General features: G+C 41.8%; 11 protein-coding genes, 1 long non-coding RNA gene and 1 other non-coding gene across 16 annotated transcripts in view; 8 read left to right on the top strand and 5 right to left on the bottom strand.

The window, feature by feature from the left end:
• The window catches only part of bahcc1b (BAH domain and coiled-coil containing 1b), a 58,343-nt gene extending 24,741 nt beyond the window's left edge, over positions 1-33,602 (top strand). The window contains 42 exon segments of the mRNA XM_062443107.1: positions 3,172-3,282; positions 3,601-5,236; positions 5,278-5,398; positions 5,400-5,457; positions 5,460-5,515; positions 5,517-5,655; positions 6,161-6,272; positions 6,922-6,958; positions 6,960-7,116; positions 7,543-7,683; positions 8,723-8,784; positions 8,786-8,914; positions 9,593-9,700; positions 9,702-9,759; positions 9,762-9,865; positions 9,867-9,987; positions 10,937-11,010; positions 11,013-11,342; positions 11,344-11,442; positions 11,444-11,498; positions 11,501-11,530; positions 11,533-11,750; positions 11,753-11,830; positions 11,833-11,857; positions 14,754-14,920; positions 15,790-15,926; positions 16,236-16,269; positions 16,271-16,341; positions 18,835-18,913; positions 19,163-19,349; positions 19,494-19,661; positions 21,141-21,311; positions 21,824-22,068; positions 24,617-24,824; positions 25,020-25,137; positions 25,672-25,747; positions 25,842-25,950; positions 26,044-26,160; positions 26,262-26,399; positions 27,056-28,506; positions 30,222-30,458; positions 30,910-33,602. Of these exon segments, the coding sequence (XP_062299091.1) occupies positions 3,172-3,282; positions 3,601-5,236; positions 5,278-5,398; positions 5,400-5,457; positions 5,460-5,515; positions 5,517-5,655; positions 6,161-6,272; positions 6,922-6,958; positions 6,960-7,116; positions 7,543-7,683; positions 8,723-8,784; positions 8,786-8,914; positions 9,593-9,700; positions 9,702-9,759; positions 9,762-9,865; positions 9,867-9,987; positions 10,937-11,010; positions 11,013-11,342; positions 11,344-11,442; positions 11,444-11,498; positions 11,501-11,530; positions 11,533-11,750; positions 11,753-11,830; positions 11,833-11,857; positions 14,754-14,920; positions 15,790-15,926; positions 16,236-16,269; positions 16,271-16,341; positions 18,835-18,913; positions 19,163-19,349; positions 19,494-19,661; positions 21,141-21,311; positions 21,824-22,068; positions 24,617-24,824; positions 25,020-25,137; positions 25,672-25,747; positions 25,842-25,950; positions 26,044-26,160; positions 26,262-26,399; positions 27,056-28,506; positions 30,222-30,458; positions 30,910-31,119 (7,982 nt within the window). The 3' untranslated portion in view covers positions 31,120-33,602.
• Positions 33,603-58,928: 25,326 nt separating this feature from the next.
• Positions 58,929-70,235, bottom strand: LOC134003641 (uncharacterized). The gene is made up of 5 exons (XM_062442897.1): positions 70,162-70,235; positions 61,858-62,031; positions 60,877-61,032; positions 60,485-60,564; positions 58,929-60,379 (listed from the first exon to the last, which is right to left on the bottom strand). The coding sequence occupies exons 4-5, from the start codon at positions 60,546-60,548 to the stop codon at positions 59,304-59,306; spliced, it is 1,140 nt and encodes a 379-aa protein (XP_062298881.1). The 5' UTR covers positions 60,549-60,564; positions 60,877-61,032; positions 61,858-62,031; positions 70,162-70,235; the 3' UTR covers positions 58,929-59,303.
• Positions 70,236-76,789: 6,554 nt separating this feature from the next.
• On the top strand, positions 76,790-86,317 carry fscn2b (fascin actin-bundling protein 2b, retinal). 2 transcript variants are annotated; one of them, XM_062442843.1, is made up of 6 exons: positions 76,790-76,882; positions 76,974-77,700; positions 84,723-84,879; positions 85,479-85,600; positions 85,734-85,901; positions 86,112-86,317. In XM_062442843.1, exons 1-6 carry the CDS (start codon positions 76,790-76,792, stop codon positions 86,315-86,317), a joined length of 1,473 nt encoding a protein of 490 aa, XP_062298827.1. The 2 variants fall into 2 exon arrangements, with proteins under 2 accessions (XP_062298827.1, XP_062298826.1); XM_062442842.1 differs by having other exon boundaries at positions 85,734-85,906; positions 86,108-86,317.
• A 1,755-nt stretch (positions 86,318-88,072) lies between these two features.
• trnai-uau (transfer RNA isoleucine (anticodon UAU)) lies at positions 88,073-88,166 on the top strand. The gene is made up of 2 exons: positions 88,073-88,110; positions 88,131-88,166. It is a non-coding gene; the product is annotated as a tRNA-Ile (tRNA).
• A 2,873-nt stretch (positions 88,167-91,039) lies between these two features.
• Positions 91,040-96,536, bottom strand: faap100 (FA core complex associated protein 100). The gene is made up of 9 exons (XM_062442560.1): positions 96,526-96,536; positions 95,503-95,715; positions 95,271-95,389; positions 94,227-95,137; positions 93,475-93,631; positions 92,435-93,374; positions 92,233-92,337; positions 91,721-91,807; positions 91,040-91,405 (listed from the first exon to the last, which is right to left on the bottom strand). Exons 2-9 carry the CDS (start codon positions 95,656-95,658, stop codon positions 91,274-91,276), a joined length of 2,607 nt encoding a protein of 868 aa, XP_062298544.1. The 5' UTR covers positions 95,659-95,715; positions 96,526-96,536; the 3' UTR covers positions 91,040-91,273.
• birc5a (baculoviral IAP repeat containing 5a) lies at positions 96,132-98,788 on the top strand. Its single transcript, XM_062442561.1, has 4 exons — positions 96,132-96,310; positions 97,531-97,640; positions 98,299-98,416; positions 98,578-98,788. Exons 1-4 carry the CDS (start codon positions 96,203-96,205, stop codon positions 98,668-98,670), a joined length of 429 nt encoding a protein of 142 aa, XP_062298545.1. The 5' UTR covers positions 96,132-96,202; the 3' UTR covers positions 98,671-98,788.
• An 891-nt stretch (positions 98,789-99,679) lies between these two features.
• On the top strand, positions 99,680-107,080 carry tmem235b (transmembrane protein 235b). The gene is made up of 4 exons (XM_062443194.1): positions 99,680-99,857; positions 100,013-100,093; positions 100,235-100,372; positions 106,851-107,080. Exons 1-4 carry the CDS (start codon positions 99,680-99,682, stop codon positions 107,078-107,080), a joined length of 627 nt encoding a protein of 208 aa, XP_062299178.1.
• Positions 107,081-109,661: 2,581 nt separating this feature from the next.
• LOC134003676 (uncharacterized protein C16orf52 homolog B-like) lies at positions 109,662-118,416 on the bottom strand. Its single transcript, XM_062442940.1, has 3 exons — positions 117,534-118,416; positions 111,968-112,180; positions 109,662-110,913 (listed from the first exon to the last, which is right to left on the bottom strand). Exons 1-3 carry the CDS (start codon positions 117,637-117,639, stop codon positions 110,729-110,731), a joined length of 504 nt encoding a protein of 167 aa, XP_062298924.1. The 5' UTR covers positions 117,640-118,416; the 3' UTR covers positions 109,662-110,728.
• LOC134003677 (uncharacterized) lies at positions 112,288-113,845 on the top strand. 2 transcript variants are annotated; one of them, XR_009927650.1, is made up of 2 exons: positions 112,288-112,517; positions 113,416-113,845. It is a non-coding gene; the product is annotated as an uncharacterized LOC134003677 (long non-coding RNA). The 2 variants fall into 2 exon arrangements; XR_009927651.1 differs by having other exon boundaries at positions 112,288-112,732.
• A 699-nt stretch (positions 118,417-119,115) lies between the features above and the next one.
• Positions 119,116-125,742, bottom strand: LOC134003719 (cytochrome b-c1 complex subunit 2, mitochondrial). 2 transcript variants are annotated; one of them, XM_062442991.1, is made up of 14 exons: positions 125,647-125,742; positions 123,733-123,834; positions 123,312-123,461; positions 122,857-122,921; positions 122,696-122,752; positions 122,410-122,534; positions 122,000-122,097; positions 121,844-121,901; positions 121,571-121,666; positions 120,818-121,014; positions 120,522-120,602; positions 120,334-120,410; positions 119,601-119,754; positions 119,116-119,488 (listed from the first exon to the last, which is right to left on the bottom strand). In XM_062442991.1, the coding sequence occupies exons 1-14, from the start codon at positions 125,677-125,679 to the stop codon at positions 119,405-119,407; spliced, it is 1,377 nt and encodes a 458-aa protein (XP_062298975.1). In that variant the 5' UTR covers positions 125,680-125,742; the 3' UTR covers positions 119,116-119,404. The 2 variants fall into 2 exon arrangements, with proteins under 2 accessions (XP_062298975.1, XP_062298976.1); XM_062442992.1 differs by lacking the exon at positions 123,733-123,834 and adding an exon at positions 123,868-123,954 and having other exon boundaries at positions 125,647-125,739.
• A 1,867-nt stretch (positions 125,743-127,609) lies between these two features.
• On the top strand, positions 127,610-129,246 carry snu13b (SNU13 homolog, small nuclear ribonucleoprotein b (U4/U6.U5)). The gene is made up of 3 exons (XM_062442990.1): positions 127,610-127,791; positions 127,968-128,088; positions 128,778-129,246. The coding sequence occupies exons 1-3, from the start codon at positions 127,789-127,791 to the stop codon at positions 129,038-129,040; spliced, it is 387 nt and encodes a 128-aa protein (XP_062298974.1). The 5' UTR covers positions 127,610-127,788; the 3' UTR covers positions 129,041-129,246.
• A 1,726-nt stretch (positions 129,247-130,972) lies between these two features.
• Positions 130,973-134,157, top strand: crym (crystallin, mu). The gene is made up of 8 exons (XM_062442988.1): positions 130,973-131,194; positions 131,280-131,430; positions 131,509-131,571; positions 131,666-131,767; positions 132,771-132,954; positions 133,128-133,249; positions 133,371-133,455; positions 133,554-134,157. Exons 1-8 carry the CDS (start codon positions 131,028-131,030, stop codon positions 133,625-133,627), a joined length of 948 nt encoding a protein of 315 aa, XP_062298972.1. The 5' UTR covers positions 130,973-131,027; the 3' UTR covers positions 133,628-134,157.
• A 398-nt stretch (positions 134,158-134,555) lies between these two features.
• Positions 134,556-139,874, bottom strand: LOC134003717 (ras-related C3 botulinum toxin substrate 1). Its single transcript, XM_062442989.1, has 6 exons — positions 139,615-139,874; positions 137,728-137,799; positions 137,452-137,569; positions 136,901-136,963; positions 136,463-136,622; positions 134,556-136,296 (listed from the first exon to the last, which is right to left on the bottom strand). Exons 1-6 carry the CDS (start codon positions 139,647-139,649, stop codon positions 136,166-136,168), a joined length of 579 nt encoding a protein of 192 aa, XP_062298973.1. The 5' UTR covers positions 139,650-139,874; the 3' UTR covers positions 134,556-136,165.
• Between the last annotated feature and the right edge of the window lie 767 nt (positions 139,875-140,641).

Genomic DNA, 140,641 nt, shown 5'->3' with positions numbered 1-140,641 from the left:
AATCAATAACCTGAATACGGACTGCATTCCATTTAGGTGAGCCAGTTTCAGGGTCCTATGCACGCTGGCTTTCTGGAACAACTTACAGGGACACGTAAATGGAATTGAACCCTTGTAACTGTTATTGGTTACACCTGTGGTGTCCCTGCTATGACAAGTCAAAGCATCTGCATGGGGGGAAAAAGGCTCTTCAGACTTATTTTACAGCGTGAATTAAATGGTCTACCTGACCATTATCCCACAAACCACTGGACCAAACAATATCCCGCATATCTGTCACATGTGGTTTGTTAAGACACAGACACAAGACATCTAGATTTCCACTAGTGGCCACAATGTGGTGGTAAAGATTTTGAGGTGCAAATATAGTTGAAATTAAGAATATTTCCCTAATTAAGAGCTCTTTTTTTTGCAATAAACAATTAATTGCTTTGTACCAGAAAAAGAAATAGCCAAAGGATGGAGGGAGCTGGTGTTTATGAAACAGTATTTATTTCCCCACATAAGTTTTAACTTAAGCAGCACTTAAGTGTACACACCAGTTTAATTTGGGAAAGTCGAACACACTTTCGCAGGACACTTCACTGCAAATGTCTGATGCTGAGCTCATAAGACAAACTCATCAAGCTGTGTTTTTACATAGAAATCTCTCCTGGTGCAGCTTTAAAGCTTGAAAGGGGACACGTTTTGTTTGTACAACTGCCTCATTTGTAGCTCATCGAGCGATAAATAGCAACAGTTAAGCCCTGAAAATGAGCACTAATGTCGCCCGGAGTGACTGTCTTATAAATCAGATTCATAGAAAGAGTCAGAGGCAGGACTTCAACGTGTAACACAGGAGAGAGCAGCGGCAGTGAAAAGAGAGCAAGAATGTGTGTGTGTGTGTGTGTGTGTGTGTGTGTGTGTGTGTGTGTGTGTGTGTGTGTGTGTGCGGAGGGAGAATGTGTGTGCCTATCAGACAGATTTTGTGTCTGTGTGGCTCGGCTTTGATGTCTGAACACATACACGTGTGCGCACGCTCGCACGCACGCGCACACACACTACAAATGATTGTTTTTAAGAATTCAAGCCAGGGAGCTCCAGTAGGCGGTCTGCCAGCTGGCCATGGTCCAGAGAGTGGAGCGTAGCCAGCGCAGAGAGAAGAGACCTGGCCGATACACACACACACACACACACACACACACACACACACACACACACACACACACACACACACACACACACACACACACACACACAATACAGACACACACACACAATACAGACACACATATTCACAGATGAGACATATTCGTAAAGAAATGCACAGCACATATTCATCCACAAACTCTCTCTCTCTCTTTCTTTCTCTCTCTCTCTTTCTCTCTCTCTCTCACTCTCACACACACACACACACAAACACACCTATTCTGTTCGCTCTCCCTCTTCCACACCTGTCCCTGTTTTTTGTCTCCTCTCTCATGTGCTCGCACTCCTCTCCTTACTTCCCTTTCCCTCCGTCCTCTCATCTCCGCCATCTCAAAGCTCTCCACTTCCCTTTCACCTCCTCCTTCATCTTCCATCCCCCCTACCCCCCTTACACACACACATACACACACGCTCCCACATAAACTCCCCTCTCCAAATGCCTCCCAACAGCACCAGATTGGGGGCTTTTCTTTTTGACAGGCGTGTTCTTTTTTTCCTGTCCCTTTTACTTTTCTGCCTCTGTATCGTTCATTCATTCGCTAACCTATCAATTCTTTCCTACTTCCCTTCCTTCCTTTCTTTCTTTTCTCTCCCCCTTTTTTCTCACCGTGTCCCTCTGCCGTCTTTGTTCCCCTCTTCTTCTTTTTCATCTCCCCTCCCTCCCTCACTCCCTCCTGAGTTTTATCACTCATCATTACCCGGGGGATTGGCTTTAGATGGCTGATAGAGCCTTTTGGTTAATTGTCGCCATTTAGATTCACTGGTTGTTAACCAGTCAGAGTAATCACACACACACGCACACACACACACAGTGGAGTGCGCACATTCATGCATTTACACTGCATCATGAACACGCAGACACACTGAGTCCCACACAAACATGCTGGGAGCAGTGAGGGGGCGTTGGTGGTTTTGCAGTGCGACTGTGGAATGCGTAGGATGAGTTTTTATGGAGTGCTGTTTACTTTGGCCACCACCGTTAAACTTTTAACGGCTGCCAATTAACGGGCCGGCAAGGACACTCTGTGGGGCATGAAACCAGCTGCTGGAGAACACACACACTCACACACGTACACACACACGCACACACACACACACACACACACACACACACACACACACACACACACAGACACACAGACACAATCCAAGCCTTTTGGCCCCATAAAGTGGAGATGTCTGCCTCCCGCGTTTGTGTACTTGTGTATGATCTTGTGTGTGTGTGCATGTGCGTGTGCGTGTGTGCGTGGACCTGTGGCGATTTTGCTGTTTTTTCTCCAAATAACACCCCCCTCCCCTTTTCAACCACTACATACATACACACTCGCAGCGACCCTCACCCGATCCTACACCCATCCACCCCCATGAACACAACCACCGAGACCTCCTCTATCCCACAATTCAGTTCAACGTCCTTGAAGACAAGGAACAGAGTGGAACGACCATTTACCTCCCAGTGACCTCCTGGGAGGACTTTTGCTGTGTGTGTGTGTGTGTGTGTGTGTGTGTGTGTGTGTGTGTGTGTGTGTGTGTGTGTGTGTGTGTGTGTGTGTGTGTGTGTGTGTGTGTGTGTGTGTGTGTGTGTGTGTGTGTGTGTGTGTGTGTGTGTGTGTGTGTGTGTTTTAAGGAGGGGGGATTGCGATGGTTTATACTATTTGTCTTGGGTTTGAGAAAAATGTGTTTTGTAGAAGAGCAAATTCCATCCAGTTAAATGCTGCAAACACTTGGCCAGTAGCTGTCGGCTGTGGTTTTTGTCACCACTTTGTCCACTGTAAATAATGTCAACTCATGCGGTGTGTTTGTGCAAAAGTGCATTTATGGTGAAAGTAGCACTAACTGGCCATATTTTTTCTTCTTCTGTGTTTTCCAAAATGGCCCCATTTCATGATAGATTGTAGAAATAAATTGTTTGTTTAGAGGGCTGCTGAATGTCAACGCTGCAGAGAAACATCAATTCTTTCCCTCTCTCCCTCCCTGTGACAGGGTACCCCAGCTATTCAGGAAGTCTTGCTTCTCCTTTTCTCCCCATGAGTCCCCTCGATCACCATAGCAACGGTCTCTATGGACAGCACCGCTTCTATGAAACTCAAAAAGGTAGGTGTTAGTACTGGTGTGTGTGTGAGGGTAACGGTGTGGGAAAAAAAAGCTTTTCACATATGTTTTTTTTTTTTTTTTTTTTTTTGCCTCAACTGCTTAATCAGCACCCACCATAGGAGTAAAAAACAGCTGGTAACTCACAGTTTTCCAAGTTGGCAACTTCTCATTAGTCATTTTCCTGATACCATTACAGAAACACTTTTTTTATACAGTAATTCTAATAAAACTATGAAATGTAATTTCTCTAACAGCCACTTTACTGCTATAATGTAACTTTTAGTGACCCATTTTAAACCTTCACCTTTTTTTTCTTAGATCACTTCTACCTGAGGGGCCTTCCTCCCCAGCCTCCTCTGCTCTCCACCAATCACAGTCTTCCCCCACTGGCCAGGACTGCCCCCGGCCACCCGCTTGGCTCTTGCAGCCGAGAGACGGACAACGGGGGAGGCGGTGGGGGAGGCGGGAAGAGCACCAAGGACATGAGCGAGAAAGGGGTTTCGTCAGTGTCAAAGGAAAAAGAGCGATCGAGCAGCAAGGAGCGACACCAGGAAAACAAAGAAAAGCTTCATCATCACCATTCACATCATACGAACTCTGCCACCACTCCATCTAGCTACCATCACCAAGCTTACTCCCACCCTCACCATGCTCTCCTTCCTCACCTCACACACACGGGCAGGGAGGAGGACCACAGACACCCTCTGGAGCGACACAAGGAATACAGAGACAGTGACTCGGGCAGTCAGGGGACAAAACAGATGAGTGCCTGTAAACTTTCCAGTGGTTCAGGGGCAGAGAGCGGTTCTGGAGGAAAGGGGGGAGTACTGAGCAGCTGCAGTGGTGGTGGGGTGGTTAGACCTCCACCTGGTGGCGGCAGGCGCTGCTCCAAGGACGGACCCATAAACGGGGAGATGAAGATCAGCGAATCCTCAACCTCCTCCTCTGAATGTATGAGAAGAGGTGCGGCTGCAGCCACAACCATCTTGGCACCTCCAACTCCGCACTCTGTGGCCTCCTATTCCATGCCTCCTCCTCCACCTCCGCCACCTCCTCCTCATGCCTTACACATGGGCTCCACAGTGACGGGAGGGTGGCTGCACCACCCACATCACCATCCCCATCCTGAGTTTTACTGCCCCCCAGCCCCTCTTACCCTGACACACTCAAAAGATCCAGCATCAACATCTGGAGGATCTGGCAGAGAGGCAAAAGTCATCGGCCCAACTTATGTCCCCTCAGTTGGGTTGCTGGGAGATTTGGCAGCTCCTGACTGTCGTGGTGCAGGAGGAGGCGGGAGAAAAGGAGATGACAAGAGTGGAGATGGATCTTTTGAAAGTCCCTCTCATCACCTTAGTCGGCTTAGTAGTTGCCAGAAGAAGGATAAATCTCAGCCCCACCAGCAGCAGCTGGGCTGCGGCAAAGCTGACAAACCTTCTGACTGGAGCCACCAGACACAGCACTTCCACAAACCCAGTTCCAACCCGAGTTCTCAGCCTGAGCTGCGGTCCTGCAGCCTGGACACATCTTCATCCTTCCGCGATGTGGAGATTGTGGACGACGTTTACCGGCCGTCACTCCCACCAGATGCCCAGGGGACACACCTTGGGTCTGGACAGGGATTATCCAAGAATGGCCCTGGTGCCAGCACACCTCCCTTCAGGGACTGTTCTCACTCAGGTCCTCATCCTGAGAGGGTGGGCTCGGGGTCAGCAGTTCAGAGGGAGGGACAAAAGGTTGCTAGGATACGACACCAGCAGCACAGCAGCCATGGAGCAAGTACAGAAGAGAGGGGAAGAGAGGGAAGTCAGGCAGCAACACCTTGGGGGGCTCGAGGGGGCCACCAAGAGGACCAGAGAAAAGGCTCCCACCATGTATCAGTCGGCAACGGTGAAGTAAGAGGGCTCAGCAACAGAGCTCCAAACACTGACCACAACCAGCCCCATTCTCAACAGCCTCCACCTCTAATCCCGTTCTTCATCGCACACCACTGAGGGTGAAGAGCAGCGCCATGAAGAACTTAATGAACTACAGCTCTCAGCAGCCTCTGCTGCTCCCCCATCGGAGCCCCTTTGGTGGTCTGGGCTGCCTCAAGCAGGGTGGAGAGAGATCAGAGAAGGGGGGACAGGGGAGGAGGCAAAAGCAACACCTCCCTGCAAGACCCTCCCAAACAGTCGCTCCCTCTCGCCGAGGCTCCACTAATGAGGGAGAGAGGGGGGACAGAGGTGGGAAGGGAGGCCGGGGAGGCAGGAGAGGGGGAGGTGCGGCAGCCTCCGGTGGGTATTGCAGTTGCAGTAGCCAGGCCCCCCCATCGTTCCCCAGACAACACCCCTGGACACAGCAGACAGGGCAGGGTGCTGCCCAGCATGAAAGGTCAGAAATCATTTATGTTCCTTGCACTGAGAGTCAATTAATGCTATTTCTGAGCTCTAGGCTGCGTTAAAGGGAAAAAATCCACGATAGCACACTTTTGAAAGCAACTATTGGTGTCGTATAATATCTGACATTTCTTGGTCCATTTTGATGTGTATTAGGAACTCTAACTTCTGAGATTAACTGGCTAAAACAGCGTCTGTCTTAGCTCACCATTTTGCACTTTTAGCAATAAATTAATCATAAACAGGGCAGAGATGCTGATTTCTGTATGAGCAAAGGCCTTCTGGTAATTGTAGGACATCACTTATTGTCATAGTAATAGATGAGACAAATTGAGGGTTAGTGGGTATGCCAGAAAGGTAAACATACACATTTCAACATCGAAATGTGACAATATGTGTACGAGTCATACAAGTATCACGAGGTAAACTCTCACAAACATTCAGAAATGTCACCTAATTATTTTTTCTTGCTTGTTTCTTCTGTCGTATTTGGGATTCAGGGGTGTCGCGCCCCATGTATCCTCTTGGTCGGGAGGCAGAGGAGAGGAAGAGGATGACAGAGGAACAGATCAGCCTTCATCACCTGGACAGAGACAGAGAAATGATGATCAGGTACAACTGCAATTCCGCAACACCGACAAATATGAACGTACCCTTATAGACATCCACGTGCATCTTAGCAGCATCTATTCATTTTTTTTTCTATCATCTGATAAGCTGCAGTTCTTTTATTCTCCCCGCGTCTCTCTCCCAGTCTGAGTTCTCCTTTCTCTCTTCCCCTCACTCCATTTACTCTTCTCACCCTTTGATGTGGTATTCCTGTACCCCCCTCTCTACTCTCTCTCTCTCTCTCTCTCTCTCTCTCTCTCTCTCTCTCTCTCTCTCTCTCTCTCTCTCTCTCTCTCTCTCTCTCTCTCTCTCTCTCTCTTCCCCAGTCTCTCTTTCTCTCTGAGATGAGATGTGGTGCATTAATGTTACGGGGGACTAATACGAATGTCTCTGAAGTATCAGGCTCTTATTATGTAGTCATATTAAGGGGAAGAAAACATATAATGAGAATTCATAGACCAGGCAGAAGATGATGGCTGTTCCTGTTGCCGTCACATTTCCTTTTCTTGATGATTATAATGATAGTAGTGGTAATGAAGATGACAAGGATGAAGATAATGATCATAATGGTGGTGATGGTGATGATGATGATGACAATAAGAGGGATAATAAAGATAATGGACAAAGTTCACCCCGCCTATCGCCACAACAGGGAAAACAAGGATCGCGTGGAGTTTGCCAGGATTCACACCTTCTAGTAGTTGCCACGGTGACCTGACCTCTCACATCTTGGTCTCCGGAGGAGCCAGTCAGTTAGGGGCAGACCCTGCTGCACATGCTCACCCAGCTCACCACCACTGGATGCAGAGGACAGGAAGTCCCTCCCTCTGGATGGGGCATTCATACAGTGAGTGGAGTGACGTTTCTTGTTCATGGTTTTCACCCCCAGTGAACATGTTCTGGTACCTTTGATGACCTCCATTTTCATGTGATTTATTCAAGATTAATATGTCTTTTTTGTTTTGTTGAGATAACGTATCAGTGAGAGCGGTATGTGTGGGTTTCTTTTTTTTTTCTTTCTTCTTTCTCTGTTTTCTGTCTTTTTTTTGTTCAACCATGTTAATAATGCTTTTTTATCAAAACTCCACATTAGTCCTGCTCCTCTGTGCGTGAGTGTCTGATGTCTGCTCTTTCTTCAAGGGCAGCAGCATTTGTTTGCTGAGCGCATCCCAACATTTGTCCATTGAGCACACCACTATCTTTTTGGAGTAGTAAAATAAGTATTTAAATGTTGCTTTCATTTGACTGTGTTTTGTGTGTAACTTTGCTCCAGGTCTTGGTCATGTGGGGATGAGTGCCGGCTTCCCACCTGGTCTTCCCAGCCCCTTGCAGCCTGTGCTTGGTTCACTCACTCAAGACCCCAACTCCCCGCTGGTGGTTCTTCCTACAGAACCCGGGCCACATCATCACCTTGGTACGCTGAAGCATCCTTTAATAACAACAGCACACACACCCTTACATACTTACTGCCCTCCCTGCCCTCCCTCCTTCTCTCCATTTGTACAATCCGAGCTGCTGCCATTTTCTCTCTCCAGAGTTTTAGTATCATTGGCTAATCATAATATAATGCTCAACTAAGTCCCTCTGTCAGTGGCACTGTGTTTTATAGCTTCGTTAATGGGAGCAGCTATTCCATTGCCCTCCTCTGCATGTGCCCAGCATTATGCAAACCATTTTAACTGGCGTTCATCTCTCTTGTGGCGGAGCACTTCTGTGTTTAGACTGAACTTTGTGCGCTTGTGTGTGTGTGTGTATGTGTGTGTGTGTGTGTGTGTGTGTGTGTGTGTATGTGGACATCTAAAGTTAAATTTGTTCATGTCTGGAACAACATGAGACATTGCTCAGTGTTAAGGGTTGTTGTACATCTTAGTCATTGCTAGAGAGAGAAAAGAGTGTGTACTACTTTTTGTGTGTGTCTGTGTGTGTGTCAATGCCTCTTTGCAAACAGGCTGTGAAATTTAATTATCTCCCGCCTCCCTTGCCTCGCTCCGTGGGAGTTCCTGCAGAGAGGGGAAGTGCATCCACTGAACCCTTCCCCTGGGAAACATTAGCCCACTCAGGCTAATCTCACAGAACAAAGGTTCCCAGCGACAAGGCAGCCAAGGAGGGATGTGTGGGTTGTGTGTGTGTGTGTGTGTGTCCGTGCGCACAAACGTGTGTGTCTATCCGAATTCATACGCTCCCAGGGTGGGGCTTTGAAAAAAAGTGTGGGTCCCTGCACAGAAAACACCAGTATTAGAAATAAAGAGATAGAAAAAAGAAGGTGAATAGAGGATGTAGAGCATGTGTTCAGTGAAGGTGACTGAGCTCTTCTGCCAATCCCATAGCAACACATTCTTTTGTTAAGGACTCTACTGCTGGTGTGCGGTTTGCCAACAAGAATGACATTCTTTCTTTTTTGTACCCCTTTTCTATTTTTAATAATATTCAACAACATCTGTCTCCTCATCTAGATGTTCTGGAGCAGTCAGGTCTTTGGCCTCCTGTGTACGGAAGCCGTGGCCCTCCTCCTCACCCTGCAGCATCACCCGGTCTACTCCCGATCCTCATTCCTACAGCAACAGGAGCTGTACGCACTGCAGCATCGGCACCAGCAGCAGCAGCAGCGAGTAATGGAGCACATGCAGCGCCACTCCTTAGGACAGGTACAACTGATACTAATATAAATGAGACACATGCAAGAGAGAAAATGCTTTAGTCTAAACATTATGAAATGCTAATGACTTATTATTGTGAAGCAGTGGGCGCATGAGAGTTAGAAAGTGTGGAAATGCTGAGAATTTATTGTTAAAACTTAAACTTAAAAAGTTCCTCCTCTCTCCTCTTCCTCCTCAGCACTAGAATGAGAGCACCACTAATTATTTGTTTAAAGATGCTCTCATCACAGATATCCTGATTTCCTCAATACTAAAAATAAAACATATGCAAAATTATACTCAGCACTATTTATTCAAATCATTGACTTCCTCTTTTCTTGCCAAAAGGTTTCATTGATTAAAGAGGCTTTGATGTTGCCGATCATTTGGCAACCAAACAATGTGGCCAATACTGTGACATCTTTTGTCTTTTTTTCAAAGCTTTTTTCTTTATCTCTCAGCTAGTGGCTGTTTATGTTCATGCTCTATGTATTTAAACCACACATTGCATCTCTACTTGTAATAATGCATCTCAAGAAATTCAGTAGATTTCATTAGGATTTAGATTTCATGAAGGTGTTAAATCAGTTGTCAGAATCAGTTGGTGACAGAATGAAAATGAAAATTCATTGTGACTTTGGATGATTTTTTCTTAAGCTACTATTTTCTTTCTTTTCATTTCCACAGAGAAAACATGAGGAGCACGCTATCACAGTAGAAGACACTCCTCACGAATCTTTGGCATCTCGAACTCCCTCCTCATCTTCCTCCTCTTCTTCGTCCACCACCTCCTCTTCACGCGGCCAAACCCTTTTCTCACACCCCTCCTCCACTCAAGACGTTCGACCCCGTCTCCGGGGTTGTTGTCCCAGCAGTCGTCAGTCACCCTGCTACCCACTGCCCCGTTCCCGGCGACCGCATCCGCCCAACCTTCTGACCCCTGCTCCGAGCCCTGCTGCGGGCGGCGCCACGCTCCCCGGCGCTCAGCCCTGCTCCGTCACACCTCTCCAAAGGGCTGGAGAGAGGTAGCGACAGGGGAGAGGGACAGCCACCACAGGACTACCCACAATCTCTAGAGCCAGGTGAGTGTGGAGTAACCTGTAGCCTGATTAATGAATGCAATGTCTGAACAATAAGATAAGAAAAATATAAATAAAGCAAACAGGACAGCCAGAAAGAGACAAGTCAAAGAGATAGAGATGCATACATGTATAGTGAGAGAGATATATGAAGAGTGAGATGGAGGAGCTGCTGCAGACATGTAGTGCTGGCCTTTGAAGCGTGGTATTCTTTTGATTTTGCAGAAATTGTTTGAAGCATGGCTGATCTCTTGTTCTGTGTGTCCTTGAGAGAGAGAGGGAGAGAGAGTGTGTGTGTGTGCAATCTTTGTCTGTGCAAGCTAAAGAGGGACAGCGGACAGGTCAGCCATTAAGGTCAGAAAAAGCATATGCACACTCAGTGCGTGTATGTGTGTGACCTGCCAGCGTGCACACGTGCGCCTGAGCTGGTGTGTGTCAGAGGAGGAAGAGGAAGGTCAGTGAAATCTTCAGACAGGACCCTCCTTATCCTTCAGGGGTCCTTGAGAAACGCAGGCGGAAGGATACACATTCATCTGGCTGTATTGTCAGGGGGCGGAGGAATACCATCAATAATAAGAGCGCAGGGGTAACAGGGGCCGGCGCTGCAATCACAGGAAAACGGCAGGGGTGTCATCAATATCCCACATAGATCTATACACACACACAACATATTATAGTATATACACTACTGTACACACACTCTGTGTTCTCTGCACCCTGCTGTCAGTGTGTTATGCCAACTGTAATCACGTGGTTTCATCCTGTCTGCCTGAACAGAATGGCAATGAATTTAAAAGGCTAAAGGCCCCGACTGAAAGACAAAGGAGATTTTTCTGTTTCCTGTAGATGCTGGTGAATACATTTTATGTACAGTTTGTCAGAGTGTAAAGGAAAAAAAAAGGTTTAATGTCAGAAAACCTATTTGACTTTTGCTTTACCCTCTGTCCTCCAGACTTGCCACCTGTTTACACCTACCCTCCGATCACCATGGGTTACAAGGCCGGGCCCTCTCCTCCTGAAGCCCGATTGGGCTGAACAAGCCATGGTGGAGGCGGAGCCGGCAGAGGCCTGGTGTCAAGTCCCTCCCACATCCGTGCCATATCCAGCCTCTCACGAAAGAAGAGGTGAGGAGGGAAGAAGAAGAAGAAGATAGAGACTGTGAAGTGGTGGAATCCCAGAGTGGAGTTGCAGAGGAAAAGAAGGAGGAAAGGAGGGCGGAAGCCGAGCCCGAGAGCAAAATTTCTGGATTGCCGCCATGCCCTTCCCCAGCTTCAGTCCCCAGTCCAGCCTGCCCGGCCACAGGCACAGGCAAAGCCCTAAAAGTAGAGCTCTCTCTGGGTTTCCCGGGCCAGAAGGCTAGCCTGGGAGGAGCCCGAGCCCTCCAAAGAACAGGAGGATGATAGAGAATGTAGAAAAGAGGACATGGAGGAGGATGAAGGGAGAGAAAGTGGAGTGTTCACAAACAGAATGTGCTGTCTCTGTGTCTGGAGAGCCTCCAGAGGAGGAGGAGGAGGATTGGGGGAGGATGTAGAGGTGGTTGAGGATGAGGAGAACAGGAGGGTAGCGGGAGGAGTCTAGATGAGGACTTGGTGGAAGTAACATCTTCTTCTCCCGCTCCCCTTCCATCCTCTGACCCCGTCCTCCCTCTCCCGGCAAGCACAGCAGCCCAGCTCCAAGGGGCATACATGTGGAGCCTGGAGCTCCTGATCGCTGCGGCTCTGTGTGCCACCAGAGATGCCTTGTACCCGCCTGTACCTGCTGTCCGGGGGTGCCAAGTCCTCCATCTCACCACGGCATGGAAATACTGGGAGAACTGGCCGAGCTGGAGATCCAGCAGAGGAGCAGGGGAGAGCAAAGGGGAAGGATGCTGAAGGTGAGAAGATGTTCTTCTTAATGTAGACAAATTAGAAAATTCATAAAATGTCTTTGAAATGGAAAACAAAGATCTAGAAATGCCCCATTTCATAGGCTTACCCAATTTTTCATTACACCCTGTCCATATTTAGTATTGTCTTCTTACAACAAACAGTACCAAAATGCCTGAAAATGAGATCAAGGAAAAAGAAAAAAAAAGTTATCGTACTTACCCATACCCTCTTACCCTTGCATACACAAACACACACACACACACACTCAAAGTGAACCAAAAAAAAGAAAAGGGTCTGGGAGACGTGTGCAGCCCAGATGTGGAGACTATCAAACTCACACTCTAACCACACACACACACACACACACACACACACACACACACACACACACACACACACACACACACACACACACACACACACACACACACACTTCCCACCAACTGTCCTGCTTCCTTCCTCAACTCAGACTCCCTGTTCTGAGTTGAGGGGGGGGGGGGGGGGGGGGGGGGGGGGGGGGGGGGGGGGGGCAGAGAGATGGAGCAAACAAACTGGGTTTCAGACACAAAGCCAGGACACACACACATACACATACACACATACGCACACACTCTGCCCAGCGTGTCCCCCAAAGGCTCTGGCGTCTTGCTTTGCTAATTAGACCCTTTCCTTTAAAACACTTCTCCTGTAAGCGCTCCTATTTTCCTCTTGTCCCTCTGAGAGAAAGTGTTTTTATTTATGCCAGCATCTGTGTGTGTACGTTAGCGTGTGCGTGTGTGCGTGCGCGCATGCCGATGTGTGTTGTGTGTAAACTGTTAAGTAATCCCAGATGAATCCCTGCTCTCTTCCATCAGACTCTATGTGTCTCTCCACCAGGCTGCCTGCTCCCTGCCTGCGCCTCCTCCCGCCTCTCCCCCTACTCTCCGCCTCCTCCCTCTTTGTTATTTTTCCCCCCTTCACCCACTCCTTCTTCTTCTTCTTTTTTTTTTTTTATTAAACCAATGTAATCTTGTGTGTAAATCCTGCCTCTGCAAGCCTTGTTGACGGAATTAATAAGTGTAAAAATCATAAGTCGCTCCGCAGCTGTCTGCGCATGTATGTGTGTGAGATACAGAGCGTGTGAGTGTGCATTTGTTTACATGTGTGCGCACGTGGTTAGCATGTGTAATAGGTGTGAAATCAATAAGTCCTGTTGTGGCGTGGAAAACGTTCCCCTCAAATTGCAACACATTTATTTAAAACCCGCACTGGCCTCGCTGCGTGGAATGTTATTAATACCGCTGATGGCGTTTTTGTCATCGTGAATGTGTTTGGGAGATGAAACCGATCCCAGACAGATGCATTTATGCCGCTTCTTGACGCGGAAGGATATTCCAGCCGTTCACTGGAGATTGCAATTACAGATTAAGGAATCAAGAGATACCCCCCCCCCCCCCCCCTTTCTGTATAAATTAGCGCCATTTCTTCTATTTACACATAGACAGTGGAGTTTTTGTGTCATAGTTTCCTTTATTCCCTCACATTTCTTTTTATATTGAAATTTCAGCTCAATAAACTCTCTTAATAGTCTCTAATGATGACTAGGCCCATATCAACTGTAATGGTTTTTAATTTTCCTCCACTGTTTTTGTTTTTCCCCTTGAAATCCCCGGTGCCGCCTCTTATTACATCCTTCACCCGCTTTAGAGACACAGTATAGTGTTATTACTGTGCAAAGATGTGTGCCTGTGTGTGTAGTATACTATGGGCGGAAGGTATCTATCGATTGTGGCCATCCTCCAGGATACTAAACTAGGCGTGGTGATGTCAGTGGTGATGTCACCCTGTCAGGGTAATCGGAGCGTGCCATTGGCTCAGAGGTCTGACAGATGAGATGGCATTGACCTCTGTGAGCCGGGACAGGACAAAGCCGCATCTCTCAGCTCCTTCCCACCCGCTCCGTCGCTCTCTCTTAGGAGTTACCTGTCACTCTTGCATCCGTTTGTTCTTTTATCCGCACTTCTCACAGATGAAGACTCCATCCTTCCTGTCCGCTTCTTTCTCCTCTCCACAGCAATTCGGGTCTGCGTTTCCCACTCACATATACAGGTTTTAATAATGTCAGATGTCAGAGAATAGGCCTCACAGCTTCAGTGCACAGACTCCTCTCCTCTCCTCTCCTCTCCTCTCCTCTCCTCTCCTCTCCTCTCCTCTCCTCTCCTCTCCTCTCCTCTTCTCCTCTGCTCTCCTCTCCTCTCCTCATCTCTCCTCGCTCTCCTCGAAGGGGAAATTGGATTCTGTCCATGTCCATAATGAGGAGATGTAGGAGAATAAATAGATAGCTCAATAAACACTTTGCCTCTTATTGCTTCTCCTCCCCTTTACTCCCCATCCCCTCCCTCCCTTCCTTCACTGCGTTGCTCTCCTCCTCCCTCTTGCCAGTCGTTCTCCTTCTCTCCAATTCTCCCTCACACACTCATGCAGTTTGTCTGCGCAGCTCAGCGAAAATGTTGTAGGTGTGCATGTGTGTATTTACAGCATGCATGTGTTTTATTTGCATAGGTGTGTGTGTGTGTGTGTGTGTGTGTGTGTGTGTGTGTGGAACGTCTCATGAATATTCTGTTTCATCCGCTGGTACTGTGACAATGACAGAGTTAATGACAGTGACAGATGTAGAGATCGTTCTCTACCGCTCCCCCAGTGTGCGTGCGTGTGTGTGTGTTGTTTGTGTGTATGATTAGGCAGGAACACCAGTATACATCAAATAAACTACACAGCTAATATCATAAATATCACCACTTTTCAAGGCACAGTTTCATCGTTGCAGAGATAAATCCGCTCAGCGTACAACATGTTTTATAACACTGTGTCAGCCGCTATGTGATGTACCAATCTAAACCGAAACAATCCATCTCCGCACAGGTGAGGACATGCTGACCTTTGACCTCCACAGTCTGGCGACGCTGGCGGCCGCCCGTGCCCTGGAGATGGGGGGAGGGGCTGTGGACGCAAGGGCGGGCCAGCAATGTCCAATCAGGAAGAGGCTGAACCTGCGCAGGAAGTGCAGCTGGACGCCTCGCCACGAGCCGGTGAAGCTTTACTCCACACACATATTTTGTGTTTATGCATGCAAACATAAATCATTCATGCCGACAATCTGGGGGAAGTGTTGAATAATGGACATAGTTTATTTATGTTGGATTGAAGTGTAAAAACACATACATAATGTGGTCAGCTACATACATTTACATTTTAATATCTTTAAGATCTTATCTTTTACTCTTTATCAAATCAACAAGCACAACATTAGCAGTACAACACCCATTAGTCATCTTCACTAATGCTAATACAGTCATCAAAATTTCCAAGCTAAGACTGTAGCCTACACTACTGTGTGTTGAGCAATATTAGGCAAATAGCATTACCCCAAAGATAATATAATAAACATTGTAGCTTTTAAGTTAAATGAGAAGTAATCTTATTTCTCATGTGGTAAAATCTGTGTATGTGCAAAAGTTAAAAGGTAAAAAATAATCTACAAAATGACATTTTTATTTGAAAGGAATATTTTGACTAATTCCGTAACAACAATATAGCGGGCTGTAGCAAATTCTTCAAAATGTGGGTTATCCCATTTATTAAAAAATCCCCAGCCCATATAAAAATACTCTGATAACTCTTTTTACTTGATTTAATTAATAGTTACCTATAACATTATATAAGTGTGCAAATATTTTAGCATAGAGCAGCTTAATCCTTGTCTTTAAGAGTAGCTGCCATTGGTCAAGAAAAATGAACTGATATGGGGATCAAACCTGTGAGCCTTTGGTTACAGGAAAAATCCATCTAATCATCAAGCTGCCCAAACACAAGCTGGCTGCTTCACTTATCCAATGACTGTTGAACTCAGTTTGTGTTCAGCATTTAAATTCCCCTGCTTTTTGTGTGTGTGTGTCAGGTGTGCCCAGTGAAGGGCTCCATGGAGACGATGGGAGGGGAGGAGCTGGCCATGCGTGTCCAGCTGGCTGAGCTACAACGCCGCTACAAAGAGAAACAGAGAGAACTGGCCAAGCTACAGAGGAAACACGACCACCAGTGAGCAGAGACAGCACACACACACACACACACACACACACACACACACACACACACACACACACACACACACACACACACACACACACACACTTCTTTTTCTCTAGACTGAATCGTGCATTCCAACATTCACATTTCTGCTGTCATGCTGCATCCTCCTGATCTATCAGGACTTGCTGCCTGCTCATACCTAATGAAGTCTGACCTGTAGCCGATACAAGTTTCCTTCTAATTTATCCTGCTGTCCTGGCTGCATCTTTGATCTCTCTCTCTCTCCGTCTTCCCCCCTCCTTCTCTTCCTCTCTGCAGGAAAGAGGAGACGTCTCGCAGCCCTGCCCGCCGGGGGCCCGGGCCGCCCCCGCAAGCGCAAGTCCACCCCCGGCCCAGCTGCTGCAGAGAGCTCCAAAAGACTCAGGTCAGTGCTCTGATATGGCGTCAGTATAATCAGTGTGATTGGCAAGCCCAGCTCATTCATCCTGATTTCTGTTTGTGTTTTACTGAAAGGCACGGTTGATTTTCAAGAAGTTCTTCTTCAGCTGAATTGATTCGAATGCTCTATAGCTGATGATTTGCTTGATTGGGCACTGGAAGGAGCTGCTCATTCCCACACACACACACACACATGCACACGCACACACACACACACACACACAATGGGTTACGTGACGGGAGCTGTAAGATGGGTGTGATTTTAAATGAGAGAAGGTAATGGAGATGAGGCCTTCATTAATCATCATTAATCACTTTTAATCATATTTATCACTTGCATTGATTATGTCCTGATTCCCTGTGAAGCTCCAGCATATATTAATACAACTGGACAAAGTCCTGATGTACAGTTATTACAGTGATAAACGACTCAACACCACCCCGCCCGTCGCAGCACACCACCCAACACACACAACCGCGCATTATTTAACACTTTTAACACATGCACACTTCCACGCCGACACACATTCCTGCACACACAAGCTGCAATCACACACACACACACAGCCAGTGTTCAACGGCTCATAATAATAAATGTGTTTTCTCATGCTGCCCCACCTCTGTTAGCATGTGCACCCCTTTCCTTGATAAAATGATTAGAGAAACTCAAGGTTTGTCACGGTTACCAAGATTAGAAAGCGCTAATGAAAACGACAATGAAAGGCTTTAGTCATACATGCCAGTGCGCCACACACACACACACACACACAAGGAGAATTTGTTTAATTAGTAGAGCAGGTCGCTACGTGCCTGAGCAGCATTTCTGTTGTTATTAATGAGCGACCTATCATTTGTTTATACTTTCATCTTCTCATTAGAGATGGGGGGTGAAATGAAAGAGAGGGGGAGCGAGAGAGAGAGAAAGAGAGACAAAGAGACAGAAAGACAGAGAAAGAGAGAGAGACACACAATTTAACAGTATGTCTAAAGATCTCGCACCATTTTCCCTTGAAGGCATTTATGCTGTTGCACTAGTTTGAGTACCTGAAAAGTTGCAGAAGTCATTGTGTGAAAGATGAAAAAAAGGGTGCTTGAGAGAGAAGTTCAAACTCTGCTTACTTACTTACTACAGCCACTGCGTGAAGTGTGTGCACTTGTATTGTCGGTTTCGGACAAGTTGTTGGACACAGCCCTCCAAGTTCTGATGTGGGCTGGAGGGGACGCTGTTCAACAATCTGACAAGCACTGTACTTGACCCCTTTAAGGTCTGGGTTGCAGTTAGCATTCCAGTTCATCCAAAAATATGTTGGATGGGGTTGAGGTCAGGGCTGCGTGCCGAGCAAATTTGGTAAACCTCGCTTTGTGCATGAGGGAATTGTCATGGTTAAAATAGGAAAAGGCCTTTCCAAAACAGATTGAAACACACTTTTGCCAGAAATATCATAATCTATATAAATGACATGCTTACTATGCTGTAAGTGAGGACGTGTCATGGGGTAAACTGCGGGGCTCAGATCCTAGGAAGGGTCAGAGCTGATTGATCTGGCATGGGGATGTTAACAGATAGATGTTGTTTGAATGGATGGAGAAGGAAAAAAAAAGATCTTTTAGAGTTTTTAGACATTCCTTATCCTCTCCTCTCCTCTTCTCTCCTCTCCCGGGAGCGGAGATGCTGAGAGCCAAACCTTCCCTCTGTGGGAATATAGGATTCACCTGCCTCAGACACCAGCTGCTAACAGTGTGTGTGTGTGTGTGTGTGTGTGTGTGTGTGTGTGTGTGTGTGTGTGTGTGTGTGGTGTGTGGTGTGTGGTGTGTGGTGTGTGTGTGTGTGTGTGTGTGTGTGTGTGTGTGTGTGTGTGTGTGTGTGTGTGTGTGCTGGCAGCCTGTGGTGTGAGAGAGCATGCATACAATGAAGGAAGGATGGAGAGAGAGAGAGAGAGGAAAGGAGTAGTGTTCAATAGAGGTTAGTGTTTATCGATCGAGCCCTGAAGCTCCGGTCAACGGACAGACTCCCTCGAGACTGCTTCATCTCTCTCTCTGTCTCTTTCCCTTCCCCCCAAACCATTCTCCTCCTCCTCCTCCTCCTCCTCCTCCTCCTCCTCCTCCTCCTCCTCCTCTCTCTGTCTCTCCTCCACTCTCCTTCACACCAGATAAGTCTTACCCTTTCATGTGGTGATTGAGCAGAGTTTCATATTCGCATGGCCGCTGAATATTTCTGTTTGCCGTCAAACTGCGCCGAGCCCGTCTCTTACCTCATCAAAGTTATGAGACGGAGAACAGTGGGAAGAGGCAGAGAGCGAAACAATGAGTGAACCCAGCAGAGAGGGAGGTGAAACGAGAGAGAAGAAAGCAGAAGGGCAGAGTGGTAGAGAAAATCATCCTTGAGTGAAAAGAAATGTGTGATCAGATTGATTCTGTGATCAGTCCTTTTTATAACGATTTCTCACTGAACTGGGGGCGTTTTTGTTTTGTTTTCCAGGGCCGGGCTAAATTTACTGGAGGAAAAAGCCAGGAAGAAAATGTCCAATCACGGCTTCAACAGCCTCAGTGCCGCACAGGTCTGTCCTTCTGCAAAGCTCCTGGTTTATCCACACACACACACACACACACACACACACACACACACACACACACACACACACACACACACACACACACACACACACACACACACACACACACACACACACACACACTGACAACCACTTCTTGCTTGCTAATGTGTTTTTTTGGTGTTTTTTTCCTGGATGTTTCAATTAGCGGAAAGAAATGAGTAAATAATTAGCTGTTCCGCTCCTGCTCTACAGATGAAAGCTCGCTGTAAGCACAGAGGTCGGCCCAGCACCCTGAGCTCCAGGCTGGCCAGAAGGGTGACCCAGCTGAAGCAGAAGGCTGCAGCCCAGCGTGGTGCACCGTCAGCGGGAATGCTGCACTGCCGAGGGGCCCCTGGAGCACAAGAGGTCATGAAGAGTCACTGCAGACAAGGAGTAAAAGGTGGGGACGGAAGGAGCATAAACACACACACACACACACACACACACACACACACACACACACACACACACACACACACACACTTGTTGTCTATTCAGCAGCACCCAAAAATTCATCTCCCCCCCCCCACTGTTGTGTCATCAGACCCACAGCAAGACTGGGCAGCCGGTCAGACTGTGAAGAGGAAGAGGGGTCGCAAACCAAAGGTGCTGATGGGTGTCGACCAAAACAGAGCTCACCACAAAGACAGCCGGACCTCTGAGAAACGGGAAGTCAGGGATGAGAAGAGTTACAGCGAGAGTTCAGAGCACGGTCAGTTATAAGGATTTTTACCAAGATGTTTTTGGGTGTGTCCTCAAGGATATGTCTGGTGTTTGATGTGATGTTTTACAGTGCTAATTGTAAAACAAAACGGCACAATGGAAGACAGATAAAGAAGTTAGCCAGAAGTTTTTCAACCAAGGATCCTGTGAATCATGACTCAGCCATAAAGAATGAGTGAGAATTTAAAATACCATAAAAGTAATTTCTGTGTCATTTTTTCTGATAGAGCATAAGTGCTGAAAAGAGACTTGTCATGCAACTACAAAGGGCCTTTATCACAAGTTAGGTAGAGTTCATACGCAGTTACGTGGATGAGTCAAGCAGTGTTGATTTGGCTGATGGCTCACAGGACATCGACCAGACATTGTGAGATTTCACTATGAGAGTACGTCTGTGTGTGTGTGTGTGTGTGTGTGTGTGCGTGCGTGTGAAGCATCTGAGAGTGAGATGTCTGCCGTCATCAGGGGCCTCCTCTCACTTCCCAGCTCGTCTGTCACACCGTTAAAACCGTTAACGACTTGCCACAGGCATGCAGCGCATCCACCCCTGCCCTCAACGCCGTACTGTAACGTAAGCCCGCTCTGGCCCCGTTCAGAATGTCACACCCCTGTCCTCCCTGATCCTCTTCACTTCTCCAACCTCGTGAAAATGCCCTCCTTAGAGGCCTTGAGCTGAGGAGACACAATGACACCCAAACGCTTTATGAGAAAGGAAGCTTTAATATGAAACTACCAAAACTTCAAGAAAGCGCTAGAAAACTGACTGACCTCGTGGCCTTGATGGCATGGAGGAGTAGCAGTTGAATGAGTGTGTGTGTGTGTCAGTGTCCGTGTGTGTGTGTGTGTGTGTGTGTGTGTGTGTCCGTGTGTGTGTGTGTGTGTGTGTGTGTGTGTGTGTGTGTGTGTGTGTGTGTGTGTGTGTGTGTGTGTGTGTGTGTGTGTGTGTGTGTGTGTGTGTGTGTGTGTGTGAGGGAGGCAAAGTGTTAACGAGAATGCCATGTAAGTGACAAGTGTGTCAGAGATGTGTCGACACCCGACACGACCCCCGCAGTCAGCGACACACAGCTGCCAATAACAATCTGTGTGTGTGTGTGTGTGTGTGTGTGTGTGTGTGTGTGTGTGTGTCTGTGTGCAGGGCTGCATATGCGCATGTGTGTCAACATTTGCTTCCTGTCACTGCAGTTAAAGCATAAGCGGTGCGTTATTGTGTAGCCATTAAGGCAGTATGTTGCTCCTCAGGAGTTAATATGTGACAAAATGTCCCACTTTAAAACCCCTCGGAGGATTTTCATCTAACTTTCTTATTTATGAAAGTTTACCACATGCTTGCAACTGAGGCTGTAGAGGAATATTGAAAGTTAGCCGTCAATATATTCTGTCAAGTGAGTCCATGACTTTAGGTAACTGCGTTTGCATATAGATCACTTAAAGCTTTGTGTCTGATCATACTGATATTCTGATTCCACAGAGGAGGAGGAGGACGGCAATTTTGAGAGTGAAGATGGAGGCAGTGACGTCAAGATTAGCTCATCCTCTAAAGAAGCTCCTGCAAACCATGCCGGGATCATGTCTTTTTCATCACAGTCCTCCAAGCTCCAAGCAAACCAGAAAGCCAGGAGTAAGAGACCAGGCCCTCCTGGTAAGATTTTTGTACATATCTTTTAATTTTCTGGGGTCATATGAGAAAACTGTAATTCCACCTTTGGTTATTCTTTTTTTCTTTACTCAAATAACACATCCTATGATTTTTTTTAAAGGTTTAGAGAAACCTACACTTGTCTGACTTTTCAAAGGTTTTCAATGCATGGTAGAAATAGTCTAATTTCATGTTACAGATCCTAGATTTCACCCAACAATGATGATATAACCTTGTTTTTTGGGTATTTTGAATGTGACTGCTTGATATGGTCTTTGAGAAAAGAAAAGATTGTTAGTAATGTTGATATAATGGCCAAGCAGTTGGAGGTGTTCATTTTATTCATCTAAAATAGTTTAATATGTTTGAATTATTGTATCACCTGACAGTTATGTAGCATTTAAGACCCCATATTAAACAAAATCTCAGACTACATCTAGTTTCATATCACAATATTGATATTTTATCAATTTATCTGCCAGCTCTGATTTCCATGATGTCCTCTTCACCCTCAGGCATGGGGAGCATGCCCAGTACAGATCAGAGGAAGATGCCCAGGAGGCCAAGCCTCGCCAACACAGAGAGGGGACGTCAAGACCACCAAGGCACTAAAAGAGCGTCTCTGCCCAGCTGGGGTGCGTCGTCTGTGGGCTGCAGCTTTGGGGATGGCCGAGGGAACCATGGAGCTCTGACAGAAGTGAACAGGACCAGCAAGGAAGCCATGAGGAAGAGCTCAGCAGGGCAGGGAATTCTGGGAAAGGTGAGATTTATATATATATATTGTTCATATTTCCAGTGAAAGCTCAAAACTACTGAGGTATTTTATTACAGAGAGACAATAGATGATGATGGTGAGATGATGAGGACGAGTGTTGGATGGTGATGTGTGAACTTGACACAGTGACACAGCAATATTGTATTCTTACTAGTGTCAACTATTCAACCAAATAAACAGCAGTACTTTTTTGGCAGTACGGTACGGACATGGAGTTGGGGGGCAGGGTTGCTCCACTAATAACCTGGATACTTAGGTAGTCACAGAGCCGGATCAACTGTGGTTGTAAAAGGGACAGGCAGCACAGCGGGGCAGTTGTTACACGTCACACTCCTGAATCCGGAGCACCTGCATGCTATGTAAAAGCACACATGGAGGAGGTGGCTTTATGGTGGCTTTGTGTGGTCCCATGTTACAAAGAAAAAGGCGGGTCCTCTTTACAGCTATAATGCTGGTTCTCTGTTATAAAGAGGCATTTGTCTTTTGCCTCACCTGTTTTCAAACCAGATAGAGTTTCAGTGCACTTTTTCTTGTCCACCCCCTTAAAACATCACTCAACTTTGGTTGCACTGCTTCCTCACCATGATTTCAATCTGAAACCTGTTGATCATCTTTAACCGTTGCTCCTGTGCTCTATGAGAAAATTGCACATAGCACTTAAAGGACATTAGTAATTGACACTATTTTTGACTTATCGCTGCCAGGAAGCTGTGCAGTTTAAATGCTCTACCAAAGTTTAACAACCTCTTCAGTTGGATGGAATGGGTATGCATTACAGGTATATTGTTCACCTGATCATTCACACAGAAGTGCATGTGAATGGAAACTGAGAGGTGTGAGAGGTGTGACAGAAAGGTTATATGATGAGTAATGCAATAAATGACTGCTTCCACATAGTCGTAAAGAAGATAACATTTCTTTTGAAATGAGTTAATGAGCAAGGATGAACATCCTGGTTTTGTGTAAGGAGCCCGACAGTGGTCAGGACAGGGGTTGGGTTCAAACAGCACAGCTGCTGGGAATACGAATAAAAGGGGAGAGTTGACTCAGAGAAGGTCACTCCTTTGGCCCTCTGCTGCATGCAAGTAAAGGATGAAAATGAGAAAAGCAAGGAGCAATTTGGAAAAGCCATCACCAAGTTGACTACTGGTGAGCTGCACCCTGCCAGGAAATTTGAAAATCCAGTAGATTAACACTGACATTACCAACAACTTCAAATCCCTTATTATAGAGAGATGCTTACTATCAGTAAAGTATCAGTTACTGTAAATCAGTAACTTACCGTTTGCTCTTGTAGATGAGTGTTTGCATGCGTGCTTGCTGTGCTAACACATCGCTGCCCTGTTGTATTTGTGCAGGCAGCCGTTGACGAAGACACCCACATTCATTTAAATGAGAAATGCCCTGAGGTTCCCTTCTCTCTTTGACTCATTGTGAGGGAATGTCCAAAAACACATAACTCCAAACCAAACAGTATAGAGTATAAAGATAATCATTGGCCATAACCCTACACACACCCATGCATGCCTATACACACACTCATACATACACACACACACACACACACACACACACACACACACACACACACACACACACACACACACACACACACACACACACACACACACACACCACCGGCATTAAAGATAAATAATCATCCATGCCCTCTGGTGATGAAACTTCTGTCACTAAAATATATGGTCTTCTGATGTGGGAAACTAAACACACGCACACGCACACGCACACACACACACCGACACACACACACACACACACACACACACACACACACACACACACACACACACACACACACGCATGCTCCATCTCCTTTACTTTGAATATTATGGTCTTTTCTTTGGAAAGCTTAAATGCAAGCCGAAACCTGTTGGGCAAGCTGACTTTCCATCATTACTCATCAGTCATCTTTGGATAGACTAGCCTAAACCGGTCTTGAGATAGATTGTGTGTGTGTGTGTGTGTGTGTGTGTGTGTGTGTGTTTGTGTGTGTGTGTGTGTGTGTGTGTGTGTGTGTGTGTGTGTGTCGGTCGGTGTGTGTGTGTCGGTCGGTGTGTGTGTGTGTGTGTATCGTGTGTGTCAGTGTGTGTGCGTGCGTGCGTACGTGTGTGTGTGTTTGTGTGTGGTTATATGTCTGAAGGTGAGATTATAGATAAGGGGTCAGACTATTAATATTAGCAGGTGTCGTCCTTGCTAGAGTGTCCTTGATCAATGTGCTGAAGTCCTACCAGTTCAAGAGCTGCACTTATTGCTGACTGTGACTTCAGACCGTGATGTAAACACAAGTGAAAAAAAATCCTGCAGCCTTAATTGAAGTATCACATTACAAGAGGTGTTGGTGCCTGTGGTTGTGTTTCACTGATGGATTCACCACATCAGTCAAAGTGGACAGGAAAAGACTTGATTCAGTCACCTGCAGATCCTGTTTACTGTTGATTAATTTGGGCATAAAATCAAATGATGCCAGATCCTGCTTTCTGCTCGCTGATGTCACATCCTGTTTCCTGTCCAGGCCAAAGGTCACGCAGTGAGCCGACTCCTGCAGAGCTTCGCGGCCGACGAGGGCTTTCGCTTGGATGAGGAGAGCAGCTTCTCTGAGGGAGAGGAGGAGGAGGAGGAGGAGGAGGAGGAGGAGGAGGAGGAGGAACAGGAGGAGGAGGAGGAGGAGACAGAGAAGAAGATGATCCACCTTCCTCCCAATATGCCTTGCAGAATACCCGGTAGGCATAAACAGTGACACATCATTTATAATTACACACACATGTCGGTTTTAAAAGCATGTTGGATCATTTTCACACATGCCTCGGTCCCTCCTTTTCACATCACATAGCAATTATTCAACACACTCACAAATTATGTATATCTCACCTTTCATTCTCTTCATCCATCTTTCTACCCCGCCCTCCCCTTACCAGCTCTGCCAAACTGCGTGCTCAGTAAAGAGATGTTAGTGGACGGGCTGAAGATCCTGATCTCTAAGGAGGATGAGCTGTTGTACGCTGCCTGCGTTCAAACTCTGGACCTGCCTGACATGTAAGATTCCCTGCTGATACAAAACCTACACCTCACCTGAAACTAAGGCCACCAATAAATGAACAGAAATAAAATATTAACCTTCAGGGGAAAAAGGGAAGAGGTGCTATTTCACACAGCAAAGAGCCCACCATATATTTAATTAATCAGCGTGCGTTTGATAACTAAACTGTTTACAAGATGAGATGTATCAGAATCTGGGTGGCCTATCGCCTCAGCTAAGTAACTTCCTGAGGGGAACAACAAAACGACATACTGCAACAAGAGTCTTGTCCGATTTACAAAAGAGTTGAACACTTAGCTTTGTGCTAGTTAAATGCCTCGCAGCTGTGAGAATCTTGACAAACAAGAAGTCTAGATGACTACAAAGCCTCACAGCAGTGGCAGCCAACACAGCCGCCAGAAAACATTTGAACACTCACAACCTTCAAATATAACAATGGAAATTCTACTTTAGTTATCATTTATAAATTAAAGTGATAATTAGTTTTTGGGCAACCATTTTTCATGCATTGTTTTTTTTTTCTCTTTTAGATTCAGTGTTGTCATTGAAGGGGAACGAGGGAATCGCCCAAGGATCTACTCACTAGAGCAACTTTTGCAGGAAGCTGTAAGTTTCAGTCTTTATCCTCCGTAACATCTATTAAATTTAGTAGTTTTGAAGGTAGTTGTTGAGTATTTTGTGTGTGCTTTTTTCCCCCCAGGTGCTAGACGTGCGGCCTCAGACTGAAGCCATCCTGATCGCAGGGACGCGAGTTTGTGCCTACTGGAGCGAGCGTTCTCGTTGTCTTTACCCTGGATACGTTCACCGAGGTGAGCGAGCGAGACACACTAACAGCCTCACTCTGCACGGACACACACACACTTCATAAACTCATGTCCTCCTTCCTGTGTGTCGTGCTGTAGGAGGTCCGGGTGAGGAGGAGAAGGAGGGCAGTGTTATGGTGGAGTTTGATGATGGGGACAGAGGAAGAATCTCCCTTGCAAACATTAGACTTCTGCCTCCAGGATACCAAATCCGCTGTGAGTTTAATTTTAAAAAGAAGGACAGAAATACAGACTGACCGAATGAATGAAATAAAGAGAGAAACAAATTCCACCATTAAACATTTCTTCTTTGTCAGGTGCGGAACCCTCTCCGGCTCTTCTCATCTCACCTGGTCGCCGTGGTCGACGAAGCTCCATCCAGGAGAAGAAAGACACACCCACAGAGAAACCACCCAATGAGGAACCAGCAGGGAGACCCCAGGAAAAAAGACCAGGTGAGGGAGAAAGGACACTGGACATTCTGTCAAGTCTATTTTATCTTCATATATGTTGTTTGAGAATTGCTAACTAGTCGAACTAGTAAATACATTCACACACACACACACACACACACACACACACACACACACACACACACACACACACACACACACACACACACACACACACACACACACACACACAGCCCCTCAAGCCATTTTAAGAGCCACAAAAAAAACCCTCATATGCAGCTCTATATATTTCCAGCCAATTATCTGAAGCCTCTGAGTCAGAGAAGAGTACAGGTATATAAAACAAAGGACTCAAATTAAAATTCCTTGTTTGCCGCATTTAATTTACTTTCTATATGACCACATTAATCATAACTTTATGAAGTGTCATCTGTGCATTTTGTGCAGTTAAGCAACACACATGTAACTCATCACAAACTCAGAGTGACAGTAATGATGGAGGAAGAGACAGGTTTTCCAGGTTTGTTGTGGTTTGAGTAATGGATGTGTCGAAACCTACCTGGCCAGGTGAAGATCAAGGAGATAAAGATATTAAGTTCCTTCAAAGCTCTTAGTTCAGTAATTCATCTTAGTCTTCTCTTAAAACCTGTCAGTTCATATTGATTATAACTCCTATGTGTTGCTGGCTCCCTTTTCAGTTGGCAGGCCGAAGAAAATCCACTCAGTGCCTAAGACTTCCAGCACACCAACATCAGTATCAGACACTGTAACCAAAGGCAACACTTCGTTGATGAGCTGGTCCGCACCTAGGAAGAGACCCCCCGTTGATTTCTTCCTCTTTAATGGAACATCCCGCAAAACCCAAAGGAGGATTCGAGAGCGAGACTTGGGGGTGTTTCATCGCCCTGTCTCCCATCCCCTCACACCCCCAACCCCCATCAAAGGCATCTTTGGCTCCCCTTTTGTAGTTGACTCTTTTAGCAGCATCGCCAACGGCTACTCAACTTTTGGAAGCGGAGGAGGCTCAGGAGCGGGGCGACCAGTCACCACCATAGCATCCATGGGGCTCAGGCACTCCTCCTCGGCTTGCTCATCGGCTGTCACCATGGCAATGGCAGCCGGGAGCAAGAAGCCGGTAAGCCAACGTGACAGGAAACAATTCCTGGTGAAGCTAGACCATGAAGGAGTGACCTCTCCTAAAACAAAAAACGGCAAGGCCCTGCTTCGACTCGGGGGGAGCAGTGGGAAAGGAAGCAGGACTCTCGCCTCTGCGGGAGCAACACTGCGATACATTCACCCCTCCATGCTGGTGAAGCATGGCAAGAAGGGAGGAGGGGAAAGAGACAGCACTGGAGCCCGGTCTGAGGCTCTTCTAAAGGATACTCACCCTCTGAGAAAAGACCTTCTGTCAGCAGGCATCGGAGTCCAAAGTGGAGATTACAGTTTGGACTACCCAAGCGACTGCCCCAGCTCCTACTCTGAGCTGGATGAGGATGATGAAGACGGTGGTCAAGATGCTGGAGCACGAAGAAGAAGTAGTGGTGCAGCGACATCCCACCGAAATGGACGTTTTCTCTCTCGTCTCTCTGTCTGTTTCTCCTCGTCCTCATCGTCCTCTTCATCCTCCGGCTCCATCTCCTCCTCGTCCCTCTGCTCCTCAGACAACGATTCGTCTTACTCCTCCGATGAAGAGTCCTCGTCAGTGCTGCTGCGCCGTGCGCTGCTCCAGCAGGACAAACACAAGCGTCGGCAGAACATGAGCTCTGACCTCATGAGCCCTGACCCCACCACCTCCAACCCCTCTGCCTCTTCCGCGGCCTCGGCTCACAGCTACGTGGCCAAGGCTAGCATGGCTGTCCCAGGGTCAAAGGTGAGGGCGGAGAGAACGGAAGACAGGAAGGAGTACATGTCAAAGGGAAGCTTGGCGGCTAACAGTAGCACAGCCAAGACCCACATGAAGAGGAAAGAAGGAGTACATAACAGCCACCACCAGGGCCAGAGCAGTCCTGTGAGCCAGCAGTCCAAACCTTCATCCAAGGACCCGACAGCAGCCAAGAGGCAGAGGATGGCGTCACCTGAACCTCTGCACAACATGGCTCCCCTGCTGCCTGGACGCCAGCTGTGGAAATGGTCCGGTAACCCCACACAGGTAAAACATTCTGTTAATGAAAAGATGACTGTTGAGTTACTTTTTTCATGCACTAGTAATAACCTTAAAGCAATATTTCAGTGATGTTGTTTAAAGGGGTTTAAATAATTATTTTGGTAATGGGTCTGCATTGTACAACAGAGCCTGAGAACAGCTTTGCTCATAACTTAATTCCAATCCATTAAAATCACAACTTAATCAGACTTTGTTTCCCCTTGTTCACAGTTTTTCTTGGTTATATGGTCTCAAAATGACTGGCTTGGGTATCAGTAACCTTCCAACTTAAGTAGGTTACTGATTGCTGTTGCAGTTTCGACTGTATCATGCCTTGATTACATAAAAGTAAATGTGATGATCAAATGGGATCCTTGTCAGCATTGCTTATTCTGCTTCAGACTTTGTACACACCGCCAGCGTTATCAGGCATACTTGGTGTGGCTAATCTTTAAATTTGTCACCCTGATTATTAAGTCACGATCCAGAGATAACGGAACAAAAACAGTTTGAGCAACCGCTGCCACTCTCAGCTTCCATTCTACTGCGTTGTTTGCTTTGTAAACATGACTGCATCTGTCGACTGAGATGCGCAGCCTGAAAAAGCTGACCTTTTGCTGTGTACATGCCCCAAATAATCAAAAGACTGAGTGGACTGATGTAGGTGTGTCACTTGTGTTGTGGTTACAATCAAATCAAGTAACTGGGTTTCTTAAAGGTACACTATGCAGGATTTGTCAGTTGCTATTTGTAAACATGCCATTCAAGGTTGGTCCCTCCTCCCCAGGTCAACAACACCAGTGTGAGTGGAGAGCAAATGCAAGAGAGAGGGCAGGGTTGGTCAAATGAGCTAGATAGTGAATGAAGAGAGGGAACAGCGTTAGCAGTGAATCAGATAAATAATGACTGATTTGCATTATTTTCTGATTGTTTCAAGGCGGTTATGTTCTGAAGTAAAAATAAACATGCCCACACCTCCGCAAAACCCTGCGGGAAGTGGTTGCATTGCCAGATTTGGTGTGAATGCAGCTGGAGCACATGCTTCATCCTGTCCGCTGTGGCCTCTCTGCTCTGCTCTGCTCTGTGTGTGTGTGTGTGTGTGTGTGTGTGTGTGTGTGTGTGTGTGTGTGTGTGTGTGTGTGTGTGTGTGTGTGTGTGTGTGTGTGTGTGTGTGTGTGTGTGTGTGTGTGTGTGGCTCAGCCACACCCTCAATCAAACAGACACAGAGACCTGCTGCTCTTTATGTATCCATGACTCAAACAGAGAGCAGAGGAGAGAGAGATGGAGACAGCGATGTAACCTGGTTGCTTCGCTACCTCACATCCTGTGTGCTGTTACTGGCTGAGGGGCTACAAACCCACTGCTCAAAGGTTGATGTCCAGAGGTGTCTGGAACACAGCAAAATAATAAGAAAATGCAGGCAGAGGGCAGAGTCTCTGCAGATAAATACACAACCGCAAAGTGGGTCAGAAGTGATGATTGATATATCAGTCTTTACATTGTTTTTTAGTAAACTCCTGCACAGCATGCTTTTAACTTGCTACAGACAGAATTATTTTTTAAGAGAACATACCCCATTTTTTGGTATAGAAAAACATTTTCTATTAGAGGTTGACTGGATTAAGCAAAACAAACACATCTTACTTTTTATTAATGAGACTCCTAATAAAATGAACTCTCCACACTAAATAAATGAACCAATACTATTTTTATTTCTCTAGAGAAGAGGTCTGAAGGGTAAAGCCCGCAAGCTTTTCTACAAGGCCATTGTGCGGGGCAAGGAGACGGTGCGTGTCGGGGACTGTGCTGTGTTCCTGTCACCTGGTCGGCCCCAGCTGCCCTACGTGGGCAGAGTGGAGAGCCTCTGGGAGTCGTGGAGCTCCAGCATGGTGGTCAGGGTCAAGTGGTTCTACCACCCGGAGGAGACTTGCCTGGGGAAGCGACATCGTGATGGCAAGGTAAAGACCAGGGAGTAGAATATCTAAAGAGGGAATGGTCAAAGTAACAGTCCGTGACATTTTCATCACATATATTACTACTTTGCACCTTTTTATTCCCTATTCCCATTTGATATGAGTGGTTGGACCTCTATTTAGTTCTTGAAACTGTGAACATTTGCTGCTCTATGTACTCAGTGTAAGGGCGGGACTTTCTCTGCTGCACGGGAAATTGTGAATTTTACATTTCTGGCAGCAGCAAATCAGTGGTTTGTTTGGAATAAAGAGCTGTGTTGTTAGCATGCAAAGTGATATCCACCATAGTTGAACAAACAAAAAAGATCAGCACTTGCAGAAACTAAAAGTAAAAGATCTAAAGGGGTTACTACTTTTCTTGTGAAATTGACTCTAAATGCAACGTTTTGGCTGTTGGATATAATCAATAACTCCTTGTGTCTCCATCTACCTCTAGAATGCCTTGTACCAGTCGAGCCACGAAGATGAGAACGACGTGCAGACGATCTCCCATCGCTGCCAGGTGGTCAGCAGGACTGAGTATGATCACATGATTCGAGAACACAAGCCGGGTAGCACGTCTAATGACCTTTTCTACCTGGCTGGAACCTACGAGCCCACCACAGGCCAGCTGGTCAGCGCTGACGGCATGGCAATTGTGTCGTAGCACCAGATAGAGAGAAATCCAAATATTGACCCAAACTCTGGAGTTGACTGCTTCCAGGATAGTCCTTCAGAACAGACCAAGGGACAGAGGGAAACCAAGACAAGGAGTTTCAGCTCTGCGTATTGATCTGTCCCTTGTAAGAGAAGGAGCTAGCCCACTGAATAAAGCCCAGCAGTACTGGCACTTAGCGGAGTCCGGTTTGTTCTGGGGAAAAGTCTGACCCATGTCAGATTTTTACCTCTTTATCAGATGTGGATTGAGGCTCCCTGTCACAGCAAGAGTCTACAGCCTTCCTGTGGCTGATATAAGAGAATATCTAGTCACTTAAGCAAGATTACTGCAACAAAAGAACAGGAACCAAGGACATGAGCACTTTGGAGTATGGTAGCATGGAAATGCTACAGCAGACTTGGCTTTCTGAAACAAATACTGACTCAGAGAGCTGAACAGACTGTTATGGTAAGGAGAGACTTACTGTAAACCACACTGGTTTGGATGGTTTTAATGGTCTTTTACTGGTAGTGTGATGATGACAAGGCGATTTGGAGATCCCCAATAGGACCAAAAAACACTGTAGTTTGGACTTTGTGTGTAAATGTGTGTGTGCGGAGTGGCTGAGATGACCATGTCTGGCATATAATGAGCTCTGAGTAAATAGTGCTTTAGCGTGCGTGTGTGTGTATGTGTGTGTGTTTGTACTGTGTGTGTGGTCATGCACATATATGCCTGTGCTCGTCGGTTGCAAGCCAAGATGACGTCATGACACACCGTCAGTATGTCTTTAACACTCTGAATATGAATCTGTCCAGTACTTAGCGTTCAGTTTTTTAGTCCTCGAGACGGAAACACAAAATGTTTTTTCTCCTGTCAAGCCATACACGTCAATACCTCTGTCGTATCCTCCTATTCAGGTGCGAAGACACATGTACAGGTAGTTGGATTGTTTATTTGAACTGTGCGTGCATGTTTGCGTGCGTGCGTATGTGTGCATGGGCGAGCGTGTGTGCTTTGTACAGCGTTATGTATAATATAACATGTTGTAAATACTATACATATATATTTGTTCTTGTTGTTTTTCTTTTGCAGAGAAGATTATTTTATTTAGATTTTTTTAAGGGTGTGTGTGGGGGAATTGGGGAGGGGTCTGGCAGAGGGAGGAGGTTAAGTTCAATTTCCTTCTCTCTCAATGCACTGAACAGGATCGGAGATGTGGATTTGGGGTCAAGCTGTACAACTGATGTGAAGACTTTGCAGTTGTAAGCCATGCTTTAGGGATGAATATGTAGAAAGGGTGTCTGGGAAATGTTGTTTTTATAAAGAAATCAGAAAAAGGCTCTTTTTAAACGTGTCCAAAATCTCTTTGTTCTCTTTATTTTGCTCTGTTAGGTTTAGAGTGTGCTTTTCCTGTTGGGAGCTTCTTTTTTTTTTAAACAAATACTGGAAAGGAAACTAAGTTTCTGCTGTTCTCTGATCCTGAAAGAATCTTCTTTATCTATTTTAGCCTGTATTTCTATAAAAAAATGTAGATATTTATCTGGCATCAAAAAGAAACATACCAAAGCACCTGTGAGTTTACGCTTCACCGCATTAGAAGAAAACAATTTTATGATGAAAAAAAAAAAAGACAGAAAGATGTTCAATCAAATCTGAATCCGGGACCCCTGCAATCACCGAGGTATTTGAAGTAGAGTTCCTCTCGTTGTCTGCTCGTGTTCATCCAGCGTTGCTATGACAGCCTCTAAGAAACATTGCAGCAACATTGTCTGCACACTGCCCAGCTGATGCACTTGAGGTCTCTATGGCAACCAGAATGGCATCACGTGACTGTGAAGGACAATCAGAGCCAATCAATGGGACAATGTTGAGAGACAAAAAAAAGAAAAGAAAAAAGATAAGGATCAAATCACAAATTATGCTTCTTGTCACTTTTATTCCTGCTTTGCCAAAAATGTCTGTGTGTATGTTTTATGTTCGCTTGTTTTCCTAGTTTACCATTGTCTTACTGTTTATGCAAGCCTGTGATGACTGTGTGTTGTCAGTGTATAGGATGTACAGGGGGGAAGGACATGAATGCCTTTTTTCTTTTTAGGACATTGACTTTTTTTGACTTTTAACAACAATGTTGCTGTTACACTGCAAAGCAAAAGCTTTATAAGAAATCTAATGTGAAACTCACTTTTGAAATATTACATTTATGGGTCTTTAATTGATTTTTTTTTTTTAAAGCTGTATTTTCTTTAAGAAACACTGGATTCAGTTCTAACCACATTTTGACAGAAGCAGCATCATTGTGCGACCTGTTTTGTTTTGTAGACCCACTGGAACCTGCTTTGTATGGTTGAGATGGCCTACTAAAATATATTATGTAATTTCAGTCATTCTTTTGGAAATATGACTTAAATATTTCCTCATGTACAAAAAGAAAAAAATTATTTATCTTAATTTTATTGCCTTTTTTGTGTTTCATTAAAAAAAGATTCTTACAAAAAAAACATCTTGATTTCCTTTTTTTCCTTTTCTGTTGGGTGTTAGGCCTCTGAATACCACCTTGTGTTCATCAATACCCATCATTTGTCTGCTGAAGTAAAATGGACCACAGAAGGAAGCGTGGAAGGTTCAAATGGGGGAGGAAAAAGAAAAAAGAAAAACACGAGAAGAGGAAGCAATCTGAAACTATAGCTGTAGCTGATAGAGGGGAAATAATGGGAGAGAAAGGGAAACTGTATCTAGCAGCGTTTCATGAGAGACGGACAGGCGGGATAAAGTCTCCTCGGGCTGTACAGGTGGGTCAGGTATTCAGAATAATAAAAACGGAACAGAACCATTAAGAGAACAAAGCACGGAGATCAGTTTACAGCCTGCAAAGATTTCAAATACTCACTCTTTCTGAATGTGTGTGTGTGTGAGAGAATAGAGAAATGCAGTTCACATATGCTCGTCAGACAGAGCCTGTTTATACACCAGTGTAAATCCTCACAGTCTGCATGCATTCCTCTACTTTTGTGAGTTTTTCTACTCCCCCTTTATGTGTGTGTGTGTGTGTGTGTGTGTGTGTGTAAACTGAGAGCTGAGAAGAATAGTTGAGATTATCCTTTGCAGGGCGTGTAGTTTCTGGGACAAAGTGCGCAAATTTACTGCATTTTATTTGAGACTTCCTGTGATATATTCACACCTTTTTTATCGCACTGTAACCAGAGCTTTTGTGATGCGGCTTATTGCAACATTAAAGTCTGGATGGAGGATTTACCTTTGACCTCAAATTACAATCTGGCTGCCTCGTGCTACTGCGCGAAGAAGGCTTGAGCGCAACGTTGCCTTGAACACCAGCCGTAAACTTTATTTAGTTTATTTCAAGTGGTGTTTTTAAAATTGGCCCCTCTTTTCTTTCCTCTCTCCCTGCTTTTCTTGTCAATACAGGAAAAGGTGACTCACCTTTTTTCCTGAATAACTTTGCTAATGGTCCTCGGCCGTAGTTTGAAATCACACATATAGGCCTACATGCATTCAAAGATAGGCTCTTTGTCCAGCGGTATGTGTGTTTGCAGTCCTTTTGTCTCCTGCGTTTCGCTGTTTCGGCAGTTTAACTTGTTATTACAAAGATATGAAAAAGTATGCCTGCCAGTCTGACCACACACACACACACACACTCTTGCGCCCATTGTAGTCACTGCTGGTCTTTTACATCCTCCTCATTGGCTCCTCAATCAACCAACGCCTTCAGAACACACAGACATTAAGTGCAGTCTTTGACTCCTTATCAGGTGGTTTGCATTGGGCTTATCTGGTTGACATTGTTAGACTACTTTACCCAGAATGCTGCGGGAGATAGGGGCACAATGGGAGGCTGGGGGTGCCCTCTGGGTTAATGACCGAGGGCTTTCACGTCGTAACAGCAAACATGCCACGAGCTGATTTGTGTGTGAGAATGTGTGTGTGTGTGTCACAGAAGGTCAAGGTGTCACAGAAAGGTGTGTCAGTTTGTGTTACTGTGTTTTTTTAGTTTTTGGATAGCAGCTGGTGGACGGGAGCAAAGACACCCCATCTGAAGCATGTGCACCCGTCAAGAGGAGTCTAGAGGTTATCCATCGGGAGCAGCTCAATCAGCGTGCGTGTGTGTCTGTGTGTGTTACTGTGTGCTCTCATTTGTGCAGGAATTTGTATCTGTATTGTAGTTTATTACATGAATATGGAACAGAAATACATAGAAAAAAGCAGTGAAACAGTAAAAACTGTTAAATTGAAAAAGAGGCGAGAGTGTGTGTCCATGTGTGTGTATGTGTATGCTTGTGTGTGTGTATGTGTGTGCTTGTGTGTGTGTCGTTTGGGGGGGGGTTGTTCCAATCCAGAGAAAGCTCTCCATTTAGATATAGTCTGAGCATGTCACCGAAGTGAATGAATGGCTGCCAGCTGCAGCAGGATGCTGCTGGTGTGTGTATGTGCACTTTTGTATGTATGTGTGTGTGTGTTAGGGTTTATTCAGGTCACTCAGAGTGGGAGTAAGGAGATCAGTGGTCTTCTCTGCATCACCTCATCTATCGTTCATATGAGCGTCCATGAGATCGCCACTGGTATCCATCTTACTGTCTGTATGTGTGTTTGTGTGTGTCTGTGTGTGTGTGTGTGTGCGTGCGTGTGTGCGTGCACAAGCACTCTGATGACATTGTAGATGTCCGTATAGCCAATCTGACTCATTGGTAGTTGTGCAATGTATTCTGTGGCAACAGATGGTAGGCTTACATAAATCATGGATCTTTGGCAGTGTGGAAGTCATGTCCATGTTTTCCTACATTACAACACCAACAAACCTCAACTGTTCTGTCTCTTTCCCCTCGTTTTATGACTTGTTTTACTCTCTGGCCCATTACACAGAAAATATAAAGGGACGTTTATGGTGAAATGTAGATGATGTGGCAACGTTTTCAGCTCAGGACAATGAAGCTGAAAATGAGACCTACTCTGAGACATCTACACTAAACATCAGGATTTTTGTCCCTCAAGAGCTGAGGCTTCTTTTTACACTCGCTATTTCACATCATAGAGAATGTGGAAAGGTTTAGACAGTTGGTACTGTATCTAACATGGGTAAACCTATTATTTCACCTTGCCACCACCAGTTCATTTTGAAATGTACATTTTCTTTAACCACTTTTACCAGACATATCAATCACACCAAACATTTTAGAGGAAAAAAACACTTTTGACACACAATTGAGTTTATTTCTAGTTTACCTATTAACTTTCTCAACCTCATTTCATGTTTTATTTGGACTACATTTTAATTACTTCTGTATGTATTTAGTGGGTGTCTTTGTGTCGTTAATTTATATGATATGACATCCTTTATAATGAATTTTAAGTTTTTCACTAAATTCTGTGTTCTGTAAATAAACTGATTAATATGGGGAGTGTTTAAAACATTTATAATACATTTAAGTTCAATTAAATGTGCAAAAAACACTGACAATGAAAGGCAGAACAATGCTGTACATGTTTTTCCATTCACTCTGTGTTTTACCTAAAGTTTGAAGAAAGGAAACAGAGAAAAAGCAGACGAAAGAAGAGAAAGAGAAACTGAGAGAAGGAAGGAGCTGGATGATGAAGAGGAGCAGGGGGGCTGATGAAGAGCAGGAGACGAGGGGAATTTTGTAGCCGCTACGCTGGCTTGTGGTCATCTGGGGTCAAACACCTTCCATTACCTCTTAATCCGCAAGATTTTAAGACAAAACTGCAAGAAAACCTCAATGATGATTAACCCCTCCTTACTAAAGGCATGCACGCACATACACACACACACACACATGCACACTTGGGGTTGTACATTACACAGAACCGTTCTGGTGGTTATCGCTGATGATGGTATTTGATATTTGGAATAGTAGAGGAGTCTTGGCTGGCTGGAGACCGCCTGACCCGACAGTCAGAATAGGTCAAACATCCTGTAAAATCTTAGTGGACACAGCAACCCGAGCCACAGACACCTGATAGCTGCTGTGTGGGAATGTGTGTGATATTTATGATACGATCTGGATGCAGGGTGGAATTTATATATAAATGTGTGTGTGAAAGAGAGAGTGAGCGAGAGAGACTGACTGCCAAGCTTGCCAACTCTACCCCAGCGACAGTTGGAGAAAAGATATGTACAGTATATTTATATAAAACAACACACACACACACACACACACACACACACACACACACACACACACACACACACACACACACACACACACATACACACACACACACACTCCTGCTCTGTATCATCTTTCCTCCTGATGTGCTGTCAGCTACACTGCAGGGGTCATCAAAATACCTGTAACCGTACACCTGTCTAGATGTAATGCGTACAGTAAATTAACGTGAAACCTGAACAGTGTGACAGTGTTTGAAGATTTATCCCCACACATGCCTCTGTCGCCGCTTTAAATGCGAATTGATGCATCATTGGCGATGTTAACGGACAGGTTGTGTTTCATTACATTAACCGATTTTTTTCAGACATCCACACTCCCCACAAAATGAATATTGCGCAACTTCAGTGCAACTTGATAGCAATAAAACCACAGCGCAAATCTCTAAATATCTCAAAAGTTTCCTTATTATAATGGCTTTGATACTTGGAGGAATACTTTGACATTTTGAGAAATCTGCTTTTTTGCTTTGTTGCTACCACTCTCATGTACGTAAGCTAAATGTGAAACTAGAGCCAGAAGACAGTTATCTTAGTTTAAAGACTGGAAACAGGTGAAAACAAGTAGCCTAGTTTTGCTTGAAGGTTAAATGAACATCAGCCCACCGTCACCATGTTTCACAAACAATATGTAGTTTTCATTTTGAATAGAGCCATGCTAGCTGTGCCCTCGTTTCCAATCTTTTTGCTAAGCTAAGCTAAATGTTTCCTGCCTTTAGCTTCATATTTAGCATACATAGAGTGGCGTCTCATTTAACTTTCAGCTTTAAAGAAATAACGGTTTCTCTTAAGATATCAAATTATTCCTCTAAATACTTCTCACTTTTTCAATCAGGGATGGTTCTCCTGAATTGTGTGTGTGTGTGTTTTCTATTTGTATTATTAGTTTTATCTTCCCATAGATAACTAGAAGCAACTTTAGCCCTATTCTCACCTAAGAATCTTGTGTAATTTCAATTTTTACCCCCACTGTGTGTCTCCTGCACAAAATGCAGACATAGTGGGCAAAGTCCTAATATAGCCTCTTAGCAATTTAGACCATGTCCGCAATAAGCTTGCTAATTCATCAATGCATCTTTTTCTTCCCCGAAAACTGAGTTTTTTTTATGTGTCGTTGAGTGTGTAAATTTGAAACCACGTTGGTGCTGTATAGGGAAGCTTTGTAGAAACACCATCCTATCGGTGACAGAACTGATTGAGGCATTTTATTGTTTCTCATTGGCGTTTCATTGGAAAAGGGAGAAGTTGAAACAATGGTGAATGAATTCATGCAAATGTTGTTCTCTTGATTGTCTTCTTTGATAGCTTGTTTAGAGTTAAACGTAGCTGTCTACCACTTTTCTCTCGCTCTTGCTGTAATCCGCTTGCAATAAACAAAATGTCGGAAAAAAGTCGTCTTCGCTGGTTTTCTGTGTCTGACTTGCTCATCTGTGCTCTGTGCATGCCCAGTAGGAGAATGACCCTTTTTGCCATTTTAATGTGGACGGAGGTATTTGCGGCTGAAACTCCTGCTGTGAACACATTTGTTTTCGCTCAAAAATGCCATTTTAGAATTTAGTCGGCTTAATGTAGGCGTAGTCTTAAGATAGCTTCTTTCCAGATGGCTCTCCGTGCCGAGTAGCTGAGTGTTCCTCTTGCATTTTCACCAAAATTCAGTTGAAGCTCTCGATCTTGATTATCCGCTGCAGTCTCCAATCTCCTACATTCAGCCCAGTCGAGAAAGAAAAAAAACATATATAGAACCACTCCCCCCCTCCTCCTTCTGCTCCACTCCTCCAAAAATCCTAATTACTGAGACACTGAACTAATATTACCTAATGACCTGTGTGTTTGGTGAAAGATGGAGGTAATTTGCAGTGGAATTTTTTACTTTACAGTTTACGCACATGCCTGAATCAAAGCAATTAAGAACACTGATGACCTCTGCAATTATTACAAATCACAAGAGAAGCTCAGGTAATGCTAGTCCCATGCACAGGGCTAATGTCAAGACATAGTTACCATGATGATGAATGGCAGAAAATTAATTAACAATTTATAGAATCATTGGTAAACATCATAGAATTTTTTTAATAGAGGAGGAACAGAGAGCAATTTCTCCAGTGAAAGTAGTCTCAGCGGACCGGTTTCTCATCTTGAAGAAAAACACACATTGATGTTATGAGACCATGTAAGACGCACAAAGAGCGAATGGTGATATAGTACAAAGACAACAGCTTTCCTGCAATGCCTGCTTTACGTTCTCTGTCTAAGCGTCCCTGCCTGAAGTCCCTGAAGCTGGAAGCTGCGCTGCTTGGTCTGTATGACTGACGATTCATCAACTGACAGCGATCCTGAGAGATTAAGACGCCACGCTGAGTGAGCAGAGCTGAAGCAACACACCAGGAATGTACAGTGCAAAATCAATGGAACAGTTAAGCTTCCTATATATCAGACGCAGACAACAGAAATCAAGACAGGCGGGAGAAATCCTGGTTATATTTTGGTCTTTTGTTATCCGCATTGACTCAGCAAAGTGTGTATGTGTGTGCGCGTGTGTGTGTTTGCATGAGAAAGTCTGACAGAGGAAGAGGTGAGGGATTATGTGTGGATTACGTGCAGTGTGTGTGAGGAAGTTGTTTGGAGAATTTGTGGGTATGTTTTTGTGGTAGTGAAAGCGGAGGATGGGTGTGTGAGTGAGGCTGCAGGTTTAGGATCTAGGATTGTGTGTGTGTGTGTGTGTGTGTGTGTGTGTGTGTGTGTGTGTGTGTGTGTGTGTGTGTGTGTGTGTGTGTGTGTGCCCCTGGCAGCTGTATGCCCTGCCCGGAGTAGTCTTGGCAGTCTTTCTTTACTGTAACTGCTCCCACATGTTGGCACATCCTGGCACAGCTACGGCACACTCCTCAGGTGCCAGGGGTATGTGTGTGTGTGTGTGTGTGTGTGTGTGTGTGTGTGTGTGTGTGTGTGTGTGTATGTGTGTGTGTGTGTGTGTGTGTGTGTGTGTGTGTGTGTGTGTGTGTGTGTGTGTGTGTGTGTGTGTGTGTGTGTGTGACAGGGTGAGAGCGACAAAGAGACAGAGAGAATGAGAGAGAGCAAGAGACTGTGTTTTCACATCTGGTTGTAAGTTAATGAGTGAGAGTTTGTGCATTTGTGAGGGTATCTGGGTAGGTAAAGGTCTGCACAATGATTTGTCTGTGTGTGTGTGTGTGTTTGTGTGTGTGTGTGTGTGTGTGTGTGTGTGTGTGTGTGTGTGTGTGTGTGTGTGTGTGTGTGTGTGTGTGTGTGTGTGCACGCGCACAAGTGTGTATGTGTGTGTGCTTGTGTGCGTATTCCGAGGGGTTGAGCAGGCTTCCTGTCATTGAACTGATTTACTGATAATTTAATCAACATTTCTCTTTATTTCAGAAACTGTGGTTCATTTAAGACAAAGAAACACAGACAGTGTGTGTGTGTGTGTGTGTGTGTGTGTGTGTGTGTGTGTGTGTGTGTGTGTGTGTGTGTTTGTGTGTGAGTGGGTGTGTGTGTGTGTGTGGCCTGACCACAAACAAATTAGTCTCCTGTCTTGAGGGAGTTGCAGAAAAAAAAATTACAAGTAGGAACCAAAGGAAGAAAGAAGTTTACCACTAACTTTGTCATCTGCCTACATTATTTCTGTCTGTACATCTATCTATCTGTGTGTGTGTGTGTGTGTGTTCGTCCAAGTGTGTGTTTTCGAACGTGTATATGTGTATAGCAGCACAGCCTCGTCTGTGCTATTCATCTCACGTTTCTCTTGGCTCAAAGAATACGTTTCATCTATAATTGTCCCTTCATCTTCCACGGAGGTGTGTGTTTTTGCATGATGTGTCTTTTGGTTCTATAAGTTTGTGTGTCCATTCAAGAGCGCATGCACGAATGTTGCCTACACATCAGAGGCCCCAGTCATGGGCTTCGTCTCTCAGCGTGTGTGTGTGTGTCGGCGTTTGCGTGCTGATGGCTCTTCACTCTTTCATCTCATCAAGCGTTCATCACTCTGTCCTTCATCAATCACACCATCCGGCAGATCACTCATCAACTGAGGGTCCTGCTTTTAAACGATAAGATCTCTCCATCCACAGACTCTCTCTGTCTGTAACACACAAACGCGCGCACACACACGAACTGTGACGTGGAATGTGATCATAGTGACTTTCGAAGGTATTCTTGCTAACACAGTGGGAGGCCTTCTGCGTAGCACCTACACATTATTCCCCCTCCTCATAACACACACACACACACCCTCCAGCTCACTGTTGGCGGCCAGTGCACGTATACACACACAAATGTACACACACATACACACACACACACACACAGTTTCCATGGTGACGGATAGGCAGCCATGCAGAATGAGTGCATAGTCCCTTGGGACATCTCCTTTGTCCATCTTTCCATCGTTCTCCTTTAGTGATGACAAGATGTCTCCTCTCTGTCTCTCTCCCCCTTCGGCCTCTCTTCATTATGCATAATGCATGTGTTTCAGTTCATAAGCTAAATTTCATCTGGCCCATCCAGCGGGTTGCAGCACATGCAGTCTTTGTTCCCGAACTCTTTCCTCCAGATTTGCCCACTGTATTGCCATAAACTCTGTTTCAACAAATGCAACTGAGACTTTAATCCCAGTTGAGCTGGCTCGTCCCGTAACCTCATTGGTGTTGCAATAAGTGCAGCTTGAATCAGTTTGAGTGGCAGCTCCTCATTATGACAGAGTAAGTGCGGTATGGATGGAAGGAGTGGGGGAGCGAACAGATTGGTTGTTCTGTCAGATTGTGAAAGGAGGGTTCGTCACACTCTGGTTGTGATTTATTTTAAAGAAGATCTCCTCATTTCCTGTGAATCACAAGCACTCGGCATGTTGGGGCTTTGCTGGGCAGAATTGTCATCACAACGACGCCAACCTGGACAAAAATCACAAGCATCAGTGATCCTTTCTGGAGGAGTTTGGTAGAAAATTATAGCATATGTCTTTATAGTATATGTCCAACTCACAGATGTGGATGTTTGATCTTGAAGGATCTGGGGCAGCATGGTATGTAACCTCCACCAGACCTCCAGACCTCAGAAACATGACCTCCAAACCAGAAATGGAAGTCATGTCACCTTAACCAAATTTCTTATGAAAGAGAAAAACAGTGGTTCTAAGTTTTAAATTATTAAACAGCCTGTGGTTGTTGTGTCCTAAAAGAGGTTAACGCTTCTAATTTTTGATGATTTCTGGCCCAGCAGTTGTAGTTGAATCGTCCTGGTTCAGGTTCCTCCATAAATATGTCATGAAATCTGAATACAAGACTCGAAAGCCAAATCAATCCAGTCAAGGCCCCACTGCAAATGTTAAAAGCTTAATGTTCATTAGTGCCTGCTGGCTGTGAGATGAATGTTGAGTTTGGATGGATTATTTTAGATCTGTGTTCTGGCATTTACATTGATTAGCCAAACGCAGGTGTTAATTTCAAACAATGTGATGACGTTTGGAGGACTGACACATCTAGTTATTGCCTGGCCTAAGGGGAGCCTGCTTCATTCGTTGCGGACACCATGTTGTTGTAACTTGTTTTATCATGGTGCCCAATGGAGATTAATTTAGCTGACAGGGTTCAAAATGCTGTGAAGGCTTATGACGAATCACCACCATGGTACTGCAGGTGGTAATACATGATCTCTAGGCCAATGATTTCAACAACATATTCTTGGTTTCATAACTGACTGACATCTCTTAATCAGATCAGTATAAAATTCTTATTTCCTGACAGTCATTGTTTAAATTAAATCAAGTTATTGAAGAAAATAGTGATCAGTTGGTTTGCCATTTTTAAAGCTACAATATTTTTCTTATATTTTTAAGTTGTCTTAATGTAAAGAGGTGTTGTCAAAGACTTCTGTGACTGAGGCTCACTGTAAAGGATGGCAGAAGTTCAGATATTCCCTTCTCAAGTTTTTACGTGAGCTTTACCATTCTAACCAATCAGAGATGGCCAAAGTCAGGGGCGGGAGCTCATGGCTTCTAGTCAATATTTGAAGGCACTTTTTACCTACTACTCCTTTAGTATCGAGGCTCCAAGCTAGCATTAGTTGCTGGCAGACATTTGCTGTGGCTTATGCACAGACTAGCAAGCTCCTGATAACTGCATTAGTCAAATCACAAGGATGCAGGTTGCCTCATGCTAGGGCAAGCTTAATTCCCAGAACTTGCATATTGTAGTTTTAAGGTCTAAGTACTTTTTTTCTGGGCCTGTTCCTGGCTGAAACTGCCTGGATCTAGTGTAGCAATTCATTTAGACAGATCTACATTTCTATTAACAGATTAATAACCTCACATAAAAAGGGACATTAAATTGATACAGTGCAAATAATTCATCAGATTCTATAACCTCAGGATGTTTCATGTCTGTGGGATATATTTCACATATATATTTAACCCGAGCAAGTTTGAAAAAAAAATAAAAAGGCACCATTATGTATTGTATTAGCTGGATAAACATACCCAGCTGTTCCCTGATTAGAAACTTACTGCAATGATAATTAATGAAATCTTTTCATTTCATTTTGTAAACATCTGATAACCACAAAAACTTTTGTTGATACTGATACTCATTTCTTATCATTCATTCAATCATTCGTCACACTTATTAGTCAAATAAATCAATGTCTCAGTTGTTCATATCTAAACAACTTGTTCATACCTAATTTACCTAAATAAGGATTCAGCTAATTGAGCAAAATTTAAATTAGAAACCACCTCAAAATGGTTTGTTCTTAAACCATCTGACCTGTACTGTCACTTCCCTTCATTGAAAGCCTGGTATTGTCTCCATCTTTCATCTTAATAGAGTTTGAATCTAGAATAGATTTATTGAAGGTCAGCAGTGTTCATTCAATTGCTTCTTTGTTAAAGCCATATGTTATTTGATTGTAAGGAAAAGCCTAAAATCACAAAGATGGCAAATATCATACCTGCAATGAAGTAGAGAAATTACTCAACATTTCTGCTTTCAAATCAGTACCTGTGAACATCTACAGCTTGAAGCTTAAGCTTAGCTTTTTCTGCTCATTTAGAAAAGCTTAATGGCCTTTATCTTTAAAATCTGCCACCAGTAACTCAACTGGTTATTTCTATCAAGATCCCCATTCTGTTTTTGTTGCTCAACCACTGCCCCCCCCCCCCCCCCCCCAAAAAAAAACCCCAAAATGCATCAGCACAAAATGTTGTAACACCCGTTCAAGATCGTCATGTTGAGATTGGAATAAGAATGAGGACAGTGAGAGGTAGAGTGCAGTGAAACGGAAAGTTTGTGCAATGTTGGCTGTAACACGGTAGGATGAAGTCAGCCCTCCAACGTGGTTCACTGGACTGAACTAGATTTGTAGAGAAGAACCAGGAGATGATGTGAATGTGACGTGGAAGGTGAAAGTGGAAGAGGAGCAGAGGTGGACACATGTAGATGTATACATGTTGACCTATCCAAAGAGGATTCACGGAGATTTGATCGTTGGACATGACTAACATTCCCATGAGGGAGGAAGGGAGCATTTGTTAAAGAAGCAGTGCATGAAACTCATCCGGGAATTTCATCATCTAAGGTGCTGTCTGCTTTTGTGCAACATTAGTTGTGGATGAGTTACAATACTTCCTGAAGTAATGGTCTTGATCTCATCGTTGCACAAAAAGATTCAGACGGAGCCAGTTGAGGCGATGTGGTCACTAGCCTGAGCTTTGCCCTCCCTACAGGGAAATGTTGAAAATCTGATTACAGATGGGAGATGTTTGGATGTAATCAGGGGAAATGTTAAGAAAATATCATCTGGTTTTAGCCCGCGCTGCCCTACCACCCAGTGACTGTTCACCCACACCACAGGATCCCTAATAAATAAGAGTAAAACTCGACACTTCACTTTTATTGTGCGCGAATGTGTGTCTATTTGTGTGTGTGTACGCGTGTGTGTGACCTACCCCCGTCCTTTGGCACGTGGAACATTTTGCTCTGCTGTTTTTACAAGGCGGGCGTTAAGCTGTCCATCAAATGCCAGGAAAATACCCTGGATCCTTTTCCCCCTATCACACACACATGCACAGATACACACACATTGATTCCCCAGAAACCGCAGTCGCAGTAGCGGTAGCCGCTCCTCTGCCAAGCTCTTAAACACGCTGAAACCAACCTCTCCACTCTTTACGGCCTCTCTTATACATGAGCCTTCTCTTTTTACATTTCTCCCCCTCTCATCCGTTCTTCCTTTCACCCATCATTCATCGCTCTCTATATCGCTCCCTAAATATCCTTTCTGCTTAGATACAGGCCACGTTATAGGACCAGCACTTTGCTGACTACATGGACCGTGATACAGCCAGCCTCGTCTGGCCTCACCACCTTAGATTGGCTTGTTGGGAGATATGCTTGTAAATGTAAAATACAGCTTGACATGGTGCACGGCTCTCTATTACTGCTGCTTTTTACAGCCCAAAGAGCGGGTGCAAAGGTTGTGTGTGCATTCGAGTGTGTGTGTGTTTCTGCTTATTACAGGTAAACCAATATATCAAAGTGAAATGATCTTTATGTAATATTGAATGTTACATATCATGAAGCCTGTTTTGCCCTAAATTAATACTAGTAAGGGCTGTATTGAACCTTAGGAAGCTATGCATGTCACTGCTAACTTCTAGGGCTATCACTGTCTCACAAAATCAAGTTGAAATGAATTAGAACACACAGTTTAAGTGAATTCATTCAAACGCAACCCAAGTTGTAGAATTTACATTGTACAGTTTAATAGCGGTGCTTCACTTGAGTGAAAAGCTAACAGCCTCTAGTCAGCTAACAGCCTTACCTTTATGATTTTCTGAGGTTCTGGGTTTATGGTGGTACGTCCAAACTGCTTTCACACATTACTTCTCAGTGTCATTATTATCTGTTTAGCACAGCTTGCTAGTTTTCTTCATTTTGCGTTACCTCTTGCCATTTTGGGTTAGCAAAGAAACCATAGCTTAGTCCATAGGGCAACAGACTTTATTGGGAATTTTAAATTTAAACAGATCCTGAGCAAATATTTTATTTCTTTCTCACACTATTTGGAACTCACTAAAGACATCCAAAAATTCACATTTGTTGACCAGAGAGTTACAACCAGGAAACATAATTAAGTGTGTTTTTCTCTTATGCTACAACTTATGCACAATTTCATATTTTTTTCTTCAGCAGAGAAATGGTCAGTTTTACAGATGCTCTTTGTACTGACATAGAGGCCATGAGCAGTTTCACAATAAAAATCAGTATTGGTCGTAGTTGTCCAAAATTCTTTTGAAACCCTGGTTTATCTATACATCTGTGTGCATGGGAGAGAGCATACCTGGGGAGAAAGCACTACAGAGAACCATTTGACAAATAAAAGGTTGGAGACAAAGTGGAAAGCTAAAAAGAGGAAAAGCATCACAGGGGCCACGATGGAGAAAAAAACATCAATACTGTGTGCATTTAGAGGAAGCGAGTGAAGAAGAGAGAGAAAGACAGAGCCATGGGAGAGAGGCGGGGAGAGAGGCGGGGAGCTCCACTGAGAGAGGGAAGGAGGCTTGAAAATCAAGAGGGGAAGTCTAAATGGGATTATCTGAAAGAAGTCGAAGACAATGAAAGTAGGATTCAGGGAAATAGACAAAGGGAAGAGTGGAAGGCTTTCTATGAAATGAGGAGGAGGAAAAATCCAGCCTCATCAGTGAGGTGTTTTCTGCTGAAAGAGGTTTTTCAGGGTGGACGTAAAGACTCCATTAATGTGTGAACATAACTGACATCATAATCTCACCTGCATGTGCACAGAAAGTATCCAAGGTGAGAGGCTGAAAGACATACACAAGATAAAAAAGAAAGGCAGGTAACCTGATATTCTACTTTTTTCTCATTGTCAGCAAATCAACAATGCGTCAGTCCAGTTCCCAATAGTCTTCAGGTTTCTGACAACTATGGAGTTTCATAACACAGATGAACACACTGTATCCAGCTTTGACCGGCAATACTTGTTATCAGTTCTTTGTTGGTTTTGGTCTTTTGTAGGATTTCTTGAAAATAAGAAAATTATAAACTATCACCAGCCATGGCCTCTAAAAGCCAGCATGTGTAAGCTCATGAGGAGTACAGGTGAAGTTGACTGTATATACTGTGACAACACAAGGATTTACTATACAAGGACTGTAGGCTGTAGGTCAGAGTTTACAAGTCTACCTCAATACTGGTCCAGGTCCAGTTTTATTGCAAAAGGTCTTAAGTCAACTTGATTCATCGTATCAGGGCCATGTTGTAACCATCACAGCTTGAGGCAGAAGTACCTTAAAGTCCAATGCCACAAATGGCTGTTAGAATGTGGCTCCAAAAAATCCCTGGCTCCAACTGACTCTCATTTAAAAAGCATCAACTACTGAGTCAATATTTTTTTCAACAAGTCATTAAGGTCTCAATCGCATGATTCTTCTAACAAGAGTATTGGTGGACATTTGGGAACATCCCACCCCACTCTCCTTATTTGGAAAGTCACAGGCCCATCTTTATCTTGTGACTATTGTATCAAAAGATCTCAAGCAATGAGTCTACACAGACACACACAGACACTAAAAGTGTTTACAGTACTCAGTGAGTCAAGTCATGGGTGATTTGATGTTCATAAATGTGCAAAGTGTGCCTGTGTTGAATTCTGGATTATGGTCATTATGGACATGCGTACTACTGCATAGCAAAATCGACACAGGAGGGTTAAGACAGCAAGTTAGTGAGAAACAAGAAATGGTGTACAAACACACAAGCAGATTTCAGAAGTGAAAATTGAAGGAAGCAGGCAAGAAAGAAAAAAACAGGCTAATCCATCACTATCTTGGCCTTTGCTATAGCACATATTTCCCTAGTAATCATTTTGTTTAGGCGTCATGTTTGCTGTGCATTTTGCTGTTTCTGGTGGTTTTGAAGCTGCAGGCTTTCACTTCTTTCATTCACTACTGACATTACGTCAAGTTACGTCTGATTATGATGGGCAGCCAGGCCCGCTTTGAACAACTTGCACTGGAGCCAGGCGCCGACTCATCATGCCACTGCTGGGCTTTAAAGTGGCTCCAATGCTAACCAGTGGGTGACGTCACACCTCACTGCATCCATCTTTATATACAGTCCAACTCTGATTTGTGTTCTGGTTTGGGTTTTGACTCCTTTGGTGAAAACCTTTAGTATGACTTGTGCCAAAATTATACCTCTGCACACACATTTACACACAGGAAGTTGCTCTGGGTAACCAAAGATCATAGAGGAGTCATAGTGTGCATCTCCCAACTCCAATGTTGTACAGACTTGCACATCAAACAAGTCATGTGGTTGATCCGACTTCCTGTTGTGCAGTGGAACTCTGGAGCTGAGCTCTCTAAGGCTATACCCAAAATCTGTACAACTGCAAAGGACTACATACATGAGAACTAGGGGTGTAACAAATAACAGATATGAATTGGAAATCGCTTTTAATTCAATCGATACACAGTCCCCTGGATAGATCTAAATATCCCATGAACCAACCGATGGCCCAATTACAAAGTTATAAATCAGTTTAATGTATCCGCTATGCTGCTGAAAGGTCCGTCTGCTTAGTGTCTACAGTCTCTCTCCCTCTCTTAAAACTCTCGCGAGACTCGTCACAGTAACATTAAGATAGTGTTCTGCTTGCGAGGGAAAGACTAACGTCTGACATCACCAACATGATTTATAATGCATTGTCAAGTCTGAAATCCAAAGTTTGGAAGAGATTTGTTTTTTTACAAGAACAGAAAACTAGATAAAACCACTGCAATATGTAAGTAGTGTAAAACAGCACTAAAGTATAGCAGTAGCACGACTTCTCACTCAGTGAGAGACATGGGGAAACAGGTGATGAGGAGGCTAGAAGTCCAGCTAGCACAAAGACAGCGTCTTCAACAGACTGTTTCATTTTGTGTATGTATTACAGAAATAGACACAATGACATGATTCTTAACTGATACATGTCAAAAGTAACAAAAAATTATAAAATGTCTATTTGAAGGTAAGCAATGCCACATTTATAGGATTGACTTATATTAATTTGTAATGTAAAATGAATATCTACTTTAAACAAGGAATTGTATCAGATTGCATCATACCGGATCGAACTGTACCAAACCGAATTGAATCGAATCCAACCGAATCGAATTGCGCCTAATCTTTTCATGTTAAAATGTATTGTGCCTGAATCTTATTGTACTCCATGTATGTTGATATGTATCAGATCTTATATTGGATAGATGCACATCCCCTAATCAGAACATCACCGAACAACACCTTTCCACATTGACATCCATATGGAGAGACGCATGTTCCACCCTTTGATAAGTTTGATAATCTGCAACCTACCAAACTGAAACACGCATAAAGATCTGAAACATACTTAATTTAGAAATGAACCTCTTGGGGGAAAATGACTATAGGTAAAGCATTAAGCATCAATAACCAGTTCAGCTAACATTCACATTTTCAACCACCTTAAATTCAGTTTCTGAAGAGATCACCAGAAATGTGTGTGTGTGTGTGTGTGTGTGTGTGTGTGTGTGTGTGTGTGTGTGTGTGTGTGTGTGTGTGTGTGTGTGTGTGTGTGTGTGTGTGTGTGTGTGTGTGCATTTGTGTGTGTGTGGAGGGTTTTGGTGGGGTCACGTCAACAGACAGTCAGCGATATAATTGCACCTCATTAGGCATACAGATTGGCACCATCCACTCCCTCTACATTTTCCTCGCTCTGGACGACCCCATAGGACGGCTGCCACTCACAAGAAAGTCATTAACCAATCACAGCATGGCGTTTGTCACTAAGGGAAAAATAATGATAATCGTAATCCTTAGGATCTCCCAGATAACTCATTTATTTCATTTAAAAGCCAAATTACAGTGCTCAAATGCAGTGGAGGCCACAGTGGCACTCAAAGCAGAACGTCAGAGAGGGGGCCAGAGCGACGTGTCGTGTCTTCATTAACTGTGCGAGAGGGAACCAAAGACTCTGCATGCAATTAATGCAACATCACAGCACTAACGTTTATCACTCGCCCCCATACACACACACACGCACACACACATTTGTACTGAGTGACACAGACACAACAGCGCACTGCTCATTACTTCTGTGCAGGTCTGGTCTCCATGGTCTAGATGGTGTGATGGGGGCTGTGGGATTAGCCTCCCAGTTGTCTAAAACGCACGCACACACGCACACACGCACATACACACACACACACACACACAGAGGCGTGGACATGTAGCTTCACCTGCTATAGGGGATCAGGATGAGGGAAACCTCTGATTCACAGCCTTTTATCTCGGGCACAGACACACAGAAACACACACTCTCTCCGTTTGTCTGTCTCTCTCTCTCTCTCTTTCTCAGTAACACACACACACACACACACACACACACACACACACACACACACACACACACACACACACACATGCAGTGGAGTCATATCTTGATTAGGCGGCTTAGGTGGTCCTGGGGAAATACACTCATCTCTGTCTGTCTCTCTGCCTCCTCTGGCATGCTGTTATCTCCAGGGTCCAAATGTTTGGAGATATCTTCACACACACCTGATGGCAAACAACCTCAGTTGTCTCCCCGGCCTGTCCTTCTTCTAACAGGCTCCTGCAGCCTTGACCGGACCCACAGTCTGTTTACAAAGGGTCGGCCCCAACATGCTGTTTAGCCCTGTTTGTCAAACGGGAGAAACAGAAAGGTAAATGCAAAGGCGGTGAGCTTTACTCATCCACAATCCTTGTCTGGAAAATTTGATTCCTCACCATTTGAGGAACTTCATTTGCATAAAAAAAAAATCTGTTGTACAGTTTCCACAGAATCTCTTTTTTCCTCTTTCCTCGTGGATGCTATATTTATTCTTTGAGGGTTATGGTGAATAATAAAACTGGTTTAGCTCAGTCATGGATGTCAATCAGAACAAGTGCAAGACTGTCCTCCCAAGGAAAACCACAGCATCAACCAATGATGGCATATGTTTATGTTCAAGTGACAAAAACCTCTAATGGCTGGAGGAATTATGACTCTTGTCTGCTGGGAACAGAGGAAGTAGTAATGTTGTTGTAGAGCCAGAAAGTTGCAGAAGAAGGAGGTGTAGGTGGTTGAATGGATCAACAAAATTATTGACTATGACACAGGAGCCGTTCATTTCCCGTTTCTTACAGTGAACTTTTTTTTTTTAAAGCCATGATTGTGCAATAACCTCAACCGAGTAGTTCTTTTAACCCAAACCATGATCTCTCTCTAACCATGAGTCATTTTTGTCCCTTAACCCCAAAACTTTGCAACTTTGATGTTGTAACTAACAGAATTATCTTGTGTTGCCAATGGAAGCATCAGACCAAAAAATGGATGCATGTGTCCTCCTGGAAGGCATTTACAAAAAAACATTTTGTCATTTAACTTAAAGGACATGTCTCTTGGCACTGAGGGTTTAAAAACAGCTATTTAACATTTTCTTAAAAACCTACAGCAATATAACAATTATAGATTGGAATTCTAGTTTTGTTTTAGAAATATAAATTATAAGCATATGCCGTGATTGTATGGCTGAACACAAGAAGATGTCGTTGTTTATAAAACATGAAGTTTATCTGTTGGATCCGTTTAAGAAGTCTTTTTTATCCTGTAGATATCTAGGATCTTAATATATATGTGGAAAAAAGAAATTATGCAATATCACAAACCCAACCTATCCATTTACAGTGACAATGTGCAGCTGTTTCCCTTGAAGCAGGGAAGTGTATTATACGTCCTGCTTTCCTTCCTCCTCCTCACATGGAGGAGGAGACGTGGCCTTGACAAAAGAGACAGATGTGCTGTTTGTGAACGCAGCTTTCTCTTAAATGTACACTTTTTAGTGGGAAAAGTGAGCAGGCAAAATAGTAAAGAGACGAAAGAGTAGAAAGTTGACTCAAGATGAAATTAACACATGCTCAAATTTTTTGGAGCAAAGTATCCCAAAGGTCAGGGTTTTTTCTCTTTGTCTATTTGTTTTTTGGGGGTGTTTTTATGTAAATTATTGTATTTTAACCTAAAAGGCTTCTCTGGTTTATAATATTATTTTCAAGTGTTTAATTTCAGTTGTGATAAAATAACGTGCACCTCACAAATTCTTGAAAAGGCTTTCCGAGCAATTGACCCAACCAGCTTCTCCACTAGGAGACTAGGTCTGCTTTCCCCTCTATGCTTATCAAAATTAAATTTAATAGGTATAGCTGCACCACGATCCCAAATAGATAAACACAACTGGACACAAGAAAGAGAACTTCCTTGTCTGCCATGTAGATAGTAAAATAACTAAATCGGGTAATCAGGACAGTATGCAAAACAGGCAGAGCAGGTTTACTGGACAACTGACGTGTTTTGCAGATAACAGAGTGTTTGTAAAAGGAGAAGTATTTGCATGATGTCAACTCTCTAAACATCTTGACTTTTAAAGATCATCAGTCAGTGCCGATGGCGGCGTGACTTTTGATGTCATCCTCCCCTCCGGCAACAGATCATCTACAGGTAAACATATCAACATAATAAGATTCAGAGTTTGCTGAGGTTTCCATATATGGTGCTCTTATCTGAGCTGTAACTATACAGTCCATCCAAAGCTTCAGTGTCACGCAGTCCTCAACAACTTGTAAAGTGAGGAAATGTTGCAACCATGTTTTTCTTAAAGGGGACATAGCATGCTTTTTATTTTTTAATTGTTCTGTCATTTACATTATATACTGTTAAAATGGCAGATGTCTATGCTAAACATAGTCACAGTTCCAAAAATGGAGGTAAATGTATTGAGTCAAAAGCCAGACTGCTCTGAATGCTCCATTTGCAAAGTCACCTCCGCTTCCCCATCAGATCATACCCACTGTTTTTGTTCCATTGTTTTTGTTGCTAAGGGCCCATTTATGTTCCCTTTACATACAAAAATAAATACATCCATTTCAAGCCATGTAACCGTCACTGCCCACAGGAGGTGTGCCATGCTGTATGGATTGGGCTCAGGGATGAGTTTGTGGCTTTTCCAGAAGGAGAACAATGGGAGGTAATCAGGAGGGAGCTGTGAAATTATTCAGTGTACCTCAGATTTTGGTGGACAAATTTAAAAAAACCACCACACTACAAAGAATACACAATATTGTTTTAAAAAAGAAGACAATATATTTATCTTTACAAGCAATTTTGTCTTAACAGTGTTGTACCTCACAGTTCATCAGCTGATCGACAATTACCAGGATTTGAGACCAAGGTGAGTTGTGGAGGATGTTTTTTGGAGAGTTTTTAGAGGGGTCTCGGAGTGTTCAGTTGAAACAGCAGAGGACAGCACAAAGGTATGTGTTGCACTGCATATCTTTGTGATGCAGATCAGTTCCAGCCAGAAACTGGAAAATACATCAGTCCTGTACTGACAGACATCGAAGGTGTTCTTGAAGAATGGAGACCTGTGGTTCAGGGAGACACAAACCTGCTTGACACCCAGTGTTTCACTGCCGCTACAGCAACACGTAACAGTTCAAGAACACTTCAAAGATTAGATTATTTTCTGACTGATGAGGGGAGGGTTGGCAGGATGCTGTCATCCAATGAGGCACATTATGTCAAAAAGACCACAAAAGCCTGGAGATAACAGCACAGAATTAATTTCAAATTCAGCAGTTTTGTCATTTAAGTAAAATGGCATTATGGTGGTGTTTTGTGATCTATGTAAAGGCAAGTACCCTACAAGTACTAATACCACACTGTAAAATGATTTTGTACCTAAAAGTCCTGCATTGAGAATATTACTATGTGAGTGTATACTATGTTACATAGGACTGCAACAAATTATTCTTTTCATTATATTCTTTTCATTTTTTGGTTTGTAAAAATTATGAGAAATGCTGTTACAATGACCAAATATGACATCTACAAAAAGAAGCAATAAAGTTTTATCCAATGAAAAAACTCACAAATGGCAGTAACTAAAACAATGTGAGCTTGTGTAATCATTTACCCAGAACAAGGCATCAGTATTTCTCTTAATAGCCACTTGGCATCAGCTTCAGGAAGTGGTAGCAAATATATGTTTAGGTAGGTAGTGAAAGTTGTGTACATGTTGTTGCTTGCCTGTTTCTCCTTGTGAATTACTTTCTGCCTTTGGATTAATGTATTATCAACTGGATTTGGTTTCCTGGCTTCTTCTTTTTCTCATGTGATGATGTCGCAGGTGGACTAGGAGGAGGGCTTGCCACATCAGAGAATGATAGTGAACCTGAGCTCGATGCAGGTGAAGAATGATGATTGACAGCGTGCTAACTTGGAGTTCAGGACTCCGCATCATGTTCTGGTGGATAATGTAGAACAACAAATAAGCCAAATGCAAAGGGTTGGCAATGTGAATCAATAGGTGCCAAGTTGGTTTTTGTGCAATTCATATTTATTTACAAAGTGGTCAATAAAAACATGAATCATTTATTATCAACCGGGTGTCAAATGACCTCATCTGTCATCATATTACCAATGTTAGTAACTGGGGTTGGTCAGTTGGTTTGGATTTTGCTGTTCTTACACACTCTCTCTTTCTTGCCCTGTGTCTGTGTATATTTGTCAAAAAATGTCTTTCTGGTAAATATCTCTTTTGAGTTTAAATCAAAGAAGGTGGATAAAAGAGAACATTAAACACTATATATTAGAAATGCCAAAAAAATGCCAAATAGTATATTGTCTTTAATTGTTACCATAATTTCCCTTGGTATCGCTCTGTCTGGTCTATATCTGTAAGCTTTCAGAAAATGCGCACTAATAAGCAGAGTATGGACAGAAGGCTTCATCCGTATCCATATACATATATGTTTAAATGAACTTTAAGGTTGTTCCATGGGCTGTTCACATTGTGAAGGAAGGAAAAGACGCAAAACCCAACTACTGTTTGTGTATGAAGCCTCAGGAGAAGCCTGCTGAGGGGCCTCTAGAAGCTAACCAATTAGAACATAGTGGGCTCATCAGGAGTTCGGCCTTAAAGGGACATGAGCTAAAACGGCCTGTTTCAAACAGAGGCCAGCATAAGATAAATAATTAGTTTTTTAAACTGTAAATCATGCAAAGATATTCCAATTGAGCTACAGAATATAAATATAGACCCTTGAAATGTGCATATTATGTACTCTTTAAGTTCAAGTCACTGGTAAAAAAAAAAACATTGACTGAAACGAGGAAAATATTGACTACTGTATCGCGGAACTCTTAATATATCACTGGAATTCCATCTTTGCTTTTAGTATTACACCTTTTCAGCCCCTATTTAAGCAATTACAGAGCACCCAGATGTTTACGCTCTCGAGACACCCCACTATTTCAGACCAAATCTACTGAGAACACTGAGTGGTGCACACTTGTGCTAACATTACCTAACTGACATGGCAGGTATCATTATCACATAACATTAAACTTTCAGAAATATTGCGACAATAGTTCGACGAAGTCCTAGAGCCAGGGTGTGAACTGTCAATCAACGACAACAATGCAACTATTTATCTTTATATTCTTATCAATGGACCAGTAATTTCTGAAATCACCAATAACACACTTATTAGAAGGCCCAATTACAGAGATTGAGATCATGATTTGTTGAAAAAAATCATTGACTTAGCATTTCATATAAGAAGTTGACGCTTTTTGAATGGGAATCTATTGGATTCCCAGTCAGTGGTATTGCATTTAAGGTGCTTCTGTATTGGCTTCAGTTTCAAGACATGGTTGTTGCGGCTTGCTGTACACACAAACGCAACTTTGTGTGACAGAATGTAAACCATGGTGAGGAAATTCCTGCAGTGGACCGGCAGCAGTGTGCCTGAAGGATGACTGACATGAGTACATACAAGAAATACAATTTGCACATCTTCTCTCCTTCTCTCGCTCCTCACAGACACATACACATACCTCCGATTTGGTTGAGTTGGCTCTGTTCAGCACGTAATGACTGTGCTATGTGGTTTTTATTTTTCTTACTCCCGTAAAAGTTGACTCATGCTCAACTGACTTGTGCTTGTGTGTGTGTGTGTGCGTGTGTGTGTGTGTCGAAACGCTAACAGAGTTCACTCTCCTTGTATTCACAATAACTGATGATGTGGTGTGATCAGTGACTGTAGCCAAAACTATTGCAGACATGTTTAAAAATGAGTTTGAGGAGGAGCTGTTCAATTTTTCAACTGACTGGCCGTTGAAAGCCTGAGCTGCTTATATAAATACACACAGACACTCACATATAGGTGGAAGCTCAGACATACAGATGCGACACACACACAAAAACACACAACCTCGTAGCAAAATAAGTAACTGATAAAAAGGCAGCATAAATATAATTCACGCTACTTCATCCTCAATCTTTGTTTAGCTGAACAAAGTCATTTTACCCGTTTCGTTCGCACACACAAACATTGGTGTGAAAACACACACAGACACACACACAGAGACAGGTATATCATGCATTCTGGGCCTACAGTGCCGAGGCGTTCAGTAATTGAAAACAGGGCTGAATAATCTGAGAGAATGACAGCCCTGAAAGATTATGTGAACTCAAACATTAACACAATTAAGTGTGTGAGCACTGGAGTATGTCGCAGCATTAGACACTGTCTTAATAGTCCCCCAGCACAAAGACAGAGGAGTGTGTGTGTGTGTGTGTGTGTGTGTGTGTGTGTGTGTGTGTGTGTGTGTGTGTGTGTGTGTCAGACAGAGAGAGAGAGAGAGTGCATGCATGACAACCCATATCACCATTGTGTGATGAAGAAAGACCAGAAGCAAAACGACTGTGCTTAAATCACCAAATGTTGCAAAACAAAGAAATATGCTGCCGTTTTAATATCAGTTTGATTACAAAACCAGAAATTCAACCAGACTTCTCTGGATCCCTGTGAAGGGAAAAACACAGTGATAACAAATAGTCTTATTTTTTATAGCAGTGATCCGGTTGTTAAAGACAGACGCTTTATCAGACAGTGAGCAAATGATTCAATTGTCTCCTGGTGATTCCATGCCTTAGCTACAGCCGTCGGGTCGGCGTGGCGACGGCCCAGTTCTGATTTATCTAGCGGGCTGCACTCAGGTGCTGTTTTGTTAACAGGATTGCAGCCATTTATAACTGTGTTTCATTACTGTACTAAGAGCCGATAAGATGATCACTCACACACACACACACACACACACACACACACACACACACACACAACACACATACATTCGCACACACAGAGGCGCTAATTCAATCCGCTGACAGGGAAACACGGCAAACAACATCCATTATGGCCTCGGAGCTAATTGGTAATGGGGGGGGGGGGGGGGGGGGGGTGAGGAAAAGGGAGGGAGACAGAGGCGGAGGTGGAGGGCTGGGTGAAGGGAGCTGGAGGAAGCTTGGGTTTGGTGGGGGATTTCTGCAATGAGGTGTACAGTACTTTCTTTTATTTTTCACCTCCCGTTTTTTCACATCTCTCATTCTTACTCATACCAATAACTATGAGACGCATCTCTTCTCCCCCCCCCCCCCCCCCCCCCTTTTTTATAATTTTTTTTAAATAGAGGCATTGCCAGGAGGACAAATAAAAATGAAAATACCTGTCAATAAAGCACACATATCCATTTGACCAGCAGCAAACTGTAAGTCTAAGCCCCCAAAAAAAGATGGCATCTCAGCCCCCGGTGTCATCAAACTGGTGGTGACATTTAATAATTCCCCTCTCTCCTAGTAAGCCCCCCCCCCCCCCCCCCCCTCTGCGATCACCTGACTCACTATTACAATTAGAGATAAATCTTCCCCTGTACGCAGAAGAAATAGGGAGGGAGAGACAAGGTAGTGATGAATTACCGTCATTCATGCAAAGACAAGATCTTTTAGGATTCCTGGCTTTGACTCTATTTATTTACTTCCTCCATCACACCACATCAGCTACAGAGTGATGGTGGATGAATGGCTGGAAGGGCAGGCAGACCGTGAGATGGATGGAGTTGCTGGGAGAAATAAATAATATCAGTGGAGGTGTTTGAAACCAGACAAGGAAAAGAGAGGGACAATTATAATAAAGAGAGAGAAGAGGAAAGAAAAGCACAGTGGGGTAGGATTTGAATGCCCGGGGAAGAGAGACAGATAAACAGATAGAGGCGAGTAGAGACAGAAGAGGCAGGGAGCGACGGATGAGCAGATTTAGAGGCCAGGAGATAAGAGGGGAGATAAAAGCATGGAGGAAGAGAGGGAGAGAGGAGGGAGGTGCAGTGCTGTAGCGTACAATGTTTACATGCACCAATACATTGTTGAACATGTCTGCTTACTTATGTCATTAGCTGGAGCTACTGAGCACGCACACAGAGCGGATGGCGCATGCAGGTACTGAAAAAACACACATACGCACACGCACACACACACAAACAGAGGGAAAGAGGGTGATGACATGTTGGTAAAACAAAAGTGTGTGTTTCAGCAGTTAGACACACCCTTCTCATGTTGGCAGATCCTAATCTTGTTCAAAGGTTTGTGTGCGTGTGTGTACATCTTGAGAACAGGCTTTCACTCTCTTAAATTTATTTAAAATAACATACAACACAGTGATGAAATACTGACAAAGTACAGGACACTTTTCAGGCATTTTCTTTCTCTTGTCTTCCAACACATAAACTCATAAAATGTCATAAAAAATGAGCAAGAAACATGTACAGTGGTAAATGAACTGGACCAAAGTTGGCTTATAGCTAATTTTCCTCTGCAGTGGCTTCAGTACGTCAGTATTAAAACATATAACAGCATAATAACAAACTGTACAAAGCAAAAAATATATATAGATGATCATAGATTTAACATTTTTTACATTGAAAAAAAACTTGGCTAAAGGTGTGAAAAAGTTAACAGCATGTATGAAAAGTTGAAACAGTTTTTTACTTGATGGGGAGCTATTCTTTAAAACAGCTCTCTCTCTCTCATCTCAGTAGTTTACAGGCCGGTGGTTGGTAAGTTCTCATAAATAGTGTCGCCTTCATCAGAAACCGTGCAGCGTTTCACTATGTCCAGTGTGTCATATTCAGCTGTCATGGACGTGATATCCAGAGCCATATAGGAGTCACTGTTGTGGACAGGAGGTTCTGGGACTGAACTGACACACCTTCTCCTCTTCTTCTTTCTCTTTAATTTGAAGGATAGTATAGCCACCATTATTGCAATAGCCCACCCAACGCAAACACTGACTACAAGAATTATAGAGAATTTAAACACGGTTTTGTCTCTGGGCATCTGGCAGTTCTTGAGGTTTTGGTCTGTGGGGTTGTTAGCATCACAGCTATGTTTCAGATTTTCTTTGCCGTCCTTTTTTGATCCACCGTCAGTGTTTTCAGGCAACTCCACAGTGTTTCTGGGACTTCTCATGACTCTGAGATTGACAGCAGACGAGGTAAAGTCTTTGTAGCCAATCACGGCACAGACATAACTACCCGTATTCTTATTACCGATTGGATCAAACGACAGGAAGGACGAGTTTGTTCTACTGCCATTTAATTGCAGTCCGTTCTTGAAGCAGATGTAGCCTGGGTTGGAGTTCAGACTTCCAGCACAGGTGGGGACACAGGTCAGCATCATCTTCTGACCTTCTATCACTGTCTGATTTGCCAGTGGCACTTTCTGTCCCCTAACAATCTCCTCCAGCTGGATGCTCAAAGCAGATGCAAAAACAAGGAGTCTCACACCAGGGGCACCTTCACACGTCATGTTGACCCCTGCAACATTTCTAAAAGAGTATTTAAAAAAGTAAAAGGATGCGTCGCTCTGTTTTAGGTCTGTGAGTTTCAGGGTGCAGTCATTGCTTCTACTTTTCTTTTTAAACGAATGAGCTGGCATCTTTTTCGGGGGGTGTTTTTTTGAGACAGGATGCAATTTTGTGGATTTTCTGGACCATCCTGATATATGGGTAACCTCAACATTTCTGGGATAGGAGCAGGGAAATTCCACGGATGAACCCTTTATGGCGCATATTTTAATGTGCTTGTAGGTCACACATCCGAATGATGATGGGTGCACTGAAAAATAAAATAAAATATTAGGTTGGTTACTATGTTGCTTTATTGAGAAACGTGTGACCATGAGTTCATTTCTAGAAATGACAGGGATGGTGTGACCTGTACCTGCCACAGGAAACCGCAACAGGAAGAAAGCCAACAATACACTTGCAGCTGCTTCTGCCTCCATTGGTGCTTCAAACGGGCTTCAACAGAATCAACCATAAAAACAGCTTTATGTTTTAGAATTTTCGCATCTTGGGTTAAATAATTATAAATTGGAATCTAGAAATTAAAAAAAATTAATAGTAAATAATAATCAAACTAATTTACAAAGACAATACATTGCTTAAGATTAAACATAGGCTGTTCAAGACTGGCTGTGTATGACTTTTCAAACTTTTCAAGCTACAAAACAGATACAGAGCTCAATTTAGATTTGTTGTTTATGTTAACTTATTTTAAAGATTACAAACATCACAATTAATAATAAATCACACTTAAAATATCACACTTACATCTTATCTTAGATGGTAGTGCACTCTAGTCCATGATCATGGAGACATCATAGCAGGTTTGTTACTGTTGTTTGATGATGCAGATGTGGAATATATATCCCCTGTCCATCCCCCGCCTCAGTTACCATTACTCACTAAACTTTGCACACTGTTAGACTGAAATCATAAGTCACATATTTTACCACACCGATCATATTGATTAGGACCAATGTGTTTCATTTACAGGCTTCCAATAAATAAATATAAAAAACTGATATGAGTGAATCAGACTTGTACGTAGGAAACATGCTGAAGGGTTTTGCTGTGGACGTGCAAAACAAAAATACATGATGCTGTCACTAACATACCAACATTTCCTGTCTTTCTATTTTAGAAAAAAAAACACCATTTCATCTTCCTGTTAAAGAAACATCATGTACTTTTTTTTTTTATACACAGGATACACTTTAATATCTTTTAGCAGATGTGCAGTGTTTTTAACCCTTAGGACTTATACTGAAATTGATTAATTTGATATTATTTTCCTACATTTTGATTGAATCAAAGTTATCTAAGGAAATGTAAAAGTGTGTTAAATGGAGTGAAAGACCTGGAACTCAATTTAGATAGATAATAAGATAAACTAAAAAAATAATTACACTTTTAGCACCAAAGCAGAGAGCAATGCTTCTGATTGAAAGATGTAATTAGAGACGAGAACATGTTTTCTTTTATTTTTCGGTCTCAAATACCACAAAATGGTATTCAGGATTTGCATTGGCCAAAATGGGACGTAGGCAGGGCGCTTCCACTCTTTACTGAATATAGGATATTCATTTATTCCGCTCTTTGTGTCATTTTCCTTGACCACACCATCACTCATCCTTCAAACTTTGCTACACAAGGCTACGCAGTATGCAGTTTTATTTTGGGAACTTTTTTTGTAAGTTCAAAAAAGCCTCCAGTTCTTTAAGAGATGATGAGGGTTAGTTTCTTCACTACCTTCTACAAAGGGTCAGTGTTGTTTAGATGGTGGGTGACTTTATTCTGGAGTTGATGAAACCTCTCTTCCATTCATCTAGTGGTGTGCATCGCCATCTTGGAATGGCCTGATATTGTTCAGCTCTTAAAAAGCAACAAAAACGACCCATCACACCCAGCAGCTCCTCATTTCACCTATAAGAGAAGCATGAAGACAGCTCATTAGATCATGTTACTTCTGTCCTTTGCTTGGGGTTCCAGGTTTTGTGCTCCTTAGACCAACTGCATCTTTGTGTGCTGGCCTTGGTTATAGGCGATTTTTGAATGGCTACATTGAATACCAGCTTTGTGACGCTCACTCAGTGTTGGTTGACAGAGTCACGGAGGAGTTGAGAGGTTGATTAAATTCTTCAGTCATTTCTGACACTATTTCTATGATGTTTATCTGCTTTCATGGAACAGTAAATCTTTGTGTATCTTTTAGCAGAGTGTCAACTTCCAACCACTTCCAACTATTGGCCCTCTTATCCATTAAACTAATGCATGAAAGAATTGTGTGGCTTTTGTGACTTATGCACCTTTAGTCTGGGCTCATTCTACCATTAAAAAGGATGCTTGTCTTATCAAAATGTAAACTTCTTAGAAAATGTCTTATTCTTAAATTTATGTTGACTTATTTTTTATTTTCTCAACCCTTTGCAGATCATCTGACCCTTCGATGAAAGCAGAAGACATGAAAACCTATGTAGAAACGCACCAGCAGCAATACAACAGCTGTGATTTGCAGTTTTTATTGTACTCAAGAACACTTTTGTCTAATATTCACACAAACATGTCACTTGACACTCTTTAATTAACTTTGAACAAAATTTAATGATTCATAAATGTTTATTGTATGTGTGCATTAAATCAGCAGTTACATACAGTAGTAACCTATAGTATATAGCAGAAACAGTGAAAAGCAGTTTTGCTCAGATAGAGAATTCTGTATCCGAATGTGAGAAAGAAAGATTGTGTGTCTAGATTTGATATATTGCAGTTTCCATCTGGCATCAGAATGTGTTTCACATACTGTGTATAAATATTGTATATACTTTATATATTTACACTCCCCCATTAGAGGAAATTTACCACAATTTTCTATTAGTAGAACTAATTAGTCCAACATCTGATCATAATTTTGGAAATAGCATTTAAACAAAATAATCTCAACTCATGGTCCACGAACTAGCTTTTTCTGGAGCTTTGATTGACATCTCGTGGTATTTATCTGCTGATGGAGATAGCTATTGTCATGTGACCGTGTCCTATGGATTGTCATCTTAGAAGAGACCACTCCCATCAGGAAATGTTTCATCAAAAGGATAAAGGTATTTGTATTGACTTGCAGTGACTCTTCCTTCTACGGTGATGCTGAACCCAAACCATGCCAGCAAAATGCCCCCCACAGCCTAACAGAGGAATTGGATCCCCTCACTGTAGGGGTTCATATATCTGTGATACTACATTTAAATATTTCCATCAAACTTTTACCTCTTACTTTTACTCCTTACCTTAAAATAAAATTTCCGTCAGGTGGCATGAGACAACTTTATGATACTTTAACAAGAGTCTCATTAATGAAAGGGTAGAATTGGTGAGCAGGAGCAATGTTTTTATTTGTGCATTTTCTTTCTTTCTTTCTTTTTCGTGCAAACCTAACCACCCCTAAATGAGACTTTAGCTGTCGACTCGTAATCAGACATTTTATTGACACATACAAAAAGGTTTATAGCTTTAAAGAGACATTGCGTGGCATGGCATGATGTTTTAGAGGTGAACACACACCCTATCACACAGTCTATACACAAGCAAATTTCAATTAATTATTGTGTCGGTGTCACACATTAAACCACTGGCTGGAGGGAAAAAAAAGTTCCTGAGCAAATAAACAACACCAAGAATAAACCGATGAATTAATTTATTCTTGAGGCGATGGGAGAGTCAAACCCATGAAACCAAACACCAACCATTATTCAGAGCAGGAGCAACACCGTCTGGTTTGAGTTTATATCTCTATGTGCATGTAATTTGTGCTGTAGTTGATCCGAGTCCTGTGTAAACACATTTTAATACACTGGGGGGGGAGAAGAACATCAGGACAGAGACAAGTGATGAGGTAGTGTTCACTTGTTTCTCTTTTTCTGCTCCTGCATACTTCTGATATGATGATGGATACTGCAGAGTCAGCAATATTTCAAGGTATGATAGAGGTACCAAAAAAACAAAAACCCTTTCACTGCAAAAAAAAAAAACAGGCTTGGAGCTGCTTAGGCTTGTGTTGACAAATGGGGAGGGAGCATTAAGTACAGTCAGAAATGGCGACGTGAATCCCCTGAAGAATTGGGGAGGGGGGAAAAAACCTGACTACTTGGTTGGACCATAACCATAACCATAAGGCTGAGTAAGTCTCTCAATGACACAAACACACACACTCACACTTTCCTTTGAGGAGCCTGGGGCCTAGAGGGAATAATGGTTAGAAACCTGAAAAATGCCCTCATCACAAAAGGCCTCCAACAATAATAAATGAAATAGTTGAGCCAAACACATTAATCCATGCCGGTGCTTCTGTACGTGTGTGTGTGTGTGTGTGTGTTACCCTGTTTGTGCTTTTGTCGGCATATTTGCTGTTAACTGTTGGTGTTCTTGTGAGTCCATATATGCATACACACCCATGTACACGTGTGCATGTATGGGTGCCATGCCATTGGTCCTACAGTCCATTATCTCGAAACCCTTACAGTTCGAAAAACTCCCCATTGGAACGAGAAGCCCATTAGTCTGACGCCCTATTATCCCAAAAACGAAAGCCCACTGTCTTTTGCTCTGAGAACACACACTCTCCCTGGAGATTCTGCCCTTAATATCTTCATGTATTTTGACATGCAAATGTGAGGATACCATTTACAAATGCTTGCTTTTTAGAGCATTTAGCGCACACTAACCCTAACCCTAATCCAAAAGACAACAGAGGTAGCCTAATCAGAGCGCCTAACCATAAATAATAGCAGTGCTTCCGTCACCCCTTCGGAGCCTTCGGAGCAATGGGCGGTTATTTTTGGGATAACAGGCCGTCAGACTAATGGGCTTTCAGTCTAATGGGACATTTTTCAAACTATTGGGGTTTCAGAATAATGGGCCTTCGGACTAATGTGCAGTCCCCCATGTGTGCGACCCAGAGCAGACGAAAAAGATGTGCGAAGTGCTGTAGCGAAAGCACGCCGTAGCAACACACTGTCAGTATTTTAGTTGCGTTTTCACAGGCGCTCTCTTCAGACAACGTTCACACCGAGCAGCTCGTTCTGAAAATGCTGTTTACAAGTGAAAACGACATCTGCCCGCATGAGCGTTTTTCAGGTTTCAGATCTCACAGCGACACGCTTGAAGAATAGAAAGATGGCTAAATCTCTTCCTCTTAAAGGGGACACGCCACTGATTTTACACATGAAAGAGTTTACTGGTTATGTCCTTCAGTGGCTGTGGAGCTGTCTAAAGTTTTGAAGAAACTAACCCCAGTGATGTTATCAGGGTTATACTGAGGGCATGGAGTTTGAAAGATGTTTACCAAAATGGGACGATCAAGTTGCAATATAGGAATTGTAGGATGAATCATTTTTTGAGCATATGAGTGACTTGCAGTAGTCAGTAATTTACTGTAATCTGTCTCTCGCAAGCGCACCAAATTTATGGAGGTGTTATACTAAATCAATGGAGTACTCTTAAAACGCACAAGGGGATCCAAAATCCCTCATAATTATTAAAAATGCCAGTGAATATTCTTTTTCTGTCCCAATTTTAGTTTCACCAAGCTTTAAGGCATATGCTACCTAGCTGCAAATTTGATATTGACACCCTACTCCCATGCTATCGATGACTTCTAGGAATTTGTGGTCCCCTCTTGTAGCTGCACACAGGCTCCAACAAGGCTTACATCATTATTTTTTCAAAAGCCAAGTTCTCCTTATCCACGCGGCTAGTGTTTTCACTCTGGAGCTCTTTTTTTTGTCAAAAATGCCAGTTTCGAAAAAGGATGTGTTTTTAAATTTAGCCTGCTTAATGTGGACGTACTCTTTTATTTCTCATCAGTACTCCCCTCATCCAATTTTGCACGTTTGGCCTCCCATTTTTTCTTCTTCTTCTGTTTTCCTTATCTCAATCACTTTCTAAACTGTATACATTTTCTCTCACTCTTTGTTTCTAAATTGTGTATTTTTAGTCACCATTTGGCCTCACCTTGTTCCTCCCTTCGTTCTCTTTAACTGTGGCTCTTTCCCTCTCTCTCTCCAAACTGTGTATATTTGGGTCTGTCTATGGGGAGTCAGGGGTCATTATTAATCTTGCTAGCTCTCCTTGCTTCAGGCGTAACAGCAGGGCAGCATCTGTGTGTGCGCGCGTGTGTGTGTGTGTATAAGTGAGAGAGAAAGGAGTGGTTGCGAATGAGTCAGTTACACTGTTCGGGTAAAAGGTGTGGGAGAACATGTTTTTGTGAGTGCACCGTCTGTATGCCGTTTAGGTGTGTGAGCATGTGTGTGTGTAAAGGAGAGGGAAAGTGCATTTTGCCATGATGGATCATAAGAGACCCAGATTCTTAATGCACACTCGCACAAGACAGACACCCATGAGAAATGAACGAGAGAGAGTGAGAGAGTGAGAGAGAGGGGGAGGGAGTGAGCGAGAGTAACAGAGAAAGGAGAGCAGGGAGCAGGGAGAGTCCCTGTTCCTCCTGAACTCATTAACCGTTGTCCTCTCCGCCCTCCCTCCTGCACTCCCACAATGCCAAGCAGCGGCGTGCATCAATAACGCTGGTGACAGCACAAGGGGGACGGGTCAGACAAGCAACCACCATCTCCCTGGTAACCACCGCTACGGCCACCATCGCCACAACAACAATTGCCGAGCGCATACGGGGGGTATCCCCCTTCCCTGCTGGCCCAGCTCCCCTCCTGCAGCCGTCACACAGCGAGGGCCGCCGTGCCTGCTGCTGCTGGATCAGAAGCGAGCTAAATCCGCAGCACGGCTCCGGCATAGGATGAGGCGAGAAAAAGCTGACTGATCTCAATTCTGAGGTGGACTGAATGGACAGGAGATTCAGTCTGGGCTGAATTTAGCAGCATTATTCAACGATTCAAGAGGAGGAGGAACGGGCTGGGGATGTTCGGTAGGCAGAAATCCCAAAAAGAGTCACTGCAGCTGGTCTGTGAGGTTCATGCACTATTGCCAGCTGTATGGAAGACACAATCTCAAGAGAAGCATGCCTTCTTTGATGAAAAGCAAATATGGACGTACAGGTTCAGGATGTAGTGAGACAGGTTTAACATGACTAAAATAATTCTGATTGTCGCTGCACAAACCAGCAATTTTCAGTGATGTAACTACCTTTCTTGAGCTGTGTTTCAACCTAAGGAACTTTCCCCCAGGGGACTAAGAACCTTGTGATGAACTCAGTACCTCTACCTGTGTTTCAACCAAAAGTACAGGAACTCTGGGTGCAGGGTCAAACACAGACACAGCAGATGTTTCAACTTGTGTATAGCTTTATTCATAAGAACAGAAGTGCTCTGATGTTGATTTAGGATGAGGTAAGGACATTTCTCTTAATTACTTTACTTTTAGTGTTACAAGTAAAAAAGGGGAGTTTTTTAGACACGTTTTTTGGGGTTTTGCTGGCTACTGTCACTGTAAGAGAAGACAACAACATTTTAGAAAAAAACCCATTTAGAAAACTATAGAGTCAGATATTTTTCCCATTTGCCTGTGCCTTCCGAAACTGTTAGGACTCACTGTGGAAAAATAAATGTTTCATGATGGGACAATGCTATGGTTATATTTGGTTAGGTTTGGGGAACGATCAAAGTTTGAGCTAAAATAAGTACTTTATTAAGGTTAAAGAAACATCGTGGTTTGGGTTAAAATGTCAACTTTGTGTAGGTTTGGGGACCTTTTTGTTTGTTTTGTTGACATGTTCAATCCACCACATCCTCCTCCCTGTGCAGTTTGTTGCTCTATAATAATGTCTCTTGATTTCCTCCATTGCTCCCGTCATGATTACAAAGCGTCCAGAGGGAACTCACTTGAAAGTAAACATATTTCTTTTCGAGGCACTTGTTGAAACAACTGATACTGTCGCTATTCTTGTTGGTGGAGTCTGTGGAGACTATGGCAAACACCAGTATAGACCTGAAAGCAGAGTGGAGACTGGACTTTTTTGGTTAAATGAATGCTGCCTGCTGAATGTGGAAGTAAACGTTGGTTTTAAAACATTTTTTTACAGGACTGGATGGGCGCCATTTTTGTTCGATATCCAGCTCTTATAATACGTCCATGACCCATCTGTGGATGTCTCCATGCAGAATGTACACAATGCACGCTTGCCAACTGCACTTGTACTAGACAAGCAAACAGGAATGCCTGTCCGTCTACTGTATGTATGTATTGTATTGATCTTCTCATTAAGCTGTTGCTTTTCTGTTTTCCACTTTTTTTTCCTGGTCAGTAACATACAAGAACTCCTCAGCTGCATTCAGACTGAAAACAGTCCTGCGTAAAACAATACACAGGTCTGTGCTGGTGTGAGCGTGTTGTTTAAGCACCGGTGAGACAATGAAATACGATCCAGCATGTCCAGTTGGTGTACAGATTATTGTGTTTAAAGGCTGATCAGAAAAACACTGCACAGCGGTTTGTAATATTCACAGATGGGATTTTACAACTCGGAAAAGTTATCACGCTGCAACCCTGTTTACTGGTGTGCATATGTGAAACATGCCTGTGTCTGCGGACCCCTAAAATGTATGTATGGAACCACATGCACGCCCACGGTCTGCGTAAAAGTCCACAGCTGTCTGTGGACACCGAACACAGAGAGCATGAATTGGCCTGTGTTAGTGAAGCATGGTAGATTTTTTTCTGAAACATGAAACATCAAAGTTGAGTGACTGCACTTCACAAACTAAAATCTGAACGTCTCATCATCTAAAACAAGGTATAAGAACAATTATTTTGTTAGCATTCAAGTTGTTGCAATTTCCAGCACAGCTCAGAGAGCACCAATGTCAAAGCTTTTAAACTCTTAGGAGCGAGCATGTTTTTTGCACTGAGAAATCACCATTCTGTAATTAATGAGCTTCATTTGTGACATGGGCGCCTCACTTTTTATACACTCATGTTACATTTTTTGCAAAGAAATTTGCCTTAATTGCACCTAGTTGAATATTCAACTGTGAGACAGACCTGTATTTAGTCTATGTGTGTGTGTTGGGGGGGGGGGGGGGGGGGTGTTAAATGTTCTTGTTTAGCCAGACAACCCCATTAAATATCACTAGTTGAGTCATTGACAGCAGCTGCAGTTACTGTAGTCACCGGCTATGCTAACTGGCTGGTAATGGACAAAATTATTTTGCTGAAAATAAAATAAAGTTTGTAGCCTACATAAAAATTCCTCCATTAAATCATGGTCTCTTCATAAGAATGGCCGTTAACCTATAATAAAATCTAATGAAGGCTTGTGCAAAATATTTTCCTACAGACAGGTTTGAAAGATAAAGCCATATATAGGCTATATGTGTAATAATAAAAAATAATATGTTGCGTAAAGAACCACTAAAGTAAGTATCAGAATCCCATTTCTGCATCCATGTTTTCACAGCTCCTTTCTTGCAGTTTACAGACTGGGGCGAGCTGAGATTAGCTTTTATAACCTGGTTCATCTCAGTCACATATAATACTGCATAACTAAAAACAAATTGTATCCCTATGTTAGAAAAGCTGAGATTGTGCACTTCTGTTCCCTTAAAACTGTTACGGCATATTTACTAGATAGATAGATAGATAGATAGATAGATAGATAGATAGATAGATAGATAGATAGATAGATAGATGGGGCAAGAGGCTACACTCTCAGACCAGATTTGATTAAGCTCTCTTGTCTGTTAATCTTTACTAATATAATTAATTCATTAAAGGTTAACGGTGTGTCACTACAAAACTGCACATATGAACATGAACGTGTGTGTGTGTGTGTGTGTGTGTGTGTGTGTGTGTGTGTGTGTGTGTGTGTGTGTGTGTGTGTGTGTGTGTGTGTGTGTGTGTGTGTGTGTGTGTGTGCTTTGTGTAGTGAGAGAGCGAGAAGAACCTGGCTGCTTCATGGAGAGAAAATGAAGCAGCGCATAAGAGCAAACGTCTGGGAAATTGGCGATAAAACGAAATAACGGGAAACTCCTCGCACAGAGACGTTGACATTGAGTTAAATATATCTAGTAATTATGTTTTTTCGTATTTTCGTACCGTTAAGAGGATCGGTGCGGAATGTCACCCCCTGAAAGATGTGAAGCGACGACGGCGGCGGCACGGCTGGCCGTTTCCTCCTGGACGGAAAAACAAGGCGGAGGAGGGGGGGCGCATATTGTGGGGGCTCGGCCAATCATACAGCGAGACCCTCCGCGGGCGGTTCTTAAGTGTTGGGTCTCACCCAATGAGAGCTCGAGTGAGTGTCCGCGCCCCACGTGGGTCCTGAGCTCCAAACGACAACACCGGGCTGTGGGCCAATCACGGCCGCACAAGGTGTTAATCTTGACGCGGATTGGCTCGCTGTTTTTTCACAGAGTCCCCCTCACTCATCACGTTTAGCCTGTTGTGAAAGAGCTGCTCTGCCCATAAAACACGAACCAGCACTGTAATAACCAAATGTGAATTAATGAATGATTCAGAGGCGGTTTGTTTTTAGAAAGGCGATACATCAGTTAATCCGGACAGTTTCAAAGCTTCGTTTCAGACACATTTAAAGAAAAGCGAGGGTAATGTACTGTACTATACTGGAGCCCGTGGGGCGAATAGAGCAGCCTGCAGCTTTTTAAGCGTGTATGTTGCCCTGGTCATAATCAAATCAGCATGCAAGAAAACCAATGGGATTAAAAGCACATGAGAAATGCATGGGGGGGGGCTTAGGCAGGGTGGGAGGTATAACCCACATTTACACATTCAGGCTCTAAAAATTGTGGGTCAAACCTGCTTCTGTTATGCTATGCAGCCTGCATTACATGAAAGAGAAACACACTCAGGTACGGGGACTGGAAATGATTGAAACAGGGGAAATACTCCTCCCCCGCTTCTCTCGTTTTAATTGCACTGATGTTTTACAGTTGATAAGGCTTTCACGTGTTGTTGACGCCTCTCAGTTGCTGCAAAGTCGCCCCCCCCCCCCCCCCCCCCCCCCCCCCCCCAAAAAAAGGAAGAGACATTAAAAGTAGCCATTTTAAATAGCACTATAAAGTCCTTCCCTCCTACGCTATGCAGTCACACAGGCACCAGCATCGACAAACCAAGCATCAATCTTCTCGCTCGCCTTTTTTAACCTCCAAAAAATATATAGGCAAGCTTCTCATAAAGGAGACAAAGTAGAAGGCTGACACCGCCTCTTAGTGGTGGCTTTGGGAATTACATTTGAGAGTCAGGTCAAGGTGTGTGTGTGTGTGTGTGTGTGTGTGTGTGTGTGTGTGTGTGTGTGTGTGTGTGTGTGTGCGTGTGCGTGTGTGTGTGTGTGTGTGTGTGTGTGTGTGTGTGTTTAAGTGAGGATGCCACTATCTCAGCATGCAAGGAAACTGCAATTAAAACGTAATTTTCTTAATACAGCTCCCAAATGCTTCATTTTAAATGCACTAAACCATGGAATTAGACACAAAATTGATATTCTTATATATAAATATGTATTCTTCAATACTGTTGATCTTAAAAGTGTGTTTGAGGAGGACAGAAGTTAAGGTAAGATATAGGTAAAAGGAGGGGCAAGGGAATTTAGATGTGTAGATGAGAAATGGGAGGAAGAGATGGACGAGGATGAAAATGCAAGGCTGAAATTGATGATACTTGGGTGGGGAGAGGGGATAGGTTTCACACAGAAGAAAAACTACTGCAACTTTCATATTGGAAAGAGGCTGAAAGGTGTGTGAGTGTTTTTGGTTCATTTGCATCGAAAGACGTTCTCCTTTTCTTCTCTTGAGCTGACATTTCAGTCAGATAGCAATTACAGTTTGTCACCGAAGCTCTTGCGGGTGACAGCTTCCTCAGACTTATTTTCACCCGTTATCACCCCCATTCATGTAAGAAAAAGAAAAAAGGAAGAAAAAAATGTAACTGCTACAAAAGAGAGAGAATGATATAGATGTGACTTGTCATTCTCATATTGAGATCTTCTCTTCATTTATGTCATGTCTTGTCCACAGAGGTCAGATACAGAACAGTCAGAGGTGGATAATATCAGGATGGTTCTAATAATAATTAAGCCCAAGCTTTTACACAATGTCAGCAAGTATTATGCATGTGTTTTCTAAATACATCTAAAAATATGGCATGAAATCTCAGACAACAAAGAAGGTTTCTTTATGAGCGGTGTTAAACATCTTTTTAAGAAACAACTGTGAAAACAACTTTCTATAGACTGCTTTTTACTTTTACTTCCCTAAAAGTACATTTTCAATATGTAATATATAACAAAGTTAGAGTTTTTCTTTAGTTAGACATGTTTAATTGGATGACAGCTTGTTATGCAATGCATACGTGTAAAATCTGGGTCCTGATATAACTTGATTTTTGCTGAAACTAAGTCAAAAGGTTTTAGATAAAGGGAGAAAGAGGAGGACTAAACAGAAAAAGACATGAAGTAAATGATATAACTGCAAAATCCCTTTACTGCTTGTTTTGGCGCTCTTTGCAATGACGACAAGCATTGGACTCAAAGATCTGATCCAGCTGATCTCTCTTTCATCCAGTTCACAACCTCTGGAATTGAAGTGGAGACGAGAGAGAGGAGGGAGGGGGGTGGGGGTGGGAATAGGACGAATGGAGGAGGAAAATGACGAAGATCGTGAATGTGTGCTTGCATGTGTGTGTGTGTGTGTGTGTGTGTGTGGGAGGGGTGTCTGGAAGAGTAGGGGGACACCGTGGGGTATGAGGCAGCACCCCGCAGTCCCAAGTAATGGCAGAATAGAACTTAATAGGGTAGAAAAAGGCTGGAGGCTGTTAACTCAAAAATGGTCATTTTGAATTCCCCATTCTCTCTCTCAATCACTCTCTTCCCTCTCATCCCTTCTTCTATATCTTTAACTTCCCATCCTTGTCTGCCTGTGTAATTTGCCATCTCTCCCACCGTTCACCTTTCAGCTGTTTCCCCTTCCTCCCTGTTTTATCTCCTTGCCCTCTTATCCACTTCCTTCAGTTCTGTCTGCTTTTTCGTGTGCTTCATCTGCTCCTCCACTGCCCTTTCTCCATCCCTCTTTCTTCCCTGCCTCATTCTTTCTTTTCCTTCCCTTCCCTTCCTTTCTCACCTCCCTCCCACCTCCTCCTCCTCCTCTCTCTGTGTCTCCTTGGAGGAGGTGTAATGATAGCTATTTGAGTGTCATCAGAGGACTGCTGTAATGGCTTCTAAAGCACCATCCCACGGTTGCCACGGTGAACCTGGCACAGCCTCACGTCCCAGAATAAGGGTTGGAAAAAAAACATCTGGTTGGCTATCGACAGGCGTCACCGTGCCGACGGAGGCAGGAGCGCCGGCACATCAGTAGACGATGACGCAGCCCCTGGGGGCCACAGAGAGCGAGCTAATGATGCGTGGGATAGGATACATATGAGGAGGAAGTACAGTAATAGTGATAATAGTGATAGTAATGAAAATAATAGCACTGATAACAATAACAGTATATGACCTTTTTGATTTGTGAGCAGTGTGTCTGCTCCCCCTCTTACTTCCCTTTTTTTTCTTCCACCATCCACTGCTATGTGTTTTCATGTGTGCTTGAGCATGTGTATGTGCGTGTATGTGTGTGTGTGTGTGTGTGTGTGTGTGTGTGTGTGTGTGTGTGTGTGTGTGTGTGTGTGTGTGTGTGTGTGTGTGTGTGTGTGTGTGTGTGTGTGTGTGTGTGTGTGTGTGTGTGTATTTAAGAGACAGAATTGGAAGGTTTTTAGTATGCAAATATGGGATCTGATTTCCAATTCATTCCTATTTTTTCTTAAGATAAAGAGGATTGAGTTCTCAGAAATAATTGCACATTCACACAAACACACATGCACACTGCATCTCCTCTTACCAGGAGATCAGATGGCTTCTTCAGACACATTTTTAAAATGCTTTTTTTCCAGATTGATTTCGCAAAGTAGATGCAAAAATGTACAGTAAAGTTATTGCAACCTGTTATTGCCCTTCAGTTATCCCCCTATCCTAATTTGACTGGCAACTGCCATGTTGAAAGAAAACAGGAAAATGTCAAACTTGGAATAAGATGAGTTTGCAGGGTTCGCATCGGACTTTATAGTCCTGTACTGGATGTTTTGTCTGCAGAACAGGGACGCCCTCTGTAGGTTCAGTAGAGCCTGGTGTTGTGTTGTACATTGTGAGGTAAGTTGTATTGTTTTGCTTTTTGAACATCTAGATATAGAGATACCTCTCCTCTTTTAATGACATGTATGTAGTAGAAGGGTTATTACAAATATGGCAAGCTGGTCTTCATTGTGAGTTTTGAGTGATTCATATTCTCATTTAGATATCAATTGATATCTGATTCAAATGTCTAAAACACTCCCTAGTGATCATTTTAATTAGAACTTTTGATCATCAATAATATCCCACGCACACAGGAAAAAAATATGACAGAATCATATAACCGCCATCATGTAAAAAAAAAACATAATTTATGAGCTGTTACAGATAAAAGACAAGTGTAACCAAACTGCTCAGAACCAATATTTTGTTTTTATCAGTCTAATTTCTATTTAGTTTTGCCATGATAAATTCTGTAGGGTTCGAATAAAACTACTGGACGTCCTTTTAACAAGCATCATCACAGCAAAGTTTCAGATAAGAAGGGAAGCTGAGCTTAAGTCATCATCTGTGAAAAAGTGGGATGTCTGTCTCTGTGTTCCTGAGTCAGTGAACAATCACCCCACTCATGTCCTTCAGTATCTGTGTTTGTGTATGTGCGTTTGCATATGACACGCAATGTTTATCACATTTTGCGTAAAGTGCAGCAGTTCAAGTCTGGGTCAGGACGAGTAAATCTTCGGGTGTGTGGTGTTTACTACTAGCCCTGAGACCCTCCTCTGACCTTTGTGAATGTTTGAGTGTGTATGTATGTGTGTGTGGGGTGATCACATGCATGTTGCTGTGGGTAAGTGAGTCTTTGTGCATGTTTATAGCCATTGACAAGCAGAGGGGGATGTGTGTGTGTGTGTGTGTGTTAGAGGAAATGGGGAGGGGTAGTACCGGTAGATTAGCCAGGTTGGGATGATTGGTTTGAGGATTAGATGGATTCAGGAACAGACACGTCTGTTTACTCTGCAAAGAAGACTTATAATAGGCTGATTGGCAAGGTTGATTACTCACACAAACACACACACACACACACACACACACAAACACGCACGCACATACACCCATATGTTGATTAGCTTGTTATTGTTGCATCTCCTTTCCTTTTACTTGTCTCCCAAATTCAGATGTAAAGTCTGACTCACTCAGCCTCTCAGACACATTTCCCATTAGGACTGACCCAGAGAGCTTGCAATCAGAGAAGGTGTGTAACTAAACTCCTCAGCATAGGCAGGTAAGTAGAGCTGCACTCAGGCAACTACCCCAAAGGCGTGGGGGGTGCTCTGGTTACCTGACGCTGTGTGTGTATATATGTATGTGTGTGTGTGTGTGTGTGTGTGTGTGTGCATTGTTTCTACTTACCTGTCTTTATGTGTCAGAGAGAGAGGCAAGGAGCAGAGCTCAGAATAAAGCGCAGTGGCAGAGAAAGGCAGGATTATACACATGGCAGGTTAGAGAAAGGCAGCCAGAGAGAAGGAGAGGATGGGAGGAAAAAGCGACAGAGAGAGGCTTAAGATTGCAGAGGCAAGCACCCTTTGTTGCTGAGTTCAGTTGTGATGGACGGCTTATGTTTAGGGACAGAGTGAAGGAGTCTTTCAATGCAGTACCATAACATTTGGAGAACCGTTGAGGATGTTCTTCTTCACTGATCAAACTTCTGTTTAACAAATGAGGAACCTCGACTTGAATGAGGAAGACAAAGAACGAGGTCAGAGTTTTTAATATGATAGAAACTTGCCGAAAATAGGAAGCAAATGAGCAGAAGGAGGGGAAAAAACAAAACCACAGGAGAGTCAAGTCTGGGGGGACCTAGTGATTGAGCCTTCAGAGTGAAGAACAAGTCAAGCAAGAGCAGGAGTGACGCTGTACGAGAGAGCACTCTTCAACAAGAGAGAGGCTGTAGAAGAGGAGATAAGCAGTTGAGAGAAAAATTAGTCTGCAAGGAAAGAGGTTTGATGCTGGACTTAAGACTGAAGAGAGATCAGGGTTGACTCAAGTCTTTGCTGCTTCCAACCTGATTAGAGAGAAGAGAGGTCGTGGTGGAGGGGTGCCGGGAGACCTGATCAACAGAACGTGAGAACCCGCAGGACAAGGAGAGAAGAGGGACAGAAAAGAACAGAGAGAGGGAATTACAAGAGGACGCTTGGTGAAAGAAGCCTCTTAAATCTGGGAGCTGGAATTAGAGCCGCAGAAACTGTAGAGAGGAAGCCACAAAACCACAGTAAGTAAATTAGGCGGCTGTTGCTGGAAAAATGTATAATGAAGCCATGGGCGGGGGAAGGAATTTGTGGTCTTGGGAGTGCTTTATATACTGTACCTTAATGAATTGATTTCCTGTCTTTAAGACTTTCTCATTTCATCATTCTCCATGACATCACCTCCATCCTCTTTAAAAAACCTGTATTCCCCTTTTTTATGCCTGCCCCTCTCTGCTGCACCCCATGCCAGGTATATTTACCTCTCTCTTCCTGATTTGCTACTTTTTCTCTTCCCACCATCCCCAAATTGTCTCACCTTTTTCTTGCTCTGCCACCCTCCTGATTTCTGCAGGTGAAGATGCCGTCAAATGGGAACCGTCCCTTGAAGTTGCAGTTTGGTTTAATCAACTATGAGGGTCGCTACCTCACTGCTGAGACCTTTGGCTTCAAGGTACAAACATGACAATCGATGTATGAAATAAGCACTTTGGCATTGTTGTATAGAAAATAAGACTTTGAGTGATATCTTCCTTGTCCCTCAGGTAAATGCATCTGCACCCAGCCTGAAAAAGAAGCAGATATGGACTCTTGAGCAGGACTCTCAGGACACCCAGGTGGTGTACTTGCGCAGCCACCTCGGACGTTACCTGACATCTGACAAGGACGGCAAGGTCACCTGTGAGGCCGACGGGCACAATTCAGACTGCCGTTTCCTCATCGTGGCTCAGTCGGACGGCCGCTGGGCCTTGCAGTCTGAGCAACACCTCCGCTTCTTCGGCGGCTCTCGGGACTATCTGTCCTGCTTTGCCCAGGTAATCACAGATGCTGAACTGTGGGCAGTGCACCTGGCTCTACATCCACAAGCCAGCCTTCTGTCTGTGGCCCGCAAGCGTTACGCCCATCTCTCCATGGAGGATGGAGAGATCGCTGTGGATCTGAACATTCCCTGGGGAGTAGTTGCACTCCTGACCCTCGTCTACCTGGATGGAAAGTATTGCCTAAAGACCTGTGACAGCCGCTTCCTCAGTAATGATGGGAAGCTCTTGACGGAGAGCGGCAGAGCCACAGCGTACACACTGGAGCTGAAGTGTGGGAAGCTGGCCTTCAAAGACTGTGAAGGGAAGTACTTGTCTCCCATGGGGCCTACAGGTACCTTGAGGTCCGGGCGCTGCTCCAAGCCGGGCAAAGATGAACTGTTTGACCTGGAGGAGAGCCACCCACAGGTGGTTCTGATGGCAGCCAATGGGCGTTATGTCTCTATAAGACAAGGTAGGAAAACACAGACACATCATCAGGAGATAGTTTTTGATTTTGGCCTGAATTCATGCAAAAGCTGCAACATTCTGCCAGGATCCTAGATGTCTAATTAAATGGACAAAGGCTGACCTTATGTGCCACTGAGGGTGGTCACACGAGTCTTCTGATGACATACACTGACCTACTCACATACATAATGAAGCAGAGGGGCAGCAGCAACTACAACTACTACAGTTACCACTACTGGTCCATATACACATACTGTATACTGATACACCCCTAGAAAACTGAGTTTACAACATACAGGAAGTACATTAACTAGTGGAGATGCTGAATATTCGCGGTCTAGGGATTCAGCCACTTGCAAATGATTGGCAGGTGATAGGGTGCATTGTAATTATGGGTAATGTAGTCTGCACATCAACTTGTGCATCAACATCACATCGAACAGTTGGATCTTTCCAGGAAGACAAGATAGATGAAGCTGATATGAGAGACTATCGGTCTCATCTGGGAGACCTGAGACGAATACGTCATTGGTTTTGCAGCACTGCCCACTGATATGGATCAGTCCACTGTCTGTATTAAAGCATCAGCTAGTGAGTGACTTGGCCAAATGAAAGATTTATTGTGCATCCATGTCGGAAGGAATCATGTTACCCAGAATATACATATTTCTCAGCATGTTTAAAAACCTATTTTCTAAAGAATTCTATTTTAATTTAAAATACAATAGAATTAAATATAGTTTCATTTGTCAGAGTGGGTTTCTTTTAATTAAATGGTGGTCATTTCATTATAAAATGCAACAAATATAATAAGGGGATGATGAGAAAATAGGACATGTTTTTTTTTCCTTTCTTTGACCAAATAATCCATCATAAATAGTGATTTTTCAAAAAAAAACTCATTCCGCCTCAGATATGTGCCCTGGCTTTGTTGGGTAATGATGTTAACACTGTTGGCTTTTGTCCCTTGGGCTTACTGAAACAGCTGCTTGTAACCTATATGCTGTACAGTAATGCTTTGTTGATACTGTATTATGTATTTACTCTTCGGTCTTGTAAAGGGGCTGTTGGAGTGCGTTATTTGATCAGCGTGCAGGCATGGCAGCACACTACTATATGGATGGATTACACCTGCTCCACATTGGTTTCAAAGTTATTCCTTCTGAAAAACAAGGTTCAATTTCTTTGATCAGCGTAAAAACAAGAAAAACTGTAATTGTTAGGGTCATTTTACATGCAACCAGAAGTGCATTAGAAGTACTTGCCAAGTGTTCAGTTGCTGATGGTTGAAAGGGGGTTGCTGGTCTGATTTGAAACTGGATTTGGGGTGGATTAGCATACACCAACAGTGCTTGTCAGCATACTTGGCCATGACACCCATCTGCAGGCTGCAGATTCTTGTCTGCAGGGTCGAGTTACTTCAACCCTGGGTGCTGTAACTGAATCTTTCTGCGCTCATTGTTCCTGGTTAGCAGTGGGAGCTGCAGGCAGAAACCAAATGACTGGGAGCACTGTAAACTGATTGGTTGAAGGGAAAGAGTGATAAGGTGGAGTATAGATCCCACATTCAGTATAGAGTAGCTTGTATACAATGTTTCCATGCATTTACAGAAACACTACAATCATGCTCGTATTTTTCTGTAATACTCATCCCTCCTACTCTTTTCCTTTCCCTTTCTCTCTTCCTCAACTTGTTCTGCACAAACAAAAGCTTTATCTTTCTCCGACACACTCGCCCACACACAACCATGCCGTCCGGCTGTGGTGAGTGGTGAGGTGAGGTGTGATGAATAATTGATGAAGTTGGCCCCTGTTCCTGGAAGGCGAGGGGGGAGTCTGCTTTCAGAAACTCAAGCTGCCTCTCACCTGGGGCCAAAGCTTCTGCCCCGCCGAGCCCCCTAATCTAACCCACTAACCCCAGCCTCAGTTAGAGTGCTGCTGAAAATCAAAGAAACACATTGTTAAAGATGGAGTAAATATACCGTATTTAGCTACCATAAAGTGACATCAGACAAGGTTTTTTGTCATTATATATGTTTTTCTGCATGGCACAAAATTAAAGCTTGCAGCAAACCTTCAGTAAATACCTCTTTCAGCAACTTGTTATTTGGTTAGCAAGGAGCATGGATTATAGTTAGCAACCAATAAGGATGAATTGTTAAATGAGTCCAAAAGTGGGATAAGTACAAAATGGAAAATATTTAAGTGCTAGTCCCAATACCTTTGTAAATATACCTTGTTACCTTTCACCTCTGAGTTCAACATGATGATTAAAAGAGAAGAAGGGGGAAACGGAAAGCAGAGAAAGGAGGATACACATGTAGGAGGACTCTCAAAGGACTTATAACAATAGGAGTATGTGTGGAGACAGGTGGGCTCTTCATCCTCCCTAATATCACCAGTGTCTTTACACATAAATTAGCGCCTCGGTTTAAGCTCCCTTCAGAGCAGAGGAGTCATGTTGGCCTTTTGTTTTAAAGCGAGTACAAATGTGAGTAAGTTCAGGGTGTTTGTGTGTGTGTGTGCGTGCATGTGTGTGTGTGTGTGTGTATGTGTGTGTGTGTGCGTGTGTGTGTGTGTGCCTAAACATGCCACGTAGATCTTTCATCATGTCTCTCATCACCTCTCAGTGTTTCCCAGGTCTAAGTGGTCCACTCTGCCCTGAAAGTGAAGAAGAGATGATACCCCAAAGACACAAACTTTCCATTAACACACACGTGATCATACACATACATACAGTATATACACACAGGATGCACGCATGCACAGACACACACCCACGCACAACACCCAGATGCAGATAAGCAAGAAAAAAAATTAAGAGACTGAAATAAAACAGAAAAAAATGCATTTGTGAAGGATAAAGGATTTGGAGAGGGAAGAAAATAAGGGACAGGGGGATAGTGGCATCAGCTTACCATTAATAATAGATGTCAGAGCCATCCATCGTTGATGTATTAGTTAGGCCTGCTCTACTTGCAGGCAGCAGGTAGGACAACACCAGAAAGTGGAGCTGGATCATGGGGTCCGATCCAAAATGTGGCAATACTAAAGATACTTTGTGTGTGTGTGTGCGTGCGTGCATGTGTGCGTGCGTGCGTGTGTGTATGTGTGTGTGTGTGTGTGTATTGATAGGTCTACTGTGCAATGCTGCATAGTTTAACAGTGATCATGGCTATGATGACAACATCTTATTTTGTATGCTTGACCAACTGGTGTGTCAAAGACAGTCATCAACAGAGCTATTGATATCATCAGATTGGTAGCTTGGATTTCAGCGTATCCAATCTCTTTCTCCCCCGCTCTCTGTTTCTTTTCTCTTCCTCCATCCTTCTCTCCTTCCTCTGTGTCCTGGTCTCTCATCTATCAGATAGCGGCGGTGAAGTCCCAGCTGAGCCCTGTCTGAGGATCATTTCTGGGTTGAATTAGTGTGAAATGGACACATGGAATAGGTAGACAAAGCATGACATTGAGTCGGGATGAAAGAGAATGAGAGTGATGGGCCCCCAGGCGTAGGTGCAGAGTAGAGAGGGGCAGAAATTTATGCTTCAAATGCACTTAAGATCAATGATAATTTAACCAGACAGTTGTATGACCTCATGATACCTAGTTTATCAAGTGTGAATAAGATGTGATTAAAGCGTCCAGGTAGCTCAGTAACCATGACATCTTTGTCACGTGTCATCCACCCTTTCTCTCTCCTTCAGTGTGTTTCTATGGTCTGATATTAAATTGAAGCAAAAGGCCTCAGAATAATCTTAAAACAGATGGAATTAGACTGTATCTAGAGCTTCTTTTTTTTCTTTCTTCCAAAAGATGTTTATCCAGGCTGGTGCAAGTGCATCCATGTTGGATTATGCAGATGGAATTTACATCCACCACTTGATGCAGTGCATTATGATAAAATCAGGTTATTACTTGTGATACACTAAGAACACATCACCATAAATTGTATTAGAAACCTGGCTTGACCTGATTAAGGACATCCAGACAGTATATTTGTCTTATGTTTTTAACCATGCTAGCAGTGTAGCTTTATGGATGGCAATTTCGGCCAAATATCTCATAAGCTATCAGACTGGTTGCCATAAAATTTCATACAGACATTTATAATTCCCACACAATGTACCGTAATCATTTTGGTGACCCTTTCTCTTTCCTATAGCGCCACCACAAAGTTGACAATTGTAGTTTTGAGGGAAATGTATCAGTTGTACTTTATGTTTAGTGCTCATTAGCAAATGTTATCACGCAAACACACTAAATTGAAATAGTGAATGTGTTAAACACTATAATTGCTAAAAAATCAGCACGTTACCATAGTTATTGTGATGTTAGCATGCTTAGGTTTGCTTTTAGCTCAAAGTACTGCTGTCTTTCTTTGTAACCCCTGAATGATATTTGGATATATCGAAATGACACTTTTGTGCATCTTTTAAATGCAGTCACCTGAAGACACTTATAATTTCAGTCTTCTTCTTAATGCAGATGCACTTTAATGTTTTTTGCATGTACTCCCTATGTTTGATCATTCATAACTCTGCTAGCTTGAGGGTTGAGAGGGATTGGTAATTATCTGTACATCCTGCTAAGTGTGGACCATGAAATCCTTTATTCTTTCATTGAGGGGATTGAGGGATTGGACGGGTAGCACTCGAAAGCTGATTATATCAGAGCCCCACTGTGAATAGGGCAGATAGGCAGGGCCGGAGGTGGGTTGATGGTGGGAGGTGGGGGTGGAGGGGTCAGGGTGTAAGGAAGGGGACTTGGGGGAAGGGAGGAAGGTTGAGAAGGATGACGAAAAGAGAGCAGGGGGAGATAAGAGGGGGGTAATGCGTACACATCAGTGTTGTTAAAGGATTAAGAGAATGTATTGGGGATATTATGGGATGCAATTAATTTAGGATTTAGCCTTCTGCAATCTGTTTTTGGTGGTGAGACAAACAGTTGTTTTCTATACTTCTAACAATTATACTAACAATCAAGAATTCCACAAATAAAGGTTCAAACTATAACTAGTCATTTACTTAATGACAAAAGAAACTAATAAAAGGGTATGACATCAAGGTTATTAGTCATGACTGTAGTGTATGGATGAGAGTGGTATAAAATGCTAAAGCTTCCAATTGAAGCCAAATCATTACGCAAAGCAGAGCGGGAGGGAATTCTCTGTGTTTGTGTTTGTCTGCGTGTTAGTATGTTTCTCATATGTTCAACTCTGTTTTCAATCTAGTCTGAAAGTAATTGATGCAGGGCATTGTGGTGAGAGTGTCATCTATGTATAGCTGATAACACATATTACTGTGAGAAACATGAGAAACATGCTAACTTGTCTCCATGAAATTTTTCTGCATGATTAAGTTTAGTGTTGCAGTGTTTTTTTATACACTGTGTATTCTATCCCTAAATGCATCAAGACAGTCTATTACTCAACATGTATTTGCCCTAAGGAAGGTGTATGTTTTGCTTGTCAGATCAAGTGTGTAAGTGTGCTTTTGAAAATAACCTAACATCCCAGGATGATTACCAGCTCTTTCATGCTGAGCCAAGTTCAACACAACGATACAACCTGATTAGCAAGCTGCTATGTCACTGCTTTCCCAAGAGGATCATGTAGGAATCTGAATCTGAAAAACTCACATGAAAATTCTGCAGATGGTATTTGGAGTGTTAAAAGTACTCGTTGCCAACATTTCTTGCAACAATCACTTAAGTTGAAACCGATCCAGCACAAATCACATTTACTTTATGAGCACACAGTTGGATGCTGCCCTCAATTCATTATCTCACCCCTTAATTTTGTAATATTACAAGTTGAACAACAAACTGCATTTACAGTGTTGCTTGAAAGTTGTGAATTTTCTCTATTTCTGCAAAAATATGAACATATGATCAGATTTTTACAAGTCCCAAAACTAGATGAAAGGAAATCAATTAAACAAATGAGACTAATTTATTCATTGAGGAAATTTATCCAATCTTACAAATTTGAGAAGGGAAAAATATATGAACTGTTTATTTCAGTAACTGCTGTGACCCCCTTTTGCAAAAATAACAAAATGATAAATTATAAAACATTTCCAGTAACAGTTCATCAGCCCTGCCTATTATCTTGGGGGGATTTGAATCCATTCCTCCTTACAGAACAGTCTCAACTCAAGGGTGTTGATGGGCTTCTTTGCAGTGAACTGCCCGCTTCAGGTCCTTCCACAGCATTTTTATAGGATCAAGGTGAGAACTCGTAGCTCCATCTATGATTGGAAGCCATCCTGGTCTAGAGGCAGCAAAGCAGACCCATGCCATGATTCTGCCACCACCATGTTTCACAGATGGTATGAGGTTCTTATACTGGAATGCAGTGTTTGCTCATCGCCAAACAAAATGCTTCTCATTCAGTCAGAAAGTGCAATTTTGGTTTCATCTGTCTACAGAACATTTTTCCAGTGGCCTTTTGTTCTTTTTGGAGAGAAGTGGCTTTCTCCTTGCAGCTTTGCCATGCACACCATTGATGTTCAATGTTCTCCTGAAGGTAGACTCATGAACATTGAATGTAGTCACTGCAAGAAAGGCCTTTTTTCTTCCCTGTGGTCCATTGTAGCCTCCTGCACTATTACACACCTGCTCTCAGTGTGATCTTTGTTCTTTGGACACTGTAACACTGTGGTTGGTTGTGTTCCATTTGTACACAACCTAGTTCCTCCGAAATCTCCTTTGTTTGAGCCATGACAGTTTTCTACAAACCTGTGTTGTGAAGCTCAGCCTTTGATAGTGAAGACCTAGATTTCTCCTCTTTAAATAAGGCATAGACTCACATTGATGACATTTAAGGTCCTATTTATGCAGAAAAGGGTTCACAAACTTTCAAGCAGCGCTGTATGCAAAATACAACACTGACATTGAGGGGGATAAAGACATAAAAAAAAACCTGTGGGCAGCAGTTGATGGAAGCACTCCTCCCATCATTAAATAGTCTTTGAGTTTTCATGCTGTATAAATGAAAAGACATGCTTACTCTGCCCCTTTCAGGAGTAAGCCTTGCAGCCAACCAGGAAGATGAGACAGACATGGAGACGTTTCAGATGGAGATTGACAAGGAAACCAGGAAGTGTACTTTCCGCACTAGCCAAGGGAACTACTGGGCCCTGGTGGCCCATGGGGGCATCCAGAGTACTGACACTGAAGTGTGAGTGAATGCTTGTATATAGACATTACAGTGTAAAATGAATACATCAGGTCCACATTTCCTATTACTGCTATTTGTGGGCTATAGAAAGGAGGTTGTCCTGCACTATTACAATATTGGCAAAAACCAAAAGTGACCTTTTTAACTTCCTGCTCTGTTTCTCTTTAATCCAGTTCAACCCTCTGCTGTTCTCTATACATTTTGACCTCAAAGTTTATAAGTTATAAAAGCAAATACTCACTAATGTTTGACCATAAATGACAAAGTGGAACCCATAATAAAACGGGCATTGCAATGACAAAATTAAACCATGTATGTATTCATTTATTAAAAACACAGTGCAACAGCTAAAACTTAAACAAAAAACTAAAACAGAATCATACAGGGCAGTCACTTGCATATGATGACAGACATTAGCATGCAGTGATAAAATGCTCCTGCTTCCCATTATTGATTTTCTCACATGATCTCTGCTCCCTAAACATCACATGCCATAAAATGTTCTCCATTGTGCACTCAATATGTAATAACAGTATTTCCAAGAGCACTTCAAGGCAGAGAAAGTCTTATCTTCTCTCTCTTGTGATGCCCACCTACAGGTCAGCAAGCACCATGTTTTCAGTGGAGTGGCTTGGCCACAAGGTGGCACTGAAAGCTAGCAATGGGAAATATATCTGCACCAAAAAGAATGGCCAGCTACTTGCTGTTAGTGATTCCATAGGTAAGACCATTTTTGTTCCTCTCCCTTTTACACCCAACTTTTTACTAATGTACCTCCTCACCTCAGACTCTCTGACCTCACTTATGTCCCCTCTGATGTTATTTTTCACAATTTTGCTGTCATCTTTCATCAGGTGAGGACGAGCAGCTCACTCTGAAACTGATCAACCGGCCCATGCTGATCCTCAGAGGAGAGTATGGTTTTGTCTGCCACCACAAGAACTCCAACACGCTGGATGCCAGCAGATCCGTCTATGACATTTTCAACCTGCAATTCAGTAATGGGGCGTATCACATTAAAGGTCAGAATACACCCACTCCCACCACTGTTTCAATACCTGCATCTCTTTTCTTCTCGTCTATCAAACTAACCTGTGTTTAAGCAATGAGAACCAGAAGTTGCAGTAGTTTTTCATCACCTAAAATAAAACACAAGAATAAGATATTTGGAAGGTTTCAACCTATACAGAGTCATTCATCAGTACAATCCTTCTCTGTGTGACTTCTTGCAGGTGTGGATGACCGGTTCTGGTACGTTAACAGTGCTGGGCTGGTGTGCTCAGACGGCGAGACCCCTGAGGATTTTACTCTGGAGCTCCTGGAGCACGGCCGCCTCGCCATCCGTGGCAAAAACGGCAAATACCTGCGTGGAGACCCAGGAGGCACACTGAAAGGAGACGGACTAAGCCTGAGCAGCTCAACTCTGTGGGAGTATTAATGCAGAACTGAACAGAATCCTAAAACCCATACTCCTGTTATCGTAGAGGGCACTGCTAGCCACCACTGCTGGGCCAACATCAATACTTTATGGAAAACTAAACTCTGTGGCATTTTGAGGTGTTGTTGCTCATCAGCGATGAGATGCAGCTGCTACTGACTTCATTCCACTCTTTTCCTCTTCCCTGTTGCATCAGTGGACTTACAGAAGCAACAAACAGGGAGGAGAAAAGTGCAAGAATGTATATACAAGAAAAGTCTTGATGAAAAGAACAATGTTTTGAGCCACTGCTTGATCTCCAAACAGCAAAATTGGTGTGACTGAACATTACAGTTTGTGTGTTCTTTAGAGTTTTTTTTGTTTTTTTTTCAAATTAGCATTTGCTAATAACTTAAAGATTTGAACTTAAAGATTTAAAAAAGTATTATTTTCAGTCAAGACATGGTAGATTTTTACAATGTCTTTTGAACCCCTGTAGATGTAAAACTAAGCATCATTGGTTTTACAGGTATTACATGAGTGACTTCAAGGCAACAAAGTGGTGACACAAGTGTGTAATGATACTTGTCACTTGTCTAGTCCAAGAAGGGAGTCAAAATGCCATTTGAGACAGTCACCATTAAGTGTGAGGTCACCTTTTAGAGGAGTTCAGTCATTAGCATTGGTAATACTGTCCAAGGATGTTTATTAGCAGATGAGAATGATTGGGTTTCTAGTAAATGCCTGTAGAAACAGAAGAAGACTGTAACTAAGACTCATGTCCTATACATGTTAGCAGTACTAACTGGATCTTTTTAACTGGTGACTGGATGTGGGTGGATTTTTCATTTGTCTCTCTTTTATGTTTTTCTACATTTCTTCTTTCTTTTATGAACATAGAGATAATAAAAAAAAACATTTATGGCTGGTTAAAGTTTGTTTTAGTAATGTCACATTTCTTTACCACTACCAATACCACTCAAGAACTTATATAAGGGCTCTTTCACATCTTTCATGTTATACAGACTGTAACTCAAGCCAATAATACAATAGTAGTAGCAGTGTTTTATTTCATTGGATTGGATACAACAGATGCATTACTGTGTAAGAAGAATTTTAATATGAACTGTCAAATGTATGTTGGCCTAGGCCAGTGCAAAGTGTGAACCATAAATGTCCCTGTAATTCAGTAACTTTGTATATGTGGAGACCAGCAGTTTACAGTTTGATGTGAGCAGTCATTGTTGTTGCTGTTTTTCTGAGTAAAGCAGCTGCTGCCTTGATGATAGCAGGAGGTGCTGATGAACCAGTGACTGGTGGATGAGGTCATTGGGTCTCTCTAGACCAGCCACTGCTTTTGAATAGTTAAGTGCTCTTACAGCACGATCATTTACAGGAACTGTTTCTGTCATAGTACTAGCAGTCTTTTGTTTTTAATTTGAGCTTAAGTAGTCAGTGGAGGCCTGAATTTCATTTTTACCCCCGGGGCCTAGATAGGTAGGGGTAATCTTTCTTACTGTAAAAAAACGAAAAGAGCAGCAGCCCTCCATAGCTCAACAACACAGCTGTTTTCTCTTGTTTCTTCTCAGGATTGTGTGGATGTGAACTGGCTGTGAGGGTGAACAACTTCCATCTCAATGATTCCTTTCTGATTTTGATGACCTCAGCAAACTCCCAGCATAGCTCTAGCCAAATTCAATCTAACAACAGATCTGCCCAAAAATAATCCCTCTAATCTTTCTCAGTTGTTCAGTGTTGAACTTGGTCACTAAACAGGCTCCAGTGGCGCAATCGGTCAGCGCACGGTACTTATAAGACAGTAACCTGCAGAGTGATGCCGAGGTTGTGAGTTCAAGCCTCACCTGGAGCAGCAGAGTTTTAAAATACTGCAGAAGAAAAATAACCATAACTATCTGATAACAATACTCAACCAACACAAAGTTAAAATATTGATATTAACTGGTAAATTCTGATAATCACACTACTAAACCACTCTAATAACAAAGACCACATGATTACAGGTCTTGACACTGAGTCCTTCAGTCAAAAGACAACTTTTGATGCTCCCCTTCAAACTATATCAAGATTCTCTTTAAACTCTTTGTACTAGCCTCCCTACTACTGTACTAATACTCATAAGACCCATGAATCAACACAAGTAGTCAATGGGCACAGTCATCTGCATGTGCACTGGGTTCTTTTTTTCACTCACGAGTCTCATAAAAACATAGAGATTTCAGAAACTAGTTTGGAGTGCTCATTGACCCAAGACATTAGTAGTTTTAATGTGTGATGCTTTTCTTTTATTATGGGAATGTGTGCCTTTCATTAGAGTTTGAACAGTACCAGCTTGAGCAAGATAGTTGGCTTACATCTGTTCCAGTGGTGCAGTTGGTTAGTGTGTGGTACTTATAAAACTGTGACCTGCAGAGATTGTGAGTTCAAATCCTCTCCTGCAGCAGTGAAGTTTTACCGTCAGCAGGCGAGGTGAAATGACATCACTTACTGACTAATGATCATCCACACAAGTCTATCAGTCTAGAGATGACTCATAAGAAGACAATCTGATAGTTGACACTGGCCTTTGTGTGTTTCTTCTCCAATACTCCAGACTGACCACAGGACAGCATCTCTTATGTGAACATGAAGAAATTTGGTTAAATCACTTTAACTAGCACAGCAAAACATGATATACTTATTCATTGAGTTTTGTTTAGATCAGTTTCATTCTCACTGACAAGACCAATGACCGTGTCACATCATTGCCACCTAACAGACAATATGTTCATGTTTGAGATCAGGCACTGCAAGTGGTCAACATTGCAATCCATTTCAAAGTCTCATAATTGTTCAAGAAAATATTTAAATTGTGGTGCATCTGTGTCTTTTACAAAAAGGATAAAAGGCCACCTCTGATACAACACATTTATTGTAATAATGATGATGATACATAACAGAATAGAGTGGAATAAAATAGTGTTGATGAAATGAAAATGATATTTCCTTTCTCGTATTTTTGATATACACAGCCTATCCCATTGTAACAATAGATATGACTCTGCATTTTTGTTAAAGAGGACATGATATTCCCCTCATAATGCAGTCAACCTTCTTCGTATGTCTTCACAGGGTAGCAGCTGACATAAAATATGAGGTATGAATCAATAAAAACTCAAATATATTTTGTATTTGTTTTGGATTTATAGTTTAAAAAAATCCTATTAGATTTATAAAGTGGTTATTATTTAAGAGATTAATCTGTGTTAGTCTGTGTATGAAGAGCTCTATCTTGCAGTTGTACAGCTTCAAACATCACCGTCAAAGCAGCAGCACTGATATAAAGCCACACCAAACAAGAGCTGCTGTATGTCTCCCCACATGTAATGGTGGGTGGAGGGGTCATGCAGGGTCACTCTTATTAATGTGGTGACTTCTGGGGGTGATGAAAGGTTCCTACTTGATCACCTTACTGGCAGCAGCACAAGCTTTCATTCGCTTCTTTTTATCCACATACATACAGCAGCCAGGAGGTTATCCATCCCCGAAATGCTGCAGATTTAATTCCCTGAATAGTTAACAGGTCTATCAGAAGTCTGAGGACTGTTGATCTTCATTGTATAGTTTTGTAATTGCGTCATTTTTCTGTTAGTGTCTTGTTCTATCTCTAGGAACATATGCATTTTCTTTCCTAAGAAAACCTTACACTCATAAAAACAGCAAAAATATGTTGTTTCAGCAACTGGCTGAAGTCTACATTCACAACAAGAGCTGATCTGCTGTTATGTGAGGGATAAGACAAAAATGTAGAAACAGTCACATTCCACATAGCCTATTTGAAAAGGACTGAGCTTTAATTTCTATTAATATACATTTGAACAACCTCAGGTGTTACTAATAATATAACAATGCCTCTGTTATATTCATGTTTCCCACTAAGCCGTGACAGTGAGTCAGCATGCACAATAAATTAGCTGGACGTAATTTAAGTAGTTAAATGGAATTCAGACTTAATTTTATTATTCAGTGCTTTCCCCACCACAACATATAAAAATGTAATCTGTGAAAAAGGCCTGTATTGTATCTTTGTGAGTGCTTTTATGGTTCAAGTGACAAAAAAAGAGTTTATATGAGTGTGACTTGCGTGTTTAACGCTGCTCCTGACCAAACATGCCTAAAATCCCAGACTAAAATCAAGACTGGATCATCAGTGGGGGAACTGCTCAATGGCGCCACACTCCAAAGGGCCATGATAGCCTTAAATTCAGTGTGGCAATTGGTTTGTGTTAATTTAAGTTGTAATTTTGGACTAGACTATGATAACAAGCTTTATTCAAATGAATTCCTTACTTTTTAAAAATGTGTTGGTCATTCACAATCAAGCCCCTGTAATCTACCAGTCAACAGTATGCATTTGTTTCCACTGTAAGACATCAGATGCTACATCACAGTTACACCTACATGTCTCACACTCTATGAACCTGAGGGCTTTCATCCAGCTGTAAGACAGACTCTTCCCATTTGGACTATAACTATATACATTTTTACTCCACCTGAGCTCTTTGGTTACACTGTACTGAACACATTGTTTCAGTGATGGTGTAAGTGACCATTATTATCATGGCTGTATAAGAGAACAGAAAAATAATAATGGAAACAAATGAGTCACATAAGAATAACCATGAAGGAGAGAGTACACAGAAATATAGTTCATTTAATTAATTGTCATGTGACTGGAACCAAATAATCACTTCTATACATCAGCAAATAAGATCATCTTCAAAGTCATGTCAAAAAATTCTTCTGTGTTAAATATAAAATGGTCACACACTCATTTAGAGCGATACAAAAGTATATTTACACCAGCATGAAGTATAAAGGACCATGAGTGCTTATTATTTTATAATCAGCTGCAAAGCAAGATAACGTAACAGCGGAGAAAGGCCAAGGGCAGTGATGCAGGCTCAGCTGAGATAAATGTTAAATTATGAGGAGAGGATTTTCTCTCAGTTCTCGGTACACGCTGAGGAGAGATCGGGTCATCTGCCCTGCGGACACACCCACACCAAAGGCCCCAGAGATACGACTCTGCTGGATCTGCTGCAAGAGGCGCTGGCATAAGAGGAGGAGGGGAAAAGAGTTTAAAAAGACAGAAGCAGGGAGATCATTTAGACGAAAACATAAAAATGGATTATTGATGTAAAGCTAATCCAGAGTTGTGAAGTCAACTTAAAAAACAAGCATTTGCTGATCAGACTTGAAGGTTTAACCGTTTTTCTTTATATCACATGATTGTATATCGAATACTTTTTGATTTTTTGGCCACTTGTTAATAACTAATGAATCAAAATGATAAACATATTTGTCAGTAATGTTAATAAAAGTTAGTTGCAACTGTAATTAATAACAAAATCAAGTTGGTCTTACCTCAGCCAGTTGTAGTGCTTGTCTTAAACCTAAACTCTGCATCCTCTTTGAGGAGGCAGCCCTCTCAGGAGCCCTCTGCATCAGAGTCTGTGTCAAAAAACACAGATGTTGAAACACCAGCAATTTTAAATATGAATTCTGAGAAACCTCTTTCTGTGTATCTAATCCCACTTCTGTGTATCTAATGGCAGGTACATTCTACATACATCTTTTCATAAACCTCTAGTTTGGGCTAGATAAAAAAAAAGGACAAATTATATTAAGATTATTTACAGTAGTGAAATAAAATTGAGTTTGGGAAAGAGGGTAAAGGCTTATTCTCCATTACATGTTATAAAAGTGATACAGAGCTTTCCTGCATTAACATATAGCCTAGACTATATATTTTGACTGTACCATGAGACTCAAGCGACGTATGTGTGTATGTGTGTGAAGCATAACATAGGAGACTCCAGATGTCCTATAAACATCACCGTACTTGTTTTAATTTACTAGTAATGTTGTGTGTGTACCTGTACTCTACGCAGGACAGCGTGGTGCAGCCCACACACTGCTGCCATAGATGAGCTCTCAACTTGAACCTCCACTGTGGCCTGAGACTCCTCCCCTTCATATACCTGTAAAACAAAAGGCGTACAATACCTGTGTTATTAAATGCATCTACACCACCCAAGATTAGATGTACAATGGTAAACTTGTAAGGTGATGCTTTGCCTCTTTTGCAGTCAGTTTGACTGTGTGTCCGTTCGGATCTCGAGCATGGACGGAGGAGCTGTTGATCTTGTCTCCTTGCTGTCCTGTCTCCACTCCTCCAGGACCTTCAGACAACAGCCAATCCAGTAGAGAAAAGCATACATTTGGAGGAGCCAACGTTGCCCCCTGAGGGTCCGAATCTGAGGTTTTCAATATCAACGTATCTCTTAGTAACTCTGACGACACCCTAACACTTGCCGAATACTGCTCCTTCTCAGGGTTTAGAGCGTTTTTTCCTCCTCCGTCCCCTCTTCCTCTGCACCTCATCTGGCGTGACGTTACAAAAGCTTGGATGGGATCAGGGGTGGTGATGTCGTGGGATTGAGATGTGGTGTTCTTGTGTGTGGCTGTGGGACCGTTCACCTGCAGGGCATGCAACCAATCCACTGTCAGTGTGTTCAAGGGCAAACTGATGCAGGTGCTCTGTGAGCCAGGAAGGTTTGCGACCACCTCCTCTCCAAGGAGACTTGCGAGTGAGAAGATGAGTGAGCAGCTGACTGTAATGGGGAAGGATGTGTCACCTGTAGTTGCTAGGGGCAGTGACACCTCCAGCTTTTCCCCTGGATGCAGATTGTGAAAAGGGAATGAAAAATGTGTGGAGGAGCTTTCCCCTCCTGCACTGGAGGAGCAGGAGAGAGGAAACACAATGATGTTCAGTGTCCAACCTCGTTCCAGTAGATAAGGACTTCCATTATCCAGGATACATGTTAAGTTCAAAGAGTCTTTCTGAAGCAATCTGCTCCAAGTGGTCACAGCATGACATCTGATTGGCTTCTCCTGGATGGGAGGCTGCTCTGCACTGTTCGCACTGGCTGCCAACAGGAAGCTGATGTTGAGCACCTGATTCAGGTGCTTCAAAGTTTGGTTTTTGGATTTGATGGCAGTTTTCAGACAGGATGCTCTAAAGGAAAACAAGAACAAGCACATTTATTTGCTGACAACAATAAGTATTTTGTTTCAGAGTCGTATTGTGTTGGAAAAAAGGAGGATCATGCAGTTACCTTTCACAAGCATCTCCAATAGCTGACAGTAGGTCCCGCACGCTGCGGCCCACCTCTGTGGAAGGGAGCCCAGATGATCCAGCATCGTCTCTCCCAACAGGCAAGGTAATTATCTGCAGCTGTCCTCTGTTAGACAGCCCCAGCAGCTGAGTTTCACCTAGTATGTAAAAGCAATTTTAAGTTAGAAAAAAATATTCTAAAGAGCACATAGTGAAGTTCAGAGTCAAGAGGTAAACAAATATACAAGGATGCAAGAGGAGTGAAAATGAGGCCCAGATAACAGAGGCAGCATACATTAAGGGCCAATTAAACCACAGCCAACATAATTGCAGTGAACTCATAGAGTGTCTTAGAAGCAGAAGGCAGAGCAACAAAGTGGTTCAATAAAAAAGTCTTATCACCCCACTGTGATTTTAATCACCCAAATATGTAGACTAGTGTTAAGAATTAGCATCATGCACTTTGCAAATTAATTTAAAACAGAAAGGAATTAAAAAAACAGACAACACTGCTTGCTGATGAAATTATATAAACCAGAGTAGAAAAAACATGAATATATATATATGAAAAGTGTTAAATGGATCATGTTAATCGGGTGATTTCTTCGATTGTGGAGTTTCCCACAAGAACACAATAGCATATCTATGGAATGATTACATAAAATTGTGGCTACAAATCTCTCTAAAAATAAATTGTTTTATTTGTTAGCTCAACACTTATATTCATTTGACAGTGAACCTGAGTTTGATCACCTGCAGAGTTGTATGTGCGTTCAGCCAATGCGATGACTCTACACACATTTAAACTGGTGGGGCTTTGAACGGCAGCTACTGTCTTGCTGTATGAATCCTCATCCCTTCCTTGCACTGCTCTACCAGATGATCCCTCTGATAGATCCAGTGCCAGCAGATCTGAACCAGTGCTGTAGTAAAGACAGTGTTTATCCACACAGGCACACAACACAGGCCCCGGTACACAACCTTCTGTAAAACCAGCTATCATACCCCTTCCCTCTGGCCCTCCCTCATCAGCTTTTATCAGCACCACTCTCCCTTGTTCACCCACTGCCACCAAACACTGTGCTTGTCTTTCACTCGTTTCCATGACAACAGATGCCCGAACAAATATGACTGGCTGCTCAAGGTTATGCAGGACCTTGAATCTTGATCCTGGGAGACGCAGAGGGAGGAAACACAAGCGCCCATCTGGCAGACCGCAGAGTACGACTGGTGATTTGGCGAGAGCCGTGTCAATCCCAAACAGAAGTTTGAAGAGGACGGGCTCCAGGTGAAAGTGGCCGCCAGTTAAAGCTGCCTCAGATGAAGAAGTGCAGGAAGAAGATGGTAGTGTTGTATCGCCAGAGTGGACGCAAATTAGCACTGGCCTTCTTCCAAGTCCACTCTTTCCCTCCGTGCCATCATGTGCAACAGCTGAGACCAGTGGGAGCTTGAATGAACAGAGCAACTCATAGCTGCTGGATACTGAATGTGTTGGCGTTTTGTACACAGTCAACAGCCAGGACGTGTCTCTCTGGGAAAGGTTGAGGAGTGCGGAGCCGACGAGGAGCAGAGACAACACTCCTTCCTCTTCAACGAAAAGAAACTCTGAGGTGATTTTAAGCTGAGCCAGACTGGAGGATGCATCAGCCAGGGAGCTTTGAACCCTGCAGTGGTGAAAAGGTCACTCGAGTGAGGCATTAAATTTAACATATTTTATACAACACATGGTCAATTCTCCAAATATAGACTAGTTTATAAATTAGAGGAACTGAATGAAAACCTAGCTACTGTTTATACCTCGATGGCAAAAATGATGAGCTGACACAGTAAACTCCACTCCTACAGGCTACATATAGGAGCTGCTTGTCATGGCTCTCAACCAGGTCACTCACAGCAGCAGGAAACTGGAGGACAGCCTGTACAAAGAACACAGCAAATCTCAGAAAATGTGGAGAATGATTTTTCTTGACTCTCCAGTGACATTGTAGCACCTGATCAAAGCATAATAGTGTACACATCAGTTACTTGCCCTGAGTTTTCTCTCTTGGGTATTGAAGACGTAGACTTCCTCGCTGCCAGTACAGATGCACACATCTGTCCCAAAACAGAGCAGGACCTTTGCTGTGAACGACGTTGCTGAGAAGCCAAACTCTGCCAGAGTCTCAACAGCACACCTTCCTTCCATAGCCACAACAGACGAAGAAGAAACTGTCGAGTCTGGATGTGTAGGTCCCCGTGAGCACTGTTAGTTGAGTGAGGGGTAAAAAGAGTGAATGTTAACCAGGATTCATGCCGAAAAGGTTGTTAAAGCTCTCGCAAACTTCCCCGCGTCGCATTTTGGACCAATGACCGCCAAGAACTATATTACCCATGATGCATGCCGGCGGATGTGGCCTTTATAATCCAAATTCTTACTCGGCTCAGATAAGAGAGTGAGATAAACATGTTCTGTTTCCTTTAGAATACAATTTAATATTTATTGTAAATATGTTATTTCAATTTGTTTGACACTGAGCGTCTTTAGTCTCCATCATAGATGTAGTCTTCACACACCGGCGTGACGTAGCGACGTAACGAAAAAGTCACGTACAATACGTCATTTTCATCGTCCAATCAGCCCAGCCGAAGAGAACACTCACCGAAATTTAAAAACGCCCTGTAGCTCGGTCGGTGGCTGTTTTATTTAGGTGACGGTGACACGAAAGTTGTTGACATCTACGTTTTTAACGATGGAGCATTTTAACGAAGGGAACATAAAAATGTTTTTTTATGAAAACAGGCTGAAAACTTTTGAGGGTTGGCCTTTTGACGCAGACTGCGCGTGCACCCCGCAGAACGTGAGTAAACGTTCAAACGGTTGACCTTTGCTAAGTGTTAGCCACTCTCAGGCAAACATAACAACTACTAATGTCAGTTTTAAAGCAAGACAAACACGAATATTCATATCAGATACGATTTAACCTTATTATTTAGTTGTGGGTTTAGTAGATACACTAGTTCATGGTTATTATCAAATCCATATCGCCTTGTCGTATTTAAAAAGTAGCATTACCAAGCTTAACGCTAGCAAGGTATCGTCACTCCCACAGTCAAAGCTCTGAGATTGTTAGCAGTAAACATTTGCTTAAAGTGTCACAGTGTCGTCGCTAACATAATGGCAGCTCTAATTTAAGGTCAGCTAACAAAGTAGCCCCAGTTTGTATCTCACATGTATGTTTGTCATTTCCTCCATTAAACTCAACATAGAAGAATAAAAATAGCACAAGAGTAATGTAATAAGGGTGATAATGAAATAAAGTAGTACTAAAATTAAAGGATAATTAACAAATCTAATTACAGAATGTAATAATAATAGTTTTGAAATGGGATATAAAAGTTGAAATGAATTATTGACTGTTCAAAGGAAATATGGACTGAAATGAAGTGTATGAAATATATGAAGATGACAAATGCAAAAATTACATGTGATTTGTGTAATAAGTAATTAAATTATGTAACAGAGGAGGAGGAATGCAATGTAAAATGTCAAGTCAGTGTTTGATGAAATATATGAAAGTGACGTGCATGGATTAAATGAGGGATATGAAATGTAAAGTCCAGTTTGATAACAGTACAGTTCAGCTATTTAGCATTGTGTATAGCTACATAAATATGTGAGAGGCACAAACTAAGTATAAATGCTGTAGTTACTGTTATTATCTAGCGAGCCACTGTTTTAAATGAGTATCGGCATACCTGAGCTTCAAGACAAAGAGCTGATAAATACAATTACGGTAGCAATAAATGCTACGGTTTCATTATTGACTAATCTTTTAGTTATCAAGATAAGTCCAGAGCCCTCAGTGCCATATTTAAGTTCCTTATTTTATCTGATAGTTGGAGCCCCAAAAACACTCAATTTATAGATACAAATGAAGTTGAAAGTACTGACTGACATTTTTATGTGATAAATAATACCAATAATAATTGAACATCACAATTCATTGACTAGTTGTTTCCCCACACAACTCCCAAACCTGACAGCTTTTTTTATTGCCTTGTTTATTTGTTTCCTCAGATGGCTAAAGCTGGCTTCATCCACACCCCTTCGGAGAACAGCCCAGACATCGCCATGTGTTTCTTCTGCCTCAAAGAGTTGGAGGGCTGGGAGCCGGAAGATGACCCAGAGTAAGATGATCGCATTACAGGGTTCAGGAGCCAAAACCGCAAATAAAAAGACGAGATTTTGTGCCGCTTCTAGTCTAATTCTCTTGGGAAATAGGTTAGTGTAACATCATGCAGCAGGGGAAAAGGGAAAATGGTTTCAACAACAAGCTATTAAAAACAAACACTGGAGTGTAGTAGGTTGTAAAGTGCTTTGGTCTTAGAAATATTTTCAGTGAATGTATGTAAGTCAGAGCCTAGCCCTAGATGATGTCTGCTAATCACAGAATCATCAAGGTTATTTTCTCAGTCTTAGAAAGTTCCTCCAGAGCCACAGAAGACATCATACAGCTGATTTCAAAGGATGTGTGTTTATCCCCCATGAGCAGTAAACTGAACTTTAAGGGTTTAAAATCAGCAGAGGGAGTCATTTAATATTGTCTAATAGCTTGAAATTAGAAAAAATACAAGACAAAATAACAGAACTTTTATGATTTAAAAAGATTTGCAGAAGTAAATTTTAGTTGGAGAAGATCCTTTTTTTTGCTATTAATTTTGATGCACTAGTTAAGAATATTATTTAGCACATAAGTGGGCTAAAAACGAGCACAGCAGAGGTTTTGCATGGCTCCATGTCCATTTCTTCCACGTGTCCCTCATCACGCTCTTGTTTTGTTGCCAGAAAGGAGCACAAATCTCATTCGCCATCATGCCACTTCATCACCCTGAAGAAAAAAGTGGAAGAGCTGACTGTGGAAGAATTCGTCAAACTACAGAAGGAGAGACAGAAGTTCATCACTGTATGTTCTTTAGAGGATAACATGAGTTTTTTTTTTTTTTTAAGTGTTTGCGTTAGCCTAGACATGTTGAAAAGTCTACAAAATGTCAATTTCTAAGTTCCCATGAGAGTACAAGACCTTTGCATTATGTCTAATTCATGTATTCTTTCTCCTGCTTACAGAACAAAGCCTGTAAAGAGGCCATCACTAAGTTTGAAGAGGCAGCCAAATTGAGAAGAGGAGAAATTATCAAGACAGGCATGGGTGAAGAGTGACGCAAGAATATACATGGATTTGTCATCTTTTATGTTTTCTACTGTTTTCATGTAATCTGTTTTTTATGCATTAAATGTATTTCTATTAGTTACATTGTATTGTATGTTATTATTTAAAGCCTCCCTCCACTCAGATATGTGAGTGGAACATTACTCTGCTCTCAGTGAAAAACTGAGTTCAAGACAGGTACCTATGAGCATAATAATATTGAAGCCAAATGTGGTCCATTATGCAACTTACACAAGTGTTTTATTGAAGCCTCCAAAGCACTTACACTGAAAATAGACTTTGCAGTTGTAGCTTGTTAGACATCTTGTCTCCAGCAGCTAAAGTGTTGAAATGAAAGAAAACGAAAGAGGGGAAGGAGTGGATGACATTTTAAGAATTTGTAACCAGATGATTGAATTGACATTGTGGGGCAGTATTATATGTCTTACAACCCGTCTGGAGAGGATCTTTGATTCTTTTTTAGGGGGTGTGGGGAGTATTTAGAGTGAAATGTTACCATTATACAGCATTTAGATGACTGGAAATAATGAAATTAAACTATACAATCAGTACACACAAAAACTTAACTCTATTCTTTTATGTATTTTATTGTATCTTTAAAATAAAACTATTTTTTGTTTCTACAAACCCAAACTAATTCTTTTTGATTGATCTGTCCAGTGTTGCACATTTACTAACCTGTGAACTGTTATTTTCTCCCTCCATGTTGCGCATATCAATGTGTGCGCCTCCCGAATAAATTCAAGTCCCTCCCAAACGGACGCTGCGTGTTGTGGCGGAGGGTTGTATCTCTGTGTAGCTGTATGACTTCATTGAAGGATAAGTTCATCTTCTGTAGGTTAAAATTACCGCTTCCACCAGAAGGTGTTTGGATAGAAAAGAGATAATTTGGCGCGGTCACATTGATGTGTGTTTATTTCGCATATTTTAATGAGCGCGTAAACGTTTTGGAAAGACTGTATCCGCGTTACGCATAAATTAAACCTCCACCTGTACAGGATGAGGGTAACTTTTGGCTGTCTGGTGATCGCAGCCGGTATCTGCGGTACTCTGAGCTTCGCTTTTTTGGCTGCTTCCCTCGGAACCGAGTATTGGTACATCATCGAGATGAATCCAGTGAACATGAGCGACTTGGAGGACATAAGCTCCCACTCGGGATTATGGAGCATCAACGAAGGTAAGGCGCTCATTCATGCCTTTTTTCTTTCGTGATTGACTTTTAAGAGCAATTTCAGAGAACCCTACTGTCTTTAATAACCCGAATAGTGATGGAGATGAAGTTGCAACTATAATTTAGGTGCCTTTTCTTCTGTTTTTATTTGCTTAAACCAGGTGGGAAGATGTATGCAGACTCTATCGACTCTTTCACAGCTGACTACTCCAGATACTCTGAGACTGAGCTGCGCATGCTGAGTGAGTCCTCTTGCTTTGATGAAACCCTGAGCTCATAACACATACTCTTTTAATGAAGTGTCACTGTCAAGACAGCTATAACTCCACAGATGCTCCATGATCCATCTGTCTTTCTGTGTGTGTATGTGTGTGTGCACGCAGATATGCACAGTGCCATAGTGGTGGTTCTTCCCCTCAGCCTGGTCCTCTTGCTGTTTGGGGGCATCTGCGGATTGGTGAGCTCCTTGGCCCGAAGCCCTGTTCTCCTCACTGGCACAGCATCCTACTTCTTCGTCTGCAGTAAGTGGAGGTTCAGGTTTACTCTCACTTTAGCTATGATCAGCTACAGCCCATAGTGGAAAGTAACTGAGTACATTTACTCAAGTTCCATACTTAAGTTTAGTTTTGAGGTACTTGTACTTTACATGAGTTTTTCCATTTGATGCTACTTTATACTTTCACTCCACTGCATTTCAGAGGGAAATGTTGTACTTTCTACTCCACAAGTTATTTGTCAGCTTCTGTTACTTTACAGATGAAGATACAATGGAAAATATATCACGCTTTTAAAATACAACACATTGTTAAAGATGATACCAGTGGTTTCCAACCGTTTTGTCCTTTGATGTAAAAGCAGTGTGTAGTTGGGGTCACATTTCAGATGTCTATACAGCTCCACCAAATTGTGATTCCCCCCCCCCCCCCCCCCCCCCCCCCCCTAAATGTTCAAATGATCCAATATTTCACCAAAAATCAAAGATTAGAGAAAGGGTTAGATTTGTGTATCAGAGCTTTTTTTCCCCCTCTTCTTTCCTCTGCCATTAATTATCTTATGACCACTCACATTTATCTGGTGACTCTTTACAGGAACAACCCATGTAACAAAGTTGAAACTAGCTCCACCTCCAGCAGCTACAACAGTAACATGCTGCTTACACACTGATGCTTCAGTATTGATAAGCTAATGATGTCATATATAATAATACATCTTAAATACATTTTGGTGATAATACTTATGTACTCTTTCTTAAGTCGTATTTTACTTGTAATGGAGTAGTCTATTTTTATATTCCTGTGTTGGTACTTTATTTGTGTAAATGGTCTGAGTACTTTTTCCACTACTGGCTTCAGGGGATGCTTTGAATTCAGTGTGTGCTTTATGAGGTAATTACTGCATTCGAAAACAGAAGACACTCAGTTGTGGAGGGGTTTTTGTCTACTGAAATATTTTAGAAGCCATTCAAGCCAGGTCTATTAAAGCAAAAACCACAATCCTGTGTAGTGCATAAAGTGGGGAGTTCCCATCCACACAGTACAGACTGCTGTCTCACAACTGTGGTGCATGTGCTTCCTATTCAGAAGACAGTGCTTCTTTTTATCTCATTTAAGATTCAATAGTTAAAACACTTGAATCACACATTACTGCCTCAGATTTTACAGGAGTGATGTGTTAATAAAAAAAAAGATTTTGCATTAAATCAATTCTGCTTTGGATCATTTCCCTAAATGTTAAATAAAGCAGGAACCATTAGCTGATGGTGTAAATGAGCGAACAGTCAGTTTTCCCGAAACATGTTGTTGTTGGATCATTTCCCTCAAATGGTTGTGTGTGCGGTGAGGCACATGATGCCACTCATACTTTTGGTTTTTTGGTTGTTGCTTTTCTTTCATTGCTGACGTGCAATTTATAGTAGTGATTCTTACGGATGGAGAATAAATGCTTTAAAAAAACTAAGTATGAAATAAATTCTTAGTCTAAGGGGGAGATTTAGTTCCTTTCTGATAGAAAACACAGAGGCAGAATAATTGAAAATAAGATTAAAAAACAGGTTTTGTTTTAGATTTAAAAAATGGTCACAATCAGTGGACTCAGGAAAACTGTGAAAGGTGTGGTGGAGTCTGTGTAGACAGAGTGTGGCAGTAAAGGAAGGTCGTGTGGATAATTTGAGCAGATGGGAGCCCTTTTATGTATGAGGCGGAAATTGACCTCAGTTATAGTTATTGACTTCGTGTGGCCAAACAGACTGACGTTTATTACCACCCAGGACTGATTGGTTGTTTGATTTGGCCATATTGATTAAGTATGCATGAACAGGCAGGTGTGTCTGTGTGGGTGGGTGTGTGTATATTACTGCTCCTGGGTCTGTTACATCAGGAATGCCTCAGCCTGTACTCTGTCGATTGGGTTATGAGAGCTTTTATTGGTCTGTAGGGAGGAACAACAGTTAAGTGAAATTGCTTCGGATGCGACTGCATTCCAAATTTGATCCTTTTCCTTTCACTCTGTGTCTGATTTCACACCGTTTGTGTGGCACAATTGAAGATAACGTCTTGTCAAGGCATCCTGTTACCTGCACAGGCCTGGACATCAAATCAGTGGTTTAAAAAGATTATAAAAGTAGAATAGCAATAGTATATCTTTTCTGTGTGTAAAAGAAAATTGTATTTGGCAATGTGGTTGCTATAAGTGTTATGGTGTGTTTTTTCATTATTGATGTATGTCTGAATATGGCAAATCTATGCAAAATCACACATGAAATAACCAAGTTGATTTATACCAGACAAAATTCTTCATATAAAAGAACATTTCATTCAATCATTGAGATCATCAAATCAACATAAATAATGACCAAGAAAATATTACATCAAGCTTTTAAGTGTTTTGAACATTAAAAAAATACAGATCATTCCTCAGTAAATTGTCTCTGATTGTGTGCTATTCTGTTGCCAGGAACACAAAAACTGAAATGTGTTCAGAGTGAAGGAAAGATCTGCGAAAACACTGCTGCTGTGCAGTTGGCACTGTGCTTTAAATCCTGGCTCGCTTCAGTTCATTTCAGTAACTGTATGTAACGGATGGTTGAAGAAGGTGAGGATTTAAAAAGTGGTTTCCAACTTTTCAAATACGTAGATATTGAAGTAGTTTTTAAGAGCTCTCTCTTCTGCTTTGCTTTAACTTTACACAAGTGTCTAAAATCTAAAAAAAAAAACACATTTGAGTGTTTCTTAACCATACTTTCAATAACTCCTCTTTCCGGCTCATCAGCACTGATAAGTGAACAGACTGTTTTTAGTGTTATTTTGTACAAGCAGCTTCTCTGCTAAATATACCACTGCTCTGATTGGTACTGCAGCAGACTAACTCTAGAACTGATTTGCTTAGACAAATCCTCAATTTATATAATATATAGCCTCAAAAAAATCTGATTGGATTAGAGTGTATTAGATTATAAATTATTATACTTACGAAAGGACAAACACGCACATACAGTAAAAGAACTGAAAAACATGGGATGAAAACCAACTCATTTTTAATAGTTGTTGATTCTGTACAAACTTTACTGTTTACTGCTTCACATGTCAACAACGTAGAATTCTCTTTAAAGCTCCATGATATAACTTCTTAGTACCAGTCAGGTATGTTCAAATGGAGACATTGCTGTCTCCGCACTCATCATGTTGACCTGTTTAAACTGAAAAGGCGCCTTGGGTAAGGTTGAGAAAACTGGTATCCATTATAAGACATCACAAACTTTGTAAGAGCTGACACAAAATGCTGCTAACTTGCAAAGACAAAAAAAGCCCAGCTCTGCCTAACAAGATTAAGACAATACTCCAAATACTGCAATAGCCATTTATAACCTTAACCTGGTTATCTGAAATTAAGGTCATAATCAGAGTGAGTGTAACTGGGTTACCATAGCTGGATTACTCATCCGTCTTTAAAATGAAACTTACAATTCACACATCAGGATCTTGTGTCTGTGGGTTTGTGTTTTATTTCTTCGCTATGAAGATAAAACCATAAACTGGATGAAAAGCTTTTTGGGGAAAAATTAAGCATTATTACTGGTGAAACATACATGCATATAGTTGGGGTTTTTCGGGAAATAGTGTCACCAACTAAAACCTGTTTGTGCTGAGTCCAAGATGATGTCTGCAAGTTGACCAACATTGTAAAAATATATTTCATTTACACATATAAATATATATATATATATATATATATATATATATATATATATATATAAAACAGAGAAAAGCAGCAAATCCTTACATTTGAGTTGCTGGGACCAGATCTTTTTTTGTCATATTTTGTTTGATAATTGACTTAAACAATTAATCAGTTATCAAAATCAACTCATTTTCTCTTCAATCAACTTATCCGTTAACTGACGGTATGTTTCAACTTTACAACATAATCCATCTCCTTCCTACTTCCTGCTCCTGCTTTTTTTGAGCTGTCACACATCTGATCATTATTTCACTACAGTATCAAACAAACTATTTCAACTGGTATTATTGGGAGAGTTAGATTACCGTTAACCATGTAAACGCTTTACACCATTACGTTAATGTGGGTATTAAAGTAATCACGTTATCCGTATGCACACAAACGTAGCGACTGAATGTCTAGCAGGACTCTTCGCTCTGGATCTCTCGGGTGCTGTCCTGCCAACGCCTTATGACCTCCATAAAGGGGACCTTGTGATAGATAAACACTTTACTTAAAAAAGACTCTTTATAGTCTCTTTAATAAGCAGCACATGGCAATGTGTGGGATGGAATAAAGGCTTGAATTAGATTGGAGTTGTCTTGTGAACTTGGTGACTGCCAAACTTCAAAAATATCCCACCCTTCCCTGCCTCGCCTCCAAGCCTGGCTTTTTTTTCTGTCATTCTCAAATTTCTTTTTGCCATGTTAGTTGTTCAGTAAAATGTTATTTCCATTTGAGTTAGTTACATTTGTGCACTCGCTATGTCTCCCTTAATTCCTTTGCAATATAGTGCCAGTCATAAGTTTGGACACACTTTCTCATTCAAGTGAATGTGACGTGTTCAAACTGGTACTGTTAGTGTTAGTGTAGCAGTGTTTCTTTATCAGTATTTTCTTTATACTGATGATTAGATATTCTCTGTTAATTGCTTCGTTCTGTCCTCTCGTTATAGTGCCATATCTACTTTTCTCAACAACCATTTGGCAGCCTTAATAAGTATTTGTCTGGGCCCCCTGTAGGGCTGTTCCTTGGCTTCCCTTGCACTTCATTTTCAGTGTAATTGACATTCTGAGTAACGTTTCCTCTGAAATGACCAATTACCAAAGCACTAAAAGCCACATAAAACAGTCCCCAAAAAATTAATGATGTGATGTCATTCATATTGTGAAACTGAGAGCATAATGTAGATTATTGCTGTTGTTACAATGCATGTCCTGAAAAAATATGGTGATTAAACACAATAGAAGCACCGGGAGGAACGAAGGGTAAAAACAGACTCAAAATATTTCTTGAGGTATTAGTTATTGTTGTTGTAGTAGTGGTAATAACAGTAGTATTAATACATTGGGCTGACACTACCAATTGCCTATTATTAATTTCCTATTATATATTAATCTGACTGCATTTACACGGTAATATGCATTTTGTATCTTGATATAATATCCACATACAGATTAAATGGTAATGCAAGGTGGAATTTGGGTATAAAAGTCAGAAGAATCACTAAATGTCTTTTGGGGAACATGAACGTCTGAATTTCTGGTCAAATTTCATGGCAATCCATTCGATAGTTGTCCGGGTATTTCAGTCTGGACCAAAGACTGACATTGACTGACCAGTCACACTGATATTGCCATCCCCTAGAGCCATGCTGCTACTGTCTAAAAAAGCCTGTGAAAGTGTCCTTAATCCCAAACTGACTTCTTGCTTGTGTGGTTTACTGTCTGAAAAAAGTCAGAACCTCAAAGATATTCAGTTTCTTGTCAGAAATGTTAAAGAAAATGAGCTAATTTTCAGATTCTACCAGCTGGTACCAACCTGGTATTTTTCCTTCAACAATAATTTAGTGATAATGAAAACTGTCAATCAATCAATCAACTATTCATTTCAGCGCTATTAGTAATGATTGTGATAATACTATATATGTATGTATGCAATAATAATAAGGAGCGACATACAGTCTAATATATGTCATGTGGTTGTGGTCTGTCTTTCACTGTTTCTCTGCCTCATGCGCATAAAAATGAGACATCAGACGCAGCTTCCGCATCATTCTCCATGCTCGTAGCACCTTGGGGTGTCATCATGATAAAATGGTTATTAGTCTCACCCTGGGTAGCCTTTGTACTCCACTTGCATCCCCTTACAACCAGTAGCAAGCCATCAAAATTAAAAGGGTTTCCAATGGCAACACTATGAAACATGTGAGGACTGTGTGGGTTTGTGCGTTTCTCTGTGTAGTCCCTTATGATTGGGATGTTGTGTAAGCAGGCAACACATGCGTCAATGTATTTCCTGTCTCTCCCAATATGAGATTTTCGGTAGCTAATGGGTTGATGTTATTGTTGTTTTTATTGATGAGTTCTGACTAGTGCAAATTTCCGCTTCATAATTACCGGAGTTTAATGCCAGCTTGTGCAGGGCTCCTGCCATCAAAATGTTTGAGTGTTTGTACCTCAAAGTTAAATATATATGTGTTTCATTGATTTTATGGCCTTTATGATACTCAGCTGTACTTCCACTTCTCACATCCTGAGGAAACTATTTGGATGAGGGTTTTTAATGTATAATAAAGTATTAATGTTAACATTAGGGATTTGAACAGCATTTCTTTTGACAAGATAATGAAAATGATAAATAAGGCTCATGTGATAAGTTCCAAGTTTGTTTGTTTTTTTCATTTTTCATTAACCGTTAATGTCTAACCACATATGGTAACCCAGGCATTGACTTAATATATTTTCTGTGTATGTGTATGTAATACATCCTCTCTCTCTGCAGGCCTGCTGACCCTATGTGGCGTGAGTCTCTACATCATCTACTCATATCTGGCCCTGGCTGAAACAGAGAGGCTGGTTGGACCGGAGGGTCTGGCCTACATCCACACCTCCTTCGGCTGGTCTCTGGGTCTGGCCTGGCTCTCCTACAGCCTGGAGCTCCTCAGCGGTATACTGCTGCTCATAGCAGCACGTATGGCCAAGCTGCAGCACAGCAGTCCCACCATGGCCTGACAGAAGCCTCCACAGCAGATACATAGCAATACATTCAGGATGGAGACTGTACTGAACTGAATTGTATGTGAATGCAGGACAAATACCAGTCAGGTATGTATCTGCCTGAGAACAAGGTAAAAAGCAACGGCTGGACATTCTTAAGGCTTTGACAAAGGTTGAACTAAAGATGATTTGGACTTTTTAAAAGTGTGATTTATAGGATTTATGTCCTTAAAACTACTTCAGATTGGAGATTGACACCTCTTGTGATTTACAGTAAAAATAAAGGCTTTACAGTAATGTACAGTTAAATCTGACCAATTGCACCACCTTGTGGCGAGAATTGAACAGGTTCGTCATATCCACTGTGTGCATCTGACCATGCTGATTGTGACACTGTTTTAATTTAATTTGTGCCAAACTAAACCAGTGACCTTACAATTTAAGATATTTGTGTTACTTTTAATCTATAGACACATTTTTAGTCTCATAGTATACCACATAAACATTGTCAGTATTTTTAGTAATGCAGATTAATTTAATGTAAGCTGTATCTGTTTGTTCTGAATGTTTATAGTGACCAAAGGTAGAAGAACCTTAAGTTAAACCTAAAAGTGTTGTGTAAATCCTTTTGCATGTCACATGTTTTTCTACTGATAGTGTGAAATAAATGTCTGAGATCAAATGCCAGAATGTGTTAAAAGCCTGGAGCAAAACATCGCTGTCAAATGTTTAAGGTAGGAGAGAGCACAGAACATGAGACACTATTCTTTATTGGTAACCATGCACTTTTTTTTACTTTTAAATGAGAAGATTTGATTATCCTGACGTATGGTTCTTGTGTCATTTTGATCTAAGCTATTTTGCACCTACACCACAGTTGTTGGTGTGGTGCTTATGATCTATAATCTTGCTTATACTGTTTGCATCCAATAAGGCTTCATATCATGAGGTGCTGGATTCATATCATGAAGTGTAATCAGGCCTGAGCGTGTCTTCAAATTTAGTGATCATAAGTCAAATAAATTCATAAGTAAAATCAAATAAATAATAAATAAGTTCTTGTGTTACACATCTTTTTTTAAAAATATGAAATAAAAATATGTTTGAAGGCATAAAATGCTCAGAATGATTATTTGTGTTGGTTATAGTTTTTCCACAGAGAAATTCAATTACCTTGTTAGAAATCCTTAAATTACATATCCTCCTTTTCCCTCATAAAAAACAACAACAAGAAACCCCACTGTGAATGTACGAATATGCAAATATTAAAAGTAAAAGTTAATCTGCTGTCTCTTCACTCTTCACTTCACTGTAAAGTTCATTCCAAGTGTTTGTGCACTGGAGGTTTCAAATTTCCACATCACACTTGTGTAAGTTGCACACTGGACCACAACTTGCCTCTAAACGTTATGTCACAAATCATGCTTGTAGTTACACGTCTTAAATAAGGATTTGAGTTGACAGACACAAACCTGTCTCCTTCGGGCAGATTAATGTGAAAACAGCTTTCTGGTTTAAAACTCTGCACATGCATCATTCTGTACAGTGAAGCTCAAACATCTGACTGAAGTAAAAAGAAGAAAACCTCATTTTTAACTTCTTTTCCTGCTTTGTTTGTTGCCATGGAAATCGCAGCATTCTCAAAACAGTAAGAAATAAGGGCAAGGACACTGCTGGTTATGTCACAGTGCTAACCCATGCAGTCTAGAGTAGCTTGCACACTGGCCTCAAACACACTACATTCAACAAATCTATAATACATTACATCTAGCCGGCAATATAGATCTGATCTTATATGTAGTTAGGCTAAATTACCATTGCACTGTGTAGCCCTGACCTCTGACACTATATTATGTTGGTTATAATGAAAAAGAGTAAGTGAAGGCATGCTAAAAAAAAAAAGCATATAAAACATACATCAGGTGAAGATTATTAGTGCCTCTACTCAGCCAATGTATACAAGGTACACTTAGAAAAAATGATTCCCAGGGCTTAAAATAGCAGCACTTGTAGATTGGTTAGATCATCAAAGGCAGTAGTGGCAGTTTGAATACTTGATTTTTGGAGGCAATGGTGGGCACAGTTAACACACACAGACCTGGATTCCTGCTGCTGGCATCATAGCTCACTGGATTATTTCATACTTTTCTACTACGTTCCTATGGCGACCTAAAGATCCTGTGCATACACGCAAACTAAAGAAGGAAAGTGGGTGTGAGAAACTGCTGTAACTGAGCACTGCCTCACTGCAAATAAACTTTAAAAGTAAGGGAATCTGCATATAACTGAAGTTCCATTTGAGTCACCAGCAGATGAACTTCATCTATCTCCTAAATGTTAGCTTTTCCTAAATAAGGAAACCAACATTTTTCTAGCTTTAACCTTTAGATGTTTGACTTCATCAGAGTGAAAAAAGATGTCACGGTCACATTCTTGGTGTGATAAATATAACTCTGACCCTCAAACTTGTTGCTAATTCTGGCATCTGTCCTTCTGGTGTAGAAATTCTCATTTTAAATTGATCTGGGGAAATACGTAACGACAGCATTATTATCTTTCGAGACAAATGTATTACTTAAAACAGAGACAACACGTGTTCCAAAGAGTTCTTTTTAATGAGATGAGATCCTCCATGCTCATACATGAGTATCACAGTGCTTCTATAAAATGACAGACTGGCTTTCTATTCATTTATACAGAGATGAAGTCAACGTCCCAGATGTATAAAACAAAGTTGTTATAGATTAAGTCATTTCTTGATACAGTGTTTAAATAACAAGAAATATTCAATAAAGGTGAAGAATACATTCACTATATCACTAAAATAAGAGTTTTAACGAAGACCAGAACAGGTTTCAGTCTTTCTCTGGTCCTGACTGTCAACATTCAACAGCATCATATTATCCTCCAAGAAATCCATGGAAACTTCACATTACTCATCCTCATCATGACATAAAGAAGTTTTTAAATGTTGACCGACACAATCATTTTGGACAGATGTTGCTGATACCTCCGTTTATGTTCCAGTTCATGTTTTTTTCAATTTTCGAATTGATCTCACAACAACATGATGGTTATTTTAAGTTTAACAGCTCTTTAAGGCAAGGTGATACACAAGACATATTAATGGCAGGGAAACTCTGGAATACATTAGGCTTTTTAATTCAAAAAAACGTACAAAATAAATAAATAAAACAGATTTAGTTTTAAATGTACTGTAGTCGTGCTCAGGGAAGAATCTCCATTACATTGGAGGTGACAATTTTTGGCCACGATCAGGCCTGACATCAGTCTAATCCCTGTATGCGCAGCTTGGTTGATGGGAAGAATTTTATGTCATTAATTCTTAAGATGACTAATAACACAGTCAGTCCTGATGTTTTAATTCATTTCCATCAAGTTTTTTAATCTCCCGTCTCTTCACCGCTTAACACTCATCGTTCAGGATGGACAAAGATGAGGGCCCAGCTCCCTGCACCTGCTCAAGTCTCTGAACAAACACGTGGACGGATGCAACGCACCGACTCCGGCTCCAGTTACGAACATCGTGACAATTCAGTTTTGTTGTATTTCCAACGCTGCCACGGAGCAGTGAACTCGAACACAAGTTGCCTCCTATGTCAGGATGTTCTCCAAAAGATACAACAAGAGGAGGAAGGTATGTCAGCCGGGCAAACACACCTTACCGGCAAACAGCAGTCCCACTATGGTGAAGAATATGGACAGAACGAAGAGTACATAGGAAGAGCCCACCACTGTGTTGTTGGGCAGCTTATATGGCTGTCCTCCAACTTCATTGATGTAGAAGCCGATTGGGAAGATGAGAGCAGCCATACAGAACAAGATCACTGTGACAGAAAAAAAACAGTTACTTTAGCCATCTATATAGTTAAACAGTTAGTTTAAAGACATGAATCAACAGTTGAAATTGTTGACTAAATGGTGAAATATAAAAGTAATGGATAACTGGTTCAAATAAATGGTGTTGATAAAGGCTACTTGAGTTCATCTGACAGGGTAGTGGGCGTAGTAAAAGGGCTTTCATGTCAGCCTAAAAATACTTGTTCAGATTCTGGTAAATGACCCATTTCTGAAGCCGCATTCAGGTGAAATATAGAAAAACTGTCCTTGGAACTAAAAAATTGCCCCAATGTTGACGTGTCTACTCATGAGAATCTGCTTCATATTTTTCCATATTTAGCAAAGCTCCAGCTCCGGTCATCTATAATAGGCAAACTCTGTCTCTTTCCTTACAAAAATAGAAACCTTGCCCATCAATTAGAGCTCTTAGGCAGTCACCTTGTCAAGACGTTCATAATTACCTACGACTAAAAGCTTTCCTGAAATGACGTGCAGAATTCTGATGTCGATGTAACCTCCATTTTTTTCACAGGAGATTTTCGAGATGCATCTCTAACTTTCACACAGCTTTTATAAGCTATGATGTGCAATTTAGCCTTGACCCACAATTCATTTCTGACCCTGATGTGGCTTTTTACCACTTGAAAAATGCAACTTGGATACTCATAAATCCTGTCACGTAATAGCTGCAAGCTGGGCAAAGATGTTTACCAACCCAGCAAATTTCTAATGCTTTACACTGCGGGAAGACGCAAAAAGATCTAATGTTGATACATCCAGTCTTTCCATAACAGAACACTTGATGTTTGGGAGACAGACAGAGAAACAGAAAGACAATGACATCTATAAATAGTGTGGATTGGATTCTGCCTGGACACGGAGGAGTATTTTTTTATAAAACTGTTGATGCAGTTCCCCACTTGTCAATAAGCATCACCTGCGTGTCAGTGAACACAGCAAAGAGCTGTATTTATAGGTGGAGGAAGAAAAGAGAGCTGCTCCTGATGGGGAAAAAGAAGAAAGGTGACAATGAACACCTACTCCCTGTGAAGGCGATCCATCGGGCGTATCGGGTGGCCTCGCGGTGCCAGTGCGACATCACCAGCAGACCACAGGTGACGGTGAGGGAGATGATGCCCAGGATGATGAAGAAGAGTGTGGTGATCCACTCCGGGGGCAGCTGCGGGGGGATGCAGCTCCGGTCTCGGCCGTGAATAGTCTGGCACTGCCGGACCAATCCCACTGTAAGAGAGCCTGGATGAAGAACGACAGAAGAGGCGGTAGTTTAAAAAAAAGCAGTGACAATCGAGGTTTGAGAGTCGGCTACAAAAAAACCCTGCTCTGCATACACAAACTGTACAGAAGCCAAGCTCGGACTGTGAGCACACAGCAGTGTCTGTTAAATACAGACCATATTGATTAACCAGTGCCAGATATCGATGCTTACAGGTGACTCACAGCACTGTTGAACTGGTAGGGTGATCCAGGTTGTTCAGCAGCATTATCCTTCCACCTGCACTATGGGAATAACCTGGACGTCTACCATGCTGATATTTGAGACGTCGTCATTCTGGCTGACAAAGAAGACACGGTAAAAGGAGGCTGGCTAACACTGGTAGAGGCTACTCGTTTTACCTTTAGGGTCAGAAACTGTACCACAGACTGAGGGAACACTTAAATCAAACCCTACTCTGATGGGAAAAAGGAGACATTAAAGTGCTCCGGTTCAAGATGAGACCAATTTTTTCTACGAATGTCAGTTTTTGAGCCATGACAAAGGTCAAAATGTGGTCAGCAACAGACTAGGTAAGCCTTGTTTTTAGCCTAGCCGATTACCAGAAATGCAGATCAGATCATGAGGAATTCTCAAAACGACCAAAGTCAAAACTTAACAATAGGCTCATAGGGGATCTTATCAATATCTATTTAAATTCACAACACAACCCAGCTCTCAAGGTACCAAAATTTGGCACCAATTGATCTAACGTGGCAACAAGACATTATTGGTTGTCCCTGGCAGAGACAGGATTCAGAACCGAAGCAGTGTTTGATCACTTGTGGCCCCCTATCGACAGGTTAAAAGGAGTGAGTCAGTAGTGATATAAAATAGGTTTTTAAAATTGTGAATCACTGCAACCATAAAAGGACCTTGAGCATAGTGTCATAAATATGCACAAACAATATGAGACTGATTGGTCCAGTTTGTGAGATTAGCTGCAGACAGATACACACATCCAAACACATTAACTCCAGACTTACACCTTGCAGAGATAATTAGTGTTTTATAAAAATATTCCACATTCTATTACACATTACATCCATTACATGAAAGGCGGCTTACAGCCTACCCTTTAGTAGATATTGCAGCATTCAGTTTGTTCAATCAAAACCTTGGTTTAATGCACAGCAAACATGACACCATTGGTCCATATGTTGACCCTGGGTGGAAAACATAATGATATCCCAGGAGTCCCTCTGATTCCACACAGAGACCTGGGGCTGATGAACCTGTTGGTTTGCAAACAAGGCCGACCGACAGGCTTTGTGCCAGCAACCCGCAGTGATTCGGTATGACGTCAAACAGGTTCAGGGTTTTGGCACAAACCGCCAAAGCATCACACAGAGAAAAAAAACGGCAGAATAACAGTTAGGAGACACATCGCTCACAGCAGAGACGGAAATGAAGAGATCACTGACCCCCCCCCCCCCCCCCCCCCCCCCCCCCTTCTGTCTCCCAAAAGCCTGGTGGGCGCTGCATGTTGATAGGTAGGAGGATTTCTGCATACACACATGCACAAAACACACTCGGAGCCCAACAGAGACTACATCTGCTCAACTCTGCATCTGACGACACAAGAATCCACAGAACATTGCGCATGTAATGAGACGAATGCAAAATTAAATCCTCCCACACCTTAATTTATTCTTTTGTCTCCCACCTTATTCTTTGTTTCGCAGAATTATCTACAGCCAGCAGTTAGTGCCAGCCAAGCACAGAGGAGCTTCATACATTTTATGCATTTATTCAGGAGAATTTAAAGCCAGTGACTGTAGAATTAACTTAATTGCCACGATGGCCAAAAATGTAAGCAACCAATGTCACAAAGATGCAGGAAAAACACAGGGAAGCACTGAAACATCTTTTAATTAGGGGGAAATTAAACATTTTAGCTGCTTTTGAATAAACACCTAGTACTTAAAGCTATTAAGCCCACTCAATTTACACTAAATGTTTAGTATTACTGGAGCATATAGAGTGAAAAAATATACAAAATTAAAATGATGGACTTAGAAAAACAAAAAAACAAAAAACAAAAACAAGAGCACAAAAATCTGTTTGAAATTAAAAGTACCTCAAAACTTGCATAACACACTATTGAACACAGACTGTGAGTCTCAGGATGGTCCTAAAAAGATTTTCCCACCAATGAAATTAGCTTTTAAATATTTAATGTGGCCACGTATGGATCAGCTTCAGTTCCTGATCATTGACACAATTCTGGTTGATGAAACCAGAACCAGGCTGAAGGAATCATCAGGCTGAACCACATCCTCCTGCAGGCTGAAGTCGTCCCCCTATACACAGGATATCCTGTTCCCTCTCAACACATCCTCTCATACCACACAGTGGGGGGGACAATGTAAATAGTGCAATCATTTTCCTCCATACAGGACTCCATATCAGAAACTACAATGTGTTTTTTTTTTGCTCCATGCCATAATGGAAAGTGGCATTTGTTTTAATAGGAATATAGAATAGGACATAATAATTACAAAAACATGTGCAAGACTAGAGGTATTGCTTTGTGTTGGGCAATATTTAAAAACTAACCAAAATATTTTAAAATGTTTAAAAGAGTAAACAAATGTTTATGTTTATACTGTTTTTTTTCCTCCTTCTTTTCTATAGAGGTGGGCCAAGCACTGAGGCACAGTTTAATAGAAAGATATGAGAAGCTGATTAGCACACAATCGTTCTTTTTATGTTTGCGGACTTCTACATATGCCCTAAGCACTCGTCGTAAAAATATAGTACGTCATGGCAGAGCCGGAAGAGTTTTAATTCTCCAGGTGGAAAGCATTACTCTCCCCCAGGAGGCCTAATTAAAAATCACACATCTTCTTTCAAAGACAACACTTCCTGCCTCCTTCAGGTAATTACTATCCAGCTAATTAAACAGGAACAAAAGGCTTTTTAGTACAGTAAGTACAATAATCTCACACCTTCATTTACTGGGAGGAACGGGAGGTAAAACCCTCAGAGAGCCTTTTTGATCTATGACGATTGAGAAAGATTATAATTCTGCAACAAAATCCTGCTTGTTATGTACTAAGTACTCAGTGTTGTTTTTGTTTTTTTTTGGAAGAGATTAACTCCTGTAATAATCACCAAGCAAGTGTGTTACCTGCTTATCTCAGGAGCCCAGTGCAGCATTAGGATGGAGGTTGACAGGAACCTCTGGCAGCTGTGCATATACTGCAGTGGTGCTGTTTGTCTGTTGCATCAGTATTAGTCAATGTTTAGCTGCTGGACTTTGCATCAGAATATTACTTCATTGCAATAACCAGGGAGGCTGACTGTCCAGGAAGACCATGGTGTTTGGTTAACGCTTGACAATGATAACAAATCATCATCATTTCATCCAGAACACCTGCTAAACTTATAATGTTGCTGTCAGATGCCAAAATGTTAATAAAACAATGTAAATAAAATCATCAGCAGCTGTAATTTTAATACCCTAAATAATCAGGATTGTCATTTCAGATTTCAGTAATAAATAATAAATATATTTAAAGCCCCGGAAGACGTGATTTCATTAAGTATTCATGACTAAATAATAAACCATCAAAGCTGAAGTTCAGAAAATCTTCCTCAGTTATTATTCATTAAGGGTTTAACACTAAAACAACTCTGCTAATCCACTTCATCAGGACGTTTTTGGTTTGATCAGATTTAATTCACAGTGACCTGGAAACAGCATTGATGAGGCATTCATGTGGCGCTGGAATAGTCAGAAAAACAAGTTTCCAACTCAGAAGAACATTTTGGTGCACAACTTGCTGAAAGTTGATGTCATAAAGGCAGAAACATAGTTCATAAGCCTCAAAAGCTCATGATCACACCGCATTTCTCAACTCAGGAAATGGGATTATCGGAACAGCACATGAATGCAGCATTACATGTTGCTACACTTTGATAAAAATGTTTCTTAATTCCTGATTGGTATACAAAGCACATGACATACATTTTCCCCAGCCAAAACACGTCCACTTCTAACCAGCCAGAGAAACAAGTATCAACAATAAATAAATAAATACAAACAAATACAAATGCAGAAATCTTTGAAGCAAAACATCTAAAACTATTCTAATTTCTCCACAAAATTGTGCTTTCATGTAGGAATTCACAGCTCACAGTAAGACATTAGCTGAGAAAATGAGTTTTCTGCTGCACTAGTATAACAGCACGTATTTACAGCATGAGTAGCTCCAGGGCTTTTTGATCTTTTAAAATGTGTCATCATAAACAGGAAATCTAATTGTGTTAAAAACTTCTCTGTTGTCAAGGTGTTAGGTTGATTAACATAAAGTTAACTACAACTAGGCTTGCTGTGTCCTCTTGAAGAAACATTTCATGCGTCCTCCAAGAGTTTGTTACACTAGTACAGAAGTGTCTTTGGAGTACTGTCCCAGAGTGAGGTATAAAGAAACCCTTTATAGACCTATAACCAGCATATAATCCACACATTCACACTTATATAGTATAAACACACTCATTCACAAATGTGCTGTGGCTGCCACTTCATATTAACAGACAGATGGATGCAATCTAGAAAGAACAGGGACGTTTAAATGAGTTGTGATAAAAATCCACAGAGCAGAGGAGTTTTTGATACTGTCAGCTGTCTGGTTAGCTTCACTTTACCTTTCCTGAACTCAGGAGACTATTTAATATTTAAGGAAGTGAATAGCCAAACTTATCATACTATTAGACTGCAGTAATTATTTCCTTTTTTCATTGTCACTTCCTACATACATAGTCACGTCCATCTTACTATCTTCTAAACCTGTGGTTCCCAAACTGGGGGCCGGGACACTCCAAAAGGCCTCCAGATAAATTTAAGTGGTCCCAAGATAAAGAAAAAAGAGTCAGCTACAGAAAATAGTTTGTTTTTTCTGACTTTTTTCTGCTGTGTTGCATTTTTTGTGATGAAGTCACAGCAGAACACTGTTCCATTTAAAAGGTGGCAAAAAGATGAGAAACTGCTGCTTTGCATACTGTCTGACTGCACTGTTTGTGTGCAGCTGGTGCATTTCATATGCATCAAAAACACAATTCATCCAGACTCTGAGCACATACACAAATTATGACACATGACTACTCACTTTATATGTGATGTTGCTGTTTTCTGCAAAGCCTAGCACTCCACTTTGGACGACTTTTTTCAGGACAGGCTAATGAAATATTTAATATTTATGCATCACCATGATCTTGATTGTATTGCCCTATGAACTGACCTCCTATCAACACCCAGAAACAATGATAAACTCCACTTCCTCAACACAAACACGGAGCTGAAGTGAAGCAAAGCGCCTTTAAACCCACCAGCTGATTCTCCAGTGTTGATCCAGTCCGGGTTGACGATGCTGGCGATGGCGAAGATGTCTGCAGTGAGGAAAAGACATCCTGATATCACGGTGAGTTTATCCATGTCGGTGCACGCAGGTGGAGGTCAGAGCGTCTTTGTGCCTCTATCTCAACCTTCTTGCTTTAAAGGGAAACGGGACATCCAAAAAAAAGTCCCTCATGCCCCATCATCACCCCGGCCATCGCTGCGGTGATGGGGTCGCTCTGATTCACGATTAGTCCGCCCATGGTGTTTTAATCGCAGGTAGAAAAGATCAGCTGTCCCCCTCAAAACAATCCCCTTTTTTTTAATTCCAGTTTGTGCCGACTTGCTGGCCCTTCTCCAGCCCAGGAGGAGAGGCTCGCTGCCCGGGCTCATGCACTGACTAGCCCCGGGATGCTCCTCCGCATCCCGGTGATTTGTTTTCCCCCTTAAGACGAAGTGAGAGATTTCATAGAGATTTCTGGGTGTGTTTGCCGCAATCTCTCAATAATTCTCCAGCAGTGAAGAAGACGGATTCATGCATGCAGTCGACTTATTTCCTGAGTGTGCATGAAGCCCCCCGAGCTCTCTTCTCTCCCCCAATACGGACGATTTTTCTCTCCTCTGGACGAGCACAGACGGAAAGCGCCGCCCATGTTCACATCAAAGCGCTTTGCTGGAGTTTACAGATATTCCCTTTTAAATACTCAATCGCTTCATATATCCTGATGTTTTAAACAAGCTCCCGAGCTCACAGTGTGTGTGATGTCTGCAGTATGATGCTGTCCTCCTCTCCCTGCAACGCAAACTCAAAAAACACTCAGATCGCTTCTCCATTTCTGTAGTATCCAACTCTCGCGAGAAAATCTGAAAACAGCCGACAGCGCTCCTGCTACTGTGAGCATCATCCCCAGGTCATAATGCTTTATATACTGAGACATCTTTGAACACGTTTTGCTGTTAAAGTTACACTCACAACTCAAGGTTCACTATACTCTGGATTTTTCAGCTATATTACAAAGTTCTCATCATAGTTTTAATGAAACTTTCCATTATTTGGAGCTCTTCTCATTCATGTTAACTTAAAAGTTGAGTCACTCCTATTTTGTCTACCCGACCGATATATTGGTCAGCTGATATTGGCCTATCATCACAGATGTATCGGCATAGGCAACTAATACATTCTTTGAAGTTATATAGGCTGCATATTATGTATATTTGATCCTTTTCACGTTTAATGGGCTTCAATAAAGTTTGCTAAACTGTAATCAATCAATATCCACTCCTTTGATAACCACATTTGAGGGATCATTGCAAAAAAAATGTGTTTATGTTCAGATTCTGTGCATATAACATTATCGGCCTATATATATAGATATCAGAATTTATTTGCTCCCTAATATTGGTATCTGCGTCAGCCCTTAAAATCCAGTATCGGTCGGGCCATAGTGGAAAGCTCCAGAACAAACAAGTAAGTGGACCTTGAGTTGTGATTCTTCTGTCAGCTGCTTGTTTCCAAGGTCAAGAATGAGCTAAAAATAAAAATCACACATTTCACACCACAATAAATAATAACTGCCTGGTTGGTAGATAGAATTTATTTATTATTTTACATCAGCTATACAGAAAATGTGGACAAAAACGAATGGAGAGGGACAGAGTGACACGCCAGGGTGGCATCACCTGAAAATATACTGTACCAACACCTATAAATATCCAGTGGTGTTATGACGTATCTCTCACAACAACAGCATTAGAAAGGTGATGGTGACCTCTGCTCTATTTCTCTTTTTGTCAAAATGTGGAGGAAATGAATTCTGCTTTGCCGTCAAGAGTTAGGTACAGTACAAGGTGAGAGGGAGGGGCTTTAGACCTCATCCACGAAGGGTGTTTTAATGAGGTTGCCGCTGGATGCCATGGCCTTCTTACCAGACACAAATTTCTTGGCAGCCTGAAAATAAAGAGGAAGACAATTAAGTTAAATAAAGAAAAGATTCAGCCCATCGTATAGTTATTATCTAACTGAAGAAATACGGTTATGCAAAAACCGAGCGCTGTCTTACGCTGGCGACGTCGGATAAGGAGACGTTGTCGATGTCTTTGCAGATTTCCTCAGATGTACGGTAGGATCCGTCAGCCAGAGCCTGAGTGCCCATGGCCTCCAGCAAACCCTCGGAAGTCTCCAGAGACATCAGGAACTGAGCCTTCAGCTGGGCCCTGCAGGGAAAACAGAGACCAGCTCAAAATGTATAACTTCGGAAAAAAATTATTAAAAGTTGAATGATGAATATTGTACACTTATATTTGTCTTTTTCTGTGTATTGTGTCAACTATCCACTTCACTTTAGGAACATAGGAAGGCTTTGTGGCATAAGAAAAAAAATGGCACCACCAACAGGCACCAAGAGGAAACTGTTTTATGAAGGACTTTAAATCAGTTTGAGACCATTTGGATTTCATTACGTTTCAGTTTATTTATGATGATGATGATGATGATGATTATAGTCACCATTAGTAGGAATGAGATGCATCTTAAGTCCCACATAGTCTGCTAAGTGTTTATATCCACTGTACCTACCCGGCTATTACAGACCTGCACAAACCTAAGAACAGCCATGATTAATACACCCACTTCTTCTCAGCAAGTAAATACACCAGTGTACCTATCCTTTATTAAATGAAGGCAGTGCTACCATGGATTGTTCCCTGTTCATTTAATTTTAACCCATCATTTCAATAGTAAATTATGAAATGTGTTGTATCGTGGTAATGTTTCTGTCTGTGTGAGTGTCTTACTTGGCCTGAGTGAGGTCAGCAGCTGTGACGGCACCACCGGCAACAGCCTTCACCTCGCCAACAGCAGCCTTAATCACCTGGACAGAAACAAGCATGGATTTATAACAGTTTATGGGGATTTTTTTTTTTTTTAATGACTGCAGCTACGTTGATAAAACAGACGTTTGTCGTGACTTAGGGAAACTCACGTCTCCAGCAGCTGCAGCCTGGGAAATGGTGTAGACTCCAAACAGACCAGAGTCGGAGTAGCCTGCATTGAAAGCGCTGACCTGTGAAGAAAGATGTTTTTATGGGTGATGTTGCGGTTAAAATTTATCATACACTGACAATTAAGTACATGTGATCTTATCCTGTGTTATTTTGATCTATGTAAGATACCCCACCCTCCACACACACACACACACATATTGCAAGCCAGAGAAAACCCTGCTGTATGAATGAACTATTTTACATGTTTTAACACAAAAAATTGACAACCACTCACATCAAAGGGGTCAACAGTTGCCTTGGAAACACCCTTCATCAGTTTGCTGCTGCTGGATCCCCGCTTTACATGTGGGCCGGTTCCCAGTAAATGCTGCAGCACACCGAAGGCCAGAGCCTCGGCGGAACCTGCCACTGCTGACTGGCTCACCACCGCTGAGTGGACCAGACTGCCGGTGTTGAGCAGCCGAAGGTCACCTGGAGATACAAAACAGGTGTATCATTTTCTTGGGTGTAGCTAAAACCAAGGACATGTGTATTGATTTTAGGTGTAATAAATGGCCAGAGTGTAGAAAAAGAGGAGGCTTTTAAAATATTTGGGCAGTATAATACTATAAATTGTCATTTTGGAGGAAAACACAAATATGCTGTGCAAAAAAAAAAAGCCAGCAGCGTCTTTGATGTCTGAGACCGCTGACTAAGTCTGACAGAAATCTGCTGGCTTGGCTCTCTTAATGTTAAACAAATGTTGTGTTTCCTGTTTTGTCTGACTGCAGTGTAAACAACTTCCCTTTAGGGACAGTAAAATGATTACATCTTAAAATGTAGAGTTCTCTATCATTGTAAATACAGCCAGTCATGCAATCCTGATGTGGACTCATTATAACGGTCTGCTATTATTTTTGAATAAATTACACCCATGAATTTTCTTGAAAGTTAAATTTAAAAAGTAAATCAACCAAATGAATCCAAGTTGAAGACATGAGTGGTGTGTGTCCAACATGCAGTTTGTTACAGTTTCTGCTCAGCTCACCTCCACGAAACTGAGCTTTGGCCCCTGTGGTGCCCGCTCCACCGCGGATGTTGAGGAACTGCTCTCCAACTTGCGTCAGCACAGTATGATCAACACCTGGAAAAAAAGAAGAAAAAAGGTCAAGGCCTCCATAATTCTTTGGTCATTTATTATAATTCTTTGTATCACACTTGAATGTCTATTTCCTTCAATAGCCAAATATAATCACATCAGGTTTACATTATATTGTTGTAGTATTATATCTGTATGTGCTGATAGCATAATGACTCTTACCAAGTCCAACAAGAGCCATTCTTGCACTTTTGAAATTATTCTGGACAAAGTGGTGCAGCTGGAGAAAAAACAAACAAACAAAGATTGAGAAGTGGGTTTAAATGGATATTTATTAACAACATCAGTGTCAACCAATAATAAAGAAAAAATGCTCACATGGTCAGACTGGATGTTGCCAACCATGTGATCTGGACAGTACAGGGAGTTGCACAGTCCACGCTTAAAGGCAACTTCATGCAGACCTTCAATCACACCTGGAAAAGAGAGAAAGAAAATTAATCTAAAATTCATATCTTCTGTATTAATAAATTATTATTATATCTCCTTTAATGCTGGAGACTATGTAGATATAGTGAGTGGGTTTGGTGCATCGGTCTAATGCCAGCTGTTCTTGTCACTGAAGTAAATAAAATGAACAGGCTTAATGAAATTTGCTTTGCATACGAGCAACAATTAGATCACTGGTTTTGAAAGTCTGAGACAGTGGGCCTCCTCTCAGACAAAGCTGGGAAAGAGGTCCAACCAAGGTGAATATTTACATAACTGTGAAAGAAGTTAAGGCCCACCTATCTGAGCGCTCTGTGCAGCCTGGGCCTTGTCAACCTTCACTCTGGGCGTGAGGTCAGACACCTCCCATGGCCGAAACTCCTGGGCTGTCGTCACGTTGATCAAATACTCCATCACTGTGTCGCTGCAGATCAGTAACGAAGGGTCAGAAAAACATGTGTGTACTGTGCCATCATCCTGAAATACATAACCACTCCCTCCGTCCTATATAAATAAATACAACATCAATAAAAGCAATACTACATGGGGTCCCAGTTCATTTCTGACTCTGGTATCATAACTCACATGTCATCTCTCAAGCAGTCGACGGTGTAGACCATGTTCTCTCTGGATGAAGTCACGCTGCAGAGGCACAAACATGCAGATATCCACATAAGAATACTGATCGAGAAAAGGCTGAAGTTGTATTCAATGGTTTGTTAGAGCTGTTGTTGGATGTTACTGACCTCAGGCTGCCTCCCACTGCCTCAACACCACGGCATATCTTGAGAGATGAGGCTCCTTTGGTTGTCTGGAAAAAGCAAAAATGCAAGTCACACACAGAAAGCTGTAATTATACTCCAAATATATATTAGGCATGTTCTGGCACTATTGTATAGCTATTTAAATAATAAAAATTGGGGCTTTATCAGCTATTTAACCACATATCAAACTAAAAATACACCAAAATTATAGAGACTGAAAACATTGGCAGTCAGTTTTTCAATGTGTAAATGAAAAATGGTTCAAATGTTCAACAAATTAATGCTAAATATGCAAAGTCTGTCCTTTATAACCTCTGTAAGTTGCCATAAATATTAGGTGTATCTATCCAAACGGGTGAAGCTACATTTCTTTCTATCATTCTTGAGCACAGACAGCTCAAACAGATGAATGAAGACAGATTGTCGATGTAGCATACCAGGCTGGAAGCTAGTCGGAGGAGGTGGGTGACCCCCAGGTTGTCAGGGGTCTCATAACGGCAGCCAGCCTTGACAAACACTCCGATCTTGGAGGTTGGGGAATAGTTCTCCAGAGAGGCGATCACCAGTCCACTGGGCAGTTTGGTCACCTGGAAAGAAGGACAGTTTCATCATTACATCAAGTATATATAAACATTCAGTTAAAACATGAAGCGTAAGCTGTAGTTTATACTTCAGACAGCTTAAGACAATTTGGACATTCAGTTAGATGAGTTATAAAGACATATTATCAGTATTTTTGACATAACTAGTGGTTTCTTTAGGCAAACCAATGAGTATCTTTATTGTCCACATTATCTGGACCCAGCCAACCCCACAAAAGGTCCCCAGAACAACCACCATCATTCCTCCGCAACATACATGTACATCCTGGTGGGAGTGGGCAGCCCCCGGAGAGACCTTGAGGCCAGCCAGGGGCTGAGCAAGGGACTGGCCTGATCTGGCTGCCGCATGGAAGCGTCTCTGTGGAGGAGAGAAAAAGAGTCAACCACTGACCTGCACATCCTGCGGCTGAAACTTTACGTGTTCGGCAGCCCCGGTGAACTCCACCTTACGGGCAGCCTGGGCCGCGTAAAGCCTCGTCTGGGAAAACAGAGAACATGATGAAAAGGCGGGACATTACAACTAATGTGTTGCTGGCTGGCTGGCTGACTCAGGAAAGGGGAATCTGGGCATGAAAGATTTTTAAGTGATGTTATATTTTCTGTCTGCATGTTTCTCATATGCATTAAGAAATCAAATATTTTTATTCGGTTTAGACATCCTTCTTCTTTGACATATAATGTAGCTGGATGCTCTGTACTGCCAGTGCTGTTGAAATACTATATGTCTTCTAATTTTTATTTTTATTTATTGCAGGAAAACATACAGAAAACAGATGTATCAGTAGTTATTGGCCCTGAACTGATGTCACACGGTTGACTAAATTACCTCATCACAAGGTCCATTTAGTATATGTTCTGGAGCATTCAGTCATTTCACCATCTTCTTCAACAGTTGTCTTTGAAGGATGAGAGGTGCTCAAAAAAATGGAAATTTTAACATTTACCGTTCGATAACAACTGGGCACACTCCACCTCTTGAGGAAGATCATGCAATGTGATTGAAAACTCCAAAACAGCTACTAAATGAACCTTGTTTTGTTATTATATATTGTAAAACCCAAACACCAGATGCTATAATGTGATTAAGTTGAATACTAGACAAATACACTTAAAATGGAAATTTTCCCTCCAAACATATAGTAAGACATGAGAACAATACTAAAAAAATAATGTGTGTCTGCTTTGGTTTTTTCACAAAAAAATAAGAGAGTATAATTACCACATTAAAATCCTTAAAATGCTACCTAGTCCTTCTCACCCATAATGTACACATATGCACATTTTTCCACTTCCTGAGTCTAACTGCTGAGCGCAAGATGTCTCCCACTTCATTGTAAAGTCTATTCTCTGAGTCTGTACACTGGAGGCTTCAAGTGTCCAAATCACACTTGTGTAATTTGATATTTGGACCAGGATTGGCTTCAAAACTAGTTCTGATGTCATAAATCCTAAATATTTATAACACCCCTTAAAATCTGACTTTCAACGACCACAGACAAAGTGTCCATTTTCAGAAGATGAATGTGAAAACAGCCTTCAAGTGTCTCATGTCTCTATGTTATTGGTAGGAATTCTCAGTATGCTAGTATGCTATTTGTTACTAGCATTTTTGTATTGTTTTGACCAGAGGAGCCTGAGAGGAGGGTAGGTGTGGGTGATGAGTGTATGACATGGTACAGACTATCTATGTTTTACTGTTATTATTCTCCTCTCTCTTTGTCCCATTTGTTTAAAATGTTTGAAACATTCCTCCAAAGTGTCAAACACTTCACATTCATGCATTCTGCACAGTGAAGTTCAAACATCCAGCTGCAGGACCAGGAAAAGAAAGGCATATTTTTGAATAGAGGGTTGTTGTTTTTTTAGGTCAGCTGAGTCAGAGATGCTCAACATATCAGGTTACACAAACACGAAGCGAGCTTTCACCTCTAAGATGACTAACTGTTGGCTAATTTAAGTTGAAGCACATTGAGTTTAACAGTAGTTTAGGTGACAACTCGACCTGTGTGGAGTTTATGATGTAACTAGCTGGTTTAGTGCTGATTGAGCGCTGTCGTACCAGGCTTCACCGGACAGCCTCATTACAGCTTCTTTACAACGTCTGACATCCACAAAAAGACAGACACAGACAGCGACACGGTCAGTCGGATACATAAAACTAAATCCTTACCGAAAGCTGACTGATTCCCCGGATCCCCTTCATCTCCTGTCTGCTTCTCCTTCAGCCAGGACGGTAAAGCAAATATGGCCGACCTGAAAGTGCCCTACCCAGCATGCCCAGCGCGGCCTTTGCTCGCTCGAATACCGCTGAGCCAATGAGCGGGCGCCCTCTGTTGCCACGGAGACGCAATAAAATGAGACCGAGTATAAAATGGTGCTTAATGCTCAAAGGCCGCTTCAAAATGTTCTTGTTTTTATTCTAGGTTGAGGCACAATAACTACCTGGTTGTGGTTAAGGTTAGGGTTAATAAGGTATAGTATTAGTGAGGCAGTAGCCAAACAATCTCTCAATGAATATCAGAGAAGACATTTACTGTAGGTGCTTACAAGTAGAAAACATATTGATATCAGTTGCACATTTTATTGTAGCTCTCCTGAGACTGCTGTTCACCAGTTTTGGTTCTGCCCTGTTGTGAGACTTTTGTGAGGGATAATGTGTGTCTTTATCAACAGTCTTGTTCTATATTATTCTGGAAGCTGTTTGAAATACTAGAAGATAACTCTGAATTGAATTACCAGCTATATAATATTTTATTTCTGTTGGCTATATATTATATACATTAAAGCAAATTTACAGGTAAAAAGCAGAACTTACTTTTTTTTTTTTTTTTTTTACAAAAGAGGTCAAACATTAGTAGCTAATTCAATTCCACTTTCTTCGAATCCAAAGACTATAAAAACCATGACTACCTGTTTTGTTTAAAATAGCCTATTGGTATGAACTGTAACTCCCTCTAGTTGTGTATGAGTTTGTACAGATCACGCTGTAGAAGGGGAAAATTGTAGTTTTACATGTCAATAAAGAGAAGAAAAAACAAAATCATTTTGAATTTTAAAGCTTTAACAACTTTAAGATGCTTTAAAATGGTTTTAAAAATCTGTCAACTAATTACGTCCACAGGGTGAAATAATGAAACTTGAGAACAGTGTCTAATGGTTCTGTGGCTCTAAACAAAAGTGTTTCTTATCCCACTGATATCTCATTACATCACCATGTGGACACTCCTTGTGATTAAAACTGTTTTGTAGCATTCAAAAATAATAATAGACCTGTGTGTTCCTTTTTACAACAAGAGTGTATTTCTACACAAAATGTCACTACCTATACAGGAATAATTTTGTTAGTGATATTGTCGCAGAAGTTTTGGTTGTTGCCTCACAAATAACGCATCAGCAATCAGATTTTCTTAAAAGATTTAAGAATAATATGAACATATTTTGCTCTTGCTTCATTTCTCTGGCAATGTTATACACTAAAGGTCTGTCAGTCATTTTTCATATAGAATATGAATAGCACCTACGGACCATTCAAATTTTCACTAATAAGGAGGCTGTCAAAACTGTTAGTGAGTGTTTTTTCCAAGAGTGGACATGTATACAAGTCTTATATAAAGTAGAATAAAAATGATATGATAAGTTAACATTTGCAATAAATAAAACTGAAAACCTGAAAACATTAATACAATACACATTTTAATAAATAAATAATACTATTATTATTGCTTTTAACATTACAGTTGTCATATTAGATGTTTACTTGGACAAAGTTTAAACCCTGATTGCATTATTAATTAAATAATATCAAAATGTAAAACATATTGAAAAGAAACAGGAAAGGGCAACAAAAAAAAGCATTTCCTGTCCTTTTCTTCTTTCTTTTTTTTTAGCGGTTGTTGCCAGTGCGCATGTGCATCATCGCACACGTGCGGAATGATTTTTTGTCCTAGGATGGCGAAGTCATCAATCGCCCTACTCTGCCTCTGATTGGCTTGCCCTGATCGTAACCAATCACACTCCTCATACCTCAATCTAACCAACCCAACCAACGAAGACAACAACTACTAGCCAATCATAGGTAAAGAAGGGAGGCTAAGACATGGCTATCCTAGGAAAAGGAAACTACCGTACCACAAACGTTTTGGACCTGCTGCATGCGACACAGCTCCTCGAGTTTGTAGCTAACGTGACTGAACTAAAAGCAAAATTATCCCGCGTCTTGTTCTTCCTTTTATATCGAGGAGACAAAAAATAGTCCTCCGTGAAGCATTTCGCCGAGAGGGCCGGAATACTAGAAAAACAACTTTAATTCACAATGGTGAGTGTTGTGGCGTGAATGAACCAACAAGCTAACTGTTAGCTGACAAGTTGAAGAAACTAGACTGTCGAGGGAAATTTGACTTTAAACTTAATTTAAGATCCTTGTCGCTGTTTATGTTATACAGGGCTTGTGTTTTCATGTGGTCACCGTTGTTCTATTTTGTTTTCTTGCAGACTGAAGCTCCAGTGAACCCTAAGGCCTACCCGCTGGCCGACGCCACGCTGACCAAAACCATCCTGGACCTGGTGCAGCAAGCTTCAAACTACAAGCAGCTCAGGAAAGGAGCTAATGAAGGTGAGGAGACATAAATATCTGTTTGAACTATAATGTAATTAGTCAGTGAGTTCACTTAAAATTACCAATCAGTATCATTCACCCACTCTGAGGCAGTGGGATATTACAGGGCTGTGAAACGTGGTCTCTTCAGGTTTAACACCTCTTCAGACACAGCTGGGCTTCTCACGTGTGAATTTAAAAGACCTGGAAAAGTACCTTAAAGCAGCAACACATGATCACTCTCACCTAATCTTTTTTGTTATTATATGGCGATATCACTGCTGATGCCTAAATTACATATTTTGTCTTTGCAATGTTTGTGTTGTATCACCAATAGCCTAAAAATCTAAATTAAATACTGAAATTATAATCCTATATCAATGCTGGGTTAAGCAGCAAATGTTTGCAGTATTGATGAGCGAAGAATCACATTTATTTTTCAGCTGTAAATTGTATTGTCATTTTGCTCAAAAGTCAACAAACTGCAAAACAAAGTTTATTGTAGTTTGTGTATATAGAGTCAAACTAAAAGTATCTACACAATATAATAGTGCAGAGCAACAACATACATCCTGTGTTGGTTCAGAGACTAAAAGCTGTTGTGTCTCAGTCACTTCTACAGTCACTGGACAGTCTGTCTAAAGCTGCTAAAAAGATCTTTGAACTGTAAATATATTGTACTTATACTTCTCTAATTCTTCCCCCAGCTACAAAAACCCTGAACAGAGGCATCTCTGAGTTTATTGTGATGGCTGCTGATGCTGAACCACTGGAGATTATCCTCCACCTGCCATTGCTCTGCGAGGACAAGAACGTCCCATACGTGTTTGTCCGCTCCAAGCAGGCCCTGGGCAGGGCCTGTGGGGTGTCTCGCCCCGTCATCGCTACCTCAGTTACTATAAAGGAGGGATCTCAACTCAAACCGCAGATCCAGTCTGTCCAAATGGCTATTGAGAGACTGCTCGTGTAATTTTTTTTGTTTTGTTGCACTGTTGTGGCAATGTCTTCTTTGAAGAAAGATGAAGACAAATTCCAGAGCATGAATAATGTTTGATTAGAAACATTTGTTGTGCATTACAAGGAAATGTATCTTTTTTTATTTTTTAGGACAGTGAGTCCACTTCAGTGTATCAGTTTGCCATGGCATCACCTGATTCATAATAAAACATTTTTTATTTAAAATTTGGTATCTTGTTTCATAGTAGTTCTCATCCAGATTGTGTAGTCAGCCTTTAACTATAAAACATGTGCGCACAAAGATGGTTATTATAATTTTATCCCAAGGACAGGTAATGTGTTGCAGAGATAGTCTTCGTTGCTGGTCAATCAGCTGACTTCACCAGCAAGAGTTGCTCTATTTCAGAAACCAGGTTTAACAAACTGAACCAAACCCAGAAATGATAAAATTCTGAGATAGAAAATTGAGTTTTGGGCTCCAGTGCAGCTACTCAGAGTTAAGCATGGTGACTCTAATATCACAATTCACCATGGCAACAGGTAGTCAGAGCCTCCTGTTGAATCCATTGGAGGCAGAAACACTAATGTATGGGTATGTGGACTGAAGGTTTTTCTTTAAAAAAGACAGCAGTGACAGAAACTGAGTCAGAGTGGGAAAAGGTTAATAAGTTAGCACTGTTTTATTCAGCATAGTCCATGAATTTATTATTTGCCAGACTTTGGGTTCCTTAATGGATGATAAAGTAGTGGAATCTGACTGCAGACTACATTTCATTTTTCACACAGTATATGGTTTCAACTCTGCAGGAGCAGCACAATCCTCCTGACTCCAAAATATGAACATATAATCTCCAATATGACATGAAAACATTATAAGAATATTCACTCTGCATCATCATCATGAGCAATGGATATAATTATTCATTGTTCTTATGTGTCTGAAGCTTCATACTGATTTTAAATTCAAACTGAGATTACACATTATATGCAATTAACTTTTCAGTGCAGCTCTAACAGCCTGACAGCTGCTGAGATTTTATTCTGACCTGAGGTGAAACAGTGTCTCATATCCAAACCTCTACCTCTGCTGTTAAGCAAAGGTAGAAGAAGTACTCATCCTGGATGTACCTAGACATCAATGTAAAAATACAAATAAAGTAAAAGTCCTACATGAAAAATACTACTAAAGTAAGTATTATGAGCTTGATTTAATGAAAGTATTGCGGTAAAAGTAGTGGTTTGATTTCTCTAACTGATATATCATTATGTATGATAGTATTATATTATTAATACTGAAGCATCAGTGTGTAAGCAGCATTCCTGTTAAAGCAGGTGTATCCTTGTCTTGTGATTTGTGAGTGCAGCAATATTTTAACACTGGGTTTATTGAACTGATCAGGCACCTGAGCCTGCTTCCTCCTCAGCTCAACTAGTTATTCAGCTTTTTACCAACAGGTGTGTGATCTGACATGTCAGGATGATTGCAAGCTCAAAATAATTAAGGTGGATTTTAAAGGCCAGGGTGCATAACATGGGCTTGACATGATTTGTGCAGCGAGACGGTGTGCGTCAGTGCCTATCAGCCTTGGTTGTAGTGCCTATAGCCACTATTTGTTATAACATTTCATAAGACCTTATTCCAATGTGGATTTTGTAACTTTTGACTTCCTCCTTTTAATTTTTTGAAAATATTAAAATACTGGGTGATTTAAGGTCACGTGATTATCTAATCAGCCTACACATGAAATCTGATCTTCATATCTCAATAAGTACAACAAAGCTGAAAAATAAGTAACTTCATTCACTAGACTACTGTAATTTTGAGGTACTTGAGTTTTTCCAAGTTATGCTGTTTCACCTTCAAGAATTTAACTTAGTTACAAACTATCGGGTCAAACAGTGCGGCTCTTGAACGCAGCACCACTGCAGGCAGCGCCTCGAACTTTGGACCGAGTAGGCTGTTCACCACCATTCATAAGTCTCGTCTTTCTTTTGGAAACATGGCCGGACCTCCAGTCATCATATGGGAGCATGAAGTGAAGCAGCTGTTGCGTTACAAGGAGCTGATCCCGCGTCTGGAGGTCGCTTTGGGGAAATTCTCAAAACGGGACAGCGCGGAGGTGATCCAGCCTGTGCGCACCACCGTGCCCCTGCAGAAACACAGCGGGTAGGCCTGGCTGCACTGAGACTCCAAGTGTGGTCAGAAGAAAACACATTAACAATATCATTACGCGAACTCACTTTGTTTGCAGGTTCCTGGGAGTGATGCCTACATACATGGAGAATGATGGAGTCCTGTGCTCAAAGCTGGTGTGTTTCTACAAGAGGGAGGATGGTTCAACTTTGCCAGCCACTCAAGCCACAGTGCTGCTGCTGGACCCAGAGTATGGGAATGTCAAGGCTGTGAGTACAACAGATGCATGCATGACTTAAGACCTGTTCAAATTCACATTCAGATCCCAATGCTGTAACAATCTGCAGGTCATGGATGGAGACGTCATCACAGCCATGAGGACAGCTGCAGTCTCGGCCATCTCTGCTAAGGTAGTCATTGGTAACCGTGTGTCACATTTAAACATCTATTCACTGTTTTTCTGTTCTAACTATGACACTTCTGTCCTGGTGTGTGTTAACCCAGATGTTGATGCCTCCTGGAGCAGAAGTTCTGGCCATCCTGGGTGCAGGCCACCAGGCGCTGAGTCATTACAATGTCTTCACTGAAATCTTTTCTTTTAAAGAGGTACGGTAAAAAAAAGCAAAGTCTGAACAGAAGCCTATTTGACACAAAACACACACACACACACACACACACACACACACACACACACACACACACACACACACACACACACACACACACACACACACACACAGAAACATAGCTGTCCCACTTCAAGTCCCTCTTCTGCCTAATCCCTTTCTGCAGTATCACTTATGAGCCTCTTACTGCCTGATTTTATCTCCCTCTGTTTAATACTTTAGTAACTTCTTATGTAAACATCACACAGAACCACGGTCAATGGTTTCATTTGAATACACTTGAACCAGTGAATGGAATGTGTAAGCATCGATTACCACATGTATTAGTCTAAAAATAGGATACTGAATACACAATTTTGTAATGGGAAAAACACTTTTATACAGTAAACCTACTAGAATATGATTCATCACACGTCTCGTCTCCAAGTGTACCAAAGTTCAGATAGAAAAAAAGGATTGTAAAAGTAGAGGTTTTAGCAGTGTACCAGACCTCTCTGATATGGTGTCACAAACTGGCTCAGTCAGTGACAAAAAATAGAATGACATATGAATAAAGCTTCTAAAATGACATTTGCAGTCAACTTAATATAAAATATAATAATGTTAGTCAGCTTAGTCAGTAATGAATGCAATGTGTGGATGAGTAAAGTGTGTGACTCATGCAAATAAAACAAAACTATAACCCATCTGGCTGTCAAAAAGTGCTCCTTAACAGTTCGCCAATTTTTCAAAAAAATAATCTAGTACATCTAATGATAAACATATTTACAATTATTACTAACCACAAAATGAGAGAGTCTGGAGGGACAGACACTGTATTTATGTATCTGAATCTTAAACCTGAAATGTAGCCAAACCTTTTCTAAAGCAGTATTGTCCTTTTTGTGCTCTCCTGTCTGTCCCATATTTTTTGGTGACTGTTTATATTGTTTAATGTTTTCTTGGTTATACACTGTCATACTTCTCCTGGCTCTTCACCACAGGTACGTGTGTGGAGCAACAGAAAACAGAGCGCGGAGAAGTTTAGCCAGTCTGTTAGTGGCCCTGTGATGGTGTGCGGCTCAGTGGAGGAGGCGGTGAGGGGAGCGGACGCTATAGTGACAGTAACCAGAGCAACGGAGCCTGTGCTCTTTGGTCAGTGGGTCAAACCGGGAGCCCATGTGGCAGGTGAGTTAAAAAAATGTACACACACATACACAATTAAAGAGGAAATATGTGAGATTTTAACATCTCTGCAAAATGTGCACAATTTAGGTGCATATTTAACACTCAAAAGAGAGCTTTGGGTTGAATTATAGCACTTTGTAACAACTCTGTGTTTGTCTTCTGTTGCTGAGCAGCTGTGGGAGCCTGCAGGCCAAACTGGCGAGAGCTGGACGACTCATTGATGAAGGAGGCGGTGGTGTACACTGACAGCAGGGAGGGAGCAATGGCCGAGTCGGGTGACGTCATCCTCTCTGGGGTCAGTCCGTCATTGTGCTTTCTAACTGACGTGATAAGATAACTGAGGCGTATGTTCTTGGCTCCCTTTGCGGAATATATGTGTGTGCGTAAAGTGTGACTGTGGGTTCGTTTGTTTTCAGGCGGAGGTGTTTGCAGAGCTTGGAGATGTTGTTAACGGGACAAAACCTGCACACAGAGAGAAAACCACTGTGTTCAAGTCCCTCGGTAAGCCATACCTGATGTCGTCCTTATTGTGAAATGTGCTTTATTTTTCCAATTTGATATTTTATTTAACTTTAAAACTTTTTTTCTTACATTAACAGGAATGGGAGTTGAAGATGCAGTGTCTGCTCAGCTGGTATTTGATCAATGGAAAGCCAAAGCCAGCAAACCATGACCATGACCAAGCTGGATCAAGATCAAGACAATATCACAAGGGATGGCAAATAATACATTTCACTCCAAATTTCCTAGTTAAGTTTAGAACTGCAACAATTCATTGAATTTTTTTTTGTGTCTTACATAACAGTGATTTGAACACTGAAAATTATGATGGGCATTTTTTTTTACTCTTTTATAGACCAAGCCATTAATCAATTAAGAAAATAACTCAGATTAATCAGAAATTAAAATAATCTCAGGTTTTTTAGTTTTTTGAGAACTTTGATAATTGATTTGTTGAAGCAGTTTTTTAAAAAGGGACTTAAAGTTGACAGTCTATTGAACTTGAAATAAAAGCTAACATGCTCACAATGACAGTGCCTTATATGCTTTTGCAAGTCTTAATATATTTACCATTTTGGTTTAGTGTGTTGTCATGTTAACATTCGCCAACTGGCATAAAACACTAGTATGTATAACGTAAGAATAAATGTCAGTGTCTTAAGTTTTGCTAGTATTTGGAATAAACTGATGTATTGGACAATCTTTGACCTCCTGGTGGCACTAAATGAAAATCTGAGGAACATCAAAGTCATTAAGAATCATTCTCTGGGGACCATCATTATATTTATCAAATTTAATGGCAATCCATCTGATAGTTGTCATATTTATTTTGATCTGGACCATACAATGTGCTAACAAACTGACATACTGAGCTCACAGCTAACATGGCTACATGCAAAGCACTTGCTGACTCCAGCTTCTCAAACATGAGTATATATTCCTCCCTTTTTTAAACTCATTGTAAATCTTTTATCTTTATATGTTGGATTGTTGGTCAGCCTAAACAATTATTTGAAGACATCTCGATGTGCTCACAGGAAAGTGTGATGGGCATTTTTCACTATTTTGACTATAAACAGAAGACATTAAATACAAAAAAGCATTTTCAATGAATTTATTTACTTTTTAAAAAATCAGCACATTACACTGTGAAAATGAAACCACATTTAGCAAGAAAGTAAATCCATGTGTGCACTTCCACTGCGCCAATTAAACACTGATAAAATTAAACTGAAATGAAGACTTACAGTGGCTGCCTGAAGCATTCATGCATTTTGATCTCTGCTCTTTTAAAAATGAAAATGCATTTGCTGAAAAGTTACTGTTGAAGGTCAAATTGTACAACAGCTACATTAAAGTCAGTTGCAAACTCTGAGTGTTTATAGTCTGGCTCATTAACTCGAAACACAGTAGTAAATTGGGTCGAAACGACATGGTTACACACCATCATGAGAGCAAAGTGAGCATCGTATGAATAAAGCCTAAATATCCAAAGAACTCTCTGAGGAAGAATTTAGTAAGAACTTGAAATGTTTGGTATAATCTACAGAAAAATGGAGTGTACCAAGCAACAACACTGGAGAGTAAAAATGTGTTGCTGACGACACGACAGTCACATCTCAGGCCAGGGAAGCGACGAACAAAAACCATTAGGTTAATTAAACTTCACAAAAGGAGCCTCTGCTGACTGATAATCTTCAACCGTCTGCACAGCACCTTCACATGCCCGACAGTCAGCCATGAAATACTGTGTGTGTTCTCTTAACACGTAGTGACATGAGAGCGATGGGCACAGGGATGTCGTGGTCTAAAAAGCTTTAAGGGACAAAACAAGGCGAACTATCTGTTAAAATATCTAACAGAAACTGTTTTAAATGCTCGTTCACTGTAGAAAATAATCATTATTTATCTTAGCAGCTGCTACAATACGTTATAAGTCATTTAAAGTTCTTCAAAGTGGGGTTAAACTGTTCTTCATGACTGCGTGGTGATATCTTGTACAAGTTAAAGCAAAAAAAAAAAGGAAACATTTTAGTGTTCGTGGAGCCACGACAAATTGATGACCGTTGACTGAGATTTGGCGACACGTCAGTCTGGTCAGGTGACACATGTAAACAAAATGGTCCGTCAAGCACAGCTGACAAGAGACTGACCATGAAATAAAAGGAGAAATTAGATGTTCTAAAAAAATGTTTTCTTTAAGTAAAATTTCATCAAGGCAGCAGGAATCTCTTAATGTGTAGGGGAAAGAGTGCAGCGCAGGACGTCCTTCTCTTTAGAGTTATATCTACGGTAACTTCATGATAAAAATCACGTTCAAGTAGTGTTTCTTCGAACGACGTCTGAGAAAAATGACATGAGTGTTTTTGTTTTCTTAGTAAAATCCTCCCTATTACTCCTTAAAACCCAAATAAATCAAATCCCCCTCACATTCACCAAGGCCTTAGCAAAGTCACTTCATTCATGTCGTGTCTGAAAGGACTGGACTGATGTAAGCAGCCGGGAACCAAATCTCACAGTAAAACCTTCTTAAACCTGCTTAAATCTTTCGAGTTCTTTCAGACACGAGTCTCATCTACCGGAGCGTATATATATAAGCAAGGACACAGGGGGGTGAATTGATATTCGTGGAACCTCCGCCAACACCCTCTTCCCTCCGAGTCGGTGAGTTCTGACTGCAACTGTATTTTTTCACTTCACTGGTTCCCCATTACAATACTACGCACTTCCTCTTCCTCTTTTTGATGGGTGGGGGGCACAAGACCGCCCTGATGGCTTCGTCAAACACTGTCTTAAGGCCGCGCTGCGTCAGAGCTGAGCACTCCAGATACTTCACTGCACCTGGTGGGCAGAGGAGAGGAGAAACAGATAAGACAAAGGCCTCAACATCATTTCTTTATGGTTTTAGGAAACTACCAAAAGCACCGCTCTCTTTCAATTTGAAACTTCAACAGACAGTATTACGATTCTAAATTTGAATCTGTGTATGTAGAAAGCTAATACTGACTTATTTCTTTAGCCATGGCCAGGCCCTGGGGGTAGATGATGGGGGAAAGTTTCTTCTCCTTGAGCTTTTCGATGGTGTCCTTGTCGTCTCTCAGGTCCAGCTTGGTGCCCACCAGGATGATGGGCGTGTTGGGGCAGTGGTGTCTCACTTCCGGGTACCACTGGGTGAGGTCAGAGGACAGAGTCAGAGAAACTCAACGGCAGCAAGAAGACACAAATGTCCACTGAGACATATTCCTGTTACTTTACCAAAATAATCCACATCAATCCATTAATTGAATCCAAAGAAGTGTCAACATTTTGTTAAGAACTAATAGTAAAGTTCAGTGAGTGAATTGCGCAATTGATTTGTTCATTTTTAAACCTTGCAAGCGTCCCTTTAAACATTCTTTAAATATATAAACCTAATACAACCATTATTGGAGCGGGCTGTTCTCACCTTGGCACGGACGTTTTCAAAAGAGGCTGGACTGACTAGTGAAAAGCAAATCAGGAAGACATCCTGTGAAGGGAAAACGACACTGTTAGCAAGACAGCAACATCACAAAATAAAAACTTAAATTCAACATGTGTAACTTCATCAGCAATACGTAGATGTGTCTGTTACCAACTGAGGCAACAATATCCAGAAACTAATCTAAAACACCAAACATACATTATTGACTTAATAGACTCCAAACTTTCAGACATGAGGATCCACAAATCTAGAAAAATCTGGACTAGACCTGTTAACTACTAACTGACTCCCATTTTCAGCTCCCTGCGACACAGAGGCCAGTTTGTTGCGAGGACAAAAGGGAGCAAACAAGAGCTGCCTTTCACTTCCTCCAGTCGTCCTCCAGACAGTGTATATAGGTACTATGGATACAAGGCTCTACTCTGCTGAGTGCACAGAGTCTGTCTGAAGCATTACGGACCAGTGAATGACCCCAAATCAATGCTGGCAAAGTGAAGCTAACATTGTGTAGTTGTTTATAGATGTATACATACTGTCTGTGGGTAGGACAGTGGTCTCAGTCTGTCGTAGTCCTCCTGTCCTGCTGTATCCCACAGGCCCAGGTTCACTGGTTTCCCATCAACCATCACATTGGCAGAGTAGTTGTCGAAGCTGAAGGGAGGGAAGTGGACATTAAGTTCCAAATTAAACCAAAATGATGTTGAAGTATTTCTCATCAAACTCTGGTAGCTTCGTCACCTAAACTTTGCCAAATTTCCATCTCCACACCGTGGCTGCTCATGATGGGTGTTAATGTGTGTGTTACTTACACTGTGGGGATATACTCTCCAGGGAAGGCATTGGTAGTGTAGCTGATGAGCAGGCATGTTTTACCCACCGCCCTGAGAGGAGAAAGGAGGGCAGGGAGGGAGAGGAGGAGAGATTGACAAAGAAAGTACAATGAGAACTTCAGATTGCTGCTTTATCTGAACTCACTCATTATTTCAAGAACTGCAGTGAATTGCTCAGTGAAATAAAGGCAACAAGAAGGAGTTTTTATACTTTTTAGGGCTGTAACAATTAATAAATTGACAGGAAATTAAGTCAGTTTTTAAGAAAAATGCTAAATTTCTCCAGTTCCAGCTTCTTGAATTTGACAGTGAATATTTTTGGTTTGTGGACTGTTGATCAGGCCAAAACAAGACATTTTATCTGTCTTGGGCTTTGGGAAACAGTAATTGACATGTTTCACTATTTTCTGACATTTTATAGACCAAACAACTAATTGATTAATCAAGATAATAATCAACAGATTAATCATTAATGAAAATAATCATTAGCTGCATCCCTTTTGTATGATATATTCACCTTGTCTTGCCTAATAGATTAACAAGTTAGTTAGAACAGGTTTATTCTGACTCAGCAGTGACTGTTTTCACAGATATTTTATGCAATTTGTTTGCAATATTAATTTCTCTTTTTTTTCTCTTCTATTTGCTTGTCGATTTTTACATTGTTTGATATGTGAGAACTGAAGATATCACTCTGTTGCTTAACACGCATGTAACTGTAGCTAAAACTATTAGATGATCGGTCAAACAGCTGACAGAAAATAGTCCGCTTTGATCATTCATTGATTGTTTCGGTCGTTTTTCCAGCATAAATGCTAAAGATTGACTTGTTCCAGGTTCTTCAATGTGACGATTTGGCATTTTTGTTTGTCTTATCGGAATTAGATTTATTGCCAAGTAGATTTGCACATACAAGGAATTTGCCTTGACAACAGTCAAAAGTACACACAACTAAGTAATCTTAAATAATAAAAGAAAGAGAACAAGAAATGTATTATACAAAATATGTAGTAACTAAATGTCTTTTGGACTGTGTCAAACAAGCAACTTGAACATATACATATATATATGTTACACTTGTAACCACCCCTTAGCCTTTATGTGTATTTGTCTATTTCTTTTCTCTTTAGTTTTGGATGTGGAAATAGGACATGCATGCTTTACCTGTTTTAAAGGCTGCATTACAGTAAAATTATGTAATTTTCTGAACTTACTAGACTGTTACTTACTCACTTAGTCATGATATCCACATTACAGATTATCACTTATCAAAAATCTCATTCTGCATTCTGTAAAAGCTCTAATACTTATTCTACAATATAAATGACGTATTTAGTTTAAAAAAAAAAAAACCCTGAATATTAGATTTTGTCCATGACACTCTGTCCTATTGAACTGGATTATGTGGGTGTTTTAGTATTGTTACTAAAACTAAATAATTTGAGGGTTTTTTTTAAGTTACAACTTTAGCTACACTTGTGACTACAGTCATGGTCGTTTTCAGTGGGTGGATATCAAATGGATAAGTTGTCCCAAAGCCAAAAGTTTGTGTGGTACATGAAACAGACATGAGCATTGAAAGGCTTGTCTATAGGTGTATAGGTCTTATATACAGTCTATGGTGTCGACATGGCAGCCTGCGTCATGTGTGCTAAATGTGTGAGTGACCCAGCTGGACCGGAGAGCAGGAACAACACCAGCTGTCGCTCATATTGGCATGTTTATAACAGGCTTGTTAGCCGCTAGCCAACTGTTGCTAACTGGGTCAACGAAAACAACCAGGTTAGCCTTTAACTGTTGCCATATTTGTGCTAAGTGGGTAATTTTTAGAGGTCAAAACGAGGAGAAAAGCACAGTTTAACTTACCCGTCCCCGACTACCACACACTTAATGGCCTGCATCGGACAGCTCGGTCTCGGTTAGCTTCGCAGGCTAACGGCGGCTAAAAAAAACCGGTCAAATGTGAGTTAAAAAAGTACAGGGTTAGCAAAGTGAACGGGCCTCGATTTGGCTCCCGAAAAGTTAAAAAATGTTGTCGTCGCAGATATTTCCCGACTTAACCTTCTTCCCGGTGAAACTCCGAAGTTGTAAACCGGGCAGGCAGGCAGGCAACACCCAGGAAAAAAAAAAACTCTGGAGTCAAGATTGAGGAAGAAACGCCCACAGTTGGGATCCTGCAGCTCCCGAGAGGATCCCTGCGGGTCACATCCGGCCACAGCCTGACCCCTGCTGGATACAATGCGGCAAGACCATAAACCTGCTCAACCTTACACAGACAGACTGTTAATATGGTGCCTCTTTCACAGTTTCCTCTCAATTAGTATTTGCAACAACATTAATATACTATATTGAAATGACACTTTAGTTTTCACATCTGCTTTAAAAGTAACCTTTTATTGTCACTGGTACTCAAGTAAGTACAATTTTAGGTTCTTTACTTTCCATTTCTTCTTCTCCACTAACTTTCAGGGGGAAATATTGTACCTTCTACTCCACTGCAGTTATTTGTCAGTTTAAGTTACTTTTCAGATGAATATTTGAAACAAGCAGTGTGTAGTCGGGGTCAGTACGTTTTGTTGTACCTTTACATAAACGAAAAGTGAAATGGAGTAATTTTACACAGAGGTATTGCTACTTTTACTTAAGTAATGGAGGTGAATACCCTTTTGTAAAAATGGTTGGCTCTTCCCTTTAATACAAAACAACGTTTTACAGTTTTGCATAAGAACACCAGGGGGCAGCATTTTACAATATTACAGTTTAAAATTAGAGTCACATGAATGATGCTTTATTTCCACACTCAAGGAAAAACAAAAACTATAACACACACACACACACACACAAACACACACAAACACACACACGCAGTCTTACCTTTGTAACTTTTAGGGTA

Source organism: Scomber scombrus, chromosome 21 (genome assembly GCF_963691925.1).
Source record: "Scomber scombrus chromosome 21, fScoSco1.1, whole genome shotgun sequence".
In the NCBI taxonomy this organism is placed as follows: domain Eukaryota; kingdom Metazoa; phylum Chordata; class Actinopteri; order Scombriformes; family Scombridae; genus Scomber; species Scomber scombrus.
The sequence above is the reverse complement of the archived record's forward strand: the minus strand, read 5'-3'. Positions and strand labels throughout refer to the sequence as shown.

Excerpts from the sequence above, each read along its gene's own strand:
- fscn2b (XM_062442842.1), top strand. The coding sequence starts at position 76,790 with ATGCCGTCAAATGGGAACCGTCCCTTGAAGTTGCAGTTTGGTTTAATC. Across the intron at positions 77,701-84,722 it reads TTATGTCTCTATAAGACAAG|GAGTAAGCCTTGCAGCCAAC; the intron begins GTAGGAAAACAC and ends TGCCCCTTTCAG. Across the intron at positions 85,907-86,107 it reads CGTATCACATTAAAGGTCAG|GCAGGTGTGGATGACCGGTT; the intron begins AATACACCCACT and ends GTGTGACTTCTT.
- LOC134003641 (XM_062442897.1), bottom strand. The coding sequence starts at position 60,548 with ATGGAGGCAGAAGCAGCTGCAAGTGTATTGTTGGCTTTCTTCCTGTTG. Across the intron at positions 60,380-60,484 it reads GTTGCGGTTTCCTGTGGCAG|TGCACCCATCATCATTCGGA; the intron begins GTACAGGTCACA and ends TTTATTTTTCAG.
- crym (XM_062442988.1), top strand. The coding sequence starts at position 131,028 with ATGGCCGGACCTCCAGTCATCATATGGGAGCATGAAGTGAAGCAGCTG. Across the intron at positions 131,431-131,508 it reads AGTATGGGAATGTCAAGGCT|GTCATGGATGGAGACGTCAT; the intron begins GTGAGTACAACA and ends AACAATCTGCAG. Across the intron at positions 132,955-133,127 it reads ACCGGGAGCCCATGTGGCAG|CTGTGGGAGCCTGCAGGCCA; the intron begins GTGAGTTAAAAA and ends GTTGCTGAGCAG.
- birc5a (XM_062442561.1), top strand. The coding sequence starts at position 96,203 with ATGGAGCATTTTAACGAAGGGAACATAAAAATGTTTTTTTATGAAAAC. Across the intron at positions 96,311-97,530 it reads GCGCGTGCACCCCGCAGAAC|ATGGCTAAAGCTGGCTTCAT; the intron begins GTGAGTAAACGT and ends TTGTTTCCTCAG. Across the intron at positions 97,641-98,298 it reads GAGCCGGAAGATGACCCAGA|AAAGGAGCACAAATCTCATT; the intron begins GTAAGATGATCG and ends TTTTGTTGCCAG.
- faap100 (XM_062442560.1), bottom strand. The coding sequence starts at position 95,658 with ATGGAAGGAAGGTGTGCTGTTGAGACTCTGGCAGAGTTTGGCTTCTCA. Across the intron at positions 92,338-92,434 it reads TCAAACTGACTGCAAAAGAG|GTATATGAAGGGGAGGAGTC; the intron begins GCAAAGCATCAC and ends TTTGTTTTACAG. Across the intron at positions 91,808-92,232 it reads CTGTCCTGCGTAGAGTACAG|ACTCTGATGCAGAGGGCTCC; the intron begins GTACACACACAA and ends TTTTTGACACAG.
- tmem235b (XM_062443194.1), top strand. The coding sequence starts at position 99,680 with ATGAGGGTAACTTTTGGCTGTCTGGTGATCGCAGCCGGTATCTGCGGT. Across the intron at positions 99,858-100,012 it reads ATTATGGAGCATCAACGAAG|GTGGGAAGATGTATGCAGAC; the intron begins GTAAGGCGCTCA and ends TGCTTAAACCAG. Across the intron at positions 100,373-106,850 it reads ATCCTACTTCTTCGTCTGCA|GCCTGCTGACCCTATGTGGC; the intron begins GTAAGTGGAGGT and ends CTCTCTCTGCAG.
- LOC134003676 (XM_062442940.1), bottom strand. The coding sequence starts at position 117,639 with ATGGATAAACTCACCGTGATATCAGGATGTCTTTTCCTCACTGCAGAC. Across the intron at positions 112,181-117,533 it reads CAACACTGGAGAATCAGCTG|GCTCTCTTACAGTGGGATTG; the intron begins GTGGGTTTAAAG and ends TTCTTCATCCAG. Across the intron at positions 110,914-111,967 it reads ATGGATCGCCTTCACAGGGA|TGATCTTGTTCTGTATGGCT; the intron begins GTAGGTGTTCAT and ends TTTCTGTCACAG.
- LOC134003719 (XM_062442991.1), bottom strand. The coding sequence starts at position 125,679 with ATGAAGGGGATCCGGGGAATCAGTCAGCTTTCG. Across the intron at positions 123,835-125,646 it reads GGGGAATCAGTCAGCTTTCG|AGACGCTTCCATGCGGCAGC; the intron begins GTAAGGATTTAG and ends TCTCCTCCACAG. Across the intron at positions 122,098-122,409 it reads TGCACAGAGCGCTCAGATAG|GTGTGATTGAAGGTCTGCAT; the intron begins GTGGGCCTTAAC and ends TCTCTTTTCCAG.
- snu13b (XM_062442990.1), top strand. Across the intron at positions 128,089-128,777 it reads CAGGAAAGGAGCTAATGAAG|CTACAAAAACCCTGAACAGA; the intron begins GTGAGGAGACAT and ends TTCTTCCCCCAG.
- LOC134003717 (XM_062442989.1), bottom strand. The coding sequence starts at position 139,649 with ATGCAGGCCATTAAGTGTGTGGTAGTCGGGGACGG. Across the intron at positions 136,964-137,451 it reads CACTGTCCTACCCACAGACA|GATGTCTTCCTGATTTGCTT; the intron begins GTATGTATACAT and ends TTCCCTTCACAG. Across the intron at positions 136,297-136,462 it reads GGCCATGGCTAAAGAAATAA|GTGCAGTGAAGTATCTGGAG; the intron begins GTCAGTATTAGC and ends TCTGCCCACCAG.